The sequence below is a fragment of the Lacerta agilis genome, chromosome 8 (genome assembly GCF_009819535.1).
Source record: "Lacerta agilis isolate rLacAgi1 chromosome 8, rLacAgi1.pri, whole genome shotgun sequence".
Taxonomy (NCBI): Eukaryota; Metazoa; Chordata; class Lepidosauria; order Squamata; family Lacertidae; genus Lacerta; species Lacerta agilis.
In genome coordinates, this window is record NC_046319.1 from 61,823,520 (window position 1) to 61,949,898 (window position 126,379).

Here is a 126,379-nt window from a genome sequence, read left to right on the forward strand (position 1 = left end):
AGAAGTGATGCAATTTTTGGAGAAACCTCACATTCCTACTTTTCTAAACAATGATCCTCCGGTGGATAATTTGTATCAAGGCTCTTGGTTTGTCCAATATATCAATTATTTCCCTGGTTTGAAAACCATAGTTCAGAACAAACTAACCATAAAAGGCACAGAGAAGAATTCAATACAAGAATTGTCCAAATGATTGTTTATTTATTGCAGATTATTTTACTCATTCAGTGCAATTATATCCTACCCTCCCTCCAAAAGAGCTCACCTGGTGAGCTTCTTGCCGATGAAGACAAATTCACAAAGACAAATTTATGTTGCTGGAAACCACAGGAAGGGAAAGTGCTCTTGTGCTCACCACCTGCTGGGGGGCTTCCCACAGGCATTTGATTGGCCATTGTGAGAACAGGCTGCTGGACTGCATGGGTCACTACCCTGATCCAGCAGACTCTTCTGATGTTCTTATGGTTGAGTGGAGCTAAAAAAGCCAATGCAATTCTGGGCTGCATCAATAGGAGTATAGCATCTAGATCAAGGGAAGTAATAGTACCACTGTATTCCGCTCTGGTCAGACCTCACCTGGAATAATGTGTCCAGTTCTGGGCACCACAGTTCAAGAAGGATACTGACAAGCTGGAACGTCTTCAGAGGAGGGCAACCAAAATGGTCAAAGGCCTGGAAACGATGCCTTATGAGGAACGGCTTAGGGAGCTGGGTATGTTTAGCCTGGAGAAGAGAAGGTTAAGGGGTGATATGATAGCCATGTTCAAATATATAAAAGGATGTCATATAGAGGAGGGAGGGAGGTTGTTTTCTGCTGCTCCAGAGAAGCGGACACGGAGCAATGGATTCAAACTACAATAAAGAAGATTCCACCTAAACATTAGGAAGAACTTCCTGACGGTGAGAGTGTCGGAATACGCTGCACGGATCCGCTATAGGATCCACATTTATTTGTTTGTTTGATGAGGTTTTCAGGAACTACTTTTGGTATTGCTACGCGCAAAAGCGAAAGCGAAAGTAAGAATGAATGGTTTGGTTCACCAATGAGATTAATCCGCCTTTATTTTATAGTTCCGGTCATGTTCAAAGTTATTAATGAGCGTTAAACTTGCTTCCCGCCTTTTTGGAGGGCAGCAACAGTGATTTTATTGGTTGAGGCATTGATCATGATGTCACGTTTGTTCCTAAATAAAAGGCTGAGGCTCCCCGCTTAGGCACGTTCAGTTTAGGTTCATTCACGTTCTTCTTTAGTTCCTTCAGTTGAAGTCAGGGTTTAGTTTAAGGGTATTGGGAGCGGGCTGGATGGGTTGGATGGGTTTTTCCTTTAGTTAGAGTTAGATCGCGGAAGATCATTCGGTTTAGCTTTAGTTAGGTTTCTTTAGGTTTAGCCTAGGGCTAGGCTTGCGGAAGATATTTCGGTTTTAGTTTATTTAGTTAGCCTCGCGGAAGATTGGGCGCGCAGGGACTTTGAGTCTAGGAGAACTTAGCTTAGGGGACGAGCCTACGCGGGTTCTGCCAAGGCCACTAAAGATATAACCGGTGTCTGTCTTTCTTTGGGGTAAAAGAGGGAGTAAAAGGTTTAGAGTAAAAATTTTAATTTCCTTAAGTTGATCTATCTATTCAGAGTCAGGGCATATCCTATTTCTCGAGGCAACATTCTTCTTTAAGAGGCAATTCAGAACTCATGCACCTTCGGAGTCATCACCCGGCTTACTCAACCTTCAGATTGTGAGACCTGGCCGGCGCCCGTGCTCAGAAGCACGCGGAACGCTGGCCGCTTTCCCCGCTACTGGTACCTCGTGCATGAGCAGTCCAAGTTTGTGCACGAGGAGCTCCAGCACCCAAACCCCGACATGAGAGCTGTTCAACAGTGGAATTTGCTGCCAAGGAGTGTGGTGGAGTCTCCTTCTTTGGAGGTCTTTAAGCAGAGGCTTGACAGCTGTCTGTCAGGAATGCTTTGATGGTGTTTCCTGCTTGGCAGGGGGTTGGACTGGATGGCCCTTGTGGTCTCTTCCAACTCTATGATTCTATGATTTGATCCCATGTCTCCTCAGCCCCTGAGTTCTTCCAGAGAGCCTGTTTATTCAGCATTCATGCTGATACTGCTTGGACATTGCGTATACTCTGATTACACTAGACCCAGTCTTTATTGAGCATTGCTTCCAATTTATTTCCAAGGAGGTTATATGACAATGAACTTTCATTCTGCATTCATCCAGATTTGTTTGTAAGATGTTTGCATTTCTTCCCATTAATCATGCATTCATCCCACACTTTTCAATGCATTTCCTTATCATTTTCCAAAACGTCAGTGGGTTTGTTTAAGTGGATTTGTTGCAATGGGGGTGACAGTGTGTTTTAATCTACTTTAATTGTGTAGACTTAGGGCTCATCCACACTTGTCCCATGCGTAGAAAATAGGGTTCTGAGCAGTTTACCGCTAGCTCTGTTATTTTCCCAGGGAAAGCCTCCTGTTTAGTGCCAAGTCAGAGAAAACGTCAATCCAGAGAAAACCCAGATTGCCATTTGCTCCGACTGAGTGCTAAAGAGTAGCTTTCCCTGGAGGAAAGCAGCGGGACAAGAGGAAGTATGGATAAGACCTTAATTCCTCCCAGACAACATTGACAGTCTGAAGATACCCCTAGTTTGACACACCAACCATTACATCACACTGGCTCTCGGCTCCAATTCATGGCAATAGGATTTCATTTATCTTCTATCCCTTCTCGCCAACTTTATCAACATCCACATTTAAAACACTATGATATCTCTCTAACAGCCATGGTTTGCCTTAAACAATCCTGGGAGGTGTAATTTGTCAAGGGTGCCGAGAGTTGTTAGGAGACCCCTATCCCGTTCACAGAGCTACAATAACCAAATTTGCTGAGAAAAGGGATTGATTGTTATCCCACTCTGAGAACTGTAGCTCTGCGTGGGGAAGAAGGGGTTTCCTAACAACTCTCAGTACCCTAAACAAACTACAGCTCCCAGGATCCTTTGGGGGGATGTTGATTTAAAGAGATATCACAGTGCTTTAAATGCACAGTGCGGATGCAGCCCTTGTCTGGATTTAGTGTTTTATAGGGCACGATTCAGCAAAGAGCCCTCCTGCATAAGTGCCATGAATAGGAGGAGGAGCACAAGATATTCAGGTTCCCTTTATTTCAGCGTGGCACTTGCATCATAGATCTTGCTGCTGGATGGGGCCCTTAATTAGCTGCATTAAGGAATGCAAGCCATTTATATAATCACCATGCATTAACGACAGACTATAACAATACCCGGCTACTCGTTGCCTACTGCAATAAAGCCGGTGCGTGTGGCAACACAAAGGGAGGCACGTTCAAGGCCTTGCTGAACACGCAGCCCAAAAGCCCACATTGTGCATACGCTGCAATTTCGGCCACATTAGGGAACTTGCTTGCATGGCACAACACTCCTTCTGAGGTGCTACCTAAGTAAGCAAGTGCTAAGCCACATTTGTAGGGAGCAGTGAAGGCTAGTCCATTACGGCAAATGGGGCACTGCCCCACCAGCCTCAGTCTGCCCACCGCTAGCTCCAGCCTGCCTTCTTACTGACAACCAGCCCAAGAGGCTGTCAACCTCTGACCTTCTCCTCCTCCATCTCTCAATATTGCCCTTGTAGAACTTAGCAGGAAGCTTACCCTCCAACATGGCATGGTCCAAATCCAAAAGCACCAGGTCTGAAATCACGTGACCCGTGCAAGATCGTGGACCTGGAAAAAGGGCTATTTTCGGCCCCAGTGCCCAAAAAGCACCTGTTTTGGGGCACCGCACGAGATCACAGACCCGAAAAAGTGCTTTTTTCAGGGCAGGATCTGATCCCAAAATTGCATAAGAGCAAGGCACCCAAAACAGCCACCATACTCTCACAGGGGGAAGCGGGGTGTCCCAATTTTTCCGGGGCAGTTGATGGGGATGCAGGAGGGCAAATGGGCTCTGCCTATCGTTGGCTGTGGCTCCACCTCCTGTTGACTTCCCTACCTTTTGTCCCCCCCACTCTCGTTGGTCACCAGCCGCCACTGGTTGGGGGTGGCGTGTGCTGAAGCTAACTCATTTGAAAGATAAAACTCTCCAAATTGATCGTCTGCAACTGTGCAAGGCTTTGACTATACCGGGCGTGTTCTCAAACAGAAAAATGTTGCACGCCCCTTTGTTTTTGGTCACACATAACTTTTTTGGGAATTGCCTTTGAGGTAGAGCCATGGGAAGCCAGGCCATGGCTGGTTTTGCTAGGGATTAAACCGGGGATCTTCCACATGCAGTACCTAAGGCTGCAATCCTAAATCCACCTACCTGGGAGTAAGGCCCATTGAATTCAGTAGGGCTTGCTTCTGAGCATGGGGATAGCCAATATTTTTGTTAGGAGGGGACAGGCTTTGTTGGGGGGCCAGAACCTCAGATTTGCATTGATTTGCATTGATTTAGGTGGGCAGCTGCCCTCCCTGGTGATGCCCATGCTTCTGCATATACATGGTTGGGCCTGTCTGTAAGCTCTCCTACCAGGTTTTGGGTCCCTTCTTGTCAAATCTGCCAGGATGATCAGATGCATTTTATTTCCTTCTACTCCTTTCATACCAATATGCACCTGTCACTGACAGTGTGGTCAAGCATTGTCCTGAGGCAAGCAAAACCTGCTGGGGTCTGATCCTAGATGCTCTGTAATTTTATGGCAGGATGACATCTTTTTTAACTTGTTGATACCCATCTTCATTTTACTTTATGTTTCTTTTTTAACCCACTGAATTTATTTTATTTTATTCTATTATATTATATACATTTGGATAATCTATGTGTTTTCTATTTTGTTTTGTGCTGGTCATTGGCAATAAAAATAAAGATTTCTTTTGGGTATCGGAAATAGAATCCATTTCAGCAAATGGACATTTTGCGTTGCAAATAAAAACAGATATATAGAAGTCACATGGGGAATCTTCGAAATGTGAAGGAATCCATAAATTCTAAATTGTTCCGCTGCATTTGAAATGAAAAAAATAAAGACCCATTCTAGGAAGTTAAGTGTGGCACTTACAGACAACTCCCCATTTGCATGCATTCAATATGTGTGCGACTGCACATACATGTATCACGAAAAACCCAGAAGTGACCTGAAAATGTCACAAAAATATCACAAAAAGGGACAGAATGGGGTGGGGCAGGGTCAAGGTGGGGATAGAACAGGGTGTTTGCAAACTTTTTCAATGGTGTTTCAAATATACACAATTTCACCGACACACATGATTTCTCGGAACATAACCCCCGGGTAAATGGGGGGGGGGAGGGTTGGCTTACACTGATGACATGATTTCTCACAACAACCCTGTGAGGTTGGTTGGATTGAGAGATGGTGAGTGGTATGTGCCAGATGACAAGCAAGAGAGGGGAACTAATGTCAAGACCATGGATGGAAGGAATGGGTGGGAGGAGCAGTTGCTATTTGAGTCGTGGGAGAAAATTGATTCAGTTTGCATTTAAGGACAAAACAACCTAGACAATGCTTTCCAATACAATATGTGAACCAAAATACAGTCATAGTTCAAATTCTGCACTTCTCTGAATTTTGCAATGCAGTTCTTCAGCCAAGTAATATTTACAAAAATGCATATGCTGGTGAAAATGACATGCCAAAATGCATGACACCAGGGGAAGTTGTTTCACAGAAATGTGTGCAATAGGCCAGATTGCATACAAAGACAGGGTTGCAGTAACATGCTGCTGAATTTTCAAGCTGGCTTTTCTTTTTTTAATTGCAAACTGCTGTGGAGACTTGGAGAACTGAATTTAAAATGGAAGAAACAAGACTTCAAAATTGACTGATTCCAACATTTCTAGTTTCTACCCCTAAGCAACTATGGATGGTGTTTAAGGTAAGCAATGACACAACCATAGCCTGAATGTTAACCTCATCCATCTCAGCTCAGAGCCCATCGGCAGGGGGGTGCCGTGGGGGCGGTTCACCCCAGGTGACACCACTGAGGGGGGTGACAAAATGCCGGGTGGTACTCACCACGGGGCCTGCAGCGTGCCCGAGCCACGCGTCTCCTGCAAGTGATGCGGTGGCTTGGGCGCCCGCAGGCTCCATGCTGCCCCAAATGGTCCGGCCGCTGCCTTCCCCTCAGCTGTAGGGTAGCTGAGTGGGAGGAGGCAGGCAGACTCCTTGGAGGCCCCGCAGAGCGTCCTGCCCCAGCTTGCCATGCCCCCATGGATGGCTGGCCCCGCCCCTGGACTCAGGACACGTGCACTGCCCCAGATGCCCAATTGGCTTGCTCCACCACTGCCCATTAGTGGGAATCTAGGTATGCAAGTTCCCAAACAGATGCTATGAGCCAGAGCCACTTCACTGGACACGGGTCTAGCCATTGGCCATTACTCTCCATCTCTCTAGGAAAGAACAGGTCGGCATTGGAAGTTTACTTTGGATATTTTTTCCCCCTGACAATTTCTTGGAAAATGAAGCAGACATCTGGTAGCAAGAAGGAGTGTGTGTGGGGGGGGGGGGGACAGATCAGAGAGGAAAGCAGGGAGGTACACATTCCCAGAGGGGAAGGCAGTGCCTGTCGGCTTCTTATATAAGATATATAGGTCGCAATCTGCTTTGGAGAAGGGCAAGGCACTCTGAATGCCAAAGCAAACAGGCTTGTCTTATGGAAAACCACTCTGTGGTTAATATTTATCAAAGGTCATTATTTAAGACCCAGTGATAAGAAGATCAAGAGACAAGGAAATAGATCAGTTTTCAGTTCCCCTCTCAAGTTAATTGCAATCTTGAGAAGGCAATAGCTACGTGGCTCAAACAAATCAGGCTGCACTCGCATTGTACCTTTAAAGCCCACTTGCCTCTCAAAGATTTCTGGGCACTGTAGTTTGTTAAGGTTGGCTAGGAGTTGTAATTCTGCGAAGGGCAAACTACCGTGCCCAGAATTCTTTGAGGCACTTTGAAAGTGCTTTAAATGCATACTATGTACACAGCCTCTGTTGAAGGCCTGTGATTTGTTGTATCCACTGTGAAAAGCGAGCATACTGACAGCCACCCACAAGTTTTTAAGCTGAAATGGGTTCCTATGACACTTTGAAAGACTAACAATTTTATTATGGCCTTCCCTTTCAAAGACTAAGGGTCCCCTTCAACAGGCACATCTATTTAAGGTTGCCATCCTATACTCAACTTATCCGGGCGTAAGCCCCCTTGACCTCAGTGGGAACTACTTCTGAGTAGACAAGTCTAGGCTTGCACTGCTGGTCCCACTGAAAGAAGCAGGATTTACTTCTGAGTGATCATGTATAGGAATTGCACTGTGATTCAGTTAACACCCTGATTCTAAGGCTGAAATCATCCTCTAATGTACACTTACTTGGAAGCAAATCCAGTTGAGCCTGGTACTTACTTCTGAGTAAACATGCATCGGCAGGAATGAGTATACATTCTGAATTCCCTCTCAGGATAAGTCAAGCCAAGAGCTACAATAGTAAAATGTTTCAAAACCTGTCAGGGATCATCTTCACCATACATTAAAAGCATTGTCATACCTTGTTATGGGTGCTGAGAGTTGTTAGGGAACTGCTGTTCCCTGCACAGAGCTACAGTTCCTGTGGTTCCCAGGGAAGAGGGATTGATTGCCAAACCATTCTGGAAACTGTAGCTCTGTGAGGGGAATAGGGGTCTCTTAACAATTCCCAGCACCCTTAACAAACCATAGTTCCCAGGACTCTTTGGGGGAAGCCATGATTGTTTAAAGTGACAAAATAGTGCTTTAAATTTATAATGTGGATAGTGCCGTGGTGGTGTTTTTTTCTGACTGATGCCTTGCTGTAAATGTTAGAATTGAAAGGCCCAATTTTGGGGAGGGGGACCTAAATTGACTTTAATGAGAGGAATGCTGAATATTCTCTAATGTCGGCGTTCAGCTCAAAATTAGCATATTTAATATGGCCAAACCATTTATCTGTCCCAAATACTCACCACAGCAAACATTCCCATTGTTTCAACGCAGCATCTTCTTGGCATCATTTCCCTCGCCCTCCCTGCCTTGGCATCATTTGGCCACTGCACCACTTAACAAGATTGACTGTGGGCACCCATATGATTCTTTACGGGCATCTGCGACATCCTTGTCAAAATTGCACAAGCCACTTAAATTGTAGTGTGGGCAAATGAGGCCACTGGCAGTGAAGGCAAAGGAGAAGGACGGAAAAGGCACAGAGCAGAACGGCAACAAGCAAGCAAGCAAACAAACAAACAAAAAACAAAAAATTGATGATGACCTGGTACCAAATGCATAACCATTTAGCTGAAACTGAACTCAAACTCAACCATGCTTTGATATGCTCACTTCTCCCAATTTTGCAATGCAGTTTTGCAAATGTGTGCAAAAATGCGTAAACTGGGGTAAGGTGTGCATATAACTGTGAAAATAACATACACTAGAACATTGTCTTAGAGGAAATCCCTTTGCAAAAAATAAGAATATGAAGCAAAATTGCAAACAAAATGTGCATATGAGAATAAATTTGCACTCAAATGCTGATGAATTTTCACAAAGATATATTAATTTAAAAAAAATAAAACATAAACTGATGTGGAAAAGTGGGGCACTAAATTTGAGATTGGAAAAAAATGAGAAAGAAATTGACATGTTTGCCTATCCCTAGGTATTTGTGTTATTTTGAAGGAACAGCTCTTCGGCTAGCCCACAGTATTTATTATTTAAGCTGTTTTTAAATAACGGCTTTGACTATTTTTGTACATTGCTTTCAGTATTCTTTTGTTTTCAAAACACACACACACAAACATGCTAGTAGTATAAAAAAGAATTTGGTATTTGATATTTCAAAAAGGAATCTAAGTAGCTGCTTTTCATGGGAAAAAGCAGAACTTTGTGAGGCTTCCTAACCCTCCACTCCATACTCTTCCTCCATTTCTCTGTTCTCTTTTTATTATTTATCGCCACCTTAAACTGAGGGGCATCCTGCTAACAAGCTTCGTTGAGTCAGCTTTGATGAACTTATCCAGAATTTTGCAATCAGAAAATCTGTTGTTGTTGTTCAGTCGTTCAGTCGTGTCCGACTCTTCGTGACCCCATGGACCAGAGCACGCCAGGCACCCCTATCCTCCACTGCCTCCCGCAGTTTGGCCAAACTCATGCCAGTCGCTTCGAGAACACTGTCCAACCATCTCATCCTCTGTCGTCCCCTCCTCCTTGTGCCCTCCATCTTTCCCAACATCAGGGTCTTTTCCAGGGAGTCTTCTCTTCTCATGAGGTGGCCAAAGTCTACCTCAGAAGTCAGAAAATCTAGAAAGACGCTATTTTAATCATGGCATGCATGTAAGTTTTGTGCCATTTTCAAAAAAATAAAAATAAAGATTTGCACGTTAGGGGGCACACACAGAGATGAATGTGGCTTGGGGAAAATGGCCTTGCCGACCAAATTTAACCACCTGGTGAGCCAGTCTTGGCCCATGGGCCACAGGTTCCTCACCTCTGCACTAAAACAAAACTCTCTCATTTGCAAGAATGGCTCCATCGGCTTTCCCGCTCCTTCTGGCTTTGTGCATCCTCCAGTTCTGTGAATGTCAAGAAAATAATGGCTCGCCGCTCCTTTTCAGCACCCACAGGTGTTCCCCATCTGCTCAGCTAGGAGTGGTCAGCCAAAGCAGCATAAATACAGCTGCCTCCAGGCCAGCAAATGTGGATCAAGGAGGTGGGGCGCTCTTGTGTCCGAAAGCCACCCTTCACAAACTGATCTCACTGAGACTGCATTTGCAGATTCCTGATGAGCACGTAATGTATTTCCATTGCACCAGCTTCATTCCAAACATGGGTTGCGACTCTCTGGGACGCCGGCTCGGATGTTTTCACAGATGCACTGCAGATGCTTCCAAGGCATCCCACTAGAATGGATATTATGTCTATAGGCCAGTGAGCATGGGCACTCAAGTTTACTGTTTCGTGAACATGGATGTGCTTGAATTTACATGTCCAGAACTGCTTGTGTGTATGAGAGAGAGAAATTTAAAAAAAGAAAAACCCTCAAAGCAACATACAAAATATTTGTATCTCAACTTTCAATCAAATAAGAGCCTTTCCCCCACAAGCGACCTAAAGACAGTTTTATCTAACAATGTAAGGCAATATTAAAGATATTTTGTAATATTTTTAATTTCCACTACGTGGAATGTTCTGATCACTGAAATTAGGTAGGCTCACTGGGAAGGAGAGGAACAAGGCACTGGGAAGGTTGAAGCTCACCTGAATGACCAGCTCCAAATCTGGTGTTTCTTCAGCCTCTGCTTCGAGGTTAATGCTGGATTCAGAAGTCATGACAAATTACTATTATTATTAAACATCATTATATTTATATTCCACTTTCCTCCATGGAGCTCAAGGTGGCATACATGGCTCTCCAACCACCTCTCCATTTTATCCCCACAACAATCCTGCGAGGTACTGTGACTGGCTGAAGGTCACACACCAAGCTTCAGGGCTGAATGGAGATTTGAACCCTTGTCTTCCCAGGTCCTTTCCCAACATTCTGGACACTAGCGGGTCAGTTTCTTCTAGAAGCCTTATATGTGCAATCAGTTTAATTGCACTACAACAACCTTCCCACCTTTGCAAGCATTATGAACGCAGAGCTTCCTCTCTTTCCGCCATGCATGTTTCCACAAGTGGCGGCTCTTTTGCTGCAGATGTTTTCTACCCTTGGGAACGGCAATGCCTCCAAGGCAAGTTGCTGTTGATTCGTTCCCTTTGATATCTCTCCCAGTGGAAATAAAATCTTGAAATAAGTTGTCAGTGGAACACAAATCTATTTGTACATCCAGCCAAATGAAGTAGAGCTGTGCTGAATATATTTCAACATTATTATTTTTAACCGTTTGTTGAATGGTGCTGGGGAGGGGACGGAGAAACGAACTCTCAAAAGATGGTGGCTGGCGGATGTTGGAAGTACAACAGCAGGGATCATTCCATCAGTTACTTAAGGGTTAACTCTGTTGACAGTCAGCCAGGCAAGGGGTGTGTGTGTGTGTGTGTGTGTGTGTGTGTGTGTGTGTGTGTGGAGGTGTTGCCTAGCAACCAGCTGGAGTTACATGATCCACACTGAGATGCCTGTGTAGGCCTGAAGGGAGTTTATATGTTTAGTTGTATGTCTCCCTGATTTGAACATGATGCAAGAAGGACAAACCCCCTCTGTCTATTTCTTCTCGAGTTATACAGGAGTTTTGTTGCTCTCCCTTCCTTATGACACTAGAAGTTGGGGGCATCCAATGGAGCTGAACATGGGAAGATTCGAATAAAGTACTTCTTCACACAGCGCAGAGTTAAAACTATGGAATTTGCTCCCAACCCAAAGCCCCCAATTGCGATGACTTTAAAAGAGGATGAGACAAAAATATGGAGGACAAGGCTATCAGATAAAGCTATTAATGGCTACTGTAGACCCATGGTTCCCAACATGGGACACCCCCCCACAGGGGAGCAATTTGATTTTGGGGGGGGGGCAATTTGAGAATGAGTTATTAACAGTGAATGGCCTTTTAGGCTTCCTCCACGTGAGTAGGAGTTCACTTTTTGAATAATAAGAATTATATGTCCGGGGGAGGGGGTGCATCAGGATTTTAGAGATGCTTAGGTGGGGCATGGCCAAAAAAAGTTTGGGAACCACTGCTCTAGACCACTGTCAGAGGCAGTATGTCTATGAATTCCATTTGCTGGGGAATCACAAGTAGGGAGAGCAATTTATGCACAGGTACTCTTTTGGGGTTTCCCATGACACTTTTGTTGGCTACTGTGACCACAAGATGCTGGACTAGATGGGCCTTTGGCCTGATCCAGCATGGCTCTCCCTATGTCCTTATCTTCTATTGCCTCTTAATTATCTCCTCTCCAGCATACCAAACTCCTTCAACCTTCCTTCAAAGGACTTGGATGACAGGTTTCAGATTTACAATGCAAATCTGATCCAGCAGGCTCTCTTCTTCTGTTCTTCTGACACTGCAAAGCTCTGCCCCTGACCCACAGTCCCTCCCCAAAATACTTACTTTAGAAAGCAGGTAAAATAATACAACCAAATAAACCCAGCAACACTGGTGCAGCAGGGAACAAAAAGGACTAGAAGCTTTGGCGCCCAATCAGATAGTTTCTTACCTCAGATTTAAAGAACAACACTACCAGTTTTAGCACTTCCCAATGTCATTTGGCTGCGTTTGTACACACACAGTGAGAAAGACCAGCATTTATGTCACAGCACAGACAGGCATGGGCTTAGGCAGGATTTGGGGGGGGCATGACATGGTTAGGGGCAGGGCAGGACTTGTGTTAGGGGGCCAGAACTGATATGATTGGTCAGTTTAGTTAACACCCATGCAGACAGGAGACCTGGCAGAAGTCATAGTGCAAAATCCACAAAAAATGCAGTGTTGGAGCGGGGGGGGGGGGGGAGGAAGCCAGGAAAAACCTGACTTGCAGCCCCAGCCCCAGATTGTGCTGTCCCCTAAGAACCCTTTTTGAAATTCTGCTTCTATTTTTGGGTGCTGAACTCTTGAGGAATCTTGCTTCAAGCTCCTCTGCAAAGCAAGCCAAAGCTCGTGCCTAAAATGTTGTGCTGAGCTGGGATAAGAGCAGGATACTCTTCATTAGTGCTTAAGATGAATGGGGTTTATATGGCTGTGTACACACCATTCATTTAAAGCACATGCCTCTCGCCCCCCAAATCCTGGGAACTGTAGTTTGCCCCTCACAGTATTCTAGTCCTCGGCATCCTGAACTACTCTTCACAGGATTCCATGAGCTTTAAAATGGTGCACAGGAAGCCTGTATCCTTTGCAAGCCACGTTGGATATTCTGCTTTGTGAATATTCACAGTTGTTGGAATGCACTGGATTTGAATAACTTGCTAAGGGCTGTGTGTGTGTGTGTGTGTGTGTGTGTAGTGTCTATATTGCTCCTTAGCAAATGTTTCTAGGCATATTTACCCCCTCACCCCCCCCCCCAAAAAACCCACCCCAGTAAAAGGTAGAAGCACTAGTTTAACAAAATTTTATATACCGCTTACTCAAACAAAAAACCTGGAAGCGGTTTGCAAAAGGCAATCTAAAATATCCATTGCAGAATACCAATAAAAGCAAACAAGTTACAAAAGCATCTTAAACTATTTAATGAAACCAGTAATTCTAAAACAAATTTACCTACCAAAAACACATGCAAAAATTGCATGGGGAAATAACTGTGTGGTTTATAAAGTTGGCTTGTTTCAGTAAACCACAGTTAAGATAAATCACCTTTTCAGGTTCAGATGTAACACTAAACTGCGGTTAACTACCTGTAACAACAGATGTCAAAGGTTCCAATCTTTTTACAGCTGTGCTGCAGAAGTAGAGAGAGGAAGAAATGTTCCCAGGGCTCATTCATGTAATGATAAACAAGGAGCACCCTGGGCTCCATGAAGAGGAAGGGAAGGTATGAATTCAATTAATAATAATAATTTACCATCAATGTGATACAAACACATAATATTGCTTGAATCTTTCTTCGCTAAAATGCCTGCCACAGACCTGAGCCCTTGAAATAGAGTGGGTTGTAAATTTGCAATATAATAGCTTAGTCAGTGGAGCATGTGACTTAATCTCAGGGTTGTGAGTTCAAGCCCCATGTTGGACAAAAGATTCCTGCATTGCAAGGAGTTGGACTAGATGACCCTCATGGTCTCTTCCAACTCTACAGTTATATGATTCTATGATTTCCAGACGTTCTTTTTCAAAATGCCCTGCAATATAAAGCAGGTGTGGGGAAATCTGTGAGGCCCCAGATGTTACTGGACTCCAACAAATATGCCCAATAGTCAGGGATGAAGGGAAGTGTGGTCTAGCAACCTCCAGAAGGCTACAGGTCCCCCATGCCTGGACTAAACATTTTTGCCTGAGCAAGACAATGATAGCATCACCCGTTGAAAGATAAGTTCATCAAATGTACCATTCACCTATATGGCATTAGAAAGATGAGGAGGCGAGGCTAGGGCAAACCATGAGACATCATGGAACAGACAAAGTTTATTGCTTTGATGTGCATCATGCTGGTATTTATTGGAATGGTCAAAGCTAAAAAGGGAGGTGGTGATCCAGCAGTCGTAGGTTCTATTAATGGCTTTGTCACATACTTCCTCTGTGACTGCAGGCAAGTCATCTGACTGCTCTGTGCCTCAGTTTCCCTCTGTGTACAATGCAGTTAATAACACTTAACACCTCCTTCACATTGGGTGTAGTGAGATTTAATGAGGGTTTAAAACACACTTTAAAATTCAAAGATGAAAGGAGCTGGAGCTGGGCAGGTTGTCATTACAGAAGGAGAGGCAAGTGATGCAGGACTGTGTGAACAAACAGCTGATGCCTCTGTGTGAGCTGTTTAGGAATCAACACAACCCCACAGGCAAGGATGACGGCAGTGACATCTGCTGGAGATCCGGACTGTCAATGTGCCTCCACCCTAGAACAAATCAAATGAAGAATACAAAAGTTCAGGGCTTCTCTGTGTGTATATGTGTATGCAGTTTGCTTCCTTGCACTGTATATCACAACAATCAGTCTGGATTGCTTGGGGTTGACACATTTTTGGAAATGACAAGAAAGCAAAGTTTCTAGCCCTCACTGAGGCAAGGAGGAAAATGTGGGGAATATGCAGTCCGTTTCAGCGAAAGGCTCAAAATGCGTAAGACAGCAGGTGGTGACTTATTCCCAAAGCCCCAGTTTATTATTATTACTAGTACATTAACCCCGTTAAATTAACTGGCACTAGAACATATGTGGTCAAACTGTTGCCCTAGCAACGTTGGGGGACATGCGCAGAGCTGACTGAGCGGCTCTCGCTTATCTCATTTTTTCCCCTAACAACCGAGCAGCTCTTGCTTGACATCGCTCGCCCGCCGCCACTTGTAACGGCTGCTGCCGCTTAGAAGTAAGTCCACGCGAGCGCGCACCCGCCGCGTGCCTGCGCACACCCGCCGCTTCAACAGTTTCGCCCGGCCGCCCGAAGTCTCTGCGCTCCAAGTCCCAACGGCTGTCCGTGGGGCACATGCGCAGTAGGCACATGCGCAGTAGCGCAATCCCACGGACACAGGGACTGGACGCAGAAACACTTGCACTTTATTATAGGTGATTATTATTATTATTATTATTATTATTATTATTATTCCCCTTCATGGATCACTGCCTTGTCGTGGCGAAGGGGCTTGAATTACTCAGGGAAGCTATGGACAGGTCAAGAAGGACAGGTCATAGTGGAGAGTTTGGACCAAACGTGATCCACCTGGAGAAGGAACTGGCAAGCCACTCCAGTATCCCTGCCAAGAAAACTCCATGGACAAAGACAACAGGCATATAAAAGATATGACGCTGGAAGATGAGCCCCTCAGGTTGGAAGGCGTCCAACATGCTACTGGGGAAGAGCGGAGGACAAGTACAAGTAGATCCAGAGCTGATGAAGCGGCTGGGCCAAAGCCGAAAGGACGTTCAGTTGCTGATATGCCTGGAAGTGAAAGGAAAGTCCAATGCTGTAAAGAAAAGTATTGCATAGGAACCTGGAATGTAAGAACCATGAACCTTGGAAAGCTGGATGTGGTAAAAAATGAGATGGCAAGAATAAACATTGACATCCTAGGCATCAGTGAACTAAAATGGACAGGAATGGGTGAATTCAGTTCGGATGACTATCATATCTACTACTGTGGGCAGGAATCCCGTAAAAGAAATGGAGTGGCCCTCATAGTCAACAAAAGAGTGGCGAAAGCTGTACTGGGATGCAATTTCAAAAATGATAGAATGATCACGATACGAATCCAAGGCAGACCTTTTAACATCACAGTAATCCAAGTTTATGCACCAACTACCAGTGCTGAAGAAACTGAAATTGATCAGTTCTATGAAGACTTACAACACCTTATAGAAATGACACCAAAGAAGGATGTTCTTCTCATTATAGGGGATTGGAATGCTAAAGTAGGGAGTCAAGAGATAAAAGGAACAACTGGCAAGTTTGGCCTTGGAGTTCAAAATGAAGCAGGGCAAAGGCTAATAGAGTTCTGTCAAGAGAACAAGCTGGTCATCACAAACACTCTTTTCCAACAACACAAGAGACGACTCTACACATGGACATCACCAGATGGGCAACATCGAAATCAGATTGATTATATTCTCTGCAGCCAAAGATGGAGAAGCTCTATACACTCAGCAAAAACAAGACCTGGAGCTGACTGTGGCTCAGATCACCAGCTTCTTATAGCAAAATTCCAGCTTAAACTGAAGAAAGTAGGAAAAACCACTGGGCCAGTAAGATTCAATCTAAATCAAATCCCTTATGAATACACAGTTGAAGTGAAGAACAGGTTTAAGGATTTAGATTTGGTGGATAGAGTGCCTGAAGAACTGTGGATGGAGGCTCGTAACATTATACAGGAGACAGCAACGAAAACCATCCCAATGAAAAAGAAATGCAAGAAAGCAAAGTGGCTGTCCAATGAGGCCTTACAAATAGCGGGGGAGAGAAGGCAAGCAAAATGCGAGGGAGATCGTGAAAGATACAGGAAATTGAATGCAGATTTCCAAAGAATAGCAAGGAGAGACAAGAGGGCCTTTCTAAACGAGCAATGCAAAGAAATAGAGGAAAATAACAGAATGGGGAAAACCAGAGATTTGCTCAAGAAAATTGGAGATATGAAAGGAAGATTTCGTACAAAGATTACCACAATTAAGGACAAAAGTGGAAAGGACCTAACAGAAGCAGAAGACATCAAGAAGAGGTGGCAGGAATACACAGAGGAATTATACCAGAAAGATATGGAGGTCTCATACACCCCAGGTAATGTGGTTGCTGACCTTGAGCCAGACATCCTGGAGAGTGAAGTCAAATGGGCCTTAGAAAGCCTGGCTAACAACAAGGCCAGTGGAAGTGATGATATTCCAGCTGAACTATTTAAAATTTTAAAAGATGATGCTGTTAAGGTGCTACACTCAATATGCCAGCAAGTTTGGAAAACTCAGCAGTGGCCAGAGGATTGGAGAAGATCAGTCTACATCCCAATCCCAAAGAAGGGCAGTGCCAAAGAATGCTCCAACTACCGCACAATTGCACTCATTTCACACGCTAGCAAGGTTATGCTTAAAATTCTACAAGGCAGGCTTAAGCAGTATGTGGACCGAGAACTCCCAGAAGTGCAAGCTGGATTTCGAAGGGGCAGAGGAACCAGAGACCAAATTGCAAACATGCGCTGGATTATGGAGAAAGCTAGAGAGTTCCAGAAAAACATCTACTTCTGCTTCATTGACTACACAAAAGCATTTGACTGTGTCGACCACAACAAACTATGGCAAGTTCTTAAAGAAATGGGAGTGCCGGATCACCTCATTTGTCTCCTGAGAAATCTCTATGTGGGACCAGAAGCTACAGTTAGAACTGGATATGGAACAACTGATTGGTTCAAAATTGGGAAAGGAGTACGACAAGGCTGTATATTGTCTCCCTGCTTATTTAACTTATATGCAGAATTCATCATGCGAAAGGCTGGACTGGATGAATCCCAAACCGGAATTAAGATTGCCAGAAAAAATATCAACAACCTCAGATATGCTGATGACACTACCTTGATGGCAGAAAGTGAGGAGGAATTAAAGAACCTTTTAATGAGGGTGAAAGAGGAGAGCGCATATACAAAGATAAAGGTAAATGTAAAGGGACCCATGACCATTAGGTCCAGTCGTGGACGAATGGGGTTGCGGTGCTCATATCGCTTTATTGGCCGAGGGAGCCGGCGTACAGCTTCCAGGTCATGTGGTCAGCATGGCTAAGCCACTTCTGGTGAACCAGAGCAGCGCACGAAAACGCCGTTTACCTTCCCGCCGGAGCAGTACCTATTTATCTACTTGCACTTTGACGTGCTTTCGAACTGCTAGGTGGGCAGGAGCTGGGACCGAGCAACAGGAGCTCACCCCGTCGTGGGAATTCGAACCGCCGACATTCTGATCAGCAAGCCCTAGGCTCTGTGGTTTAACCCACAGTGCCACCCGCGTCCCTTTTACAAAGATACATATTCACAAACAGCAGCAATATGTACCATAATACCCAGCTTATTAGGAACTGCTAATAGTAATAGAAAAGTGAGCTGGCTGAATGTGGTGTGACAATCAGCATGTTGGAATTTGGCTGGACAGACCAGGGTTCACATCCCTGACCAACTATATGGCATGACTGTAGTCCTAAGTATTCAAGTAAGTGCCATTGAACTGAATGGTGTTTCTTTTCTGACTGCAATGGTTCAATGTGTAAAACCCACTGAGATGTTTTTCTTATTACAACAACAACAGCAGATTTTCATCCAACTGCAATGCAACTTTTAGCATTTAATTAGAAATGTAAACAATTTAAACAGGAAGTGTTGCCATTTGAACTGGCAGCATGAAGTAGGGATCCCATAAAAGAAAAAAGAAAGAAGTACCCAGCCTCTGCTTGATTCTTTTCCTCGTTTCTGTGACATTCCTCCCCCCCCCCCCACTATGCTAATATGTCACAAATAGACATGAAAGGCCCATTATTACTCCATTCTCTTGTCAGAGCAAGGGGAATCTCTCTGTTGTCCTGACTCCTCCTCCCTGTGCCTGACCTTGGTTTGTTGAGAATACAGTGCACTTTCAACCCTGCTCTCTTGAGTAAGTGTTAAGTGATAAAAGGCTTAACCCACCTTTAACTTCCTGGAACATGACCATTGCAAGGTGGGATGAAACCCCTGTCCCTCCTCCCCCACAAGCCTGCATAGGATTCCTTGTCCCCTATGGCTACTTGGCTAGTGCTTAAATTCATGGCTGCATCTAAGAGCTATGAAATGCAGCCTAGCAAAGCAACCTTAAGAAAATGATAGCAAGCTGCCGAGCAAGCAGATTCCTGGAGAATTATTATTCTAATCGATCCGTTCCATTCCATGGTGTTATTATGAGATGGCCAAGCGTTTCAAAGGCTGCAAAATGGAGGAATGCCCCCACCCCACCCCACCCCGAAAATGATCGGCCATTTGCTTCATGTTACCTTTGTCTGTAGCAGCCACATCATGGTTACCAAACCACACTGGGTGTATTGCTTCTGCTTAGACATATAGTGGCAGAGATAGAAATCTCTTCAGATCTAGCCGCCTGGAGATGAGGAGGCAGATAGTGTCGCCCCAACCCCTGGGTGTGTCTGAACAACCGGGGAGGGGGTGGCTTAGCCACTCATGTTTTCTGTGTCTTCCCTGAGGGGAAGATATAAGTATATGGTTGTGTGTGGCTCTCTGGATGGGGAGGAACCCCCTAGAAGCAAGGCCTCGTGGTTGCAACTTGTGCTGACAGAGTGGGCGTCAAGATTTATGTCTTCACACGTTGTGTTTTAGGAGCATTAAGCACATGTGCTGAGCTCATCAAGCCAATATGGTGGGGTCTTGGGCCTCAGTGTCTGGGGAAAGTGTTCAGCAGCACCATAGAGTTCACTGTTTGAGGAGCACAGCTTAGAAGAAGTTCTGGATGAGACTACAAAGGTGCTGGGTGCCTGTTTGAGAAGGCAAACCCAACAAGAGGAGATGCATCAGCTTTTTGAAATGCACCCGGAGTTAACCAGTGTGCTTCGCTAGCTCATTTGACCCTGCCTTTCAAATATAGAGGCACATGTTGTAACTGAGTCTAAATTAAACATCAGGTCAAATATTGACCCATATTTTTCCAGGCACTCCTTGGTTTTGTTTGTGTTTTTGCGTGTGTTGTTTCATCCACCAACACATCCAATGTTCATTTCAGCCAAAGGTAAACAGAGCCACCAGACACTGCTCCATCCATGTCTTCTGGAATTAGCACAGGTGCTTCCTTCAGAATTTGTCTATAATTGCCCTGAATGGTGCCAAGGCTAGACCTTCAAGAGGTGCTTCCTGACATTCAGCAGAGGTAAGAATTTGACAGGTGAGGACAAAGGATGGATTCCTAGCCTGTCTGCAGAGGCTTCACATCTGACTTCCTTTCTCATGGACCTTGTGCACTTTCCCCTTCGCAACCCAAGATAACTTTTTTGGTCTAGAGAAAAGGTAAGTAAGGCGTGAGATGCATGGTGTAGAGAAACATGGACAGAGAAAGGGTTTTTTCCCCTTCCTCTCTTATGATGCTTGAATGTACCTGAATGATGGGAGATTCAAGACAGAAAAAATGAAGTACTTCTTCACAAATTGATGGGTTGGCATCTGTCTGTCTCAGGCGACAATGGAAGAATGCACCTAGTCTCACCTGGAAACTTCTCGCTCAGGGAGTGCCAATGGTTCGCTTGGGTAGGCAGGATGAAACCAAAACCTGGGAAATTTCACAGCCCTCTCACTATTGATTCAGTATCCTGGGCAGAAGTGCAGAGGACAGAGCCGTCTTAAGGGGATCTGCCGCCCTGGCGCGGCTATCCCTCCGGCGCCCCCGCCATGCCGCCTCTCCGCCACCTCCCTCCCGCGCTTGCTGCCCCCTGGGAGGGGGGTGGGCGAGCGGGGGATGAGGGGCGTGGCGCTGGAGCGGCGCGGGGCTCTGTGCGCCCTTCCAGCGCTTCCGGGACGGGAGGCGAGGGCGGCCGGCTCGCGCTCCCGCGCGCATCCGGATGGCGCGGCGCAGCGCAGCCGGGCGGCGCGGCTGGGCAGCTTGTGATCCATCGGGTGGGCGGCCGGCTGCGCGCGGAGCCACGCCCTCTGGCTGCCCAGCAGAGCACAGGAGCACAGCTCTGCGCGCCCTTCCAGCGCTTCCGGGACGGGAGGCGAGGGCGGCCGGCTCGCGCTCCTGTGCTCTGCTGGGCAGCCAGAGGGCGTGGCGTGGCCGGCCAGCTCCCTTGCCGGGAGTCAGAGGGCGCTGCCAGCAGGCGCTGCCAGCGGGGCTGGAGGACGGAGGCGCCCTCCAGGCCATTGCGCCCTGGCGCGCCGCGTCACCAGCCCCAATGGATGAGACGGCTCTGGCAGAGGACCATGGTTTCCTGTGTCCAGAAGCTATAGCATAGGCATACTGGACCATTGGTTCATGTGCCAAGATGAAAGGGATGTTCTGGAGTCAGAATAAAAGGTCTAATAGATTTCTGTCTAGAGATCAGACAAGGTCATAGAATGCAGAGAGCCCAGAGGACAAGGTTGGAGTAGCTAGTCAGATGTTTTGGTGATGGTCTGGATAATAGGGCAGAATGACTACAACCACACAGCAGCGGCACTGATGATGATATGTGAAGTCTGGGGAGCCAATAACACTTTTGGAGGGAGGCACTCAGCCAATCAAAGGCACTAGCCTTGAGTGGTTCCAATACACATCCAGTTACACATTTGTGAGCCAATTTGTGATTGGAAAGTCAATATATAATATCCCAGTGACCCCAGGATTCCAACCCCTTGGACAAATGGGCTCTTGTGCCTACAATTTGTAACTCTACCTGCTCAGAAGTGGCTTCTGGTGCTCCCCCTATTACTCTCATCCTCAACCTAGATGAGGAAAACAAGATTGTCAGCACCAGGCTGAGCCCAGCTAGGAGGGACTGCCCAGGGCTTGCTTTCCTGATAACCCAATGCCCATGGATGTTTAACCTCACTCTTTATATGACTGAAATGGTTAGATGTGTAAGCAAGCTTTGGAATGGGTGTGCACTTGTTTATGGGATGTGGTCCTAATTGATTCTGATGGGAGGAGGATCAAGCTTCTTCCAAGCACTTCCTAGACTCCGAAAAGTTTAAGTATATGATGTTTGCCTCCGGTGAAGCTGGCCTTCTGGTTTTCCCAGTCATTTCCTGCTGTGCTTGTGTCTTTTCGGGTTACCTGGTTGTTGTGCAGACCATTTATTTCCTACTTGCTCTTTATGAGTAATTGAGCTTTGCTTGGAGTTCTTTAGGGCTCTCAATGCGAACACTGCGGAGTAGGCACCCTTTCACTTGGAATAAACTTCTGTGGAACCAGTCATGAATAATAGAAGCAGCTGCTTCTTCTTCTTCTTCTTCTTCTTCTTCTTCTTCTTCTTCTTCTTCTTCTTCTTCTTCTTCTTTTTGCTTCACGTTTTGAGTTGTTTGCCTCAGCTGGAGTCTCTCATTCTCAGCTGAAGTGATTGACCAGCAGCGCTTTTGTGTCTGCCCAGAGAAATTGACTTATGTGTTTATTATTTTTTTCATCGATTTAATGAGTTTCATGCTAGACCAGCCAACAATATACACTAGTGGTATCAAAAGCATATCCAAAGAGATCATATTCCAAGCAGCCTAAGAACAATCCAATTACGTTGGCCACGTTTCCTATTTTACAAAGGTCAGTCCTCTACATAGGCGCCAGCTCCTATGAGCTAAGGCAGTTTCAGATCCCCACTTTATTTTTTGAGGGGGGTGGGCTCCCTCAATGTTCACAGGGTGTTTGGCTCCACCCCCTGGCTCCTCGTGATGTTGTACCAGATCCCCTCAATCAACTAGAGAACATGGCGCCTCTGGTCCTCCATTTGAAGAGCTACTGGAGCCCAGCCTCTGAAGCAGTTCTCTCTTTAAAGGGTTAAAGATAAATAAGGCAGGAGAGTGAGGAAAGCTGAGGTTGTCCCAGCAATAGTTAGCACCTGGATAGCAGACTGAATACACACAGAAATCACCTGGTCACAATCTTCCTCTTTATGTAGAGATGCACTGCATTTCTACTGAAGTTGCAGTAATCGTGTCTAAATCTGCATCTAGCCATAAAAATCTGCATATGCACATTTTAGGGCAATTTTTATTTTATTTTGTTGGTCCCCATCTGCACTATATGTCTAAAGCAGTGCCATACCACTCTAAATAGTCATAACTTCACCCCCAGAGAATCTTGGGAGCTCTAGTTTCTTAGGGGTGCTGAGAGTTGTCATGAGATCCTGATTCTACTCAGAGAACTACAGTTCTCAGAAGTCCCTGGGAAGCGGTACTGATAGTTAAACCACTCTGAGAGTTGTTGCTCTATGAGAAGAATAGGGGTCTCCTAACAGCTCTTGGCTCCTTTAACAAACTACAGCTGCCAGGATTCTTTGGGGGAACCCATAATGCTTGAAATGTATAATGCAGACGAGGCCTTGGTGATGCATTTTCTCTGTTTTGACAATGTGTAAGTGGCAACCCTAAAGACAACAATCATTGTTTTTTATTGGGCGGCTTTAATCGTGTAGGCTTTAATTGGATGGTTTTATATAGTAATATGTTTTTGTTATAGTATGTTGTGTGCTGCCTTGTCTGTAAGAACAGTATATGCTGGAAGGCAGTTAGGCTTCTAAATAAAGAAACATTTGCAAGCCTAAAAAAAAAAAAGTCCTGAAAGAACTGTCAAAATGTTTCAGTGGGAGGGAGGCATAATGGAGAAGACTTGGTAGCTGCTGCCGGCAACAGAAGCTGGGGTGGGGAACAGCAACAAGATGTTAGTAGACAGAATTATGTGTGCTGTGCCGCCTGCCCCGTCCTCCCCTTATCCAGCCTCCTGCCCTTAGTTATGTTATGTATTGGGTTTAACACGTTATGATTCTAACCAATCGTAGAAGCGTAGGTGGACGAAAGTTCTAATGGCAAGCACTGTCAACTGCCAACTGCCAACTGGCACTTCTTGCTGGGGCTTTCAGAGTGTGTTCTTGTTTAATATGGGAGTGAGCTGTTGAATAAACGAAGTTGCATTGGGCTTCTGACTTTTCCTGAATATTTAATATTGGCGACGAAGGTGGGATGGCCGATGGCACCACTGAGGACTCCAGCCTGAAGTCACCCTGCTGGGGTAACTCGGTCACTGGCAACCCATCTGGTTCCCACCCTGGCCTGGGCACAGAGTCTCTCAAAGTACCCATTTCTCTGTCCTCTGGTTCTGCTTGAAGTTCCCTGTTCAGAGGTGTCCTGGTTCTGATGTGGTCGAGGTGTCTCTTCCAAACGCTGGGGCTTTCAGAGTGTGTTCTTGTTTAATATGGGAGTGAGCTGTTGAATAAACGAAGTTGCATTGGGCTTCTGACTTTTCCTAAATATTTAATAAGTTATGGTGAAAGGTGTTGTCCTATTGCAAGCGCTGGAGTAAAGTTCAGCTGCCAGTCCAGTCGGTTTCTGTAGCTGGAATGAGAGGGGGAGCCATGCTTTGCCTCAGGCTGCAAACTGTATTGAACCAGCCCTGTCTGCTCCTCGTCACTCATTGTCTCACACTTAACAAAGGAACCTGGAGTAAAACTCCAAAGTCTGTCCAGGCTGAAGCAGGAGTGGACACACACACATACACGCACAGAGAGAAAAGATAAGGCTCTCCTTTGGGTATTCTGGCCTGAGGGAGCTCTCTTCTCGACATCAGTTTCAAAAGAGCCTCTGTCATGACTCCTGAGTGGGCAAGCCACGAATGAGTGACTATTGAAACAGGACAGTATCCAGTGTAGAGAGTCAGGATGGACAAAAAACAAAAAACAGTAAACAATGGCCGCCTTGGTTGGGTTTCAGGTTTGGGGCTCTGCCAGAAAAAATGGACTTGTGAAACCTTCCTTTGACACCTGTAGTTATAACTAGCTACGGAGACAGCTTCCATTCCATGACTGTCTATTATTTATTTGTAAGCATGGGTGAGTCCTGGTGTTCCTCCAGTGCAAAGGATGAGCTTGTCAACAAAATAGCCAACAAGTGGCTTTTTAGGTTGAGAGTGGAAATGAGGTCAAGAGATATGAGTGTCTGGCACTTGGACGGTTTTTTTTGGAACACCCATCCATCCTTAGCAAAACTGGAAGTCAAAGCTCCTCCACCACCCAGCTGGCAAAAGCTTTGGTAAAATTAGAGGCATTTAGGCAAGAGGTCAGGTGGACCAGCTTGTTTAGAAAGGTTCTTGGCTGAGCTATTCAACCTTAGGAACAGAATGGAATAGTGAAGCTTGCTCAACACTTGCTGTTTGTCCATCTCCGTACTTTCCACCAAAAAGCTTTGCAGCACAGAAAGGGAACACAGCGTTTTGTGAAGGCTGGAGATTACAGGCAAACACATTCCATTTCCACCCAAAAGGAAGAACTCTTTCTCTTTCTAACACCCATCTTTTCATGGTATGCCTGAATATGGTTGAAACTATGGACTGAGGGGAATTTTGTTCAGGCAACAATTTAAGTGAACCAAGCAAATTTGCACCTCCCCATACGAATACATAGGTCAGAATGTAATTATTATTTCCATTACACATTTCTCTAATTTTTGCAATACAGTGTACGCTCTCTCTCTCTCTCTCTCTCTCTCTCTCTCACACACACACACACACACACACAAATAAATAAATAAATAAGGATAAAACATATGCATTTTTAAAAAGAAATAATGAAATAAGTTTGGATGAAATAAGTTTGTATCCAATGCTAGTCCTGCTCAGAGCAGACCCACTGAAATGAGTAGACATAATGGTATTTAACTCCGGTTAAGCTTGCTAAAATGTATCATGCACAATGTAGTAAATGCTGGAAATGTAAACAAGTAGAAGGGACATTTTTTCACATGTGGTGGACGTGCCCGAAAGTAAAAGACTTCTGGGATAAGATTTATAACGAATTGAAAAAAGTGTTGAAAAACACGTTTTGTAAAAAGCCAGAAGCCTTTTTACTGGGTATTGTAAACCAAGAAATTTCAAGAGAAGATAGAATAGTTTTTATGTACGCCACAACAGCAGCAAGGATTTTATTGGCAAAGAATTGGAAGACAGAAGAAATACCTTCGATTCAAGACTGGCAGATGAAAATGATGGATTACATGGAGCTCGCAGAATTGAACGGGAAACTCCGAGACCAGAGGGACGACGCGGTGGAGAAAGATTGGACTCAATTTAAAGTATATTTGGAAAAATATGCTAAAATAAGTATTTAAATGCAGACAGGTAGAAATAGGTAGGCTACAGAGATAGAAATTAGATTTGAGATAGTAATAGAGGAAGTAATGATAAGGTAACTTAAATAGATAAGATGATAAGAGTTTTAAGTTAGAACATAAACAAGGTAAGGAAATTACTAAAGATGACTTACAATGAAAGCAGCCAGAGAGGACGTGAGGAAGTCCACATACAATGTTATATAAAAGAATAGTTAGGTTTAAATAGTTATTTTTGTTTTTGTTTGGATATACTGTTTTTCTTTATTGTTCTTATTTTTCTTACTGTTTCTCTTTTTTGGAAGTAGCGTTTGTGCGGTGTTTTTGTATGTGTTATGTTGAAAAATTAATAAAAAAAATTGGGGGAAAAATGAAATGAGTGGACATAACTAACATTAATTTAAATGGGTCCATACTAAGTAGAACTTAGTTAGCTTTCGCTCAATACATTCAAAAATGTTTCTAAAATAGGTATCTAGATATATAAAAAGGCAACGGGACCCCTGACCATTAGGTCCAGTCGCAGACGACTCTGGGGTTGCGGTGCTCATCTCGCGTTACTGGCCGAGGGAGGCGCCGTACAGCTTCTGGGTCATGTGGCCAGCATGACTAAGCCACTTCTGGTGAACCAGAGCAGCACACGGAAACGCTGTTTACCTTCCTGCCAAAGTGGTACCTATTTATCTACTTGTACTTGATGTGCTTTCGAACTGCTAGGTGGGCAGGAGCAGGGACCGAGCAATGGGAGCTCACCCCATCGCGGGGATTTGAACCGCCGACCTTCTGATTGACAAGCCCTAGGCTCTGTGGTTTAACCCACAGCGCCACCCACGTCCCAGCATCTAGATACATACTTTGCAACAAAATAAGTATCTGAATATTTAAATACTAATTTTATATGGGGAAATGGGCAACAGTAGCATGCTGATCCATCCCTATCCGGACTGTCTCAGAAAGGCAGTGCAGGCAGTGGCCAAAACGCCACACATCAGCTATGCTAATGGCTTGGAAGGCACGCTTGCACTCGGAGGAGGTGCACAGAAGCAGCTTAGCAGGTTGCCAGCATTCCAGGGGGCATAATCAACAGCCTCCTTAATCTGCACCAGCTGCCTGGAGCAGAGGCAATGCTATGGAAGAGGAAGTGACTGACATTAAGAATGAAAATGAGGAAATGGTATGTTACTCAGACCTTGGTCGCTCGACAGTGCATTCCTATACATGTCTGCTCTCAGAAGTGAGCCCCGTTAAATTAAATGTGACTTACTCCCAGGTAGGGATGGGTATATCTACCAGTTTTGGTTTCTCCTTTTTCTACTCTTAAATTCGGTTCTTCTCCACATCAGTTTGTGATACTTCATCTTATTTGTAAAGATCTCATGAAAATCCGTCGGCTTTTTAGTGCTAATTTCCCCCAACTCTATAATGCATTTTGAGGTGCCTTTTGCACTGATACCGTATTGGCCTGAATATAAGCCTCACTTTCCCCCCAAATTCTGACTGTGAAAAGTTAAAGTGCAGCTTATATTCGCAACCTTACGGTATGCAGCCAGGAGCGCAGGGCAAACAGCTCCAGGAGCACCCGCCCCGCAAAGCGGCACCCGCCCCGTGCGTAGTCCCCCATCCTCTCCCCCAAGCCCAGGAAGGGAGAGAGTGAGGAAGGGGAAAGGCCACCAGCAATGCATTGTGGCTCCTCCCCCCCCCCCCCCGCCACCCAGTATGCAGCCAGGAGCAGCAAGGAAGGGAGCGGCTTATATTTGGGTATTTTTTTCTTTTTTTCTTCCCCCCCCCTCCATTTTTTTAGGTGTGGCTTATATTTGGGTGCGGCTTATATTTGGGCCAATACGGTATAATGCTATGAGTTAGGGGTGGGGAGGTGTGATGTTAAACTGTAGGCCAAACCCCATTAATCCCTGGATCCAGTAAGTGTTGAACTCTAATCAAGCCTTCTAATCTCTGCATCCAGCAAATGTTAAAAGATAATCAAGCCCTCTAATTCCTGGAGTAGCCAAACCAGTTTCCTGATGATGGGGGTTTAAGGGGCTTGGTGTGAGACAGCAAATGGGTGGGGGACCCTCCCTTAACAGAAGAAGCCAGAGTTGAGAGCAGAGTTTTCAGTGATGTGGACCAGAGGAAAAGCACCAAGCAGAGAGAAGACAGAGAGACAGAGCAATGGTTGATTTCTGTTTGAATCCAAGGCTGTGGCTATAGAGGAAGCAAGACCCTTTTGGCTCAGGTTGTGTATGTATCTCACAATTTGCCTTTCAATACATACTTTACCCTAGTATATGTGTGCTGAAGAACTTTTGTTACAGAATTGAAAACTAAGAAAGCTAGCTGTGTTTTGGTTCCTGTATTGTTTCAGAAAGAGCGGATTAAGTAGGTTCATTTTTAAGTGCAAAATGAAACCATTTTCTTCACCTTCCCTAATCTCAGGTAAATGAATGTAGGAATACCCTCTAAAAGCATTCTTGTTATGCTTCTCAGCATAGAGCAGAAAAAAAGAGTGCCCTGTTCATTGATAACTTTTTATTGGGTTTTATAAACACGGATCATGGGAATAATGAATGTAGGGGCTGTGGGGGCGGGGCTGTGGGGGCCGTGGCCCCAGGCACACAATGAACCAGGTGCCTCTACGCAGGAAACCCCATCCCACCCTGTCTGCCACTGGGGGTCTCTGGGCTCTGTCCCAGCTCCTGCCAACCTAGCAGTTCAAAAGCACGCCAAAAAGTGCAAGTAGATAAATAGGTACCGTTCCAGCGGGAAGGTAAATGCCGTTTCCGTGCGCTGCTCTGGTTTCGCCAGAAGCGGCTTATTCATGCTGGCCATATGACCCGGTAAAACTGTCTGTGGACAAACGCCAGCTCCCTCGGCCTGTAAAGCGAGATGAGCGTCGCAACCCCAGAGTCGTCTGCTACTGGACTTAACTGTCAGGGATCCTTTACCTTTACCTTTTAGTGTGGGGGGAGGCTGTGGGGGCCGTGGCCCCAGGCACACAATGAACCAGGCGCCTCCACACAGGAATCCCCATCCCGCCCTGTCTGCCACTGGGGGTCTCTGGGCCCTGGAGCCTAGCCTGGCCTCGCCACCACATCCTCAGCCCCCTCGCTGAATAGCCGCCCAGCTAGTGCTCGCTTACTCCTCATTCGGATGGTGAGTGGGCCTGGAGGGAGGGAGGTGGGCAAAGGGTGATTCAGACTGAACAGCAGGAAGAACTTTCTGATGGTAAGCACCATTTGACAGTGGGATGGACTCCCTTGGGAGGTGGTGGCCTCTCCTTCCTTGCAGGTTTTAAGCAGAGGTTGGATGGCCAACTGTCATGGATGCTTTAGTTGATATTCCTGCATTGCAGTGGGTTGGACTAGATGACCCTTGGGACCCCTTCCAACTCTATGATTCTATAAGCCAGTCCCATGCTGCAATAACACCACTTGTGGAGGCACACTGAGTGAAAGATGCTGGCAGTGCTGCACTCTTCCCCTGGTAAAGCTGCTAATTCCAGTCTTGCAACTGACTGACTTTGGACACGTCAGCTTACCTCTCTATGCCTCAGTTATCCTATTTGTAATATGAGGCTAATGTTGCAGGCAGCTCTGCTCCTGCCTAAGCATCTTCTCATTACAATGGACATGAAAATCCAGAAGATAGTGGTCATAAACAGAATAGCATAGATGTGAATGATGTTCCATTAAGCAATGACCCACAGCTGAAATGAGATATAAATATGTAGCACAGGACTCGTTTCTTTTAACAAATGGTGCAGTGAAAAGCATGGTGGACTTGTGGGATAAATCCAGCCCCATATAACCAACATGCTTAGCTCTAGTTAATGCATAGCCGTCAACTTTTCCCTTTTTTAAAGGGAAATTCCCTTATTCCAAATAGGATTCCTCGCAAGAAAAGGGAAAAGTTGACAGCTATGAGTTAATGGAAGAAGAAGAAGAAGAAGAAGAAGAAGAAGAAGAAGAAGAAGAAGAAGAAGAAGAGGAGGAGGAGGAGGAGGAGTTTGGATTTGAAATCCTGCTTTATCACTACCCGAAGGAGTCTCAAAGCGGCTAACATTCTCCTTTCCCTTCCTCCCCCACAACAAACATTCTGTGAGGTGAGTGAGGCTGAGAGACTTCAGAGAAGTGTGACTAGCCCAAGGTCACCCAGCAGCTGCATGTGGAGGAGCAGGGAAGTGAACCCGGTTCACCAGATTACGAGTCTACTGCTCTTAACCACTACACCACACTGGCTCTCTGGGTTAAGACCATAGAGTTAGCTGTACTCCCATACTCAATTATGTCACACCTCTTCACCTTGGAATGATGGGTTATCAAAGCCTTTGTTCACTTTCTTCCACCATGTGAATCCAAACAGAAAGGACGCCCAGACCACGTGGCTTTAGCAAGTCATCTTTGTTTTTCTGTACAACTAATTTAAGAACATTTATTGATTTTGATCCTAAGTTTTGTTGCCTGTGTTTTCTTGCTGCTGTATGGAAAAGCACATGAATCTGACTTTTGAAGGGTTTGTAAAGAAGCCAATTTAACTTACCAAATGTACAGTCTATTTCTCTGCTAAAGGGGAAGAAAGGGGAACTTTGAAAAGAAACTTACAATGGGATATTGTAAGGGCCCAACAGCCTACATTTCCTCACTTTGCTGCATCCCCCAAAGCCACAGGAAAGGCAGTCTTAAATACAGGCCAAAATATAAGCAGAAAATCAAGAACCTGCTCATAACAGTTAATGTTATCTAAATGCCTTTACTACAATCAAAACATTGTATTAATATACATCATTCACCGTACATCAAGGAAATTAATAAACGGTCAGAACAATCATGTTCATGTTAACTCAGGAATAAACCTCTTTGTGTTCAATGGAGCTCACTGCCTAGTAAGCAGGCCTTCAGCTGTTACATACATCAAACAACTCCAAAGTAATGTTCCCAAAACCTCCCAATGCAGTAAATCAGCCTAACATTACTAAAAGTGCCAAACTTGATTTAAAATTCCAGCACTTAGCTTCATTAATATGCAGAATATGACAACTATAGACTGGCAATTTCCTTCACTGCATTGTGAGTGATCTACAGTAATTGTTTGACTGTAATAAGAGTGTTTAGATAATATCAAGTGTTAACAGGCCAACATCTTGTCTTTCTGCTAATTATTCATGACATCACTAGTACTAGCCAATTGTTGCTGGCAACAATCATGCCCAGAGTTTCAATGCCACGCTCACTCACAGAGGGTGAGATTGTTGTGGGAATGTGATTTGAAAGACACCCAGATTTACCCATAAACATCACTCTCACTCAAATCACATCATCTGGAAAGCCACTAAAAAGAGGCAGATTAAGGGGGGCGCAATCTGTTTCCCTGCACTGGGCGCCAAGCCAAGAGGGTGCCACGGGGGCACTGCAATAATGACAAACCATGGAAGGTGAGAGGCAGCGGGGGCAAATTTTGGCATTGCACAGTCTGCCCCTGAAATTTTAAAGCTCAAAGTCTGCAACTGAACTCAAATAAACAAAGGACTTGTTTTGAAATATTTTAGCTGCATGGAAGCACAACAATCATAGATCAGTGTTCCAGGAGTATTTCTTAATTCCAAGCAATTCTTACAGCCCTCCTCTAAGGTAGGTCAGTATTATTGTCCCCTGTTTGTAGATGGGGGACTGAGGCTGAGAGAATGTGGCTTACCTAAAACTGTTCTTATGTCAGAGGTGATATTGGAAGCAGGGACTTCCCGGTTTCTAGTTCCATCCCACACCTACTGCCTTGCACTAACTTGGGAACTGCTTACGCGCATGGGGTGCTCACATGAGCTCAGTGCTTCTTGCTTGCTCATCAAGATGGCAATCGCTTCCAGATGAACAAGGCCAGCTCCAATAGGCCACATGGCACAACACTGTCTGGAAGGAGCCTTCATGAATTGGAAATTACTTTCTCTGTGTACACAAATCTGTTGGCGGGTAAAGCAGAAGGAAAGGCAAACCTGCACAGAATGTGTGGGCTGGGAATACTTTGATAAGTCTGTGCCTGTTTGATGCAAGAGTTTTCAATATACCCCACCCACATTTCAATATCCTCATGGTGGATTCCACAGCCCAATAAAACCCATACTTCTATGAATCTCCTGTCCCCCAGTATTTTATGTAGCTTGATCCTTTTTGTGTTCAGTAGGGCCAGGGGCCAAATGCGGTTCTCCAGGGCTGTTTTGGGACACTGTACAATCCGTCCCCATGCGACAGTCCCTCTTCAGGATCTGTGACTTACTAGCCTTGCTCCACATCCTGGAGTTGGGAGTTGGGAAGTTGCTTTGCTGAAATATACCCTTGAATACAATGCCCCTTGCTTGCCTGGGTGGAGGGTGTGTAGCCTAGAATGTAGTCTAGTACACAAGGATAAGAGTCACATTCATTGATGTGGAGAACTAACCTTAAGAGTAGGAAAATGAAAACTGGAGGTCCCATCTGCACTATATATTTAAAGCAGTATCGTACCTATGTAAACAGTCACGGTTTTTCTCAAAACTCTTGGGTACTGTAGTCTGTTAAAGGTGAGAGTTGCTAGGAGGCCCCCTATTCCCCTCACTGACCTACAGTTCTCAGTTACAGGTAGGTAGTCATGTTGGTCTGCCGTTGTCGAAACAAAATAATCCCCCCCCTCCAGTAGCACCTTAGAGACCAACTAAGTTTGTTATTGATATGAGCTTTTGTGTGCATGCACACTTCTTCAGATACACAGAAACAGAAGTCACCAGACCCTTATATATAGTGAGAGGGTGGGGAGGAGTAAACCTGTTTACCCCACCTATCAGCCAATCACCCATTCCCACAACCCTTCTGAGTAATACCCCTCCCCACCCTCTCACTATATATAAGGGTCTGGTGACTTCTGTTTCAGTGTATCTGAAGAAGTGTGCATGCACACAAAAGCTCATACCAAGAACAAACTTAGTTGGTCTCTAAGGTGATACTGGAAGGGGGGCGGGATTTTGTTTTGACTACAATTCCCAGTGTGGTTTAACAGTCAATCCCTCTTCCCAGGAAATGCTGAGAATTGCAGCTCTGTGAGGGTAATCAGGGTCTCCCGACAACTCGCAGCACCCTTAGCAAACCACAGTTCCCATGATTCTTTGGGCAAGCCATGGCTGTTCAAAGTGGTACGATACTGCTTTAAATATATAGTGCAGATGTGGCCTATGATAACCTAAAACGGAAACATTCGCCCATCACTAGCTGTATGTGTGACTTGGCTCACATCCTAAACTGGCCTCCTGTCCTTAGGTACGATGGAAGCTGTAATCCTCTAATCCTGTCACAAATGCCGAAGATTCATTTTTGGTGTTCGTATGAGGGATGAGGTGAAAATGGCACCTTCCTGTCCTTCACCTCAGGCAGCAAAATTTCTTGGACTGGTCCTGAAATGGTGGCTCCCAGGCCCACACTATGGGAGCCATTATTAAATTACTGAGAGTGCCCTGAAATAAAAATTAGATCAGCACTTTGTGGGAAATTAAAATGGTGGTTCAAAGACCCAGCTCCCCAACAAAACAAATGTTTAAGTAGGGGAGAGACCTGGGTGGGCAGGCATTAATGGTGGGAATTGGCAGCTGCCCAAGGCTGACATGCCTGCTTCCCCCATCGCCTCAGCATATTGTTAATGTTAGGAGAGAGAGGTCACTCAGTCCTGCATAGGATTCCACACTCTGAAGGGCCTGCAGAATGGTGGATGTATCTGAGATACTGGCTTTTAGAAGGCATCTGTTTAAACCTCTAGAAGCACGTTGTTTGAGAATCTTGGCTCTAGGCTCATACTTCTTTGTTTTTGCTGCCTGCCTCGTGAATTATTTTCTCCAAATTATATAAAACAACCACACCTGGTTTCATCTGACGAGCGTTGACAGCTGATGGCGGAGGATAAGTGTTTTGGATCTGAGGAAGTCCAACTGAATTCACTGTTGACTGCTGTGCCTGAAACCAGAGCCAGAGCTAGGATGCCGCTGGCTCTTTAATAATGTGGGATGAATGGAATGGATCTTTTTCGGCCAGGGTGATTCGAAAGGCAAGTAAACGCACTACCCCTTGGCAGGCGGAGAGCAAACAATGAAGGCAAAGGCTAGCAGGGGCATTTCTTTCCACAGTGTGGCACGCCTGCAAGAGGGCATTGCTTTCCAGTGGCCTCAGCAGGTTTTTGCAGGTGGGAACCTTGAGGGGTGCTTGTTCCACAAACAGAGCAAACTCACCTTGAGCTCGGACACCAGGGCTTGGTGGAAATAAAAGAGCTGAACTGCGAAGGACCGGGAGCTCACTTAGTGGGGGAATGGTACCTGCCTCTTTGTGTGGTGAAACAACAAGGTACGTAGCACATTAGATCCCCACAGATAAGCCATTCAGCTGCTGTTGCCTTAGGCTTGCCATACGCCCGGAAAATTCCAGACATGCCAGGCGTCTGGGGAAAATGTTGAATTTTAAGAGATGTACGGAATTTCCTGTACGTATGGCAATCCATTTTTTTTTCAGTTTTCAGAAAATGATGGTCTTCCACACTACCTCATCCCCTGCTTTGCATGCATGCAGACGGTCACTCATTCATTCCCCGGCTGAAACACTCCCTGTCTGGAACCCTGAAGAGCTGCTGCCAGTCGGTTGTAGACAGGGCTGAGCTGGATGGACCAATGGATTTGACTCAGCATAAGGCAGCTTCCTGTGTTCCTACTTGTATGCATGTCATGTCAATGAGGTTTGTCCAGGAGTACTTCTGTACTGCTTTTAATGGTATTTATATAGCTGTACACCGCCCTGATATTTTATGAGAGGGCAGGATATAAATACTTTTTTTAATAAACATAATAAATAGAAACTTCCTGTGGATTGTGCCCATAGCAGATCAAGATCCACATTTGTCTTCTACCTGGAGCCAAATTAAACAAAGGACTGCCCTTTCTTCACATATAAAGACAAGAGTAGGCTGATGCTCAGATAAAGGGGACCACACACATTCCAAGCATTTAAATAATCTGAGCACTGTATGTGGTGTTAGGAAAAGGATAGCAACTCTGGTACCAAAATAAGCTTTTAGCATGATGGCTGATAAATGAGGATGGAGTTGTGGCAGGGGATCACAACAAAGTAGGTGCCACCTTCTTCACACCAAAGGATATGCATGTTGGGGACAGGAACGCTTGCTGGGGCCACATCATTTCCTTAGCTTCATCTCTTGTTTGAACCTCGTAAAGTGGCAGAGTCCTTGAAGGTCCTCTAGTTCAACTGCCTCTGTCCTTATTGCAAGATGCACAATGAAGGCTGCAATGACAACAGGAAAACTTTGGCCTTCTAAATACTGTTGAACTACAACTCCCATCATCCCTGGCCATTATCCACGCGTGATTGGGCTGGCAGGAGTTGTAGTTCAGCAACATCTGGAGGACCAAAGGTTCCCTACGTCTTAACTGCATTCTCCTCATGTTTAGCCGAAATCTGCTTACACAATATTTTCACCCACTGGTTCTAGCCTTGCCTTCTGGAGCCACAAAGAACAAGTCCGCTCCATCTTCTTTCTGCATGTCAGTCCTCTATCACGTCTCATCTTAATCTCTTCTTCTCCAGGCTAGACATATCCAACTCTTTAAAATGTTCCATTTGGCAGCCTTCCCTAGTTAGAACTGAATGCCTTTGTAAATCAAACACCGGTGTGTTTTACATCCTAGGCGCACTTTTGATGGGTGCTGTCCAAGTTTCCTTCTGGGATAAAGACTGAGCAGTCCTTAGGATAAGAACTGAGGAGGGGGGAAAGGCTGGCCTATAGACGGCAGGTTGTCACGTCCCATTTTCCCCTGCAAGTTTCTTCCAGGCTACGTAAGTTCATTCACCCACACAGCACTCAATAAGTTACTCCGCCTACTGCAGTTGGCACAGGAACAGCCTTGTCTTTGCCGGTGCTTGCTAACGAGGTTGCTGATCATCATGGCAGAGAAGAGGTGCCTGCAATTCAAAGGCGGCATTAACAGGAATGGAGATGGGGTTGCCGCTTCAGGTGGCACAACCCGTGCATACATTGCAGGTGGCACAGCGCCAAAAGTGACATGGCAGTAGCAGAGGAAAGAGTGGCTCCGATTTTCACAGCAAAGGGTGAGGGGACTCACTCTGCCCTGCCCTACCTCCCCACAGCTTCTCTATCCAAACGCTTTCCTTCTTAGCTAAGGTCCAAAACTGGGCATGTTGGTCTCTCAGCTGGCTAAAAGGCAATTGAAGAGCAGCTACAGGAAATTATTATTATTATTATTATTATTATTATTATTATTATTATTATTATTATTAGAATTTATATACCACCCTATACCCGGAGGTTTCAGGACGGTTCACAGAAAAGATCAACATAAAAACCACAATATATATACCGGTAATCAAAATAAAAACAACAACCCAATAACACCCCCCCAAAAGAGCCACATTTTTAAAAGGGTGTAGGATGTCAATCGGATCAACCAATAGCCTGGTTAAAAAGGAATGTTTTTGCCTGGCACCTAGATGCAGACACAGAGTAAATTCAGAACCCGTGATCAACACATGCACCCCAAAAGCGAAAGGTTTGATGGTAACATGATAGCCATGATCAGATTGCCCTCTGATCGTATGCAGATTGCCCCTGAAAGGCCTGTGTGTCTTAAAACACATGTACACACCTTATTTTGAGAAAGGCCAGAGCTAGAGCATGTGTTCTCCATGCAGGAGGTTCCGGGTTCAATTCTTGGCATCTCTAGCTAGGAGACCCCTGGAGAGCTGCTGTCAGTCAGTGTGGTTCTGGGGTGGAGAATCTTTTTGGTTTTCTGGCCTCAGGCCTATCCGACCCCACCCCACAGGGTGAACCTACCTAATTTTCACTTTCTGAAACAATACGCATTCCAAAACTACTACTTCTTCCTCTTCTTCTTCTTCTACTTTTTGGAAATTTGCACTTCTCTGAATTTTGCAATGCAGCTCTCCAGCCAAGGAATGTGTGCAAAAATGCATATGCTAGGGTAAATAATGCATTAAAAATGTATTTTATTGAAAATAACATTAAAAATGAGTATACTGGGGAAATTGTTTTGCAAAATCATGTATATCAGGCCAAGTTGTGTTTTTTTTTAAAGTGTAAATTAGTAGAAATTCTCACCAAAATGCTGGTGAAGATTTAGAAAGAATCTGTGAATTGATGTGGAATTGTGGAGAACTGAATTTGGGATTGGGGAAAACGAGAAACAGAGAAACTTAAAAGAACAGTTTCACCCTCCTTAGTGAAAGTGCTTGTGTTGCTCATTTTTGGAGAAGGTGGAGTCATATTTGAGGAGGCCAACTGAGTGAAGAAGCACATCCAAGTAGTTAGGTTGCCCCCACCCCACCCCAGGCCAGTTTTCCCCAGTTCAACACCACCACAGATTGCTGATCTCTATCACCCTGGGAACTGGGCCAAGGGACAGGATCCCATTAAAGCCATGCAACCAAAGAACCAACTCTGCCACTCCACCTCCCTGGGGGCAAAAAATGCCCTACAAAGGGAGACTCTGCAGCAAGGCTCCTTGCTTTGGCTATTAAAGACAATTATTTTAATTAAGGGACATGGACATGATGTAAGTAACGTCCTCTCCTCGTTCAGTGTCTTAATACCACTCCCTGTGACCTCCTGCCTGGCTCTTTCAGTAACCAGTGCTGTTTTGAGCCCTAATATTACTACAGAGATTGGCCAAACTGCGGGAGGCAGTGGAGGACAGAGGTGCCTGGCGTGCTCTGGTCCATGGGGTCACGAAGAGTCAGACATGACTGAACAACGAACAATTACTACAGAGTCCTATTAGGGACTCACATCAGTGCTGTGAATTTAGCAAAGATGCTGAGAGCTGCCTGGGGCAGCTTGTTAAGGGGCTGGAATTTGAGGTTGCCGTGTTCTTTCAGGACCATTTTCCCAGAGTCTGGGTGGAGGCATTTATCTTTCTCCTCTTCATTTTGGCTCTCTCCCACCCAACCCCACCAAGCACTTATCAAACCACCAGTTGTACAGAACAGAGTCTGGATTCTACCAGTTCAGACTGCTGGTTGCAGGGAGTCAATTTTTCAGCACAGCCTAACCCACAGCTTGAAAAGTTCGTTTTAAAGCGAAAGAGTTCTCTTTCAAGCCGACCCATACGGAACTGATTCCCATTCCTATTCGTTCCTTTACAAAATACAAAAACAAAAAGCTAGTTTGGTTTATGTCAAATTCACGCTTCATCCAAATGATTCCGGGGGCTGGGGGTGGGGAATCAAGCTTTCAGAGAGCTACAAGCTTCTATGGAAAAATGTAAAATATACTTAAGAAGATTAAGAAAGAAGAAAAGCGTTCTCTCTCTCTCTCTCTGTGATGCCCTTCCAACCAAAGATAAAGAAAGAGCTTTTTATTCAGACAGACCTTGGGCTTGTGATCATGCTTTCACTTCCTATTCTTGGAAGGTTTTAACTGGTTTTCCTGCTCTTTCTGTCTTCCCCTATCAATAGTTTTTATCTTTTTCTTTATAGGACTGCACAGTGGTGCCTCAGTTTTCAAACGTAATCAATTCCGGAAGACCGTTCGACTTCCGAAACATTCAAAAACCGAAGCATTTACTTACAGAAAACTCAATACTGAAGCCGTGTGGCACTTTCGACTTCCGAAAAGCGTTCGAAAACTAAAGCAGCTACTTCTAGGTTTTCGGCATTCAAAACCGAAACGTTCAAACACCTTTTCTAAGAAACCAGAGGCCTTTCTGCTGGGCATGACCAACCATGAGATATCCAGTAAAGACTGAATCTTTTTTATGTATGCCACAACAGCAGCCAGAATTTTGATTGCTAAAAAATGGAAAACGGAAGATCTACCAACAGTGGAAGAATGGCAGATTAAGCTGATCGAATATATGGAACTCGCAGAACTGACAGCGAAGCTCCGTGACCAGAGGGAGGAAAAGGTGCAGGAAGAGTGGAAGAAATTTAAAGACTATTTAAAAAAACGTGAAAAGATAGAGATTTGAACGGACCAGAGGAAAAGATGGGTGAAAGCAATAAAAGGTTAATGTTAAAATAGGATGTATGTAGGCAGAATTTGGATTTAAGGTTTTGTATTATTAAAATAAGATTAGGATTAGTAAGATTTGATAATGAGGTAGATAAGTTTTAAAGAAGATTTAAAGTGGTTATAAAGTTACTATAGTATATTTGAAATGAACGCTGAAGAGAGGGTGTGAGGAAGTCCACTAAGAAGGATTTGAATAAGTTTAGTATATTGTGATAATTTTGTTTTTTATTTTATTGTATTGTATTTTTATCTCTTTTTCCTTTTTTTCTTTCTTTTATGTATTTTGTATTGTTTGTAGATGTTTGTAGTTATTTGTTGCATATTTTTCTATATTTTTTTTTTGAAAATTTCAATAAATTCTCTTTAAAAAAACCAAAAACCGAAACGTTCAACTTCCAGGACATTCTAAAACCGAGGTGCCACTGTATTTATTTACATTTATTACCTGCCTTAGGAGCTGTGTGAGGAAATATGGCATAGAATTACCGGTACATTGGAACAATAAACAAACAAACTTGTTAGATCCATTGTCTCTTGTGAAGTCCACTATACAGACCTTACGCAAATTACCTGAGGGGCAAGAATCGTATATCCCACTCACATACCTCTCAACTGTCCCACTTTAAGCAGGACACCCTAGAATTATAGACGCCATCTTGGCTTCTGATTGGATCCCGGGATCTACTGCTTTGGCTCCCGCAAGAGTGTAGCCCAAAAAGACACCTGTTTCGGACGGCTGTGCTCTCTCACAAGTCACGTGACTCCTGCGGGAGCTTGTCCCTGAAAGATGTGCATCCCAGTTTTCCTCTGCGGCATGTTAGAGGGTATGCACTTATTTTCTCCCACTTCTGCAAAGCAGGTCCAAGGTATCATATATCAGTCAGTTAACCCAGATAATTCAGCTGATGATCTTCCAATGCAGCTTTCTGCCTTAATTCCTTAAGCTGCAGTCACTATGGATAATAAGGGCAGCCCATAATCACACCCTAAAGAAGCATCCAGAAAGGCAGGCAGCTGTGTTGATCCTTTATATATAAGGATCATCCAATGGTAATAAAACAGTGAGCTGTCAAAAGGCAGTATAAGGGTAAGTAATAACGCTGTGCTGAAAACTCCTTGTTCATTTCCTCACCCACCCATTCTCCAACAATTAACGGGGGGGGGGGTTGCACTCATAATTATCAAAGTTGAGAGGGAAAGATAGGTGAAATTTTCAAGGGCACAGTACAGAGTTTTCAAAATTGTGCCTGCAGGTCCTGCTATCCACCTGCTCACTATTGGAAAATTCACTTATCCACACCCAAAGATTTATGCAATATGCACCATGGATTCACTCCTCTGAACAGCCCATTTCCTTACTTCCTTGTTTGTTTGTTTGTTTGTGTTTTGTTTTGGTGGCAGCCATTTTGAGGTGAAACCATGGCAAAAGGGAGTGAGATTGGACACATCCGGGAGCAGTCGAGTCCATACAAATGAGCTTTCTACGCTGTCTAGCAGAGGGATTATATGTGCCAAGCCAAACCTGTTTTCCAACCCCACCATTTTCTAACTCTAGTAAGCATCGCTCCAATAAGCACCAGAACTACTCGACCCTGTGTTACAGACCCTGTGTTACACAGACCCTGTGTTACACAACTGGCTGGGTGCTTATCGGTTTTGTGTGGCCTCGTTCAGGGCAAAGAGTGCCAAGCAAATGGGCCAGAGCTCTTCAGAAACACCAAGATGAAAGGGAGGCAGAGCAGTCTCTGTATGTCGTCCTATCCTCCATGGAAATATGGAGCTTCCAATCAGGAAGTTCAGGACTGTGTGCATTTGTGCAATAGCATTTCCCTGTTTATTTGGAAATCCCTCGGCCTTGATCTGAGCCAAGGTGAGCAAAAGGCTCTTATCACGCTTCCTCGTTGCGATGCAAAGGGAAGCCATTGCAAAGAGGTGGTGGCGAGCTTAATTACCGTACTAAATGCTTCTAAAGCAAGAAAATTGCAGCATCAATCAGAAAGTCCTGCTTTGCGTAGGGCAGGGCACAGTGGCAGGACTGGCTGGCTGGCTGTGAAGCTAATTACTGGACCTGGCTTACGATATATATATATACACACACACACACACACACACACACACACACACACATACATACATATACATACACACATGCGCACACACACACCACACCACACCAACAGACTTCCTGCTTTGCTAGCAAGATGTGGCCCAGCTACCGTGTTTCTCCAAAAATAAGACACCGTCTTATATTTATTTTACTTAAGAAAATAAGCCTATGGCTTATTTTTGGGGGTGTCTTATTTTTTTATGAAGTACCGTATAGTTCTGGGCACCTGCCTCCTCCTGCCGCGGCCGGCGTTGCTGCTGCTTGGTCCAGCTGTCTCGGGGCACGCGGCCCTGCTTGGCGCCGACCTGGCAGGCCGCCACCTCTTCCTGCTGGCTCCCGGAGGCTCGGGGCGGTGGGCGCCGACCTGGCAAGCCTCCTCCTCTTCCTGCTGCGGCTTGGCGCCTGGAACTGGCTGTTCCCAGCAGCGCCGCACAAAGTGCCCAGCAGCGCCGCACGGAGCACCCCGAGCCGCAGCAGGAGGAGGCGGCTTGCCGGGTCAGCGCCCAGCAGCGCCGCACGGAGCGCCCCGAGTCGCAGCAGCAGGAGGAGGAGGCTTGCCAGGTTGGCTTCCAGCAGCGCTGCGCTGAGCACCCCGGGCCTCCGGAAGCCAACAGGAGGAGGAGGCGGCTCTTGCTGGGTCCCGCTGGCTCTTGGCTGCGGGCGGCGCGCGCTGCGGCTCTTGCTGGGTTGCTGGGCGTTTTGACGGGGCTGCACCAGCAGCAACATCCGGGTCTGGGTGCCAACCCGACAGGCCTCTTCCTCTTCTTTGGCGCCCTCTAGAACTGCGCCCAGCACTACGGCTTATTTTTGGGGTATGTCTTATATTTTGTGAATGCTTGAAAATCCTGCCATGGCTTATTTTATAGGCACGTCTTATTTTATGAGAAACAGGGTAGTTGCCATTCATCAACCCATCTAGGAGGCCAACCATTGAATGCGACCCAGCTCTGTGCAGATTCCAGGGCTTCCCTCTCTCTCTCGGCCCCACCCGAAAAACAAGTGAGTCAGGGCATCTTCAAAAGGAAGGCGCGGCAAGGAAGATAAGGGAAGCAGCAGGCACAGGGACTACAAAAACAAAACAAAACAGGGAGAGAACACCCCCAGAGTTGCAAAGGGAATATAAGTGAACTGGAGGAACTGGACACATTGCAAGGAGAGGACTTAAGAACTGGAAGGGCACTTGGAATCTGACAAAGGGACAATGTGCATGAACTGGAAAAATTAAATGCAGCTCCCTTCCATGATTGGTTGGAAGATATGTACAAACTCACTACACATAAACAAGTTGCAAACAAATGTAGACTTGCCATGGACAAATTTAGCGATAGTTGGAATTCATTTTTATAAATACAGTAATAAGCAAAGGTCTGGTTAACTATAATGACAATTTTTGGAAATGTATACAAGTTTTTGGGTGTGTGTCCCCCCCCATTCTGTTTTGTTTTTACATGTGTGCACTGGCGGAGGAAGAGGAGTGCGGGGAGAGCGCACCGCGCCCAGCAGCACGATCCTGGTGGGGTGCCATCGCGGCTGCCCCCACACACACACTGGGAGCCACGCCCTTGCACACGGCACGCCATGTCCCCAGCCCTGCCCCCGCCTGCTCTCTGCCCCCCCGGTGCCGGAGCATGAAGCTCCGCCACTGCATATGTGTTGCTTCTTTCTTCTTCTTTGCATATCATCTTACCTGGTAATTATGTACTTTTTATCTAATAATAATAATAATAATAATAATAATAATAATAATAATAATAAAAAACTGGGAGGGTACTTGCGGTGAAACACCCGACTAAATTCCACAGCGATTTACTTTATGCTATTGCACTGCAATTATACCCACTGCTGAAGTCTGTGAAAATTATTTACTATCCAGTGCAGAAGTAATAAGGGTTGTGCGAAATGCCCTCTGATTTTGATATTAATCTCAAAATCAGCACATTCCACACAGCTGAACAAATGTCTAGAAATGATGCCTCGGCAATCATCCACATTGTTTCAGTGATGCACAGCACTGCTTTGTCCCCCTGGCAACGGTTTCTTCTGTGCACCATTTTGATTTCTCTTCTTTGCCCTCAATGCCCTTGGACTCGCTTGCCTGCCCTGCTTTTCAGCCTGGTTGGCTAGCAATGATCCATTCTATTTTATTTGCAAGTGCCCACATTGTCACTTGCCTGGCGTGCTCTGGTCCATGGGGTCACGAAGAGTCGGACACAACTGAACGACTGAACAACAACAACAAACATTGTCACTGTATTGTATGTAGCGTTGTGGATGTGATGCTGCTGGCAAGGCTTGGAGGTTGCCACAGCCAATAGGATTAAATACCAATGAAGGCCAACGAGGTTGGGGACAGTGAGGGTAAAAAAAGACAAATGGTGCTGGGAACAGCATGGAAACGATTTAAGTGGGCTTATGAATGCCATAAATTGCTGAAAAAGAAAGGCAGTGTTCATTACAAAACAAGGTAAGTCGTTTAGGCTTTACTCTTAGGTAACCAGCAGTCAGGGGCGTAGGAAAAGGGGGCAGAGGACAGTCAGCCCCAGGTGCCATAATGGAGGGGGGTGACAAATTATCAAGGAACAATTACTGCCCTGCTAGGGTGGTTCATATTTTTTTTAATGCCTGTTCCAAAGGTCTTATATTACTACACTATTACTACACTAGGGATTATATGAAATTTCATGCATATCAGTTCATATCTTGACCCTCCTCCACGAAAATAGCTGTTTACTTGGCCGTTTTCCTATGTCATGAAGGCTGAAATTTCAGTTCAGTGGAACAGGGTCAAGATATTAACTGATAATCAATGTGGGGGGGGGGGTGACAAGAAATTTCCCACACCGGTTACCACCTGACCTTCCTACGCCTCTGCCAGCAGTGGTGACATGGGAATATTGAAGTGGGCTGTGGAGTGATGTAGAGAGTCAACATTGCTTCTGTGAGATGTGGCCTCTGCCACATCTGTGATGCAGCGAACTTGAAGTCTGCCCTCTCAATGGGGGCGATTGTGGGTCCGTGGCTCAGTGGTACAGCGTCTGCTTTGAGTGTTAACGGTACCAGGTTCTATCCCTAGTCCAGAAATTGTGGCAAGAAACTCCACCACCACGGATTGCACCCCACCTCCTCAATGATATAGAGGCAGGAGTGGTCTGGCCTGTCTCTGCTCCCAAGTTGAATTGGGAACTGCCCCCAACTTGGCAGCCCCAAAACTCTTATGGTCCACCTTTTTTAGGTTGAATAGTGAAATGAATGCCATTTCCTTCTTGCCAGTGCCCCTCTCTCTGGTTGCTTAAAAATAAAAATAAAAAGCTTGCTAGCACTGCATGCCAATGGAGCTTTGTTAAGTACAAACCCCAAAATTTGGGAGACTGTGCCATTCAGGCAAATTTACAAAGCCCATCCTAAACGCCTGTGTCAGTTAGAACATTTTTATCTGTTATAAAAAAAACCCTCAATGTAAAGTACTCTAAAGGAAAAAAAAAAAACCCTCCATATTTGAAACTATAGTCTAGCAAGTTCGGTTCCTCAAAAGGACAGAGCTATTTCCCAGGTTTGACGTATTACTATTGTGATTTTTATGGGGCAAGGCAAAACATTGGGTTTGTACTCCAAAATGGTGCAAATGGAGTCAATCGATGCTGCTAACTACAGTGCCATTAACTAGGATCCCAGGTTTTAATCTCAATTCCTCATTTTGGGAGTGGGGTTTGTGGTGCAGAAGGGTTTGAAACTCTTGCAAAAGTTTGGGACCAGTTTGGAGTAAATCAGACAGTGTTAGATTTGGGGGGTGTTAACTACGAACCCCAGTTTGAGTAACAATTGCTCAGTTGGGGGGTGGTACAATACACGGGGTTCTCAGTAAAAAAAAACCAGCACAAAATGAGTATAATTATTTGGCACCAGTTGAAGAAATCCCAAATTTGGGGGTTTATACTTAATAAAGCTCCTGAATGGTGTGGGGGGAGAGTCAAGTATTTGAGAAACTGGTCATCAAATTTCTCTCAAATAAGACTACACTGCAGTTCTAACTTCTGTAAGCTTGTAAAGAGTTTATCACACTATAGATGTTAATGAGCGAAGCCAGGATGTCTATGCTATCATCTCCAGCAACTGTTTTATGAATGGCTGCTGTTAATAAGGTGATTATCACTGTCTGTGGTTTCTGCATTTCATTTTCCTCTGTCACTGTTTACAATCCTCCCCTCCCTGGCAACATCTATATAACACATCATGCATATAACAATGTAGATTTTAGTATATGAAAGCTTACGCCACCATTAAGGATGAGCTAATCTGTCAATTTCACTTATTTCAGTTATAAGTTAAGTTCTCCGTGTTAGTTTGTGCGTGTTTTCTATAAAGGACTCAAGGAAAATTCATCAGTATCTTAGTGCAAATTTCTTCTCCTGTACACATTTTTGTGTGCCACCTTCCACAATACAGTGGTACTTTGGTACTCGAATGGCTTGGATCCTGAACAAATCGGCTACTGAACGCTGCAAACCCAGAAGTAAGTGTTCTGGTTTGTGAATGTTTTCCGGAAGCCGAACATCCAATGTGGCTTCCGATTGAGTGCAGGAAGCTCCTACAGCCAATTGGAAGCCGCGCTTCGGTTTTCAAACGCTTTCAGGAGTCGAACGGACTGCTGGAATGGATTAAGTTCAAGAACCAAGGTACCACTGTATAGTGCATTTTTGTATGTTATTTTCACCAATATATGCACATTCTAAGCAGGTGCATGCATTCTTGTACATGTTCCTTTGCTGCAAAACTGCATTGCTAAATTTGGAGAAGTGTGAATATCAAAGGATGGCTCTCTTTTATTTTTCACCTTGTTCCATAAAGGGATTGTGAACTGGATTGAATCTCTCACTTATCCCTACACACAGCTCTCTCTGTACCACATCCTTCAGCATCTACCACCCGAGGCAGCTGCCTCATTCTGTTTAACGGTAGCGCCAGCCCTGCACCAGTTCCACAACTCCCCAAGAAATGATGGCAGCTCCCAGACACAGACACTGCTTCCTGCTCCCACTAGGTAGGTTTATTGAGGGGTATGATCAGAGGGCACTGTGCTGAGAAATAATCAATGCCTCATCATTGTAGCCTATGATGCGGAATGCTAATGCTGGGCCTGGCAGGAAGGGATGTCAAATTTTAATAGCCCCTTACACCAAAAACTCCCTGCATGTGGAAACTTAGCGCATCTCAATTCCCCCACAACCTTTCTCCTTGACATGCTAGCTTTCCACATGTAAGGCACTTCCAAGATAAGAGAAGCATTCAAAACAATTGCCAGCCGGTGTTGCTAAGCGGTGCTGTCCCAGGGCAACTGTGGTGTGTGTTTCTCCTTAATATTTGAATTGGCTTTCACGTGCTGCTGTCTGTAGCTGTTCTTTAGCAATTGTACAGCAATCCGGAAAGGCCTGAACAGCACTCTGCACTGGTGAGTCATCTGCTGACAGCAGCAAAGTCAGCCCTAAACACAGGTTTGAGGACAAGGCAGATTCAGTTTGTCACAACAGATCTCAGAATGGGGAGCACATGGGAATATTGAACAGGACCTGTGAGCTCTCTCACTCAGGCTCAGAAAGAGCCCATAGACCAGTTCTTTTCATTTCACTTTCCCTCCTTCCCCATTTCATTAAATGTTAATTTTCTTTTTGTTTCTAGCTACATTTTTTTCATCATGGCTTCTTTTCATTGAACTGAATTGTTATAGGATTGTGATTTTTGTTGTATAGTATTTTGTCATTTCTATGGGTTGCAAACTTCCTTCTGCCTGAGAGATGGAGGTTGCCACTGTCTCAGCCACAAATATGGATTGTCTGGACCTCATATTTTTGTTTTACCCTTAGAACACATAACATTGTGTTATAGAGGACCTTCCATTATTGTTTGTTTGAATGGATGGATGGATAAATAAATAAATAAATAAATAAATAAATAAATAAATAAGAGATTTAGTGGGGTATATAAAATTCAGCATCAGACCCTCCCTTTGATCTTAGGCTGAAGTAATAATAAAAAATATCAGTAATAGTGACAACAGAAAAATCAGCAGAGCTCTTTTTTCTCCCACAATGCCTTTCCCAACATGGTGTCCTTCAGATGTTTTGGACTATTGATCCCATCAGCCCCAGTCAGCACAGCCAATGCTTAAAGATGATGGAAGTTGTAGTCCAACCATATATGGGCTGCACAACCATGTTAGTGAAGGCTGGATGGGGGCATTGTGTTGAGTGTGTTTGTGGAAATGGTGGCCAGCACCCGCACATGCTACATCTAGAGCATTAGGTGGGTGGAAATGTTCAGGAGCCATCGTTTTTCTGTAGTAATTTGCTGCTGTCTCTGAAGGAAGAGCAAAGGCAGAGCCAACACGATTCAGCATTTCACTACTTTAGATCGAACATCAATGCATTGTTCAAAAGAACCCAGAATTTCCGAACAATTTTGAGAATTGCCTTATGCTTTTCCAGTCTCAGCCACTGCTTCCCTTCCTCCTCCCGCTTCCTGAGCTACCCCGTCAAAACACACACTTCCAAACATAAGATTAATATCTCAGAACCATTTTATGGAATAAACTGGCGAAGTTAGAAGCAGTCCGGGGCACTACAGTCTGGTTCCTTTAATCCCCCGAGTCATGCTCCACAAGGATACCAGAGTTGATGCTAGCAAAAGGTATTGAGAGTTGGGTGTGCCAACACAGCTTGCCCCCTCCCCTGGCATAGTTCCTTTGCCAGGGCCAACCAAAAGCATTCGTGGTCCCGAAACTTGGCCTGGAACCAGTCTGAAATGGATCCAGATAATTAATTTCATCCAGAAGTGCCTCAACCTGTTCAGCTTATTTTCCTGGCAAAAGCTTAATGTTGAGCACGAAATGGAGCTTTGCTGGTCAATTCTTATTTTCTGAATGTATGGAAATTGCAGTCATCTCATATACCAGGAACGAAGAGCTATAGATGGATTGTCTACACTAGTACCACTAGACAAAATCTTGGGAGCACAAGGCTACCAATGACTACTAGGCAAGGCGTGTACATGCAACTTGCAGGGTCAAATGCCTCAGAATTACCAGTTACCGGGGAACAGCAGTGAGAAAGGTGCTGTTGCTTGTGGGCTTCCCATAGGCATCTGGTTGGCTACTGTGGAAAACAGGATGCTGGGCTTTTTGTCTGATTAAGCAACACTCTTCTTAAATATCACTTGCTGGGGTAACATTTGGAGGAGGAAGGTTGCCACCTAGTGGCCCAGTGATTTGTGGCACTTTCCCTAAGCGTGTTGGAGCTACATGGTTAACTAATCTACAGTTCCCAAGATTTTTGAGGGGAAGCCATCGCTGATCGAGGTGGCTTGATAGTGCAGGTGGGACTTCTTTTTCACTTGCATCACCATCATTTCTCCCATTCCTTCCTTCATTTCCTTTGGACAGCGACGTGGCTGTTTGAAGCACCCAAGCCCTACTGCTCTTGCTAATTTGCCTCTCCCTTCATTATCCCTCAACCTGTATCCAGGCTCTCATCAGCCGAGGTGGGCCTCCCTGTTCCTGCCAAGCCCTGCTCCCAGGGAGCCATTCTCACAACATGCGAAGGTCAGTGCCCGATGGCCAATCAGCAAAAGTGACCTTCTCCTCCATGCATTGACCTTTTCAGAGTAGAGATAGTTTCTGCCTCCTTATCATAAATATAAAGCACTATTAAGCTACTTTAAACAGCCATGGCTTTCCCCCAAAGAATCATGGGAGGTGTCGGTTGTTAAGCGTGCTGAGAGTTGTTAGGAGACCCCTGTTCCTCTCACAGAGCGACAATTCCCAGAGAGGTTTAACAATCAATCCCTCTTTCTAGGAGGCTATGGGAGTTACAGTTCTGTGTGGGGGAACAGGGGTCTGCCAACAACTCCTAGCACCCCCCAACAAACTGCAGTTTTCAGGATTATTTGGGGGTTAAAAGTGGACTAAGAGTGCTTTAAATGTATGGCGATGATGTGCTCCATGTCTCCAAAAAAACATCAAAAAATAGCTAACCTTTCCCAGCATCCTGTGTGTGTGTGATGTTTAAAAAACAAAAACAGAGAGCACATAAGATAGTGGTAGGGAGGAATCAGCACAGGCCACTAAAAATTAAAACATTCATTTATTAGAATATTTATGTAAAAAGACTCTCTTTACACTTCTTTTTTTTTATACAATAGTTGTTTTTTCATTGCTTTATCAGCTCCCGCTGGAAAGAGAACATTTGTACATGAAAGCACATACAGGCTACTGCGGTCTACTGATCTCTGCTCAGCCTGAAGCAGAGCGCTATGGCAAGGCCCAGTTAGGTCGAGAGTACACAGAGCCATGTGGTGGGAGTGGGGGCAAGACGGATAAGCCCCCTTCTGCCGCTCTTCCCCCCTCTTACCTGTGCCACTTGCAGCTCTTCCCCTCTTGTGTGTATGTTGTGGGGGGAGCATGCTGGAGGAAGGAGAGGGCGTTGCTATTTGGGTGGGGGGGAAAGATGGACAGGTTTGCACAGAGAGCTATTAACAGGCCTAGTCTAGCCATCCCGGCTGGAGCCTGGAGTGACCAGACAGAGCGAGCGGCAAATCACAACACCATTTTTATTTTATTTTTGCGCAGGCAGACACTGTATGGCTAAAAAGGCACAGCACAGGGGGCAGAAAACTAAAATGCCCCCTTCAGGATGGGGTGGGATGGGGGGGGGTGAGAAACTAAGAACTACTGGAAGGGGGGGGGACAACAGGCACCAGCATGGCTCTGTAGAGGGCACACTTCTTGAAAGAAGCTTTGATAACAGATTTGCAATATCCAGAACTGGTGTCTAAAGTGCAGAAACTCATTCTACTCTCTACCTTAGTCTTATCACCACCACCAACACACCCATCCTCAGAAAAGGGGGGGGGGGGAATGACAAAACACAATCAGCTCAGACTGGGCAGATAGAAACCACTTCAGTGCAGGGCAGTAACCTAACACACAGGATTGCCCCCACCCCCCAAACCTGGTGCCCTCCAGACATCCCACAAGCCCTGTGGGAGACGAAAACACAAATATCTGGAGGGTGGCAGATTGGGAAAGGCTGCCCTCTCATCCTCCAGATATTAGACTACAATTCCCATCATCCCAGGCTGTTGGGCATGTTGGCAGATGTTGATGGGAGTTGTAGTCAAGCAATATTTGGAGGGCCATAGGGTCCCAAACCCCTGGTATAGAGGGGAAAGCAACCTCATTGAGCAAGACAGTTCTATGTCCACTTTCTGAATTCCTTTCTTTTTCTTTGGGGGTAAGCAATGGGGAATCCCTGCAATGCCATCTTTGGCTAAGGGCCAACTCTACAAAGGGAGCAGACCACTCTTTGATGAAGCTCGTCATCTGAGAATGCAGGGCTGAAAGACTCCCATATGCCCACCTATCTATAAATACCCAGCATATTGGAAACAACCATGTCAGAGCAAAAGTTATAACCCGCATTCAGATTCCCCCCCTCCCCTTCACATGTGAGAACATTCCGCCACGTGCCGCTTTGAAGAGGCACCTTCTCAAGCATGTGATTTGCTTGCTCTGTAGGCAACACTTTGTCTTCGTGAACCCCCACCTGGGGGATGGAGGGGACTTCCTGGAACTTCCAGACATGACAGCCTTGCTATTATTTGCAAGGTTGGATTTATTCCCGGTTGTAGAATAGTTGTGGCGCTCCACTGTAATACATAATTTGGTGGTCAAGGATGGAGACACGAGTTTTATAGGCTAGGATAATGAGGGGCTAGGTTTTTGGAAACCAGAAGTAAGGTAACTGAAAGAGGCACTGGGAGCAGATCTGGGGTAGCCAATGTGGGTGCCCTCCAAAATGGCAGACTCCAACTCCCATCAGCCCCAGCCAGCATGGCCAATGGTCAGGAGTGATAAAAGTTGTAGTCCAAAACATATGGAGGGCACCAAGTTGGGAACAACTGGCCTAGCACACCTATCGGAGGAGGATGCCCACTGCAGAGTGAAGGCCGGAGGGAGAGCAGCGTCTAGCAGGCAGGTGAGGGAAAACAGAGCTGAGAGGAGCTTGTCAGAGGGCGATGGGTCATAAACCAGTTAAAGGATGCCCCTGTTGAGATAGTTCTCTCTGGAAGGAGAAGCAGCTGGCTCCTCTGCAGCTGATATTGCTAAAAGGTAACGCCCAAACCCAGCTACCTATTAGAGTTCATGCTCTCAAGTTTATAGGCAGAAAAAAGGTTATTAAAGCTTTTCACAGAAGCAGCCTTTGCCAATCTGGTATCTTCCAGACATTTTGGACTACAGCTCCCATCAGCTCCAGCCTGCATTGGTTGTGGCTGATGGGAAACTGCATACTCAAAGCATCTGCAAGGCACTAGGTTGGCAAAGGACAGGTGGAACAGCCCTCTGCGCAAACACCCTAAGTGCCCTTTGTAGAATAATTTGTCGCCTTTTAAAGAAACAGATACCCTGTGCCTTTTTTAAGGTTAAAATAAACCAGCAATTATATATGTACAGCCATGTATTCATCTTTGGTCAACAAAATGCTCTTTGTGTGTGTGTGTTTTAAAAGGTAATTTGGGTTAAAAGATGAGAAAGTGGGTAACTCCAGGAAAAGAGGGGATGGTATGCTGGAGAATTTTAGACAGGTGACAGCATGTGATCAGTCCTTGGTGTCGGAGGACACTTACCGCTCAGGTTCCAGGAGCAAACAGCTTAGTTACACTTAACAGACTTGTGAAACAGAAAGAAACCAGGTGACTCGGAAATTTGGAACTTCCAAAAGGCTAGAATAATTTTCGTATGGCTTCATGGGATTTTAAAAGAAATCCACAAACTCTATATGATTGGAATGCTTTGTTAACCCAACCAACCACCTGTTGCAGAAAACTGGTGCCAGAAAAACGCCACACTCTTTCCAAGCCAGAAGTGCTCTAAAATAAAATTTAAAAAATCACGCCTGGTTTAAAGCACGCCTGGCTCAGCGTTTCCTTTCAAGAGCCCTCTTTAGCGGAGAAGCTACTGCCAATGCCATTTCAAGAAGACGACAAGCACAATATATAGAAAAAAAATGAAGAGAAGTGCAGCTGGTGATTTCAAGCCATACTTGAACCCCAGAGTTCCAGCTTCACCACTGGCCCACAGGAACGCCGGGGACGGCTTGGTGCGACACAACACACCATCCCGCCCCAGACTGTGCTATACCTGATACAAGATGCACTTCTTTGTCTTCTCCAGTGTGTTTGGAAAGGACAATCAGAGCAGCAACAAAGCAAAAAGGAGAAAAGAGAGGGCTCTCTAAAGTGCAAATGAACAAGAAGCTTCAGGTGCCCAAATGAAAGCAGTCTCTTGGCCCTAAGGGAAAAGGTAGCAGTGGGGCAAAGCATGCCACCTTACCCATCCCAGAGGAAGGGATGCTCCTCTTAATGCGGAAAAGGGGATGAGCATTTTTCAGGACAAGGGATTTTGGTCACCCACTATGCCTGCCGCTTTCCTTAGCCAAACAGCCAAGCTGGCATAAGATGTGCATTCCATTTTGGTTATTATTTCTCACCTCCTAGTAAAGCTTCCAAAATGAAGAGCGCAGAGAGAGAGAGAGAGAGAGAAAGAGAGAGAGAGAGAGGAGAAAGCAACTGAGAAAAGCCCAAGGTATGTGTGTGTTTGCAGGAAGCTCCCCCTACTGGTCAGGTCTAGAAGTGCATGGGGAGGAGCTCACTGGCCTTTGGGGATGAAGGGTTCTCCCTCGTCAGGATCGGGCCTAGGCCCAGGGTCACTCAAGCATCGCATTATCCGCTGGTTACTGGGGCTGTCGCCAGTTCCAGGGGTGAACACATCATCTGTGCCTGGAGAAGAAGGTTCTTTGGCCCGCATTACCAGCCCCTGCTCATCCTCGTCTTCCTCTGGGGATGGTGGGAGGCGGCTCATTCCCTTCAGTGCCTCGTTCACCAAGTCAACAGATTCTGGAGACTGCGGGGAAGCAGGGTCGATGGTGATGATAGGGAGGTTCTCGGAGTCCGGCTTGGGGTCATAAGCTAGAGGGTCTGGAGAGGGAAAGGAAATATCATGTTGGAGGTCAACAGCAGGGATCATTCTGTTGTAACTTAAGGGTTAATTCTGTTGCCAGTAAACCAGCTAACCAAGAGGGGCTGGAGCTGTTTTTTTAGCATCCAATCAGAGTGGGATGGTCTTTGCTGAGGTAGCACATGCTGTGATTGGCTATGTAATTCTGAGGGAGTTTTCTCCCCTGTATGTTTGATTGAATATCTAACCCTTCTATGTACCTGGAAAATTTGGAGGAGGACTGAAAAAATTCCTATTCAATATTTTGTCCTTTGGAAAAAAGACTTTTTAATACAAGGTTTTACTCACTTACAATGTGTAGTATGAATATGTTCATGTCCCCTAAATCAACAGCATTAGAGAACAATAATTAATATGTATATTTAAACATATGCAACATTCAAATCCAAGATAAATTTCTGCATCTAGGAGCACCTTCGTTGCTTGTGAATTGCTGCTTGATTTCTTCCTGCGACCTGTTTTAGCTTAGATATACTAGAAGCAAGTATCCCAAATCTGCTGTCCTTTTGACAGGCATCTCCCTTCAAATGACTGTGACATGTATATTCAAAGTATGCACACTTTGGGGGCTGCAACCCTGTGTGTGGTCTTGGGATGAAAGCACCTCTAAAGAGTGCATCTTACTTTTGGGTGAAGACATAATGGATTGCTCTGTAAATTTCATAAATATGCCAAATATTACATTCTAAGTTATAAATGCCACATCTCAGCCTGTTAAAGTAGGAAAATAATTTAGGTTTGGTAAGAAAGTATTGCATGTATTTAAATCCCCCCTCCAAAAAAAGTTTGCAGGTATTTCTCCACCATCAAAAATACCGGGGGGGGGTGCCCCCGCAAGACTACAAAATGTCCCTATATTTTACACTCTATTCCTAAACGAAGCCAGTTAAGAGCCAAGGCTGGAGCAGCAAGCAAGTCAATCAAGAGCTGCAACCGCCACTTTGTGGATGGGTAAAACTGGAAAATAAGAAGAGTTCTGCTGGATGAGCCCCAAGGCCCATCTAGTCCAGCATTTGGTACTTACAGTAGCCAACCAGATGTCTGTGCAAAGCCAACAAGTCGGGCATGAGCACAGTAGCCCCCTGGAGCGTTTACATTCATTTTTGGTGCAACCCTGGCAGTTCTCTGAAATGCAGACTGTTGAGTCGCTCAGGACACCGCCAGGGAGTTGCAGAACATGACTAATACAGGAGGACAAACAACTTCACAGTGTCCACGAAGTGATGGGTGACAGGGGCGGAGAGGTTAAGAATGGGGGTCTAACCAAGTAGAGGAAACTGCTGGGTTTCATTCTTGGTTTCAGGGGGGGGAAAGGAGAGACAGGCTTGCATAGATCACAGCAGGGATGGCTGGGTTTGGTTCCGTTACCTGCTGAGGAGGAGAAGCACCAGTCCTATTTATAGGCAGGGGTCTGATAAAGAAAGAAGAAAGGCACAAGAGAGGAGATCAATCCTTCGCAGAGATCCGTTAGGTACCTCTTGCGCAGACCTGGTGGGCAGGTTCTCCTTTGATCTCAGGGTCTAACAGAGAGAGGCTGGGGATCAGGAGAAAATATTCACCCAGATCCAACTGGGGTTAGGGACCCTGAAGATTTTTTGCTTCATCCTCAAAGAGTCTGCTGCCTCTCTCTGCTCTCCATCACTCGGCACATCCCTTTCCCTGCTCCTCCTGCCTACTACAAGCAGCATGTGCCATTCTGCATCTTTTGGAAGATCTTCAGCCACCTTGGAGCCCTATAGCACAGGAACCTAGGAGGCTGCCTTATACCATGTCAGAATATTGGTCTATTTCGCTCAATACTGCCTGCACTGAAAGGAAGCAGCTCTTCAGGAGGAGTCTTTCCTAGCTCCAGCTGGAGATGCCAGGGATTGAACCTGGGAATTTCTGGATCCCAAAGCAGTAGTGACCGTAGATGTCAACCTTTCCCCTTTTTGCGGGAAATTCCCTTATTATAGCATTGGGAAACAGCAGCGAGGGTTGACAGCTATGTATATAGCAGTGGGGAACAGCAGGGAGGGTTGACAGCTCTGGTAGTGACACCACTTGCTGCAGCTTCACCCTAAGTGGGCGAATAGCTGCTGGGACCGTGTCTACTCTGCAAGCCCCTCACAAAGAAAGAATCCAACGTGCAGTGCAGAATTCCGCATTCCAAGATCCTCAGCTTTCGCTCCCTCTCTCTGCAAAATACAAATTGCTTTGTTCCCAAAGGTAGCAGCCTCCCTTTGCTCCAAAACGCATTTAGCCTGGGATGGGGAACCTGTGGCCTCCCATTGGTGTCAGGCTCCAACTTCTACCATCCTATGGCTAATGGTCTGGGATAATGGGATGTGTACTCTGACAACCTGTGAAGTTCCACAGGTTCTCTAACCCTGCATTAAACACACACACATACACCAGAGTTCCTTTGGTACCTCCTGCAGATGGGCCAGGACTATTGGAGTTGCACCATAAGAACAGTCATACTGGATCAGGCCACGGGCCCATCTAGTCCAGCATCTTGTTCTCACCGTGTGCTATGGACAGCCTGCAAGCAGGGCCATTAAAGCGAACCTTGTGGGGCATGAAGTTAGTGGGGTAACTAAATGCTAACACAGCAGCAGTGCCTTGAAACTTCCTTCCCAAATGGTCCACCATGCCCCGGCTGCAGATTTCTAATTTCCAGAAGTTGCCACAGCCTCCTCCCCTCACCTGAGCCAATGCGTGCCCTTGACATGGTTGGCGAATCGATTTTGTGTGTCGGCACCGTCAGGTAGTTGTTTATCTGGAATCACAAACACAGCAGCTGTTAATTAAAGGGCTCTTCACCTCGGAGACTCCAATGACGTCTCTCCTCTTATCTTCCTCTCTTCAAGATGAATTTAAGAAGAACCTGCTGGATCAGACCAGGGGCCAATCTAGTCCAGCATTCTGTTCTCACAGTGGCCAAACAGATGCCCTAGGGAAACCCTTGAGAACAGGATTCAAGCACTCTCCCCCTCCTTTGGTTTCCAGCAACTGGTATTTGGAAGCCACTGAAGAGAAACTCGCACTTTGAACCTCGACCCCAAACTCTCCACCATTACAGCCTTCCTTCCATCCATGGTACCTTCTGTTCCAGCTGTCGAGCCTTTTGCCTCCTCAGCAACATCTGGTTCCAGGCTTCTTCGTAAGGATCGGCCACCAAGGTGTGTCGATTATATGACCGCAACTAGAACAGAACTCAAAAGAGGTTACATACACGCACAGAGAGAGCCCCCCACCCTCCCGGCTGCCATTTGTGTGAAGACAGTGTGGTTTCTACGGCAGATGTGTGGGGTGGGAAATACAACTAGTACCTGTAAAATGACAACAGTGATTCAAGCAATGGCTATCGACTTTAACCAGAGTTGCCCAAATTCCAGGAAGTTTTGAGCTAAGCCACTCTTCCTCTGGGATTATGGGGAAAGAGCTCTTTGGCTCAGTAAAAATGTGTCTGTCTCCCAATCGATTGCAATGGAAAGCCCAGCTAGATTTCTGTTGCTGTAACATTAGTGTTTTCCACCCAAACCGTATAAAATTTGCAGATATTAAGCCAACAAGCCTGAAGAATTTCAGGCAGGGAGTCAGACAAAAGGGTCCCAGTGTTATAGGCAACTGGGGAAAAGTGGACAAACATCACCTAATGATTAGAGAGAGTTTCCCCGCTGTGCCAGTTTCACAGCTTACTCTCTTCCCCCAATTTGTGACTTTTTCACGAACTTTAGAGCTCCAGCCCATCTCTTCAATGCAAGACAATGCCTCCAACGCAAAGCAATTAAAAACGAATAAAACGGCTGAACAAATTTTTGTTTTGCTTTCATTCATTCAAATTACTAATTGTTTTTACTATACGGAGAAAATAATCTTTTGTTTAGCCATTGTTGCTAATGCATAGGGGTTCACCAACTTTGATTTTGACAATTCCCCATTGTTTGAATCACTATTGTTTTGTTTGAATATGACCATCCCCTTGGTTTCAGATGTCGATGGTCTGGGATCCTCTTTGCCCACAAAATCTGTGGGAGCTGACATCTCACTTGCAAGAGTGAACATTTATCTCCACTTGCCGTCCCAACATGCTGAAGGCTTTGCAATGCCCCTCTTAGCAGACAGGTGGCAGCAGCTGTTCCTTCAGACTTCCCCCTTTCTCAAATGCCTTGTCCACCACCATAAAGTTGGGCATAGGTGGGCACAGGAAGATGGCATCTGTTTCTGCTGTGCAAGCCTTACCGCTCCCCCCAGTCAAGTGTATCATTGCTCCAGGCACACATGCTGATCTGCCTGATAACTACAGGTTCCATCCTCAGCTTGCAGTCCCATCACTGTCCATCTTTTAGCAGACTGGTCAATTTGCTGCCCCTTCCTTTGAGCCAGACATACCTGTAGGCCTTTCTACCCTCAGAGTGATGTTCAATTATTGCCTGAGGCCTTGTTTATTATGTCAAATTGTTGAACCAAGCTGCAGATTTATCACATTCATCAATGTACCTGGTCAAGTAACAAACAATACTTTGTTTGCTTCACCAGTTTGCTTGGCTTGCCAGCTGGCTGTAAATGCAAGTCCGGCCCATATATATTTTTGATGGACTGCGAGAATTGGAGGGATGATGAGTGCCCCCTCCCCCCGAAGAAGGTACACTGGAAATAGCTCTGACCTACCACAGTTTTCCAGACCAAAGATGCTAACGGGGTCCTCTTTCTTACCCTCTGTCTGGTTTTTTGCAAGTTGGTGCGCAAGATCTTTCGGATTTCCTCCTCTTTGTCCTTGGACAGAGCTGGCAGGATGCGTTCCACAGGCAAAGTTTTCGGATTGATATTTCTGAAAGAATAAGAGAAGGTTAAGAAGCTTCAAAGGTTCGACTAATTGCATTTATTCATCACAATAAAGCAGGCACCCCCAACCTGCGGCCCTCCAGATGTTTTGGCCTACAACTCCCATGATCCCTAGCTAACAGGACCAGAGGTCAGGGATGATGGGAATTGTAGTCCAAAACATCTGGAGGGCCGAAGGTTGGGGATGCCTGCTATAAAGCTTATAGAATTAGAGCACATGCTCTGCATGCAGGGGGTCCATGCAGAAGATAGGACTGAAACCCTGCCTGAAACCCTGAAGAGCTGCTGCCAGTCAGTGTAGATGACATCAAACAGGATGGACCAATGGTCTGACTCACTATAAGGCAGCTTCCTATGAGAAGGTGGGGGAAGTTTCGTTGTGCAAGCAGAAATCCTTATGCTAACGGAATGAGTGTATAGGCCAGTAATACCAGGTTTTTTTACAGTGGTTTTTTTTTAAGGATTATAGCAAAGTAGTACAGTCGTACCTTGGAAGTTGAATGTTTTGGCTTCCGAACGCCACAAACCCGGAAGTGAGTGTTCCGGTTTGCAAACATTCTTTGGAACCTGAATGTCCGATGCGGCTTCCGATTGGCTGCAGGAGTTTCCTGCAGCCAATCGGAAGCCTCGCCTTGGTTTCTGAACATTTTGGACGTCAAACGGACTTCCGGAACAGATTCCATTTGACTTCCGAGGTACGGCTGTATATGTTAAGTGGTTTGAACACTCAACAGCACTGTGTTTCCTCCATTCAGAGTAAGCCTTTCCCCCTTTAATGAATAAAACAGCCCCACCTCCCTTGCTCTCCGTGATACTTACTGCATGGAGACAGTGGAGACGGCAGAGGGGATCTTGCCCATTCCCCCGCTCTCCACCAGCTCAATGGCTTGCTTCATCTCCATCTTGTGATAGAAGGCAATCAGCTGGGGCTCCTTCGACCTCTCCCCAGCAATTAGGCACTTCTTCACATATTTCTTGTTGAAGCGATTCAGCCTTCGAAAGAGGATGAGAAAGACAACAACAATGTAAAGCTACAATAAGCATCGCCCACCCTGGTGATTTTGGACAGCAGCTCCCATCATTTCCTGGCAACTGGCCATGTTGATTGGGGGCGATGGGTGTTCGAGTCAAACGACATGGGGTGTGTGGTGTGGCGGCACAGGTTAGTCAGTTTAGTTCGTTAAAAAAAGCACCATGTAACTTGTCCAGAGCCCTCTCCCCACCAATGTTAATGAGGCATCTCAGAAAACTGAAACAAAAGAATTCCCAAACGTGATTATTACAAAAATACAGTTAATTAATAATAATAATAATAATAATAATTTATTATTTATACCCCACCCATCTGGCTGGGACTCCCCAGCCACTCTGGGCGGCTTCCAACAGAATATTAAAATACAATAGTCTATTAAACATTAAAAGCTTCCCTAAACAGGGCTGCCTTCAGATGTCTTCTAAAAGTCTGGTAGTTGTTTTTCTCTTTGACATCTGGTGGGAGGGCATTCCACAGGGCGGGTGCCACTACCGAGAAGGCCCTCTGCCTGGTTCCCTGTAACTTGGCTTCTCGCAGCGAGGGAACCGCCAGAAGGCCCTCGGCACTGGACCTCAGTTATACAATAGTAGACAATAATAATTGTAAGCAACTTGTTATTTTCTCCCCTGGCTCAGTAGCACTTACTTGTCCTTCCAGTGGTGATGGCCATAGTGGCCACAAATGTCCTCAATCCCTGTCAAAAGATGATCCAAGAACTATTTGAAGGAGAGAGGAAAACAAAAAGTATGGATTTTGCCTCATCTACAGGGCACACCTGATCTCTGCAACAGAAGCACAACCTGGTGATAAAGTGATCTCTCCTCCCCGACCCCCACTCCATCCCTTTAATCTGCAGTATTTTGCACCTAGGACAAATGTGATTGTGGTGACAGTACACACACAGCTCAGGCGCCTCATGGGTATTGTTTTAGCAAGGCTAAAATACAGCTTACTGACTGTGCAGGAATGTTCTTCGGCAATTGAACTGGGGTGTGTGTGTGTGTTACAGGTAGGTAGCCGTGTTGGTCTGCCATAGTCAAAACAAAATAAAATAAAAAATTCCTTCCAGTAGCACCTTAGAGACCAACTAAGTTTGTTCTTGGTATGAGCTTTCGTGTGCATGCACACTCCTGACCAACTAGCAGGAAATAACTGAATTTGAGCACACTTGGGTTACATGCAATACCTTGATCAGCTGCTAGGTGGCACCAGCAAGCTATACCAACCAGTGCTTTGTTGAATTAAGCCAGGGGTGGGCAACTCCCAAGAGACTGCGATCTACTCACAGAGTTAAAAACTGGCAGTGATCTACCCCCTTTTGGGGGGTTCAGGTTAAAGTTGCTGAGCTTTTTTTAGGGAGGAGGGGGTGCAGGGCAAACATATTGAGCTTCTTTCGGGCAAGCCTAAGTTGTTGAGCTTCTTTGGGGGCAGCCATTGATCTACCACAGACGTCCAGTGATCTACTGGTAGATCACAATCTACCTGTTGGACATGCCTGAATTAAGCTATGGGAAATCTTTGAGACAAGGAATACTGGATGATTTTAGGTGACATATTTCAGCCTCCAATAAATTTTTAAGTTGTTTTTTTTTAAAGTTAAATGTTATTTTGTACTTTGTGTAACTTGGAACCCAATATGAACTAGAAGAGTAGTAAGTATGGCTAAACTGATTCATGTTATTTCATCCCAGTTTTTGCATACCATCACATTTAAATTGTATACATTTTGTACACATTCTTCCTCTAAAATAAGCATTTTGGGGGGGTGCATTTCCTCCCATAAAATATGCTTTTTGTGTGTGTTAACAGCATGACAAAATGTAGAAAAGCATATAATGTGGTTGATAGCTCTGTTCCGATTTCCATGTCAAAGTCTGTGACAGGTGAATTAGGCCAGTTTGCTTTTCAATGCAAACTCTGGTATTAAGGCAGCTCAACATAGGTTCTCTCTCTCTCTCTCTCTCTCTCTCTCTCTCACACACACACACACACAGAGAGAGAGAGAGAGAGAGAGAGAGAGAGAGAGAGAGAGAGAGAGAGAGAGAGAGAGATCACTCAGCACAAAGTAAAATAGAACTATTACCTGAGTGTGAATTTCCTCATTGATGGACCTCTTAGTCTCTTGCTTTTTTTTCACAGCCAAGAGATCTACCAAAGGGCGGATGGTCATTCCCTGTGGAGACATAAGCCTGGTTGAATTCAGCACGCCTTAAATACGGACTCTAAACTGTGTTTGGTTGGATTAATTTAGCCTTTATACTCCACTTTACTCCCCCTTACCCCACTAGTTCCCTCCCCCTTTTCTTACTGCTCTCGGGTTCGTCAGGAAAAGACAGCTGCCATATAGGAGTGATGGGGGTCTACCGCTCAAGTAATTTCCCTTTTCCAAAGGTGAATTAGGGAATCAACAGGACAGTACCCAAGGGAAAGTCCCAAAGGGACACCAGGACCCTGGTCAGATCCAAAAGCCTTTGTGGACACACCATCTTAGTGGTGGTTGTGCAACAGCAGAAATAATCCTGCATGCAACTGAATGGTTAATTCTGTTAGTGTTGATATAAAGTAATTGGGGGGTGTTGCTTAGCAACCAGGCTGAGTGGCATATATATATATATGTATATATATATATATATATATATATATATATACACTGCCCTATACCCACGGGTCTCAGGGCGGTTCACAGAATAAAATCAGAATATAAAAACACTGAAATAGCACTCCAATGGGCTATGGAGCTCTGAGGAAGGCTTTCTCACTGTGTATTTGGTCAAATGTCTCCCTGCTATGTGCAAGGTACTGAAGTAGGAAAGAGAAAAGCTCTCTGTTCCTTTCTCCTCAAATTATATCCTCTTTTTGTTCAGTTTCGTCCATAAAGTGTTACCAGGATTTCTTTTCTGTCTGAACTCACATATATTACTTAAGTGATTTTGCTACCAAATAGGTCCCCCACCCTGTAGAAGATAGGTGGCAGTATTAGCCCAAATCTGATGCTCCCCTCATAAAAAAAAACAAAAAATAAAAATAAAAAACATGATAGGGTTGTGGTTTTTTTACTGCAGGGAAAATTTGTTGTTGTTTGTTTTTTTAAATGGGGGACTATTAAAAATGGTATCACTCTCCTTAAGTACAGCCTGGTCTACCACCTCCTTTTGTTGCATGACCACATCCTGTATCCTTGCTGCCATGATGCCCCCAGGCCTGGGAAACAGAGGGGCTTCTACAGGCCTACCTGCACAAACACTGTGAAGAAGATGACCGTAATGATGGCGGTGAGGAACATGTCTCTCATTGGGAAATGGTCGTATTTGAGGAGGTAACCCAGGGAGAAGGCAATGGCACCTCGTAGGCCACCGTAGGCAATGATGAACTGATCCTTTGGGGTCAACTTCACAATGCGGAATTTGTTAATGAACCATGTCAGCCCCAGGACACCTGAGGAAATGATCAAAAGGAATGGTAACAGTAAGTGAAAAGTAAAGTTCAGGGTCCGTATATTTTCGCCACAGATGGGAAGGCAAAGAATTCTGCCACTTAGCTAAAAAGTATGCCAAATTTGTATAATTTGGGTGGTATTCGACACTAGTCCTACTTGGTGCACGCTACCAAATTTGGATGAGGAAGTCACCAAACACACACAGATGTGGCTCCAAGGAGGTTTGAAACGGTGTCTTTAAAAGCAGAGAGAAAGAGAGAGGCTCAGCCAATGCATTTGGACATCACAATGGACCACTTTTTTTGAGACAGGGATGAACCTAGCCTCCTCCTGGGCTCACGCAACCCCCCCCCCCTTTCACTTTCTGCAAGGAAAAGTTTGAAAGATTTCGCTTCTGGTTTTTTGTTTTGTTTTTAATTAGCCACCGCCTGTGATGTCTTCTGAACCTGGCAAACCGTTGTTAATTATGGTTTTCTTGAAGCAAGCAAAACTTCACAAAAGCACAAGTTCAGGGTTCAGGTGCTAATGCTAAGCTGCGGCCGACTGAAATCAACAGGTGGAGAATGTGAGGATTTGGGGAAGACTAGGCTCGTTCCCCTCTTGATAAATGATGGTTTCTCATTGATGTCCAAAACGCAGCCATAATGTGCAAATGTGGAATACACGAAGCTCTCGACACAAGAAAAGCATTCAGATGCCTTGGACTTGTTTGGGGGGATCCTTTTCCTGTTGAGTCTGCTGCTCTGGCCCTTTTCAGGCCTTACTCACCTGAGATTCGAGGCCTGCTTTCAGCAGCACAAGCAGTGGGCAAAGGCCACCCCTGCACCTCCCACCACTCTTGCAACTTTTCCTCCCACAGCCTCACCTAAAACCCTAGCGATCAAGCAGAAAAGCAGGGTGCAGATGACGAAGGTCCAGTTCCAGTGATGCCTCCCGGCCACAGTGGACACACCGAGGAAAATGAAGATGAGGGTTTCGCTGACGCTGCTCCACATCTTCAGGAAGTACTTGATGGTGGTGTGGGACTTGTGGGAGATGTTGGCCTCCACGTAAGGGCGCATAACCACTCCGGCAGCAATGAGCCTGCAAGGGAGGAAGAAGTATGCTATGGAAAGCCACAGAGCAGGCAGGATTCGTTCATTTCTTCTCAAGAATCAGGGAGGCCTTGTTGCCTTTACAGACTCTATACCAGGGGTTGTCAACCTGGTCCCTACCACCCACTAGTGGGCATTTCAGGATTCTAGGTGGGTGATAAGAGGGTTCTACGGCACAGGCTGAATCCTCCTTCCATCAAGCACAAGGAAATTTTACCATCAAGAAAAATGCATTAGTGGGTGGTAGGTATAAAAAGGTTGACTACCCCTACTCTATACAGTCCAATATCGACTGGGCCTAAGAGATTAAGGAATGGGCCAGAACTCTGTAGTAGATCATGTGGTTTGTTTGCACAGAAGTCCCAGATTCCAAAATGACATACCCATTTTAGGGGCAGGAGAGACCTTTACATAAGTGTCAGAAAAGACAATTGGGGGACTAGATCCCAGCGTAAAGACAGCTTATAGTGGAAGGAGTGCAGCTCAGTGGGTGCAGCATCTGCTTTGCATGCAAAGGTTCAATCCCTGGCATCTCCCATTCAAAATCCCTGAAAGCTGCTGCCAGTCAGTGTGAGCTGAGTGGAGCAACAGTCAGACTTCATTCCCTGCCCAAAGAAACAGGGATGCCTCATGTACACCAATACATCACTTGGGCTCCAGCGGCACTTAAAGCAGCATCACGCCAGTTGTAAAAAGTTATGGCTTCCCCCAAAGAATGAAGGGAAGTATAGTTTGTTATAAGGGTGTTGAGAGGGAGGGCTGAAGGTTGGGGAAGGCTGCAATAAAGCAACAGGGCCATGTATTCAAGTCTTGACAGCTGAAAATGGGGGTTGGGGGGCTCCTCTAACTTCCTCTGCAGTGCTCCCATGGCCTTCTGCCCAGATTGGATTCACATAATGTAGAGTTGGAAGAGACACTTCCGGTAATGCAGGAATCTTTTGCCCAACATGGGACTCGAACCCACGATCCTGAAATTAAGAGCCTCGTGCTCTACCAACTGAGCTATCTCTATTGCTTCTCCTTTGCCTGCTGGTTTCAAACTATGCAAGTGGGGGCCACTGTTCCTTTTCTGGCTGATGCAATCCAGCCCGACGATGACTCACTTGTTGAGCTTGGTGGGGAGCTGTTGCTATGTCAGCCTCTAAGAAAACAGGGTTACAAAACAGGAAGAGACCGTGTATTTTGCTGGACCAATTGGGAGAGGTTTCATACAGTGCAGGCTTCATACATGGAGACAATGTCTGTGTAGAAAAAAACTTGTATACTGGTGTTTGTGCCTGCGCACGCATGCAAAAGGTAGATCAGGTGGAGAGCTGGGTAATCTGAAGCACATCTGCAAGGGTTTCTCACCCCCAACAATAAAACAATAGCAAGTAAACTTGCACCAAGTTGAATAAAATATGGGGGCCCCACCCACTGCTGAAGTGTTGCCAGAAGAACTTGTACACTGGGGGGGGGGGGCGGCTCGCTGGGCCATAATGGTAGGCCCAGCCTGAACTCTTCCCCCTCCTATCCCCACTCAGATGCCAAAAGGTGGGGGGGGGGGCTTGTGGGGCACTGGGTCCAGGACAAGGGTGCTGGAGGGGAGGGGAAGAGGGAGGGTGCCCTGGGAGAGATGAGAGATTGGGCACCCAATCTGTGCTCTCATGCAGCAGAAAAGGAGACTGGGGCGGCTCAGCATGGCCCATTTGGGGAGACCCAAAGGGGTCTAGGCCCCTTAGAGCTGGCGCCTATAGTTGCAGGTCTTTGTACAGCTCTGCTAACTAACTTGAGTTTCAGAAGTCCCGATCCACAGTGACTTATATGTAGGTCTTCACATACATATGCATGCTATCCCAGTGGCTGCATTCACATGTAACATTAAGCACGTGGTTTGTTTTTGAGCTAGCGGCTGCTGTTTCATTCTGGATTTTATAACTTGGTTGAATTTCTCTTTCTGTCCACCACATTGTTATAATGCACCAAAGGCCTGCATATAAGGATTGTATCCATTGTTAGCCTGAAATTAACAAACACAATCAAGTTAGGTCACAAGGGATACACCCCTTTTGAAAGTCCTGAGTCTCCGTACGCCAAATGTCCCGGGTTCAAACCCAACCACTCCCACCCCAAAGGTCTGCCTCCATCTAAGGGCGCTTCCTACATTCCAACCCAAATGTGGCATCCAAGCCCCCACCCACCGCCATACTTACGCCATGATGCCCGAGAGGTGGAAAAGTTCTGCGGACAGGTAAGCCATGTAGCTGTAAAGGAAGACGAAGAGGGGCTCGATGACACGGATATGAGAAGTGAAGCGGGAGGTGAAGGCTCCGATGATGCCATAGACAACCCCGACAAAGACGCCCCCCAGAGACACCACAAAGAAGCTGAGGAAACCCAGGATGATATTGGTAAAGGTGACTTTGTCGAACGTAGCAAACTCTTCAAAAAGGTGGTAGAGAACCTGGAACGACAAAAGTGGGAGGGAGGGATAAGCAATGCAAGCTCACGGGAGCACTGATCAGAGGTTGGCCACAGGTGTGCCAACATGAGAGAGACGAGAAATTAGTATCCCACAAGGCGAGTGGGGAGGTTTCAAGAAATGGATCAAAAGGGAGCATTAAAAATAAACAAGAGCTCACCCTGCTTGACACAAACCTTGTTCCTAATTGCTGCCTTAAGAGTTATCAAGGCTAATGCAGACAACTAAGCAGCCCTCCTCTGCTTGAACACAAGAACCCTGAGATCAGTAGTTGGAAAAGAGCTGCCATCTTGCTCTGCTTTCAGCAGTGAGTTGGTTAATATGCAGTTAGTAGGAATCCATGTCCCTTTCTCTCTCTCTGACCTCTATACCAGGAAAGGGGAACCTTTGGCTCCACAGATGATGCAGAACTCCCATAGGACACAGCAAGCGCACTCAACAGCCAGATGTAATGAGAGTTAGAGCTAAGAACATCTGGAGGGCCAAAAATTCCTCACCACTGCCCTACACCTTCAGTGTTAGGCTTTTTAAAAAAAAAAAAAAATCTGCATGCAATGAGCCTGGTTTCCTAAACCATTGTTCAGGAACAGATTAATGAATATTGGGCTCACATGTCTCCCCTCTTCACATATGTTGGTTTCAGGGCTCTGATCCTTATCCTTTGTTATGTCCACATCTGTTTACTATTTAGGATCTTCAGCTAGACTGAGATTATGGGTAAACTGACATTAAACCACAGTTCCTTGTTTCAGACGTAACAGGGAACTGTGGCTTAATGAGAATAGGATTCAAGTGTCAAAGCCAGTCTGCAACAGAAATTGAAAAGATTGGAAGTGTGCAGGCTCATTCTTGGCTTAATGACCAACCCTTTGAAGGAAACGATGATACTTAATTTCTAAGAGGGGCTGTTTTGACTTGTAAATGATTCATTCAAAAAACCTGAATATTTCTTTCTAACTTAAGAGTCAGCAGCAACAATACTGATGGATGCTGATGATAACAGTAAATATATCTAAACACACACTAGTCTGCGCCAATCTAGTGTTCTCTCTCTCTCTAAAAACAGTTGGCCAGGAGCAAGAGTGATATCCTAACTTTTTGACATTTTAATTTTTAGCTCCTGTTTTAATATTTATCTATTCCTTGCTGAAGCACATTCAGTGCAGTCTCCATTGTCAAATGCTTTTTCGAAGTGGGAAGTGAACTCCAAAGCCTGTTCCATCAGTGTCAAAATACCAAAACTCCATTGTACAATTTTCTTGGAATTTCAACCCTGACCAGCACAAAGCCTTTTTCAAAAACTGCCTATTAACCCTGTCCTTCTTCACCCTCCCTTACTGTTACAGAGCTCTAGAAGAGTTACAAAAGACCATCATTAGAGAAACAACACCACTTTCCTTTGTTGAGACGCCCAAGATGAGCATGAGCTACTACATAGGTCTCAAAGACCTCATTCGCACATTGTGGCAAAGTATAAACCATGGTTTACTGTGCACAAGCAAACTGCAACCATCTTGTTCCGCTCCATTCCCCCCAACATACATTAGGAGGAAACAAAACCACAAGCCCTACTTTAGCATTACATCTGAACTAGGACATCTGAACTAGGGGTCATGGTTTGATTTGTTCCCCAAAAGACACATGCTTTGTTTTTGGCTCACTGATCGGGGTTGTTGAGAGCAAAACAATCCAGGTTCCCTGGCTTGGATGCAGGGCTAAGCTAGGAACTGTCAGTGTCAGCAGGGAGGAACAAAAAAGCCAAGTTCATTGAGTTCACAATAGTAAACACACAGTAAACTATGGTTTACTGTGATGCGTGAACTGGGTTGTGTAAAACGGATGGGATATCTGTGGCACTTCAGACATTTGTGGACTCCAACCCCCAGCATCCCTAACCACTGGCCATGGCAGCTGGGGCTGATGGGAGTTTGAGTCAGTCCTACAACATCTGGAAGGCCGCAGGTTCCACATTCCTGCTGTATAAACTTGGCTAGAACTCTCCTGCTGCTTTAACGTTGCTCCTCTTGCTCTCAATTTCCATTACATATGGTGTTTTTTTTATAGCTTCTCCCTTCCCAAGATTCTACTGCTTATTCAGGGATGGCATTAAAAAAAAACCAACCTACTAGTCTGGAGGGGAGGCTTATTGAAGCCAATTTCTAGATTCGGCTCCCATGGGCAAATGAGCTTTGCCCTACCAGGATGGAAGGGAAAATCCCACCCTTCTTAGGTCAGATTCAGAACAAAGTTCACCAGTGAACTCAACCAAAGGAGATGGGGTGAAGGGATGTGTGGGTCCCTGGAGAGCCAGTGCCAGTCAATGTATAAGGCAGCTTCCTATGTTCCTAGGAGAAGCAAACAAAAAGGACAAGCCCTCGTAGCATGGCACTCCCTGCCTTGGCCCATTAAGGCAATGGCCTGAAGGTCGCTTAGTGTCCAACGTCTTTCTTGGAGCGATCTCTCCGGTTTGGAACATTGCATCCTCTTTCTTGCCATGATTTGTGTTCTGGAAAGGTATATGCAAAGGGGGAAACAAGATCACAAACTCTAGTGTTACAGACAATGGAGGAAAAAACCTTCCTCTATCCACTTTCTTCATGCCACGCACAAATTTATAAATTTCTATCATTTCACTTCTTACTTGCCTTTTCTCTAAACTAAAAAGTCCCAAACGCTGCAACCTTTCCCCTTTATCATTTTGGTTGCCCTTTCCTGAACCTTTCCCAACTCTACGACATCCTTTCTTTAAGGTGAGATGAACAGAACGGCTCACTGTATCCCATGAAGTGAGGCATTCAAAGTGCTGGTGTTGACCTTTAAAGCCCTTTATGACTTAGGATCAGGATTCCTGAAGGACCATCTGTCTCTATGGGTAGTAAGACCTTAAGCAGAGGACCATCTTAGGGATGCCTCACCATCTGAGGCAAGGCGAGAGGCTAACAGCGCTGCGCTCCAGAGAAGGGACACAGCTCACATGCACAAGGTTGGCTCTGTTTGCAAACCACAGTCTGCCAGCATTAGGTCTGCTCCAGGCCAAGTGAGGATTCAATGATCTAAGCCTTATGAATTACTGTGTGTGCTACTAGTAGCAAAAAAATAAAAAAAAACAAACCCCAGAGGACAATAATAGTGAACAGGATTGAGAACACTGCAAACGGAGATCTGTTTACACTATTGGGCATATATTGACATCAGGCAGCCAGGCGCCTTCACTATACCCTTTTTGGCGCCAGCTAAAACATTTTTGTTTAGGCAAGCCTGTACAGAGATGTAGAATGCCGGCGTGTGTTTTAAACTGGGTTTTAGCTTATTGTTGATGCTAATTATTTTTGAAAGCTTTGGAAAAGTTGCTTTTAACTTTTTAAAAAACAAACAAACTGATAATCTTATGATTTGATTCTTTTCAGGGGGGATTTGATTTAAATCAAATCAATTTAAATCACGATTTAAATCACCAGTCAGCAAGACTTGATTTAAATCTTTTTTTTTTACAGAAAGACTCATTCTTGCTGGTATAATCTTAATATTTACAACCAGATGAAGGTTTCATTTTTGGATTACTAATTTTTCAGAGTAGTTTTTGCAGTTATATCAAAAATTACTGATTTGGTTATACTATTAGAAATACAAAGACAAGTAATTATGAAATTATTGTTTATATTTGGACAACTTTTCTGCTGTGCTTTCTTGGAAGGAGAAAAAAAAATCATTTCCTTAATAACAATTTAAACAATTTATTCAACTAAAACAATAACATTATTGCATATGTACCCATGTTTGTTAACTGATGTGGTTAAACAATTTTTAAAAAAACAAACAAACCTTAGACTGAGTTTTAGCACACATGAAAAATTTTAAACAAATCCTTATTTCCTGATGAATAGCCTTTGGACTGCAATGTAACTCAAATAGAAAACTATCTTCAGAAAGATTTTTTCCTCCAAAAGCATTTTATTTTAAAAATCTGATTTAAATAAAAAAAATTATTTAAAATTTTAAAAATCCGATTTAAATTTAAAAAATCCATTAAAAAAAAGCATTGATTTTTATCCACCCTGATTCTTTTTGCAAACTGTTTTGAGGTTTAATTGCAATCAAGCGGTCCATAAATCTTGTGAAACAGATAAATATAATAAGTAGCATGGAACACGCGAGCAATGAAGCAGTAGGATTGAACCCTCCTATTCCCTGCGGTGCAATGAGAGCAGGGGAGGAGATGCAGCATCTCCTTCCCCCAACCCCCCCCCCCCACTTGAACATTAGCCCCACCCTAGAATTGATTTGAGGTTGAATTTGGATTGAGTGTTTCTGGTTTGCATTGTGCGTGCTGTGCACAGCCTTAGAAACTAACAAATTACATTATCCATTTAGAGATGTCACAATTCTGTTGTTTCTTAGAATTCCTGAGCAACACCGGGTACTTTCTGCTAGTCTACTATATATTCTGGAAAGTGGTTTGCCTGTTCACTGTTCACCTCTAAAGCAATGCTATTTTTCTAGGAAAAAGAGGTCCCGGAGCTCACCGTGAACTTCTCCCTTCTTCTCTTAGAATGGGAATGGTGCCCCACCTGAGAGGTGCCAGAGTTGGGGGGGGGGGGGGAGCCCTGCTCTTAAGATATCATAACCAAACTTTTCGTGACAGTTCCAGAGATCAAGGAGGCCGTTTTAAATCAAGATGGTGAGCTGAATAAAACTGCACTGGTTTTAATCACTGATTTAAAAACTGTCACCGATTTTCTGATTTCTTTGAATTCCTATGTAAAGCTTGGTAAGAGACTGAGTTACAGTATGCTTAAGCACTGCACATTCAACCTGATTTATAACAATGCATAGCAACACAAGACTTTCCTGCCTCCACCGTCCCACTGCCTTCTACGGCACTCTTCTGTAAGGCCGCTCTCAAGGTCTCTACTAAATAGCACAGGGTGTGTGGGGGCGGAGGAGCGGGGGGGGGGGAGTGTGGAGCCCCCTGCCCCTTCTATGTGCAGAAATGCCTTCCTCTCGGGCAAGGAGGACTCTTGGGCAAGGTGTCCTACCCATTAGGAGGGGGAGTGGAAGAACCCCCTAGGTAGCTTCACAGCATTTTGGACCTGGAAACCTGCTGCCAAAAACCTAACAGCCACAGGTTCAAACTGTCAAAGGGCAAAGGAGTTCACTAGCTGCAATGAATCAGAACCACGCCAGAGAAACCCCTTCTGGAAAAGGCAACGGGCACCACCCTCTTGCATCACTACGAAGTAACAATACACATCTTGGGCAGCAGAGGCCTCAACGCAGGTGAGTCACCCATCCATGCCCTTTCGCCACATTGGTAGTCATGTAGTCATAAGTCAGCTTTCCGATGCCCTCCTTCCCCCTGCACTTTCAAGTGCTTTCTGGTGGGTGAGGTGAAAATCCTCATCTGCCTTAGCAACAGAAGGCATGGCAAGGTGATGCCCATTGACAATTTAAGCACGCACAGATCCCACCAGGTGTCCGAGCCTGAATGTTTGTAGCTGGAGAGAGACAAATAGACTTCAGTCCCAACTTGGCTCTCCTCCGTCCCTGGCAGATCACACGTTTGGCAGGCAATAAGGTGAGGTGTCCCCCAAAGGTTCTCCCCCACCGCCGCAAAGAGCAGGGAGCATCAAATGTGCCACAGGAACCTAGGACATTGCCTTACAGCAAGTCAGACCACTGGGCCTTCAAGCTTAATAACATTTACACTGACTGGCAATGGCACCCAAGGGCTTCAGCCAGAGAGCCTCTTCTGCCCTACCTGGAGATGCCAGGGATTGAGCCTGGGAACTTTTGCATGCAAGATAACTGCCCTAGCACTGGAACACAGGCAACTGCCTTATACAGAGTCAGACTGTTGCTCCAGCTAGCTTATTAATGTCTACGCTGACTGGCAGCAGCTCTCCAGGGTTTCAGAGTTGGGGGGGGGGGAATCCTGACGGGAGAATCTAGGGATTGAACCTGGGACCTTCTGCCTGCAAGGCAGATGCTCCCTCACTGAGCTACAGCCCTTCCCCTTCTCTACAGGCAGAAGGGTATCTTGCAACCAGACTTTGCTACAGCAAAGGCACAACTGCTTCTCCAATCTCAGCCATTTGCTGACAGCAATTCCTCACTGGCAAAGTGGAAATTATGCCCTGGCTGATCATCCAGTTTACATCCAGGTCATTCTCAAGAGACTTTGCCTTACAGAATACGGCAGAGGTAGAGCCCAGGGGTCGGAGGCAGCCCTCCAAGCCACACTATCTGGCTCTCAGGACTGTCCCCCATGCTACAACTCCTCCCCAGATACTCCGCTTCTCCAGACCAGGCCCCTCACCACCCCTGCTTTGCAACCTTTGAGTGTTTTTCAGCAAACTGGACTGCGTGCTTCCTCTGATGATGCCTTTCACTTGCCTGGATGGAGGACAGAGAAGGATGGGTGATTGTGTGTAAAAACCAACCTAATATCCAAAGATAGCATGTACATCACATCCTTCCTGCAAAATTCCACGGCATATACGTGATCAGTTTTGGGAGACAAAGGCGGACTGTGTACCTTGACCCAGCATGCCAAGGGTGGTATGCAAAGTACTCGTTCCTTTTGCACAAGTATTTATGCTTGTGCAATGCAACGTCCTACACACACATCCCCAAATCTGTTCCGGAGGGTTGGGAGAACCCCTAGAATAGATTTAGGGGGTGCACAAGGGGAGAAAAGAAGGGAAAGTTCCACCGCAGAAGTAGAAGTCCTTGAGCCGATGGAACAAGTCATGTAGCACTACTCTGGATACAACCCTACGTTACCATTCTTGTGCCAACCCGTTTGTGTGGCGCTTGACAGATAGTGCCCTAGGGATCAGATCTGCTTCCTATCCTTCCACCTTAAACAGAGCCCCAAATCCAAAACCTGAGACAGTTGGCACATGTTCCAACTAAACGGTCCATTTCACTTACCACAGTGACCGCATCATTCAACAAAGACTCGCCGAACACCAAAATGTGCAGCAGCTCGTTGATGTGGATCTCCTCAAACACAGCCAGCACGGCAACAGGGTCCACTGCCGAGATGATGCTGCCAAAAAGCAGGCAGGCCAGGAGTTCGGTGTCCTGCAAACCGGTGCCGTTGATCTGGCACACGGCGTACATCAGCGAGCCCACAAAGAAGGCGTTCCACAACGTCCCCAGCACGGCGAAGATCAAGATCGTGCCCAGGTTCTCTGTGAACTGGCGTAAGGGGAGGAAGTAGCCGGCATCCAAGATGATGGGCGGGAGCAGGAAGAGGAAAAAGACGTCCGACTCTAGGATTGGAGGGGTCTCTCCCACAGCTTTGATGAGCCCCCCGACCAGCAGTCCTACAACAATCAGTAAGCAGCTCTCTGGAACTATGCTCGAAATGGTTGGAATCACGTGGAACCCTGGAAGGGGAGAGAGAAGCAAGGCGGTAAAGGTCAGTTCCTCTTCAGCTGCATCGTAGTGCCCTCCAGAACTTCTTCCACCCACAGTTACGCAAAAAGCCTTTGTCCATCTGGTGCCCTCTATGAATTTTGGACTACGAATCACTTCAGCCACAGCAAGTACAGCCGTCCTGATAGGAGTTGTAGTCCAAAACTCCTGGAGGGCATCAGGTTGGCAAAGGCCGAATAAAGAGAATGGGACAGAGCCGTGGGAGGGCAAAAGGAACCCAAATGAAAGACAAAATTTCAAGTCAACCTGAATTTGCTGTGGGAGAAGTTGAATTCTATTACCCATATGTATTACACAAACCGGATATATTTGCATAAATCCCTCTTTCAACCTTAGGCTGTAATCCTATATGTGCCCAGGAGTAAGCCGCATTAAAATGAGTGGGAATTAGTACTGAGTAGACAGGTATAGGGTTTCACTCCGGGAATAAATTAATATGTAATTTCTCTCTCTCTCTCTCTCTCTCTCTCTCTCTCTGACACACACACACACACACACACACACACACACACACCCTTACACATACAACAGCTTCCCAGAGTCCAAAAAACCAAGACAGGAGTTTATTTGAGCAAAAGAGTCACTTAACTCAGTCACAGGATGATCCCCTGTCCTTTAATGCTAACGCTCCATGCCACAATTAATTTGCTGGCCTTTATTTTTGCATTTTTGTGGTGTTGTTTTAATTATTCTATATTATAACAATGCAGTGAAACCCATTTTTATGTTTTGTAAACCACGTCAGAAGTATGCAAACTTAAATTCAGCACACTTAAAAATAATTGCAATACAGACATCATATTGAAACATTCATATTCATGTATTTTATTTCCTCACAAACAGATAGGAACCAAGCAGGTGAGCACCAGATAACATACAGTGCAATAAAACACCGGAATACATACACAACATCTCTTCAAGTAATTAAGTTATACAACAAGCGACACTGTATTCTGCACCTTGACAGCAACTGGCTATAATACCTAATGCTCTCCAAAAGCCTGAGCAAAGAGAGACGTCTTTAATCAGTGCTGAAAAACCAGTAATGGTGGTGCTCAATGTAACTTATAGCAGAAATAATGACCAAATGCCACTATGGAGAGAGCCCTATCCTGCACCAGTAAAGGTAAAGGTAAAGGGACCCCTGACCATCAGGTCCAGTCACGGACGACTCGGGGGTTGTGCCGCTCATCTCGCTCTATAACCTGAGGGAGCCGCCGTTTGTCCGCAGACAGCTTCCAGGTCATGTGCCAGCATGACTAAGCTGTTTCTGGGGAACCTGAGCAGCGCACGGAAACGCCGTTTACCTTCCCGCCGGAGCGGTACCTATTTATCTACTTGCACTTTGACGTGCTTTCGAACTGCTAGGTGGGCAGGAGATGGGACCGAGCAACGGGAGCTCACCCCGTTGCGGGGATTCGAACTGCCGACCTTCTGATCGGCAAGCCCTAGGCTCAGTGTTTTAGAGCACAGCGCCACCCGCGTCCCTGCACCAGTACCCCATCTACTATTGCCTCCACTGGGGAGGGGGCAAAAGCAAGAATGAAATGCCTTGAATCCTGAACAGGAAGTACTCCGCGCTGCAACGATATGTTGCAAATCCCCTTGTAGCTAGAGACCTTCAAACCATGCTGCCTTCCTCCCAGAGCGTTTGCTAATTCCTCTAAATGCAGCCCTGCTGTTTAGAGGTGGGGGTGGGGGGGTGGGAAGACAACTGGTAAGCACAGCGTGTTCTGTCCTCCGACTCCCTGGCAAAGGGACCTATTTTCATGAGAGGCAGCCATTCTCGATCAACACCTCCGTTGCTTTGTTCTTCCATGCTGAATTGCTGGGCAAGTCCGACCATCTGGCTCAGGGCGCAACCTGCTGAGCTGCAAAATACATCCCTGTGACACAAGGGGTGGGGAGCATGCAAGAGGGTATAACAGAGGCCAGCCTGGGATACTCCGTGCCTTCATTCAAATACCCACCCACCCATGAGCACAAAAGGGCCAACAGCAGGTTTGTGACCTGGAGGCATGAGATGTGTACACAGGGAAGAGGAAAGGAGTAAAGTTCCTGTTCTGGAGGTGAGGACTCTGAACCTGAAGGGCATGCAGGACAGCAGAACTGGCACCTGTTGCGGGGGCACTCTGGCCCTGAATTTCCTGCATTAAGCAGAGGGTTGATCTGGATCAGGAGTGGCGCTCTGGATGCTGCTGAACTCCAACTCCCAACAGGCCCAGCAAGCATGCTCAATGGCCAAGAAGGATGGGAGATGTAGTACAGCCACATCTGGAGGGCTAAAGGTTCCACACTCCTGGTCTATGTGGCCTCCAAAATCCTTCCAACTCTGCAATTATCTGAGTTTGCTCTCTGGCTGTCTGGCTTTAGCACTTAAGTTAATGCAGACATGTTGGCACTGAGAACACAGACCCACCCTCTCCATTCCACTATCTGCCTTTATTTTTAAATGAAAGTTGGGCTGATAAGGGATAGGTATTGTGTGGAGTGCTGCCTTAAGACCTGGGGCGGATGATGTGTGGGGTGGACATTATCCTCCTCCTCAGGCTCCATATTAAATTTCTGGTGTGGGTGTGGAATTCCATTCACTCATGTATCACTAGAAAACCCAGAATGCAGACTGCTTGGTTGGCATAATTTAAAACAGCTTCCAGAATTTGGATTGTCTGGGTGCGGGACTGCAATTGTTTTTAGCAAGGGAGTACAGCTTGCTGAGCAAGCCCAGCTGGTGAAAGGCAATCCTTTTGCACACTGCAGAGAAACACCAGGCAGCCTTCCTGGAATGGCAAGCGCCTAGCCCCAGCTCAGAACACACTGCTCAGAACCAACAGCTCTGCACCTGGCTCCTTCGTGATCACACCCTGGTTTCCCCCTCGCCCCACCCACCCCTGTCTCATACGCAACAGACCAGAATTTAGCAGCCACCCAAGGACAGAACGATGAGTCAGCAGTTTGCTGCCAGTGCCAGATGAAAAACACACCAATAGTGGCGTGAAGAGAGAAAAATTTGGACACCAGCACCACTATTTCCCTCTTCCTCTCCTCTGCGCACGAAGTAGAGAGGCCTTCATGGTACTGCCTGCAGAGTATCAGCTAAAATCCACAAACTGAATGCCAAGCAGACACCGTGCCCCCTGGTGCTGCCTGGCATTCAAACCAGTCTGAAGGCAGGCATCATTAGTGATGGCAGAGACAACAAAGCTGTACAGAGATTTTTGATGGCTGCTCTGTTCTAAAGCAAAGGTATCCCTCTAGATGCCATTATCCTCTAGCTCCCATCAGTCCTCCCTTTTAGAAAGCAGCCTGTTTAATGGTGTGCATAATACAATCATTGGAGGGGTGTGTGTGCAAATCTTTTGATAAAATGATTTTTAAAAAATCACCTATCACTAATAAAATGTTAAAGTTGAATGAGAGATTTCTAAAACAGAGAAGCAAAACCTAACAGCATCTCCTAGAGCTACTGAGTTTATTTGAAGAGCCAGATAAAGACCTGAAGAACTGAGAACCGATCTCCCGTCTTCTTCTAGCTGGCTCAAACTACGACTGGGAAATCTTGGAAGGACTTCAAATTCTCTCATCTTGATTATTGGTACTAGCGGGTCTGAAGAGTAGCTCTATTTGAGAAGCTTATGTACAAGATGATCAGCAGGTCAAAGAAAATGCAAGCTATTTGTTGGGCGTAGGTACTCATTTATCGAATTCACTTGGTTACAGGATCAATAATAGAACTATCGCAACCCAATGTAAGTCAGGTTGGTTATTTTAGATATTAGTTGCTCTCTCTTAAGTGTTCAGCAGGGTACCTCTTTCTTGCCTCTTTGGATTTTGGAATATCTAATAACGGACTTTCTAGCTTTCCTTGGTGGGTTTTATCGTTGTAATGATATGTAAATTCATGATTTGGATACGTTTGTGTGTTATGGCTCTCTGCAGCAGGTGGGAATGTGGGGGAATGACCACTTGGGAGTTTTGACTGTGGCGATGTAGTTTGTGTTGCTGAGAATATGAAAACTCAATAAAACCCACAAGCAAAATGTTAAGTACTGAGACTCCAAGATAGTAATAACTAGGTAATCCACCCCGACTCCGCCCCAGCCCAGCCCCTTCCTCAGTTCCACCCCTGTCCAAAGTATCAATACTTTCACCATGATGCCAATTAGCTTTCTCTGTCCTTGCCGAATTAATCCAACAAAACCAAATTAAAGTTGGAAGCCAATATCCACTGAACTCGTCGCCCACCTGCAGACTCATGAGCTGTTTGAGTCGCTGAAGGCTGCAGCAAAGTCACCCCCCCCCCACTTTACAAAAACAGCAGAGTTAAGTACAAATTAAAGACTCATATCTAGAAATTATAACTGTCTCTCACTTTGTCCCCCTGGGCTGTCAGGATTCCATTAGGATGGAGCACTCCTGAGTTAATGAGAATGAAGGATTCAGAATCTTTTTTACAATGCTCTAAAAATAACACCCACACTGAGTGTGCTTTCATTAAATCTTTGATCTTGGTTGAAATTCAGAACACCCAGTCACTCTGCACCTCCCATCTTTGTATAACTAAATAGCCTGGATTTCTTTTGTTTTTGGTTCTAGCAGATTGCTGCTGTGAGTGTTCCCGAACAATACGAAAGTCAGATACCAACGAGACAGAAGAACAGCAGAAGCTCGCAAGCTGGGCGCTTGGGCTACAAGACATGTGACTAAAACCAAGCATGTTAAATCTGTCGCTCGCTTGGTCGCCTGCGGAGAGCAGAAATCAACCCCAGGTGAGCAGGCAGGAAAATTATCCCAGTCTTAAATAGACATCAAGTCACGTAACTAGAATCAAGCACATGAATTGCTGGTCGCCTGCAGAGAGCAAAAATTGACTCCAGGTGAGCAAGCAGGAAAGTTATTCCAATCTAAGAAACAAAGCAACAAACTCCACGCCGCCCCTCCTGAAGCGCCATGACAAAAGGCGTAAATCTTTTGGCATTGCCATTTCAGCAGTGGTGGTAGAGGAACAAATGGAAAATCCTTCCCAGGAGTATCTTGCTCCCAGACCAATCCAAGAAGAGATCGGATAATAATCAAAGGAGGAGTGAGTACTTGAACTTGGGGCATGGGGTGGGTTCAAAATGTGAACCCCTGCTTGAGAAACAACTGCAAGCTTCATTGAATGCCCCTGTCAAAATGAGGCTGTTCAAAAGTACCTTCCAGCATTTAATATTATAATAATGAGTTCCTGGTGCTGTCAGGGGACTTTATTTGCATCTCTTCCCCAACTGGGAAAACAGAGATTAAATACTGAAGCCAGCACTCCCCAGGACTCCTTCACGTCATTTGCTCATCTCTGTAACCAAGGAAACCCTCTCCTACAGGCTGAATCTCCCGTGCTCTTTCAAAACTTTCTCTTAGTGCTGCACACTGGCTAAAGAGGTGATAGCACCAAGCATCTTCCAGATCTATCAGAGAGGGTCTCATCCAGCTGAAAACACCCTTGTTTCTTGGGCAATGTGTGACATCTTAGCTCCAAAAAGGCACCCTGAGGACAGAAAAATATCTTCTACCTCTAAATCGAAAATAGCTTACGCCATGGGTAGGCAAACTAAGGCCCAGGGGCCAGATCCAGCCCAATCGCCTTCTAAATCTGGCCTGCGGACAGTCCGGGAATCAGTGTTTTTATATGAGTAGAATGTGTCTTTATTTAAAATGCATCTCTGGGTTATTTGTGGGGCATAAAAATTGGTTAATTTTTTTTCCAAAATATGGTCCGACCCCACACAAGGTCTGAGGGACAGTGGGACCGGCCCCCTGCTGAAAAAGTTTGCTGACCCCTGGGCTTACACCAACCTTCCCCAACCTAATACCCGCCGCCCAGACATTGTTGGGTCTACATATCCCATCATCCATATCCGACCACAGACCATGCTGGCTGGGGCTGGTGAGAACTGTAGTCTAATAACCCTCAAAGTCACATTGCTCTGCAGCAGCTCCATAAACCACCTCTGGAACTGATATTGGGAATCTATAAGGTTGCTAACAGAGATTAAAAACAGGACTACCGGATATGAGCAACACACCTGTAACATTCCTCTATTTGCAGGCGTGGGGAACCTTTTTCACCCAAGGGCTGCATTCCTTTCTGGGCAACTTTCCAAGCTTCCTGTAGTGGGCAGGGCCAGAAGCAAAAATGGACAAGAGAACTGGGCATAAATCTTTACCTTTGTAAAGGCGAGTTACTGCACACTGGATAGTTTCTGCACACTCTCACACTGCCCCCTTCCTGTGCTTCATCCAGAAAAGTCAGAGGCAGTATCGGAGTTCAAGAACACCTTCAGACATGAAGGAGGGCCAGTGGGAGATGCGGGCCAGGCAGAGGGCCCCTAAGGGCCACACTGAGCCCCCAGGACAAAGGCTGCTCATCTCTACCTACTGTATAAGGAACAGCTACAAAAACAGGTCATTTGCTTGATTCAGTTTTTACGGGAAACAAAAATGACCTAGCACAAGAATGTCTGAAAACTTATCTCAATGAAACTTGATAAGATTTATGAAAAGAACTGTTGCACCCTGACTCAGGTCTGTTGTTTAAGCCTCAACCCACTTTTCTCAACTTCTTTTCCCTTGCACCATATTCCATTCTTCCAAGTTTCTCTTCCTGCTGAGGGTTTTACTGCTGCTGCTCCTGAAAAGTCCTTACAACTCAATTCCCTCTCCCTGCTCCAATGTTCCCAGATTAATCTGCAGTTCCTGAGCTTCATTACTTTGCTCCCTTCTGCCCCCTCTTTCTTTCCTGGCTCTTAAAATGCTGCAACAACACTGGGCATCAACTTCACATTAGCCTCCCTAGCAATACATCTCGTGGCAGACTATAAAAGGATAGGCCAATAAAGCATATCCAAGGAGATCAAAGAGGCAGGGAGCAGCTTCATGTAGATTAAAAGATTTGTAAGGTGGGCTGATTTTGTGCAATGATGTTGGGCTTGTAAAGCCTTTCATAACCTAGGAGCAACATACCACAGAGAAAGCCTCTCCATGTAAGCTCCTCTTTTGTCCTGTAGTAGGACCTTGCAATAAGGGACCCAGGTGGCGCTGTGGGTTAAACCACAGAGTCTAGGGCTTGCCGATCAGAAGGTCGGCAGTTTGAATCCCTGTGATGGGGTGAGCTCCCGTTGCTCGGTCCCAGCTCCTGCCCACCTAGCAGTTCGAAAGCATGTCAAAGTGCAGGTAGATAAATAGGGACCACTCCGGCGGGAAAGTAAATGGCGTTTCCGTGCGCTGCTCTGGTTCGCCAGAAAGCAGCTTTGTCATGCTGGCCACATGACCCGGAAGCTGTCTGTGGACAAACGCCGGCTCCCTTGACCTATAGAGCGAGATGAGCGCCACAACCCCAGAGTCAGACACGATTGGACATGATGGTCAGGGGTCCCTTTACCTTTAGGACCTTGCAATGACGTTGTTTCTGCTTTCTAAGATGCAGTTGGTCAACTTGCAGTCTTATGCTTTTATTATTAGCTACCCTCATGCATTTGGAAAGTTGGGCTGCAAAAAACTGATCAATCTAGATAGGGGTCATTTTGTGTTCCTCTGTATCTTCAGGATGGCTGAGAAAGGTTTTCTTGTATTTTTTCTTGCACCTTCCCCCTCCCAAAGTAGAATATCCAAGGAGGAAGATAATACAAAGAAATGCAAAGTAAAAATATGACATGTCGCAAAACTGTGGAAGTGGTACCCACACATGCGATTCCATATATAGTCATCAGGTTAAGAAGAGTTACAGTTAACGTAATAGACAAATAAAGGTTTATGAAACCCATAAATCAGAAAGCACTTTCTGTTGTTTGTCAGAGTGATTTGTAAAAGTAATAAATCTCCACCATGTAGCCAATAATGTGGTTTTGTGTTTTCTCTCATGCTATATGTAGCCCTTAGGAAAACCCTCTGAAATCTTACTAAAATATACTACAGTTCCTCAGCCAACCAGCAAAAGATACCATTCAGATACCTGAATCTGTGGTGTGCATAGTGAGTGTTCGGAAAGTGGGCCTGGTTCAGATGCAACAAACCTTGGCATTTTTGGATTCAGTACAAGCCTTGTACTTTCACACTCACTTCTCTGCCCTTCATTTACATAACTTCAAGGGAGATACTGTGGTTAAGCCACAGTTTCCTGTAACTTCTGAACCAGGAAACTGTGGATTTGAAGAGCACAAAGGGACTTGCATCTGAGAAAACATGCATAGCACTGTATTCACATATAGCAGAACTGTAGCAAGTGAGGAATGTGTAATAATATATACCGTAATATATTTAAACGTATGCTCAGTTAAATGGCTTTCCTTTTTTAGGGTTTATGATTTGGCTCAATTTTTCAAGACTGTAAAGTGAAGGATCCCCTGACTTTCAAGACGAAAATTCCCAGCTGAAATTCCATCTGGAAAAGCACAGTTACAGGATGACTCACTCTCGATGCATGAGACCCATAAATAACCTTCAGCGCTAACAGACACGAATTCAGACACCAACCCGGCATGCTCAGAACCCGTACTTTATAACTGTCAGAACATAGCCAAATGCTATGCCAGGCACGAAGCCTGCGGCTGGCTGCTCTTGCTCTTAACGACCTGCCATGCAGAGCACCATTGGAATTATTAATCGCCACAACATTCAAGGGAACGATGTGACTTTGCAATGCAAATAAAGAGGAAATTAAGTAGTAGAATTCTGCCAGACTCAGCCACAATTTAAAAGTTGTTAGGTTTAAGGGCATACGAGTGCAAGTGTGTGTGTGTGTGTGTGTGTGTGTGTGTTCTGTATGGTAGAACCCAGGCAGTTTCCAGCAAATGATAATCAAAATCCTACTGTCTCTGACAGAATGAGCTCTGTTCTTCGAGGACACCACCTTTCACTGCAAGCCCAACAACCCGACAGAGCATTTTGGCAGCTGACCCCAGGAGGAACTCCCTGTATACTAGGCCCTATGAAGTCCTACCCTCAAAGCTTGCTTCCCTGTCTCTTCTTCTTCTCTCTTTGGCGATCACTCGTAGCCGAGTAAGATTGTCTTCCATAAACACAGTTTTAACAATGAGTCCATAAGTGACCGTGGAGGCCAATTCTGGATCCACACGTCCTTCCACAGTAGGGACATTGGTTCCCGGGTGGGAGTTGATCACGATGTGGATTTGCCAAGCGTGCCTTCCTCTTAGAATGTTTCTCACTTGCGTTCTGGGTTCGAGTGTCTTCAAAGTCCATGACACCTTTGGTAAAGGCTGTTCTCCAATTGGAGCGCTCACAGGCCAGTGTTTCCCAGTTGTAGGTGTTTATACTACATTTTTTTTAGATTTGCCTTGAGACAGTCTTTAAATGACTTTTGTTGACCACCAGCATTGTTGTGCAGATGCCTGATTATCGTCTTCCAAAGCAACTTCCCTGTATGCAGAACCCATCTCTGGTGCAAGGACATGCCCGCTCCCTTTCCCTGCTTAAGGCCGCCTTAAATAATAAAAGGCCTGACCTTTTCCTGGTTTGACTTTTGCACCCAGCTAACAGCATGGTAAAACTGAGTTCAAATTCCTCAAGGTAGGGGCCCTGGTGAGTGGTCATGTGTTGGGCAAGCCATCATGTCTCAATTCTGTCATAGAGATAGATAAAGCAAGACATGATAGGCTTGCTAAAGCAAACACAACTAAGGCAACTATTTAATGTACACTTTCCTTCAGAGTAAGTCCCACTGAGCTCCAAATGAAGATGTCCAAGTTCCAGAGTTCTTTGCATGCTAAAAAGCTCTTTAGAATTGAGTAATAATGAAACACAGAAGTGGCAATTAACACCCCCCCCCCCAGTTTGTGCCTAATGTAATAGCGATGAATTTCAATTATGCTGAACTGGGATGGAACTCCTCTCTGCGAGTGTATTGGAACCCACACATTTCTTGTGAGAAATCTTAAGTCAAGTTGCCAATTAGCCTCAGCAAGAAGCCCTTCAAACTCTGTTCGGGTCCCCTTGCCCAGCCCTAGGCATACATAGCAGTATCAACACCCACCTACCTCCCTGTGCATCGCTTGGCTCTCCCCTTGGAGAGGCAGTTTAAAACCAGGAAGGATCAAATAAGTAATTCTGGGTAAAGGTAAAGGTAAAGGGACCCCTGACCATTAGATCCAGTCGCGGACGACTCTGGGGTTACACCGCTTATCTCGCTTTATTGGCCGAGGGAGCAGGCGTACAGCTTCTGGGTCATGTGGCCAGCATAACTAAGTTGCTTCTGGCGAACCAGAGCAGTGCACGGAAACGCCGTTTACCTTCCCGCCGGAGAGGTACCTACCGGTATTTATCTACGTGCATTTTGACGTGCTTTCAAACTGCTAGGTGGGCAGGAGCAGGGACCGAGCAACGGGAGCTCACCCCATCGCGGGGATTCGAACCGCCGACCTTCTGATCAGCAAGCCCTAGGCTCTGTGGTTTAGACCACAGCACCACCCGCGTCCTGGGTAGCAATGGACTATCGGTAATTGGTCAATTGCTGTTTCTTATCTTGTCTTAAGCCCCATTTCCCATCTGTTTGCATAAAAAAGTTCACATGAGAATAAACACTTATTTTATTTATGAATCGCTACCTACAAAACATCTTGAAGGGATTTAATAATAAAAAAACATCAATAATCAAAACATATGCAGACCATTGTCATATATAAAAACAATTTCAAATCCAACACAGATACGGCAGGGTTCCACTTAAAAGGCTTGTTGAAAAAAGGAATGTCTTCAGCAAGTGCCGGAAAAATAATAAGAGGGAGTGCTTGCTCAATTTGAAAGGAGTTCCAAGGGATCTGTGCCATCCAGCTGAAGGTCTGTGCCATCCAGCTGAAGAGTTTTGAAAGAAAAGTACAGTAATAGCATTGTTGGGAAGAATTCTAAAGCCCCTTGGAGTTTTTCTTTCTCTTGACTGTATGCCCGGGACTACACACCACTAGTCAAGGAGCTGGGAGCCAAGGATCGAATGCTACTCTTTCACTTTGTGGTGACAGCAAAAGTTTCCTGCGTGTGCCACAGCTGTTTTAACAATGGCCTTTGCTGCCAACTACTACGCCACATGGCCACAGAACACATCCCCAACATGTTAGCTTCCACACCAACATTACCTCTATTGTGGCAGGGGTGGGGTGGAACGTGGGTGCATGTGCAAGGTCAAAACAGCGCTGAGAGCAGTATTCTCCTGGCCTGGTACTGAACCGGACCCAGTGTGCCCTGAGGGAGCACTCGGTATAAGACCCAGGAGCCTTTGCAATGCCCCAGAGCAGTCTGGAGGTACCTTCTTGATTTTTTTAAGCGAGTGCCACATTGCCCGTGTCCAGCCTGGCTAGCATGAGGTAGAAGTTGCAGGTGAGGTTTGGTGGGCTGGAGTGCTGAACTAAGACTTGGGAGACCATGATGCTCAATTGGTGGCCTTGGCCCAGTCGCCATCTCTCAGCCTAACCTAACTCACAAGGTGGTCAAGTGGATAACATGTACATTGGTGTGTGTGGGTGTGTGTCATGTACACCACTTTGAGCTCCTCCGATGAAAGGTGGGTTATAGCTGTATTAATAAATAAATAATAAATAAATGTATATGGCTCCTAGTGTGATGTCAAGGATCAGCCTGTTTAGACCTGGAACCTGGTGGTCACCTTGGAGGAGAAGCACCCCCTGGAAGACCACCACACTGCCAGTAATGCTGAGGAGGCATTGGTTCCAGATATCCCTACTCCAGGACCAGAGGTCTTAAATCTCAGTTGCCTAGGTCCCTGGCCAACTCTCGGACATCCTCCTCTTGTCACACAAAGGACCGCAGCGAAAGAAGAGATGGCAAACCAAGCAGAAGAATCAGGGTCACTGGTGAAGAGCTCAAAGAGGTGCACACAGGGTAACTCAGAAGTGCAGGGAAAACACATATGAGAATGCCTGAGTGAGATCCAGGAAGTAGCAGGACTTCCAGCTCCCTTAGAGCTTCATATTCTAAACCAGGGGTCGGCAAGTTTTATCGGCCATGGGCCGGATCACTCCCACGGAGATCGTCTGTGCGCAGACACAATTTCCGGTGCCGCTTGGCAAGTCCCCGCCGGTTTAGCACAGCGCGCGGGGGACTCACCAAACAGGCAGCTCAGTTCAGGGGCGGCTCATGGGCCGGCAAAACAGTCTTTGTGGGCTGCATCTGGCCCATGGGCCACACGTTGCTGACCCCTGTTCTAAACCTTCCTGGTGTAAAAGGCATGCTGGCTTCTCCCTGTCTGGTGGGGAAGCTGGCTCTGAGGAGCACTTTGCAACCCATCTTCTTCTCCAGTTACCTCATTTTGGCCAGCTCCTTTCTTGAGCTATGAGCCCAGAAGCTGTACCCATGTGTTAATGAGCCAGGACCAGAGACCTGCTCAGGTCAGTGGCTCCTAAACCTGCACAATGGAGGGACATCCAGTGGCTTTAATATCTGAACTAAGTAATGTTCCCAGAAAAGACATCGCCTCGGTGTTCCATTTTTAGTGCTATTCCCTGCAAAGTATCCAGCGCTGGCTGCCAAATGAAACACGATGCTCCACTTGGTTTGGACGGCTGATGAGATGCCTGTTTACATTTCGGAGGCCAAGAATGATGGATCCCATCAATGGCATTCTGGAATTTGCAGGGACAGGAAGAAGGCATTTATGAGAACTAGGGCCAGGATTATCTTTCCTTTTCTCTTGTAGATGAGACAGATGTAAGGAAAAATATTTCAAGTATGCTTTTCCTATTTTATTGTTATTTTGAATCCAATAAAACCAAGGCAGGAAGCATTTGAATAGCCTGGAGCATCAGAAAGCCTAGCATATTCACTGCTCCAGTAGGTCTAAATTGTCCATTCAAATCTAAACTTGGGGATGAAGAGGAAGAGGCGGAATTCCTCTCCTTTGTGTCAGGACATATGTAAGCCAAAAGTTGCTTACAGAAGGGTGAAGCTACTGCAACCCATCCGACTTGAGAAAACCAAAGGGGCAGCTCCTGAGAGTGAGTAGACTATGGCCCAGTGGAATATGTGAGCTGTGCTTTAAGAGCAGGCCAGAGTGGTTTGTTGCACCTCATCGGCCCACCAGAAGCTTGGCACCTTGTAGTCTGTTTACCATGGCCAGTGATCAAGAGGATTTCAGCACCAAGACAGCAAAAGAAATAGGATTCAAAAAATGTTAAGAGTAACCCCAGAAAGCATCCTGGAAGAGCAATGTTTTAACTACATCAGTCTTTGCCAACCTACCGTAGTTCTCATTAGGGTGCTTAGGACTACAACTCCCATCAGCCCAAGCCAGCATGTCCCAAACATCTGGAAGGCACCATGTTGTCAATGGCTGGAGTAGATAAAGGAAAGCCAGATGCAACAGCCCGCCATAGCACAAATGGCTCAGGGTTCCACAAAGGGTGCATGGCTCTGTACAGGCGTACAACCCTCCCATCTTCAAGAAAGGGGCACAGGGAGGTGCCTCCCTTATTACAGCAGGGCTGGGGGACCTGTTACCCCCTCCAGATGTTGCTGCACTACGTTCCCCATCATCCCTGGCTATCAGCCATGCTGGCTGGAGTAAGGGAAGATGGGAGTCCCATCAACATGGCCTAAACTTGCTTTAGGCATAACTCTTCTTTTGAAAGAGGCTGGCATCTATCAAAAATTAAAACCACCCTCTTTTGGTTTATTACTTTTGCAGGATGTAATAGATCTAACAATGCTCTCAAACTGCTTTTTCCACTGCATGCATGAACTGCCTATTCTAGTAGACGAGGCTCCAGAGAGGAACAGCCTGCCATAACGTCGCTCATATATCCCCCTCATAGACACTTTAATTATACACTTCTCCAGGCCTTGGGCAACCATCCTTCCGATGGGATGTTAATGAGTTCTTTGTTTTTAAAACACCTATAAAAGGGGACTAAACGAAGGAGAAACAGTCGGGGGAGGGGGGAGCCTTCTGTGTCATTTGGTGAGAAGAAACTGATGCAGAGAACCAAAAAGAAGAAGTGAAAAACCTTTAGAAATCAGCAGCATATTTGCAGGCTCCAAAGTGGCTTTCCAAAAATGCAAGCACAGCTAAGTCAGCCACGCACGCCTGTGGCTCCTTCTTCACTAGGCTGCGTGACGAAGAAATAGGTTCATGCCCTTGCCCCAGATACCGAACGCAGAGTGAGGATGAGTTGCTAATATGTAGGAAATTGGATTTTATATATAAAGGGAAGAAAAGAGAACACACTCCAGTGGGGCCTGCCCTTCTGAAGGACACTGCAGCTAGATTGCTCCAACCAGAGTGTGTGTCTCTCTGTGTCCACACGCACACACCTCTTCAGACAGCAGGAAAAAGTCCCCTTCTTAAGGCAAGCTTAACTTCTCAAGAAACAAAATGGTAAAGTCATGCACTTAAGGCCAAGAGGATATTCCAAGTCTAGTCTTAGCCGCCCCAGCATATAGGATACAGCATTTAACTCTGACTAAACATGCATCTTCCACACTTTTTATGCATCAATTGCCATCCTTTTGAGGACAGATCTTCACCATATTTTTAAAGTGCATTCAATGCACAACTTAAAGGACATGACTTCCCCCAAAGAATCCAAGAGTTGTAATTTCCTCCTCAAAGACCTACAATTCTCAGCACCAGTGCTTCCCCCAGGGGTACTCAAGGGTACCCTTTTATAAATATATTCTTACTACTACTACTACTACTACTACTACTACTACTACTACTACTACCGGCACCTCTTTTATTTATTTTTGTTTAAAAGTGTGACAACTTTATGGCGAGTACAGGCACCTACTTTTCGGGGGGAGGGGAGCACTGCCCAGAACCCTTAACAAACTACAGCCCCCAGAATTCTTTGGGGGAAGTGAGCATTGAATACACTTTAAATGTATGGTATGGCTCTAAGTAGAGTTTTTGTATCCTGCTTTTCAGCCAAAGTGGCTCCAAGAGCTATTTACATACCACAAGGTTACCCAGTGAGATTCATGGCAAAGTGAGGATTTGAAATCGTGTCTCCCTAGTCCTACTTTTAAACTCTTAACAACTATCCCACACAGGCATAAGGAACTAGGAACTCACTTATGCCTCCCTGGTCCATGGAGACTGTACTTGTAACCATCTGCCTCTCTCATTCATTTTGGAGCCAAGGGTGACAACAGAAGGAACTAGCATCTCCTCAGGTGTCATACTGATTACGACCTGCTTCCAACAAGTGGAAGTAAATCACAATAAGTCCTCTTTGTTCTCAGTAATCCACCCTACAACCCTGTAAGGTGGCTCAGTTTTATTATCCCCATACCACAGATGCAAGGGATGAAGCAGAAAGAGATAGAGTGGCTTGCTTAACACCATGTAATGAGTTCAATAGCTGAGGTCTGATTTGAATTGGGAGGCTCTCTGGCTCATTCTTAGCTACTTGTAAGTATTGTGCTACCCAGGCTCTTTCAGAGCAGCTCCCATTTTGGGGCTCAGGGGCTTCTAAGGCACCCAGTTCTGTGCTGGATTAACAAATGTGGGATGTGGTATTAAAAAGACCCATGCAGATGTCCTACACTGGCATTGCTTCTCCATGGTCCCTTAACAGTACAGGTGAATAGCATGCATACACAGATAATACACAGTCTGCTCTGAAGGGATTAAAAACACAGAAGGGGAGACTCCTACAGACTCATCTGTGTATAGACACCCTGCTAGTTTCAAATCTAAAAATAATAGTGGGTTGTATACAACTAGATTTCACTCAGAGTTCACCTATTGAAATTAATGGACCAAGCTTATTCATGTTTAGTAATTTAAACGTGTCTGTTTTGAATAGAACTAGCATTGGATACAACCAAGTGGTAATAGTGATGTCAAACCTGCATCTCTAGAAGGGACGGCACAGGGCACTTTCTCCTGTACCTAATATTTAAGAGGGAAGGTTTTATGGGAAGATCAGAGAAATAGGACAGGCATCATTTTTGCACATTCCAGAAGGCCAGTAACAACTGGGCATTATATGATTTGATATGATAATATCTCTATATACCACTTACATTGACATGAATCTTTACAAAAGTAAAGTACATATTAAAACAATTTAAAATGGAGAAGCTAAAAGCACAGATAATAGGGCAAAAGGGTTTAAGTTAATGAAGTTGGAAGAGAACTGAAAATGAGATCTTCCGCCTCTGAGTGCTCAAAGCTTCTGAAATCCCATTGGAGACCAAACACACACACACACACACACACACACACACACCCTTAATAATTCATATCTAAAATGGAAGACTTAGAATTAAATTAATGGCAAACAAGTTCAACCAATTTCATCACCACCTGCCAGTCACAAATTCTTCATTTCAGGATAAGCTTGCTCCAAATCCACCCTGCTTTGCAAATGCCAACAAAATGACTCTTCTCTAAAGCTTAGGTCACATTCACATGTCTTCCCCCAAAGAATCCTGGATGGTCATCTGCCATGGATGTTTAAATGAGATTCATGCATTGCAGGGGGTTTGACTAGATGACCCTTGGGGTCTCCTCCAACTCTACAATCCTAAGAGCTAAAAGCAGTGGAGGAGGAGGGAGTCATTCTGATGCTTCAGTAGGCAGATAAAGAAGTGGGGAGATCAAACTCTCTCACACACCAAGCACCCTGGTCCAAGCCTCTAAAAAACAAATCCATTTTTTAAAAAAACGAATATGCAATAAGCACTGTCATGTTTGAAGGACACTTCTGACAGTGATTTGCATATTTATGTTAACATGTCCAAATTGTCATTTTTTGCATGTTTCTCCATGCATGCAAGAGGGGGTGTTTCTAAGACACCCAAAAAGACAGACACTGTGTTCCTTAACAAGCAGAACGGAAGAGAGCTGCTTTGTAGGTGCCTTCCTTCCCTTTGGGAAGATAAAAAGGCAGAGGTGCACTTCGTTGGAGGGTGGAGAGAGAACACAGTCAGCAATGCTAGCAACCTCTGGGAGCTTTATCCTCCATGAATTTGTCTTAACCTCTTTCAGAGTCATTCAAGTTAATGGGCAGCCCCATTTTTAAAACTGCAGAAGGCAAAACTGAGCGTTCGGTTTGGAAACAAGAACGTCTGTTGCGCAGTGTGAAGTTGGGGCAAAGCCAGGAGTGAGAGAACAGGTCAGCTCCTGCTTTTACACCTCTGTTTACACAGTCTAAACCTGCCCTCTTTGGCTATTTCCCTAAGCACCTACAGTTGTAAGAAAAGCAAATATACACTCCCCACAGATGTCCATGCCCGGCCTATGTCAACAGCAGGTTCCTTTTTGAATTTCAGGCCACACCTGTAGATAAGAGATCAAGAAGGCAAAGGCCTGCCTATTGCGTGTTCTTCATGTACCTGGTGCAACTTGCAAGTATACCCAACTTCGTGACCACCACTTCCCTGCCTACGGGGCAAAGCAAATATTTTACAAAAAAAGCAGCAGCCTGGCAACCAGTGCCATTATTTGATTATCACTACAGCTTCCTAGTTAAAGTAATGCTTAGCATTTACACAATGCCTTCTTTGCAGCATTCATTGCTCTTTACATCCTGGCCACGTTCACAGTTAATTGTAAGCCAGACTTTCTGGCTTTTTGTGATTTATTTGGAATGTGGGTTCAAGAATTACTAGCTTTACCTCTGCAGCAGGTCTGGCAACTGCAGTCAACAGGAGGTCGTAGTTCAGTGGCAGAGCATCTGCTTTGCATGCAGAATGCCCCAGGTTCATTTACCTGCATCTCCAGGTGGGGCTAGGAACGTCCCTTGACTGACAGCCTGAGTACACAATGCCGAGCTTGGTGGACCAATGGTTTGACTCATTATAAGGCAGTTTCCTATGCTCCTAATCTAACTGTATTGCTTTGGTGTTAGTAGGTACAAATTAGGACCAACAGTGAAAGTTTCCCATGCAAGCCAATGCTTTGGAGCAGTTAGGATGGACCTGCTTGTACTTTTGTGCACAAATGAAACTCCACACTGTTCCTACGTTATCTGCTCCTTAAAATTCTGCTCGCAACCTGTAATGAGCTGGAGCTACCACAATGAAGATGAGAAATGGCTGTGGAATTGACAATAACCACGGGAGAGTAGATTTGAGTCTTTAAACAACTGTGTTTCCCCCCTGCAAGCGAAAGACAAGAAGTAATCTCGATAGGAGGACAAATAACACAGGACAGAAGAGATGCAAATAGCACCTTCCCTTTGTACAGGACCAAATTCTGCTCAAGATGTGTGCAATTAACTGAGGTTGAACCACTTCAGACTGCAGTGGGTGTAGGCTTCCCCCTTCAAAAAGTGTTTGTTTGTGAATTGCCTTTTATATCCACCTGAAGGCCATTTACAAACATAGCATAAAACACCTAAAAATAGTTTTTGAAATAATAATAAAAAACTCAGCTGAAGCTAATAATTTAAACAAGATTAAATGAGCACCTAAGAGAGAGAAATTTTCATCCTACTGGAAAAGCTTGTTGAAAGTTGTTTCGGGAAAGTACAGGTGGCGGGTGCTTGGCGTATCTTGAGAGGGGTGCTGTTCCACAAAACAGAGGGAGCCGCACTGAAAGCCCTGCTCTGAGTCACTCTAAGGTGGCTTCTGAGATCTTTCGAACTTGCAGCAGAAACTCTGCTACAGAGTATGGTGGCCTACTGGGTATATAAGGGATAGCGCCGTGTCTCAAGTAACCTATATATGGCCTTGTGTGTTAGTTCTAAAGCACCATCATTACATAGCTTTATGCAACAGGCAAAAACATTTTTCCCCCACCAAGCTTTTGGCTCTTAATTATCTCTTGCCTCTTTGCAAGGTTAAAAACAGGGTTGTCTTCAATACCCCCCCCCCAACTGAATGACGACACAAAATTGTAGTCACCAAAAAAAAACCTTTATATTAGCATGTGGCAATGAAGTCATCACTCTGCAATGGAGTCTAGGAACCCAACACACCCCAGAACTAATCCAGGACTTCTATTAATTTTCAAATGGTCAATGGAGAGCCTAGGAAATTAACTCCAGATTAATTTCTAGGGGTGAATTCTATTTCCGCTGGTAAATTCCTCATTTGAAACAGGCAAATGCCATTCTGCTTTGAGGAGGAGGGGGAGAAGAAAAGAGGCCCTCTTCAGGACAGGGTTTTCATCCATGGAAGAGACTATCATGAGCCTCGGTGGGTGCACAAAAACAACCAATCTCCACCTTACCAGAACCAACAAAGAGACTGATTCGCTTTGAAGGTAGTTTTCAAAGGATGAGCTTAAAGCACTAGGTATTCAGAGCCTGCTAGATACAAGTACCCTCCCCAAAAGGAAAGCATAGATCAGATTAAACAGGGCTTCCTTATTTATTTAAAAAGTGCATATTCCCCACAGGTTACAAAATCAAAATTGCAGAGAGTATGTTCTGCAGCCACATAGGCCATCTACTGGTTTGAAAACAGCTCAGCCGGTCGTCATCTGGGCTCATCGCAGAGACATGCAGTTTCCATTTAGTCAGCAGCAAGAGACGCAACTCAGTGGGGACGGTGGCAGAGAAAAGAAGCTGGCAACAGAGTACTGCAGATGCAAAGGTGTGCTACTGAGGAAGACGTCCAAGCCTTGCAGGAAAACTGAAGATAAAACTGCCTGCATTAAAACTGGAATCTCTCATAAAAGCGAAAGAGGCCCACTTCTTCTAGAGCACTGTATTCTAAAGGCATGTATTGTCACCAATCTATTCTCCTCCCACACAGTTTCTGCAATTTATAAAATGTTCCTCTCTTTTTTCACTGGGGAAAATTAACCAAAAGCGTAAAGCGGGAAAATTCACTCAGGTTAAAGAAAGCCTACTACACAATGCCTGGGAAAGCATTTGGACACCCAGATGTTGCTGCACTCCTGCTCCCACCAGCCCCAGGTGGCATGGCGAGAGGTCAGGGATGTTGGGATTTGGTGTCCAACAAAATTTGGAGAGCCACAGCTGAATAGACTGGTGCCCTCGAGACCCGTCCCCATCTCTGGACTACAGCTTAATTAGACTGCAAGTTCCGATGGTGCTGTTAATTCTTAATAGTCTTCTGCTGGCCAGCAAATTGGCTGTTCTGTCATCGTAACAATAAAGGCTGATTGATACGAAACACAACTGTTTTCAAGGGCCCTGTGCTTCCAAATTCAGATATGAAAGATATTCAGATATGGAGAAAAACAGCCAACAGTTGTAACTGTCATGTACCTTAGGGAAAATGAAGCCACAACGTGAAAACATTCCCCAACTATCTCCTCCTTTTGCTCTCATGGGGACCTTATTTTTATTTAAGCCGCTCTGGAGCAGACCGATAAAGGCGGATGGAGGGGGAAGATAAGGATAGCCAAGACACACACACACACAAACACACACACAAACACACACACACACACACACACGAAGATGAACATGTGGCATTGGCCACACGACTTGATGAGAGAAATATGTATTCCAGGGAGACAACCAGCACTTATGTCGCCTAGGCTCCTCACACTGGAGAAGAACTAGGCCTTTCTGAAAGAGAAGCAGGGCAGCCAAAGAATCTCCAGAGCCCAGAGGAAAGATGCTCGATTTCCAACAATAGTTTCCTATTGCTAGCATAATCAGCAGTACCAGAAAAAGGCGTGTGATGGAGCACTGGTGCAAGAGAGGGCAAACTCCCATTATACCCACCCTAGCTGTTTACCCCACCAATGCCAAGGCAATATGGCCACACCATGCCCCTGGATCAGGGCTCCATTTGTACCAGCCAAGGAAGCAAATGCTCGCTTAGATAGGCACTCACCTTTCCTGACCACATTTATTTATTTCAATTACTCATTCATTCATAAACCTTACTGCGCTAGCCAAAGGCCACGGCATGGTTCACAGGGGGAGCAAAAGGAAAAACAGCAATAACCATAAAAACATTTTTTAAAAAAAACATTTAGCACTACTGGTGTAATAAACCACGGTCAAGTCTCCTAGAGATTATTTGTTGCATAAACTAGAATAGCAGGGAAATCTCAGGTAAAATATGCCAGCTTAAATGTCGGAATCTCCTTTGCAGTTGACCGCTATCTTACTTATCTCTTTTCTCCTGATCTTCTTAGCTGCCAACGCATATAATGCTACTTTATAAGTTACAAAGTCATCAGTGTCGCTCAGCAGCCATTTCACCCTTTCCACCCTGTTACAGTGTATTCCATTTGTAAGCAGGGGTTTTATAAATCGGTCTCTTGGATCTATGTATAGCGGGCATTGCAATAAATAATGGTACAGATCCTCTACACAGGGTTGCCCACATATACAAAGTCTCTCCTCGTACTGTACTTTGCTGTACCGACCATCCAACACCATCGAGGGCATCGATTGGAATCATAATTGTAATTCAATTATTTACCACTTTTATGCACCATTTTAATTGGGGTGGGGGTGGAATACCTTAAGCGCTGTACAACACAAATGCAACAAATAATACCACTAAAACAAAAACGTGACTATAAAAGCCAGGAAAGCTGTAGTATAAAAGCATATGATTTTATTTTATTTTAAAAATAGGAATCTGGGGGATTTATACAGATGTAAACAGGGTCTGACCGCATGGGCTAGGGAAAGCCTGGGCAGAAGAAAGGTAATAATAAATAATAAAAGATTATGTCTTGACAAGCCACGTTCCTGTCAGCCTGGCCAAATATTGTACTAGAAACATTTTCACCCACAGGATGATATGTTGCTCTGATAATCAATAAATCATGCTTCGGGGAGGCGGGTAAGCATCGAGACCAGAGGACTGCTGCTTCCAAAGGAAGGCTCAGCCTGCCCCATCAAGCTTCAAGCCACAGGTTATTCCACCAGCAGAACTGTTCATGACTTAGGTATCTCAGCCTACTGGGTGACATGGGAAGAACTTGCAAAGTCATTCCCTGAGCTACTCCTTGTGGGTTGCCAGAGGATAGCATATAAATTACTGGCACAGTGAGGGGAGTTTATCCCTCCTCCATCACCTTTTCTGTAGAAAGGATTTATGGAAGAAAGAACTTGTATGTATGGGACTCAACCGACTCCATCTTGTCCCAGCATGCTCCAGTACAGCACCTTCTTGCCAACCTTTTTGGGCCAGTGGGTGCATTTGCGATTCTGATGTGGGGCACCAGTCACAAAATGGCTGCTGTGCGCAGTGTGTGGCACGGCACACCATGGCAGCCACATCAGAAAGACCAGACTAGAGGGCAAGACCACAAAAAGGTACGAGCATCTCTCACACACACACATGTCCCCAGTCAACTGGGGAAAAGGAACCTGCATCGACCACCATCATGCTTACACACAGGGGGGCGAATAATGGCATCCTAAACTACAGGATTGCCTGGGAAAAACAGGTGAAAAACGCTGGCACCCTGTCGTGTCATTTCCATCTTCATCTTTATTTACATCCTTATTAACATTTGTCTGGAAAATCATCTACTCATGTTATTGGAAATCTCAGTGAATTTACCTTCGTTGATATCTTTAGGTATCTAATGGAAATCTAAAGACTAAGTTTAACATCTGTAAGACTGTTTCAGACTTGTCGGGGTTACAAGTCCTTGTGGCTTTTGTATAAGACTTTATTTATACTTTTCAGAACTTTGATGATCAATATATGATAAAGAATATATTATTGACTTGGGGATTATTGTGCGCCACTAACATGTTGTGTAATATATTATACTAGATTACACACAGAAAGAAGCTGCTCAAAACGCAGGGAAGGTAGGCATCTCGTGTTGTGAGAGAAAAGAGAAACTGCCAGTGGAAGCAGAGAATTCTGGGCTAGAGTTGCCCTGGGGACTGCAAACCTGAAGGGCCTCTGCCATCAGCGATGGGATCAAGTGCCATTGGAAGGAAGCTCCATCTGCACCCCAGGGAGAATACCATGGTAGGGGTGGAGAATAAACTGGCCCCATCCGTTGGCAGGTGCAGGGAACTTGCTTTGCTCTTCCCTGCTAGAAGACGATGCCTAAGAACTTTATATCAAGGAGCAGCCGAGTTTGCTTTTTCCCTCCTCCCTCCCACTCACTTTTCCTTCTGTGACATATCATTTAGGCTGTAAGCCTGAAGGCAGGGGCTGTCTTGTTGTAAGCCATCCTGGGAGCCTTTTGCAGCCGGCTCATGAGTTAAAAGATGATTTAAAGAATGTGACAAAAGAATCTGCCCAGTACCAAGTTACTGCCAGAGGTCCCTGTGCTCTTCCTGGACATTCTGCATGCAAAGCATGTATATGTCTGTGCACATGCACACACATACTCACAACGTACATGGCTCACATGCATTGCATTTACTTTGATATCTGCATCGGAGAGGAAACCATAGCAGCAGATGCTCTCCTCACATCGGCCAACCTGTTACCATCCACCACGTAACACCGGCTATAATGGCATGGAACAGCTCTTCCCATTGGGGATTACTAAAGCTTTATAAACCATTAAATATGAATAGCCATTAAAGCCACAAGGAAAGGAAAACATTGCATCTTGAAAAACAGGACCATAACTAACCTGGAAACCAAGATTACATTATTACTTCTCATGACTTCCAACACAGTTGGAAACTTGGTTTTTATTTTAATTCGTTTTTGTAAACCGCCCTGAACTATGGTTTATCATTTCAACATGTAAAGGCTGATTCACTCAAGACTTAAGGTAGCTCTAAAATTACAGCCAGCAACATACGGGTCATAGGCTCCAATTTTCTTATTGGCAACCCATAACAGCTAAAGGAGTAAGACATGGGCAGGGAGCCTCTGGCCCGCAAGATGTTGTTGAACTGCAACTCCCATCAGCCCCAGCGAGCATGGCCAATGGCCAAGGATGATGGGAATTGAAGTTCAACACCTGAAGGACCATAGGTTAGCCAACCCTGACCTAGGGGTTTCAGCTAAGGATAAATGGCCATTTTTGTTCCCACCACTGCTGCTTTCAGTTACTGCGTTGTCCATGGTTGCATATTGTTTTATTGTGAATTTCTGAGCCACCCTGGGAGCTGAACCAAATATTGAATGTTACTAAATGAATAAAAACAGGGCTTGAAGCCAGAGTCTGAGAAGCATGTTTGTGTGTTACAACAGCATCTAATGCAAAACCTCTATCTAAATACAGTACCAGGAAGTAAAATGGAGAAATTCACTCTGGAAGGGAGACTGATGCTACTGAAGCTGGTTCCCTATTTGCACATGGAAACTATTAAGAAGTTTCTAGTCCTTATGGCTTGGTGCAATGATATGGTTTGGTACCAAGCGTCTGTGGGCCAACCCAGCAGTCATTCAGTTGCTTAGACAAAAAGGCTCACAAAATGTTTGTTGGAGAACTTCATTTGGTGTCTCTCTTCGGCTAAATATATCTGCAAAGATGCTGGTACACGTGTGTTATATTATGAAGAAGCAGAGAATTGACAAGGTAGCACAAGATAAACAGCTTATAGCAGAGCAGTTGGGTGGGGGGAAGGTTTTGCTATCTATTACTGTACATCCAAGCCACTGAGTAGATAGATAAAGCCTTCCTGTTTCACTGAAGGCCAAATCAATCATCTTGACATTATTTAAATATTGCTGATAAATTGAATGATGACTCTGATATAAAAGAGCACTTAGCTTAGCCCCCAAGAAAGGATGTAGAATTATTCAGTGTGGCATCTTTGGTTATAATCATTTTTATCATATTTTTATCATTTTGCTTCTCGTTTATTGCATTTTTACTCTATTTTTTAAACTTTTTAAGACTACCTAAATAATCATATATTGAAAGGTGGTATAAAATCTGATAGATAGAACTGATGTACTAAACCTGCAAAATCTCTTTTATCCATAGTAAGTTTTAGATAGCGTTTCACAAAAAGCCCTTCTGCCAGGCAGTTTCCACACAATTCAGATGCTCACTGTTTGGACACATGTGTATGCAGTGTTAGAAACTGAGATATGAAACCTAGCAGCTAAATGGCACCTTAAACCTAGGTTATGGGCGCAATGACAGAATGCCTAGGTGCGTTTTTTTAATAACCAGAATACAAAGCTGAAAATGAATGAACTGTAGCTAAAATATTATGTTCATTTTTCACATGGTCTAGTCCACCCCCCTAATATTATTAAGAGGGTCTCTTCTCCAGTCTTCAGAGATTAGTTGGAAGTAGGGAGGCAGAAAAAGGTCCTCCTTTCCTTCCACTCTGCAGTTTTAATCTGAAATCTCAGGCACAGAACTGCACCCAGACCCCAGAAGCTGCCCGTACTAATTAAATTCCCTGTCACAAAATGCACCTAGAACAATGGGAGTTTCGAACACTGTGTGTACGTCACCATTCCAAGCAATGTAAAGGCAGACTATGGTAATGAGTGGAAAATGTAGTTCTCCAAAAACTTGGACTTTAAAAAAGTTTGTAGTCCTTATGGCTTATGCAACTGTATGGCTTAAAGTTTATAGAACAAATGCCAGCGAAATCTCACCAGTCGTACAGGTGGAATAATAACATTTCCAGTGGTTATTAGGGCTTGCTCCTACTTTTTGCAGGATATTCATGCAAAATACATTATTTTGCAAATTTACACCGGAAAATTTAACTTGTTGCATAGAATTTGATTTTTTAAAGCCACCAACTATAGGGAACCATTCCCATTATCTTATTCAATGTTATTATTTGTTCTATAGCAAACATATGAGATTATCTTGCTAGATTTTTGCATTTGGTTTTTGGATTTAGAACCAATGTTATAAGGGCCTTCTGTCTACAATAAACAAGAGATGGAAGAAATCTCTTTCCCAGCTATAGTATTTACAATGCCGAGGTCTGCCACCCTGCTAAGTACTTATCTTCTCACTGCTTGGTCCTGATGGGAATTGTCAGTTTTGATTTGGGCAAATTAAGCCTTGGGGATCAAAAGAATAAAAAGTGTTTACAAGGCTGGCTCCTGCAATTCATTCCTATTTACATTTCTTTTTTAAAGAAGTTTCTTCCCTTGGCGCATTCAAGCCATTCATGAAGAAGTCAGATGAGGAAAACATGCACAAAACTTTTTCCGCGGCAGTAAACTTTAACCAGCTGGTTGCCAATAAATCAGGTTCCAGAAAGTGAAAGAATTGAGGCATACATTCTCTTTGGTTTTATCTCTTTGGCCTTGCCCTGGGATCATTTTCTTTTTATAACTGTAGGACAGCTATGAATGCCCCCATCCCCCTCACACAACCTCAAAAGGGGGGGGCTTCCCTTGCTTTAAAATTGTATATGTCGATTTGTAGATGCAAAATATAGAAACAACTGCTGTCATTTAAATAGAAATATAATCCATCTCATCATAGTAAGAAAAACTATGATCAGGTGAATGATACCCAGGAACTGATCACCTGCACTAACTGTTGATGGGTAGCTTCAAGGCCCTTCCTGCTATCGCTTTCGAATCTCTAAATACATTGGAAAAGGTCAACAGAGGTTATCTAGATAATTTTCTAAACCTCACATAATATTCCTAAAAATTAATCAGGATCCAGGGCAAACCAATCCATCTTGATCTCTCCAGTTTAAATTCTTCAAATACCTGTTGTTTTTTACTGAACAACATAATGTTCTCTGTTCTTTCCAATTCTTCATTCATTAGTGTCAAGGTCTAGACACAGCCCATAAATTTAAGGTTTCCCGTTGAGACATTCAATTTGCTTTCTTTTAATAACTGTTGATGCCTCTAAAATATAAGACAATGCTGGATTCTCATACTATATTGCAATGGGGACACTCCTGAATCAAGTGAAGACATGAGTGTCTGTTATATAACTTGGTTACTGCCAATGAGCACCTGAGGTTTCTGAAGCTATCAAGGATGCTTGTGCAATAGCTGGAAGAAGACGTTTTCTTGTTGTTATTTTTGTTAAACTCAGCATCACCGTTGGTTGGTAGCTACTACCTTCAAACCATCCCACATAACTAGGTGGGGCTGGAATGATGTTTCATTTGGAATACAGCCAGGTAAGGAGATACAAGCATTGCTGATGGTTGGAGGAACAGAGCTGTTTGGGGTGGGTAGGTTGAGGCGGAGACTCAAAGAAGGTGCAGTTTGATTTGTGGGGGGTTATATTACTTTTAAAATTACGATTGTGGATGTAGCATTCCTGACCTCCCAACCATGGTTAGAGTGGCAGCTTCGTCAGAGGGTTGCTTACACACTCCATTCCCTTTTCATAGCCAGCCACGGTTATGGCTTTACATCTCTACAACCGATTACTTTAACCATGGTTAACTCTAGCCAGGGTCTGCATTGCCCACAGGGATACCTGCCTGGCTCACATAATGATTTAGGGGGAATCTGGCTGATTGAGTATGTTTTTTTCATAGTTCAGTAAGGAGGGTGCATTCATATTATGAAGCATCTAATCCAAAGCAGTATTTTGTGCATCTGTAAAACTCAATAATAATTAAACGTTTGCCCATCCTACAAAAAGAGCAAGGTTTGCAAGCCACCTTTTGACCCTCACTTTAACTGTTAAGATTTTGAGGCAAAGCTAACCACAGTTAGTGTAAACAGGGACGAAGCAACTTAATTAGCTCCTCTTGGTTTTCTGACTTAAATTTGGCTTCAAAAAAATTAATGCCTTTGAACAAGTGACATCACTGACATAAACCTCCAGTGTGGTAAAACTCTCTCTCACTCTGGCACTGTCTAACCTCAAGAGGAACATCTGAGCAAGCCGTTATACTAATTATTAAAGCATACCCAACTTAGAATCAGTCCGTGGTATTCACGAAGCACAGCATATTGAGAGCCTTCAAAATCTCATAAGGGTGTAATCATGTGCAGTTAGGCTGCTTAAGTCTCATATACAAAGTATTATTATGAAGCCACTCCATGAGCTATTACCACACTCAAGACAGTAATTACGATCTAAAAATGGGTTCCAGCTCCCTCACTCAATATTTTATTAGGGTGAGCTTCTCTCTATTCCAGAGAGAAAAAGAAACATGCCTGCATTTTAAGACACTGAAATGCTATCAATACATGTGATTTCACACTAAGAAAGGAAGTTTTATTATAAATATCAATTTAATTCAGTGCTCCAGCCCTACACGCCTCAAGCATAATTAACGTACGGAACTTGCTGCCACAAGATAGCCCCTTACTCAGATGGCTTTAAAAGGGGATTAAACAAATTTATCTTTGACAGCCAGTCATGGCTATATATCCAGCATGCAACTATTTAGCACTTGCCCTGGCTAGAAATACCACGAAACAGTTATCACCTTCACACCAAGCTTGTGGGTTCCCCAAGGGCATGTGACTGGCCTGTTGGAAAGCAGGTGCTGGAGCAGATTGAGCTTTTTGTCTGGTGGTACCCCAGAGAGAGCTGGACCACGGATTAACCAAGGATCCAGGAAGGCCTTGTTGCTCAAACAAGGCACAAGCCCCTTTATTCTCCATCCTGCAGAGAAGGAGCCAATGGCCACTGGGTAGCCGGAGTCAGCTCATGGGCTGAAGGTACTTCACTGAGAAGGCTGCCACTACCTATATGGTCACCATACAGGCTTGAGTAGTTCACCAGATGGGAGAGGTGCACATGGATCCAGCAGTTCGCCAACCCAATCAGCACCATCCAGAAAGAAGCGTGGTGATTTGGTGGAAAAGAGCGCCATGATCAGTCATTCCAGCAGTCATGCTATCCATACACACAATGCCAACACCCAGCAGTGTGGGAATCACTGCATGCCCCCAAGACTCTGATGCTATCACTTATTTTGCATGCATATGCCAAGGAAAGTGTGCCTCTGGTTACTTTGATAGTACTGGGGCATCACCCAACTAACATGTTCCATCAGCGCAAGGATTTATGCTTGTGCAAGGCAAGTCCCTGCTCCTTTCCTTGCACACGGCCTCTCCACATCTGCTCTGGAGGGCTGGCGGGAAAACCCCAGAACAGTTTTAGGGAGGGCACAAGGGAAAGAGGGAGGAGTCCTGTTGGAAAAGCCTGAAGCCTTGCACTGTCAGAACAAATGGCTTAGTACGACACTGGATACAACCTACTATTTTGTCAGTGCTGTACGTCCTTAAACCGAAAGTACTGTATGCCTTCATCTCACACTCATATGGAATGCAGAAATGCTTGATCTGGGCATTAAGAGCCAAACTACACGTTATGGGCAGGTAAATATTGCTTTTTTAAAAAAAGAATCTTATGGAAAGTTCAGTGTTTTTGTTTTTAAAGCAGAAAGCAGTTACATGTGGGTGTAAAATCAGAAGCAGGGGGAAGGGAATTGAAGGGGGGCACCTGGTCATTTTTCCTCTCAAAATAACCTCCAAAAAGCTATTCCTTTCCTCTGCTCCTGAGAGTAGGGACATACACAGAGCCACCTTAAGGTCAGGGCAATTTTGAAAGGAAAATTCCACAAGTGCACAATTAAAACTCCCTTCCCCAGTCACCTTTCCTCTGCATCCAATGCAGTCTCGAGCTGTTGCTTCTGGTTTTTTATTTCTTTAAGCCAGGGGGAACTTGCACATAACTCCACTTAATACACAGTTTTGCCTAAGCAACTAACATATTTTGGGTCCAACATCTTATCTATCTATTTATTTATTTATTTATATTAAATTTGTGTACCGCCCTTCATTTGAAGATCTCAGGGAAGTTCACAAAATTAAAAACAAACAAACAAACAAACCTCATTTCAGAGATTTTAGAGAGTATATAAGAAATTTTTAGTTTAAAAATCGCTGGGAAAGGAGTGTATCAGTTGTATGCTGCAGTTAACTCTTAAGAAATTTAGCTCTCAGTGCTTTGGACTTATAAAGTCTTGCGACTTGGGGGGAGGGGAACCACTGACAACAATTTTTAAGCATCAACAAAAATGGAGGGATCCTTCCATTATATGAGGTGACCCAATGGACTTAGTCCCAATCCTCTATGGCTTTGCTATACAGTAAACCCATGACTTAAACAGAAGTTATGTTCCAGAGATCACACCTAAAGCTAAAAACATGTACATTCAAAACACATTGGGTTCAATGGCAGGTGGAGCTTGCCCAAGTCATTTTCACAAGAACTCTGCCCCCTTTTTTATTTGAGCAAAGCTGAATGTGCACAAGTTAAATGCAAGTTGCAGGCTTACTCTCCTTTGTATAAAACTGGAAAACTGAAGGACCTGAAGTTGTGCATATGAGTGATTTTTATACTATTTTCATCATCATAAAATAGCAGTTAACAACATTAAATTGCAGTACAGGACTGGATGCAAAGAATTATGATGGGAAGGGAAATAACCACTAGTATTATTCTGCAAATGCTTAGGAGTTCAACACAGGGCTGTAACAGGCAGGGGGGTTCTAGTCCAGCAGTTCTCCAGCTATTAACTGTACAAGAGGTTGTACAGGCAGATTCTCATCTTTGAATTTACTTTCATTTTCTTGCACAATGCTCTGCTGTGAGGTGCAAAACAGCCATTCCATGTGCAGCAGAGCACCCACTGGATCCAATCTACGGAGGACATTATCTGGTTACCTTTGCATATTAGTTCCCACACACAAAAGTGTTACTAGCCCACATGCATTTACACTATCCTGCCTCCCAACACACACCTACGCTAGCCATTTTTTATACACAAGGGGTCGGAAAGTGGGAGGGAGGAAGCAATGAAAAGCTGAACTACTCTTCCAGATTATAGGAACACCCTCTCCCTGGTCACTTGGAAGGAAATTCTAGCTCACCAGAGGCGAGGGGTAATTTACATGCCTAGTGGAAATATCTGTTATACTGAGCTACGGTTGTTAAGAAAATTCAGGAGAAGCAGCAACAAAGAACACTAAGAGGACCGGAAACAAAAATTAACGGTGTTCATTGGTTAAGAAACATAAGATGACCAAGAGCATTTGGGGAGGTAAAAAAATAAGGTTTACTTCCAGGGTGTACGTTACTCTGGGGTTCAATTGTGTTGAGTGTATATCTCAAGAGAGCAAATGTTGCAGTAGAAAAGCCAGGATGTCACTGCAGGAAGCCACCCAACAGAGCAGATGACATTTCTGCAACGCAACCATCCCACGTTACAAAAATAGCACATTGTGTAAACGGACCCATGTGAGGCTTGTCGTGGTTGAGGTACATTTAATAAGCTCCTTGATAGCACATGGCTCAACCCATCACACAGCAGCGGTCAGGCAGTCTGTCCAAGTGCACACAATCTGCAAGCAGTTCATTTTTTCAATCATCATAATTAATACGAAAAGGCTTAAAGCCAAGATCGTTTTGCAGCCAACCTTGCTTGCCTAAATTACAGCTACGTTCTCCCCCGCCCTGTCCCAAAAGCACTGGTTGGCGTTAGGTGGCAATTAAGAGCCAGGTCAATGAAGCCGGTGGCTGAACACCAACCCAATCAGCCAGTCCTGACCTAGACAGATTGCAAAACCCAAGGGTTGCAAACAGAAAACCGGTGGGGGGGGGCACCCTCTGCAATGACTCAGTCATTACAGCTAAGAAGAAGAGCTGCATCAGCTGCTGATCTTACATCACACACTGCTTAGCAGAGGGGGGGGTGGAAGGAGAGAAAGTCAGGAGTGGAAGAAAGTGTACCCAGAGGCTGCATTATGTTAAAGCAGGGGTCAGCAACCTTTTCCAGCTGTGGGCCGGTCCACTGTACCTCAGACCATGTGGTGGGCCGGACTATATTTTGGAAAAAAGAAATGACTGAATTCCTATGCCCCACAAATAACCCAGAGATGCATTTTAAATAAAAGCACACATTCTACTCATGTAAAAACACCAGGCAGGCCCCACAAATAACCCAGAGATGCATTTTAAATAAAAGGACACATTCTGATGTAAAAACACGCTGATTCCCGGACCATCTGTGGGCCGGATTCAGAAGGCAATTGAGCCACATCCAGCCCACGGGCCTTAGGTTGCCTACCCCTGTGTTAAAGACACCTCACAGCTTACAGTAATAAAATGTTAAGGGCATCTACGCCAGCCTTCACAGGCCAGGGGCCTTCCATAAGTTTTGGACTACAACTCCCATCAGCCCCAGCCAACATGGCCATGCCCCTAAGGTGCAGTCATAGCAGAGCAAGCCATGAAACTCAGGAAAATACCAAAAGCAGCCATTTAATAGATTGCGCATTAAAATAACACATACATGCATGGTAAAAAAGAAAACGCCTTCAGACAAAGGCCTTTGAGACAAGCCAGGTCTTAAGTGCCTAAAAGTATAAAGTATCCTTACTTGTTAGTAGACAGGGCCTTTCTTTCCTTTTAAAAAGTCTATTGACTAGGAATTTGGGTTTGAAGTGTCCTGGCAGCCCTAACCTGGCCAATCCAAAGTCTAGCTTCGCTTCAAGGCTTGGAGATGAGAGTGTGAGGCCGAGGCCTCCACCTCCAGTATATATTTAGAGCAGTGCTTCATACCACTTTAAACAGCCATGGTTTTCCCCTGCAAAGAAGTATGGGAATTGTAGTCTGTTAAGGGTGGTGGGAGTTGTTAGGAGACAGCTGTTCATTTCACAGATCTACAATTTCCAGAGTTCCCTGCGAAGGAGGATTGACTGCCAAACTACTCTGAGAATTGTAGGTCTGTGAGGGGGAAAGCACTCAGCACCATTAACAAACTACATTCTCCATACATTTACATTCATTGCTCTGCCCCCTTTGACTTAATTGCTGCACCCACAGCGCTGGCATGTGGCCCCTAGAAAAAAAAAGCGGCCCTCAGGTTGGAAATGGGTTGCCACCCATGCCTTAAAAGTCACGCTTCTCCAGCTTGCCATCTCCAAAGGATTATTTCCACACTGGATTTTTTTCCTCAGGAATCCTTCTGCACTGCTAAAAGATCTCTGGGGCATGATCCAGGGTTTACATAGGGAGCAGGCAAAGCACAACTAAAAGGGAACAAAATATTTTGACAAGGTGATGGTGGGGGTATCCCACTCAGCCAGAAGAATATAAAGACGCTTGACAGAAGGTCCAACACCAGTCATGAACATTCATCACCCAAGATCCTTTGCGCCTGATACTTGGACTCTTGACAAAATGTCAAGGAACAGATGGCTTGTGCCTTGCGACTGTCATCACAGATCCAGAACCCGGTGATAATTAAATCTGTCTCCAGAAGGATGCTTGGCCTAGCTCACTGAAGATCAACCACAATTTTAGCTGGAACCCACAACCAGGGATGAAGAACTTGCAGTATGCCAGATGTCACAGGCTGAGCTAGGGGTGATAGGATTTGTAGTCCAAAACATATGGGAGGGCACCAGGCAGTGGCTGCTGGTGCCCATTGAGGCTGGTAGGATGGAAGGCAGGGAGACTAACAGCAGGTGGGGTCAAAGCCAATGACAGAGTCAAAACCAATTATAATTTTGTTCTGATCCTCTTCCCTGCAGAGTTCTACAACGGCAACACTAAGGCTAAGGAGGAGGAAGCTAACAGCCAGGGCTGGTTTTAAGTAAGCCTACAAGAAGGTGGGGCTGTGCCCCAAGGAGGTTGGTGGGGCTGTGCCCCTTTGACCCTGTTACACCAACATTCACAGGCACCAAATTGGCATGTATTTAGAATGTATTTCTAATGGGGTTTTCCATTCAATTTTTTAGGTTTAAAATAAAAAAGACTTCTCCATATTCAGATAATGCAGAATTTGCAAAAATGTTGCCAGAGAGCAGACTGAAAAGAAGAGGGGAGTTTTAGTCTGGATCAGGATGTGGCCAGGTTCCAGGATCACTAGGTAACTGGTTTTAGAACATATAGTGAATAGTTCTCTACATTAATGGCAACACAGGTGCAATTTTAGTGTTAAAGAGAGGACAGTCAGCCAAATAATTTAATGAGGGGCCAAGCGATGGCTAGAAACAGGGACGGTGTGTTACCTTCCCCCAATAAAGAGGTACAAACTTTTCCATGATTTAATGATACATCCATTTTTCACCTGGGGATAATATATAATCAGTGTTAAACAGGAACGAAGGGTAACAAAAAAAATTCTTGTGCAGAACAGGCTGTAGCCCCTTATTATAACATTTTTGGCAGGAGGCTGCAGTAAAAGCATTTAGGTCACTACAGAGCAAAGCAACTGGAATGAATGCATTTTGGAACAACACATCTAGTTTGGACACAGAGTGCTGTCATACTTCGGGGGCAGCCTACAACTTCCAACAGGCCCGAGCATTTTGTTTAGGCTGGCTGAGGCTGTTGGGAGTTGTAGTCCAATAACATCCAGGGGACAGTGTGTTGGCTACCCCGCCATGGTTTCTAAAGCATGCCCATATACTGTCAGGTTTTCATTGTAAGCATCATTACACACCCTCAGTATTTGGGATAGCAGCATGCTTTTACAAAGAAGAAAGCTTAGTGAGCATAATTCTTGCCTTACCAATGCCCCATCATGTAAGCAAACAAGTTTGCTTGGGACATTAACACATGAGCCCCCTACAAGAGCAACAGGTGGGGCAGACAGTCAGATAAAAGTGCATGGCAAGCAGCACAAGATAGAACCACAGAGGCAGACAAGTATCCTGTTATTTCCATCTCATCTGCAATTGTCTGTCTCGGTACTACAATGAGATGTATGAGTGGTGCCAATTAAACACCAAGATCATCAGACAAAGAGGTGGATATGCTGGAAAATGTAGCTCAAGCCCCCTTTCTTCTCCATCATTAAAAGTGGAGGTGCATCAGTCTAGCAACCAATTTAAGCAAGCCACACTTATCTGGGAGACACACAGATTTCAGAACTAAATTGTTAGGCTCAACATTGCAATTGAGAGTTATGGGCTATGGTTGCAAAACACTCCCAGGTAATTATCCTGCCCATGTTGGTCTGACCTTACATTAGATGTCTGGAAACTGGCTGGAACAGAAACAGCTGTTAGAGGTGTCTGTATTAGGGAAGAACTTGGTCCAGTCTGTGTATCTGAAGAAGTGTGCATGCACACGAAAGCTCATACCAAGAACAAACTTAGTTGATCTCTAAGGTGCTACTGGAAGGAATTTTTTTTTTTGTTTTGTTTTGACTATGGCAGACCAACACGGCTACCTACCTGTAATTGGTCCAGTCCATATTTTCAAATGAACCAACCACCCATACTAATAGACTGATGGGAGAATTTAAACTTTGCACTTTTTCAACCAAAATTAGGAAGTCCACAGATTCCCCATCCTTGCTCTAGGGCAGGCTTCAACAGCTCAGGGAGTCCCCCAAGGAAAGAGGCCTGGTGTCAGGTACAGATGTGCCCTCCTAAAGTATCTTAAGCTGCATCAGTATGAACAAAGGCAATGTAATACAAGATATTTATGACCACCTGCCACGTAGAGCCACTATGGTACAGTGGAAAGCGTGTCAGGCCCACTGGAGGGAACCAATTTCAGACCCCTGGTCAGCCATGGAGCTCTCACTGAATGATGTTAAGTTTGGTTGAGGGAGACTGGCCTACCTCTCAGGGTTGCTGTGGGGATGAAATGGAAAGGGGAGAAAGACCCATGTACATATCCTTGATCTCCTTAGAACAGGCTTCCTCAACCTCGGCCCTCCAGATGTTTTGAGACTACAATTCCCATCATCCCCGGGAGTTGTAGGCCAAAAACATCTGGAGGGGTGGGGTTGAAGAAGCCAGATATAAATCTGGCAGATATAAATCTTAGAGGAACAGCCAGATATAAATGAAATGAGTAAGTATGGCCTTTTAAGCACTTTTTTGAAATTTAAGGCAGCTGTTTTATTCTTTTCAGCACCTACAGTGTAAAACAGCCTTCCCCAACCTGGTGCCCTCTAGAAAATGTTAAGGAGTACAATTCTCATCAGCCCTGACTGCTGACCCAGCTGGCTGGGGCCGATGTGAGTTGAGAAAGTCCAACAGCACCTGGAGGGCACCAGCTTAGGGAAGGCTGATATGAAACATAGAGTAACAGAAGGAAACAGAGACTTGCCTGAAGGTTCACTGTCTGAAACAGGCATGTAAGGAAAAGGGGGTAGGGAAGGCAATGGATGAGATACCGTGAATCAAAACAACTCTGTGAATTAGAGAAGGTTGCATGAAATCAGAGGTGATGCTTCCAAAGTCATGGAAAAGCCTCTGGATGAAGAAAAAAAACATGTTCCAGGGACAGTATACTATTGCAAAAGAAAGATGATGTCAGGGGGGCAGGAAGTGCAGGATATCAATGTAATAAATAAATAAATTCCCATTGTCTCTGATCACTGGCCTGCTGAAGGCATACTTGGCTATCTCCCTTATTAAGGATCCTCATTTGTCATATTGATCTGTAATCCCTCTGTAGAAATATGTACGCAGGATGGGCTTTCTGCAAGTCTAGCTGTTTAGGAGAGAAGGGCGCTTTTAGGTTTTAACTGCTTGCAAATAAAGATGAAAACTGTCAGTTATTATTAGTATTAACATTTGTTGTTGTTCAGTCGTCCAGTTGTGTCTGACTCTTCGTGACCCCATGGACCAGAGCACGCCAGGCACCCCTATCCTCCACTGCCTCCTGCAGTTTGGCCAAACTTTAACATTATTAATTAAATTTGTATACTGCCCTTCTTCCAAAAGAAGTTCACAACATAACAATATAAAATGAGAACACAAAATACAAAACAAAAATAAAAACAAACCAATAACTACCTTCTCACAAACACATTTAAAAGGGCATAGAATGTTAATCAACCCAAGGCCTGGTGAAAAAGAAAAGTTTTTGCCTGGCGCCTAAAGATATGCAATGAAGGTGCCAGGTGAGCTTCCCTGGGGACAGCTTTCCACAAACTGGGAGCCACCACAGAAAAGGCCCATTCTCGTGTTGCCACCCTCCGGACCTCTCGCAGAGGAGGCACATGAAAAAGGGCCTCAGGTAACAATTGCAAGGTCTGGGTCAGTTCACAGAAAGAAGAGGTAGTCCTTGAAGTATTGTGATCCTGAGCCATTTAAAGAGCCTGTGGACCTCCAGATGCTTCTGAACTACAACTCCCATCACCCCCAACCACTGGCCACCCTGGCTAAAGCTGTTGGGAGTTGGAGTCCAACAACATCTGGAGGGCCACGGGTTACACTGCCCTCTCTTATGCCTTGAGATTTGTGCATTCATCACAATATTACAGGACTCTAAGCTGCATAACAACATATCATATGGCAGTGAGAAGGGAGTGTTCAATACTTCTAGGAAATGAGGCTGGGATTTCCACCCAATGATGTAACTTCTGCTGACACATTTTTCACATCTGTGGCATTCCAGTTTACAGTAATAAGAAATTCCATGGAATACTTGCATTTTACCAGGAAGAAACATCCCTCTTCTCCCAGACCTTTAATTAAAGGGCTTGCCGATCGGAAGGTCGGCGGTTTGAATCCCTGTGATGGGGTGAGCTCCCATTGCTTGGTCCCAGCTCCTGCCAACTTAGCAGTTCGAAAGCACGTCAAAGTGCAGGTAGATAAATAGGTACCGCTCTGGTGGGAAGGTAAACGGCGTTTCCGTGCGCTGCTCTGGTTTCACCAAAGCGGCTTAGTCATGCTGGCCACATGACCCAGAAAAACTGTCTGCGGACAAACGTTGGCTCCCTCAGCCAGTAAAGTGAGATGAATGCTGCAACCCCAGAGTCGTTCGCAACTGGACTTAATTGTCAGGGGTCCTTTACCTTTACCTTTATGGCCTTTTACAGATACGGGTAGCGCTGTGGTCTAAACCACTGAGCCTAGGGCTTGCCGATCAGAAGGTCGACGGTTCAAATTCCTGCGACAGAGTGAGCTCCTGTTGTTCGGTCCCAGCTCCTGCCCACTTAGCAGTTCGAAAGCATGTCGAAGTGCAAGTAGATAAATAGGCACCGCTCCGGCGGGAAGGTAAATGGCATTTCTGTGCGCTGCTCTGGTTTCGCCAGAAGCGGCTTAGTCATGCTGGCCACATGACCCAGAAGCTGTGTGCGGACAAACACCGGCTCCCTTGGCCTATAGAGAGAGAAGAGCGTGCAACCCCAGAGTCGTCCGCAACTGGACCTAACAGTCAGGGGTACATTTACCTTTACCTTTATAGCCTTTTAAACTGTGTAGGGGGAAATTGTTTTGTTTGTTACTATGTTATGTATTTTTGTGTTTATATATTCTAAACTGGCCTGTGATCCTCGGATGAAGAGTGGTATAGAAATTTAAAATAATAATAATAATAATAATAATAATAATAATAATTTTATAACTGGAGAGTGAAGACAGATCCTATTTCCATTAAAATAGTGTTATGAAATTGTAGCAAATAGTTCAAAAGTAACAAACAGTTCTTAAACAGCAAAGATGGGAAACCTGATGGTTTCCAGATGTTGCTAGACGAAAACTCCCATCATCCTGGAGCATGGACCATGCTGTCTGAGGCTGATGGGAATTGAAGTCCAGCAACATCTGGCGGTCAGCAGGTTCCTCATTCCTCATCTAGCATATGTAATGTATCTTCATGCAGATTCAGACTTCCTGGCAGCTTTCTCCTTGCACTGCCTTTGCTTCCTGTAAGCATAAAGTCCAATCATTTAGAACTTGGGTATTACACCATCCACAAAGCACAGGAAGTGGCCAGCCACATCCACATAGGCTTGCACATGGGTACTTGTTTGACCAGCATTCCCACCTCGTCCTTCCGTCCTCCACAAGCTTCTGCATATGCACACACACACCCCATCTCCGTTTCCTTGTGCATTACCTGCCAAGTCAGTGAGATGCCTGACAATATGCATTAGTGAAACAACTGCAGGGGAAATGTTCCATAAGTCACATGCAGGAAACAGCATACCCAAAGGAAGCCACCTACTTGTTGGGGAGCACAAGTAGGGATATGTCCTGGCCCGTCCAGAGGAGGAGGAGGAGGAGGAGGAAGGAAGGAAGGAAGGAAGAAGAGGTCATGGATCAGAGCCCTCCTGCTCAAGCGTCCAACTTTGAGCCAGGCGCCTCTGTTCAGACTCTCCCTCTGAAAGCCACACAGGGCTCCTCCTTCCTTGGCTCAAGATGAGAAGACAGGGCCATCCAATGCCGTAGAGGACACTTCTCCACCAGATGAGTGGGGAGAGAGCTGCACATCACAGATTGAGCTCTCAGGGGAGGAGGAAAGAGGAAGGCACAGGAGCAGACCCATGTCCTTCCAAGAGATAGGAGTTCCCCACATCAGGCAAGGAGTTCTCAGTGGGGCAGGCAATGTGCACAAGTTAGCTGGACTTACCCTGCTTCTGTTTAAAACTGATGGGTAGGCAGGGCCAATTATAGACAGCTTCCCTACGTTGTCTCCATTTGCAGGTCCTGATCCTGGAACTCAGATTCCTGGCCTTGTCCCTGAGCTGCATTTAAGGAATCTTGCAGCCCTTCTCCTAAGTTGGTTTGATCTCTGGGGCCTAAGGGTGTCTGGACTAAGTCCTCCTCTTCCTTTGCTGCAGAGTTTGCACTGTCTTGTCTGCTGGCGTAAAGCTTGGCTTCTTTACATAAAGGAAAGGGCACTTGTTATGATCAGCACTGCTTTGCAGGTTTCCCATATGCATCTAGCTGGTCAGGGTGAGAACAGGATGCTGGACCAGATGAGCCTCTGCCCTGATCCACCAGGGCTCTTCTTATGTGCTAGGTCAGGGGAAGCAACAAAATCATCACTACTCGAATTTTCACCTGCAGGTATTTTGTGCACTGCATACCTCTCAGCCAAAAGCACCTGTCTCCTTTTCAGCACTTACATGTTATCATCGAACAGCCTAACCTAAATCAAGGCATTCAGATGTATGAGATCCCAGGCTATGTTAAGAGAGCCAATCCTGCCACTGGTACCCAATTTCCCAAGAGGCAAACATGCAACTCCATGACCCTAGTTCTTCATGCAAGTTTTTACATTAACAAGGGGGCAGATAATAGCACAAAGGAACAGATAATTAAAGAAAGCACATCTCTCTCCATCCCTTTTCCTATCACTTCCTCAGTGAAACAGAGGTAATCTCTGTTACAGTCTGGGATGGAGCATAGAAATCACCCCAGCTTGGAGGTGAGTCGGTTTGACCTCTGTTCAGAAGGCAGCTTTAGAGCCTGTGACATAGGCCTCTTTCACATGCAGAGATAAGTCAGAGTTAATGGCTTATTGGGATCAAGCAGCATGATCACTCCCACTTCACTCCTCCCAAGGTGTGAGCATGAGCAACAAGCCATGAAGTGTTAGCTTCTCATTAGGTCTGAACCTGGGAACAAACCACAATAATTTGTCCTTGGCTTGCTGATCAGTTCAGTCAGGAGACACAAACCGTGATCCTGGTTTGCATATGAGACAGGCTTTGAGGCTTACTGCTCATGCCAGGGAACGAGCTAAGCAGGAGCGATCAGGCAGCGTGCACTAGCAAACCTCTTGACCCTGAAAAGCTATTAACTGCAGCAAAGTGTTACATGTAAATTGGGCCACACATGTGGGATGGGGAGGCTTGGGCCAGGGGGCAAAATGCAAAGACCCAGACCTCTCTATTTGGCCCCTGTGGTCACTGGCATGAGGCCCCCAGAAAGTTGCCCAGAAAAGAATGTAGCCCTCAGGCAGAAAAATATTCCCTACTGCTTCCATAAATGGGTGGAAGCCTGTGCAATTGTGGAAAAATCCTTTGCTGCATCCATTTAGGATATACTTGCCAAGTTAGTCCCTGACTCTTGGAATGTCAGCCTTGGCTTCAGAAGGGAAAAAAAGGAAGGCGTAGCAGGAAGCTGTCTTTGTGTATGATCTCTTTCGCCTGGAGTTTCCAAGAGCATCAAGCAGAGGGGGTGGACCAGATGGCCTACAAACCCACTTCCAATATTTGAGCAACTTCACCTTTGTCCACAGATTGTCTTCAGGGACTTGGCTCCATCCTGAGCACAATCATTGTTACTGTCATCAATGCAACATAGGAATATAAGAAAGCTACCTTATGCAAAATAAGATCACTGGTCCATCTAGCCGAGAAACATCTACACTGACCGGCAGCAGCTCCACAGAGTTTCAGACAGGGAGTTCCTCCCAGCCCTACCTGGAGATGCCGGGGATCTCTTAGAGCATCCGCTTTGCATGCAGAAGGTTCCAACACTGAGCTACGGACCTTCCACAGTAAAGTTAACCACTCAAACCCTTTGGAATGCCTTTTCCCTGAAAACCCAGGATCAAGGAACCTGTTCATTTTTAATCAGCATTTGAAATTTGCCAGGTACCAGGTACATTTTGCACTAGAGACTAAGTGAATACGCCCAGGCACCTGACATCTCCACCATCTGGAGGTGCATGCCTGGAGGATACTTGGATCTTGCCTGTTTCCAAACATTAACAACACATCCTGTAGAATTCTGTGATATTTTATCTGCACAGTCAGAACAAATTTCAGGAACCAAAAAGTCAAAAATATGACATTCGAGCTGTCTGGCCCCAAAATGGCAACAAGACATTTCCGTTTTGGCAATTATAACCCCGGTTTAAGGAGCAATTTGGTGCCCAGCTTATATATCTGAGTTTCTAACACTGTTTATATTGCATGTGGCTACAATGGGCCAGATAATGCACAGCACATACCACAAGGGAGTTCTATCCTGAAGCAGAACATGGGAACTTCCCTTCTTTATTATGCAGATGTGACCCTGCAGAGTATCAGACGCTTCCCTCCTAAGCAAGCATCGCATGGGATCATGTGTCATGTACATAAAAAGCATCACAAGTGTACACCACTCCACAAACAACTAAGCATGCTGCCTGACCTCTTGTTAAGTCACATAAGTATCTCAGGACGGCCTCAACAGTATGAAGGGAGTAGCAGTTTCAGGGAAATGCAGCCCTGAAATGCTTCAGATCAGTGGTACCCATCAGGGCAAGCCTTGGGGGAAGAAGTCACGGGTCCCAATCAGAAGAATGAGCAGGAGGGTCCCCAAGCCCAGCAAGGCTGACCTACCACCTTCTGCAGTGAATGAAGCAATGCACATTACCACCTAGGAAGAAAAGTCCACACATCCACCCAGTAAGATATTAAATTCATAATCTAGAATTACCTGGCCAGGATCAGATCTACTATGAAACTAATGAAGCTTAAGCTTCAGGGCCCCCGATTCTCACAGGGATCCCAGAAACGGCTTTAGTCCACATTTCTTTAAAAGCATGACTCGAATTGATTAATATGTTGTTGAATATATTTCAACAATCCCAAAGTTTGAGAGTCAGCAGCACAGATGTTGTAAACAACCGCACTGAAGAAAGTAAACAGTGGTTGGCCAGACCCTGTCGCTGGTTGCAAAGGGGGCCTCATAACAGTTGAAGCTTCAAGGCCCCCAAAATGTAGTTCCACCACTGCACCTGGCAGTACTGGTTCTGCAAAAACAAAACAAAATGCAGACATACCAGGCAACCAGACACATTACATACCCAGTTTCATGAGGCAGGCGAGCAGGATCCATAGCGCAATCTCGAAGGGGATCCTTACATGCGTGTAGTCGATGCCCAGGACAGGAAACGCCTTCTGATGCGTGTGTTTCCCGGGAGTCGAAGTGTTCTTGGGTTGCTTGGACTCAGGGTGACTGTCTTGGGACACCGGCGGAGCAGTGGTGATGCTCTCGACCGCAGCTTTCAGCTCCGGGGAGTAAACTTGCTGAGTGACCCCGGGGCTCGCGCTGCCGGAGCTCTGGAGCACCGGCAGCAGCCCCAGGAGGGCCGCTGCGCAGAACAGGAAGGGCAAAGCCCGGCAAGAGCAAGGAGCCCCCAGGAACCTCGCCTCCATTGGGCCTCCTGATCTCTCCCACTCCAAACGAAAAGATAAAATGAAACGCACCCAGGAGGATCTGCTGGCCTTAGCAGGCTACCGCCTTTGCTTCTTTGAAGGAAGGGGGGGGGGGATGTCAGAGGACACAGCTTCCAGGGAGAAGCTTCATTGGAGGAGGAGGAGGAGGAAGCGGGAGCCCGAGAAATAAAACGAGGCCACCGAAGGATCCCGTGTCCAGATGGAAAACCTAAACGGAGACTGGTGTGGTAAAGCTCTCATAATAAGGTCAGGGGGCGCTTTCTTTCACCTGCGTTCTTCTCCTGTTAGGGATGGACGGGGGTGGGGTGGGGTAGAGAGAGAGCCTGCGGCTTTTCGTGGGGGGGGGGGGAGAGCCCCAAAAATCTTGCTCTTGCGCCTGGGGTGCCCTCTAGAAAAAAGAGGCAAGGTCTGAGAGGGCGGCTCCGGGAAGCGAGGAAGGAGCAGGCAGAGGCCGACAGCAAAAACCCCCTTCCCCCAGGGAAAACAGGACCAGATGCCCAGGCGAGAGACAGGAGGAGGAAGAGGGCGGCGGCGGCGGCAGCTGCAAACAGGGACCCGGACAAGGAGGCAGCCGGGAGCGAGAGAGGGGACGCGGCTGGAGCCGGAGGGCGAGGAGGAACCTCTGGCGTGGGGAAGCCGGCGGGCAGGCAGGCCGGGCGGCTGCGGCGGGGCAGAGGATCCGCCGGCGGGAGCTGGGAAGGAGGAGGAAGCGGTGCGTGTTCCGGCTCCTCGTGTACTGCAGCGCGGCAGCTCCGCCCGGGCCGGCCCCTCCTTCCCCGGCGCGCGCTGAGCTCGCGCTCTGCTGCTCTCCTGCCGTCTCCTCCAGCTCAGCCAGCGCCGAGACAAGGACACGGGGAAGGAGGAGGAAAAGGAGGAGGAGGCGGGGCCTCGGCACCCACCCCACGGCAGCCTCCTCCGGACGGGAGCAGCACTACACGGCGGGGAGCCCACCTCCTCGGTCGGGGCCAGCCAGGGGAGGAAGGAGAGGCGGGCGAGAGCACGGCGCCTCAGCCTTGGAGAGGCTTCGCGCGGCCTCGGGCGAGCTCCTCCTCCTCCTCTCCTGTCTCCGTTCCCGCCTTCCCTAGAAGAGGGAGAGCTGGCCCGTCGATAGGAAGCTCCTCGTGGGCAGAGACCCGTCTCCCGGTCTCCTCAAGCGCAAGGGCGTCGTACGAATAATAATAATACGTGGTGGCGTTCCGCTCCCGGCGTCTCTCCAGGAAAAGATAGCCGACAAAAAGTGGCTTAGGGCATTTTTCTTCAGAGTGGCTACAGTTGCATCAACAGCATAGTAAATAAAACCCGTTAGATGGCAAAAATGGTTCAGGAATAAGGATATACAGAATAGCCAATAGAGGACCTTGCTACGACATCGTTAAAATAGCACAGGTGCACACTGCATTTTAAAAATAGCAGCAGCAGATGAAAAACTGCAAGGCAGCTAAAATAAAACCAATCATAAAAAGCCAGATAGTATAAGCTGGTTTTTCAAAGCCAGCCTAAAAATGGCAGGGGAGAGGTTTGATAGATACCTACAAGGAAAGAGTTCCACATTTGCAATGCGACACCAACAGGGGTCCTGTTCCTGGTACTCATTGGTTCTGACCTTAACTCATGGAGGGTCAGATAAAAGGTTTTCTGATGCTGATCTTAAGGCTGATAGGTTTGTGGGGGCATACCTCAGATTACTTGGCTCAAGGCAAATCTTTAAAAATGTAGTATAAACCAATGTCCCCACTTTAGAAGGACGTGTGGATCCAGAACTGGCCTCCACAGTCACTTACAGACTCATTGTTAAAACCGTGTTTATGGAAGACAATCTTACTTAGCTACAAGTGATCACCAAAGAAGAAAGACAGACCTGGTTCTAGGCTATTTAGAGCTTTAAGATCCCATCTGCACTATGCTTTTAAAGATACATACCACATTAAACAATTAACAGAGTGGTATAGCAGTTAATCTCTGCAGCCCCCATGAAGCATGACTGTTCAGAGTGGTAGGATATTGCTTTAAACGTATAATACAATGGGACCTTAGGTTGAGACACAAAACAAATTGGCAATCAATGAAATTGATGTAGGATGGGTTCAATATGTGCTGACCATCTTGTTCCTCCCAGCATCTTGGCAGCTACATTTCATTTGTACAGTGGTACCTTGGTTTAGGAACAGCTTAGTTTATGAACAACTTGGATTAAGAACGCTGCAAACCCAGAAGTAGGTTTTTTGGTTTGTGAACTTCGTCTTGGAATAAGAACACGTTTTGCTTCCTGTTGAGTGTGTTCCATTTGTAAATTGAGTCTGCCGCTGCTATGGGAAAGCACGCCTTTGTTTAAGAACAGACTTCCAGAATGGATTAAGTTCGTAAACCAAGGTACTACTGTACTACTCCCAGGGCCATTGTTAGAGAGTGGCCCAGGAACTCCAAGATCTGGGTCTATTGTCCTGGGTCCCAGATCTTCTTTCCTTACCCCATTTTTTAATATCTTTAAAATAAAAGCTTTGCTTTATTTTGTCTACATTCACAAAATCTATATACCACCTTTCCTCCTAAATAATCTCAGGCCAATGTCATGCACAAGCCCATGCCCTGGGCACCCACCTGGTACAAATGCATATTAATGGAAATAATGTACAAAAATGCATTGTATTCAGGGAAATGGATTTGCAACAAATTGCATATTAGATAGAACTGCTTATACACGTGTGTATTTGGAGAAATTCACACTAAAATGCCAATTTTCATGAGGACTTGAAAAAAAATGGTAAAAACAATGTGGAGAACTGAACTTAAGATTGGGAAAATTTTAAACTGAGAGAAACCAAAATTGACAGATTTCCCCATTCCTGTTTGAGAATTAGCTGTCCTTTAAAGCACATTCTTTCCCTCATAGAATTCTGGGTGCTGTGATTTGTTAAGGGTTTCTGCGCACTGTGTTTCTGTGAGGGGTAAACTACAATGCCCAGAATTCTTTGAGGGAAATAAGGTGTTCAACATGTGCTTTAGCGTGAACACAGCCTGTAATTGTCAAAACTGTTCATGCAGTTTAAGAGCTTTCTTTTAATACTCAATCCTGGTAATGTAAGTCCACTGGAACTTAGTTCTGCCTTCTCAGACAGCAGAGGGCAAATTGTTGTCCCCTTCCTTTCAATTAATACAATGGCAGAACCACCACCCCCACCACTTTCCTTGTGTCTTTGATTCCCCATCTAACAACCTCATAGGAATGCAGTAGGAGGAGATGTGAAATGTAAATATTTGGGAGGCAATTGGTACATTGTAAGTACATGCCAAACCTCTATGGGCAAGCACTGTTATCTGTAGCTTCAACTTACACCAGTGCAAAACAGTATATGAAACCACATTAAGTTATCGGTAGTTTAGTTATGTGGATGCCAGTTTCCCTACCAGCACACTGACTTACTAAAGAAGATTATGTTTGTGGACTCACTTCAGCCCAAGTAGCATCTTGGATTCAAATATCCTGATTTAAGTGGACGTCAGTAGCACAACAGCTAGTTTGGTTCAAACTGAGGTCAGCAACTAGTAGCCCTGGGTCAGATTTGCCCATCTCAAATATGGAATTTGGCCCATCATGGAATTTAGAGAGGAATGTGGATGAGCAGCATCTGCAAGCAATGAAACCTGGAAACAGGCCATTTTGAGAGGTAGAACAAGAATGAGGTATTGCCCCCCCCACTTCTTTATCAAAGTTCCTCCATGGCAATACTTTGCTGCTGATCAACTAAACAAGCCCGACTGGTAGTGATGAATGCAAACTTCTGTCTTTTGCTTGAGAGGACATGCAGCATGTGGGGCACAATATTATGCTTAAAGATTGGGAGAGGTTGTGGAAAAAAGGATACAAGTTTACAGCAGGTACAGCATTGAGGGAAAATATGATGAAAATGATGTATAGGTGGTATTTAACTCCTGTAAAACTTGCAAAAATGTATCATACATCTGATAATGCATGCTAGAAATGTAAGGAGAAAGAAGGAACCTTTTACCATATGTGGTCGACATGCCCCAAGATAAAGCACTTCTGGGAAAGGATTTATAATGAAATGAAGAAAGTGTTGAAAGACACTTTAATTAAGAAACCAGAAGGCTTTCTATTGGGAATCATAGGGGAAGGCATTCCCAAAAAGGATATTACTTTCTTTTCTTTTTTATATATTACTTTCTTTTTGTATGCCACGACAGCAGCAAGAATATTAATCGCCAAGATTTAGAAGAATCAAAAGATACCAACAGTTGAAGAATGGCAAATGAAGTTGATAGACTTTATGGAACTTGCTGAGCTGATGGCGAGACTACGCGACCAAGGAGAGGAAGCAGCGCAGGAAGATTGGAAGAAATTTAGATGGTATCTAAAAAAATATTGTAATGTGTAAATTTTATATTCCTTAGGGAAGTGGTTAGAGGTTAGCGGTAATGATTTTGGAAATGGATTATATAAGACATAAAGGTTATAGAGAAATGGTTCTGGGTGATTGTTAACAGTATGTAACTGCCAATGAAGACTGAAAATGAATTTCAGAGGGAGGAGATTGGGAGAAATCACCCTAAAATTATAGTGGAATAATGGAATAATGTTGAGAATATATAAGAAATTTGTGTGTTGTTTGTTTGTATTGTACTGTATTTGTTTTGTATCTTTCTTATAAAATGATTTTTTTTTTTAAAGAGAGGGCATTCAGCAAGTCATGGCACCATGTTTTTTTTTCCATGCAGAAGGAAGGTCCCAAGTTCAAGCCCCACTATCTCCAGTTAAATATGTCTAATAATAAGTGGTGAGAAAGACCTCTGCCTAAAATCCTGGAGAGTTGCTGCCAGTCAAAGTAAACAGCACAGAGCTAGATGGACAAACAGCCTAACCACTAGGCATAAGGCGGCATTCACTCCATGTAAAGTCAGCTCTGGTAAGGTCACAAGGATGGGCATTCACTCATTCCCACTGCATACTCTGTTCCAAGGAAACTGAACAGGGCTTAAGAAGATTCTCAGCTTGCACACCCCATGTCTTCTTAGTTAAGGGGGCCCATTGATCTAGACCCTAGACCCAACCAGGAGAGACTGATATATCAGGGTAAATTCTGTTGTGAAGCTGGGCTCATATAACGCTGAATAAGTTGTTGCTTATGCCTGCCTTTAAGCGTGTGTAGGATTACAACCACCTTGAATCATTCACCGAGCCAAACGAATTGTACAGTAGCATGCAACCTTTGGAGTTTTCAACAACTTTGTCCCTATTTAAACGGGCATTAATAATAATAATGCTTTATAGCACTGGGCAAAGTACTTTGCAACAATTCTCTGCTTCAGGCTCTCGATAAATCTGCAGTGCATTCATTTGCACACATACAGATGTATACACACACACATCTCAGCATGTGGTTGGTTGCCTGCGGTCAGTCAGAACTTTCCCCAGGGTGTTAGGCTAAGTCTCTATTAAATGCTGGCATTGTCATGGAACTTACCACAAGAAATTACTGCTTTGATCCACTTTGCATGAAAAAGGAATTCTGTGTGGCATTTAGGGCATAGTATTTATGGGCATAGTATGACTGATCTCCGAAGAATTGATGCTTTTGAATTATGGTGCTGGAGGAGACACTAGAGAGTCCCATGGACTGCAAAAAGATCAAACTTATCCATCCTTAAAGAAATCAGCCCTGAGTGCTCACTGGAAGGGCAGATCCTGAAGTTGAGGCTCCAGTACTTTGGCCACCTCATGAGAAGAGAAGACTCCCTGGAAAAGACCCTGATGTTGAGAAAGATGGAGGGCTCAAGGAGAAGGGGACGGCAGAGGATGAGATGGTTGGACAGTGTTCTCGAAGCGACTGGCATGAGTTTGGCCAAACTGCGGGAGGCAGTGGAGGATAGGGGTGCCTGCCGTGCTCTGGTCCATGGGGTCACGAAGAGTCGGACACGACTGAATGACTGAACAACAACAATTTCTGGGTGAACAAAGTTTTTAAACTGGGAATCCAATACAGTGGTGCTGTCAGGAGGAAGGACTTTAAAGGGGGTTGGGCTGTAGCTCAGCAGCAGAGAGCATGCTTTGCATGCAGAAGGTCCCAGGTTCAGTCCCTGGCATTTCCAGATAGGGCTGGGTCCAAAAAACCTGGAGAGTTGCTTCCAGTTAGTGACACAGTGCTGAGCTAGATGGACTAAGGGTTTGACTTTCTATGCAGGCAGATTATTATGTTCCTAAATCCAGGGCCACACTCAGCAGAATGAGCAGGAGGGGCCCCCAACATGGCAAGGCGCTTGGAAGTAAGGGAAGTACTACATATCACTATCTAAAGGGTGGGGATGTCATAAAACCATTAAATCTAGAATTGAAAAAATCTAAGTGCACTATCCAATCTAGCTTGGTGCTTGAGGCTGATTGTGCTTATGCCTTAGAGCACTGGCATTGACCAGGTATGTAATGGACATGTCTAACCTCATGTCTAGCTTTTTATTTTATTTTTATACAAACTACTTAAATTAATACCGGATTTGTGGGAGAGGTGATAATAGCATATGAGGTTTTTTTAACACTATTCTCCATTGCTGTAGTCCGGATAAAAAATTGCACCTCCCCTGCCAGCAGGAGCGCGCCACCCCACCCCCACCCCCACCCCCACCCCACCGGAGCCTGTCAGATGGGGTTATTGAGACCACAGGTGTGAGTGTGTTAAAACTGCCCCATACACTGCTAGAGTGGCTCCTCCGCCCCCAGAAGAGGAACTGTATCACCAAAGGAGGACACAACTTTGCATAACATCTGCATACTCTAATTTATATGGACAGATGCAAAATTATAAATTATTTCAATAGAAATGCATCTCATCGTAATGGAGAAGACAGGTCATCTGTGTGCCTGCTGAGTTTTGTTGCCCAGGAGCTGATGATGGGCAGCCCCAAGGTACTTGCTTGCCCTCCTTATCATAGAACTGTAGAGTTCGAAGAGACCACCAGGGTAATCTAGTCCAATCCCCTATAATACAGGAGTCTTTTGCCCAATGTGGGGCTCAGACTCATTGACCCTGAGATTAAGAGTCTCATACTCTACTGAATGAGCTATCCCAGAGCCCTGCTTATGAATGAATACACACACACACACACACACACACACACACACACACACACACACACCAGGCAAACTAGACAGCCCTTTGCAGAGGAGGTCTCCTGTAAAGTAGGTCACAGGGACACCCTGCAAACTACAGTCCTCTCCTCTCTTACCTCTGGCTTTAATTTTTCAAAACGCACTGCAGTGGTTTGCAGTGATGAATTTGATGTCATATCTAGTTTGACCCTAAAACAGATCTTATTTATTTCATTTAACAAAAATTACACACTGCTTGATTGTAAGAAAACCTCCAGGTGGGTTACAAAAATATAAAACATTAACATTATGTATTTTTTTAAAAACCAATTAAAAGCAGGTGTTTTAAAACATTCAAAAGATGAATACAGTAAAATCGTTGCTAACACACACACACACACACACACACACACACACTCACTCACTCTCACTCACTCACACACTTCTGTATGTCTGGATAGGCTTGCCTAAACAAATATGGCTTATGCAGGCACTGTAAATAATGTGGTGAAGGTGCCTACCTGAATGTCAATAGGCAGGGAGTTCCAAAGTCTAGCTGCTGCCACAAGTATTTACAGACAGAGACTCTCACCTAAGAGATCTACAGCAAACCTTTTAGAACTAAAATAAGGTTTGTACAATGTAAAGAAATTACTAAAGATGAATGACAATGCAGGAAGGGCAGACGTGAGGAAGTCAATTTACAATTCCTTTGTAGTAAGACAGCTACCTTGAGACTATACAAGATCTCAAAGTAGCTGTCTTATTACAAAGGAATTTCAAAAATAGACTGGAAAGAGACGTTGCTGAATTGCAACTAATTACCAAACTTAAAACCATGGAGAGACCTGGTCTGAACAAAGACATTGGATTCTTATCTCATTATACATGACAAAGCTATCTTTAGCCATCTCCCCCCTTGCCTTTTCCTGTAAGACCAATTGCAGTCGTTAACAGTCGTCAACAGGTTTTCCACACATATCAGCCAATCACCCATTCCCTTCTGAGTAATACCCCCTCCCCACTCTCTCACTATATATAAGGGTCTGGTGACTTCTGTTTCAGTGTATCTGAAGAAGTGTGCATGCACACGAAAGCTCATACCAAGAACAAACTTAGTTGGTCTCTAAGGTGCTACTGGAAGGATTTTTTATTTTTTATTTTGTTTTGACTATGGCAGACCAACACGGCTACCTACCTGTAACCAGTACCTGTATGTGGCATTTGTAACAGTGTCAGTTCTGCAGATCAAATCAGTTGAGGGTGCATATACGAATAGTAACACCTTGAACTTGCCCCAGTAGCAATTGAGCAATGTGTGCAAATCTCTGAGCAGAGGTGTTACAGCCTTAAGGGATCTCCTGTTTGCAATTGTGCTGCAGCATTCTGCACTAACTGAGGCCTGCTAATCAAGTGCAATGGAAGGCAAATATAGAGTGCATTGTGATGTCACGGCAGCTAGCCAAGAGATGCCTATGGTACTTGCAGAATGGGTTTTTGTTTTTGACAATATTGTGAAAAAAATTCATTCCTGGTTTGCAAGGTAAGAACTAACAGAGCTAGGAGGGTGTGAAGGAACCATTTGCAAATGCTGCCACCCTCTGGAGAAAAAATAATTTCCCAACACAGAAACTGTGTTGTTCAATCTAGAAGTGTCACAGAATTGGATGTACAGAAAGAAAAGGGGTTTTCACCAGTAATGTTAAGATTGCAATCCTAGAAGCACTTCCATGTATATAGATGGCACTGAATTTGATTGGGCTACAGTCTGAAAAATCATCCATACAGTAAGGTTATACAAGCCTCTTGAACCCACTTGCACAGAAGTATATTCCACTAAATCTAGTGGGGCTGGATTTTAAATAAATTCATTCAGGCCCAGGATAGAAGAGTGTTTTGTGGGAGTGGGGTCTCACTTGAATATGTATGTTAATGCAGGATAAGTAGTGGTAAAACACTATTATTAAACCAAACAGAGTCTAGTTTTATGGACTTGAGTCCACCTCATTCTAGACCTGGTCAGACTAAGGGCAGATCCACACCATACATTTAAAGCACATGGCTCCCCCCCCCCAAGAATTCTGGGAGCTGTAGTTTAAGGGTGCTGGCAATTGGAGCTCTATAAGGATGGAATTACAGTTCCCAGGACAGTGTGGTGTAGTGGTTAAGAGCGGTAGGCTCGTAATCTGGGGAACCGGGTTCGTGTCTCCACTCCTCCACATGCAGCTGCTGGGTGACCTTGGGCTAGTCACACTTCTCTGAAGTCTCTCAGCCCCACTCACCTCACAGAGTGTTGTGGGGGAGGAAGGGAAAGGAGAATGTTAGCCGCTTTGAGACTCCTTCGGGTAGTGATAAAGCGGGATATCAAATCCAAACTCCTCCTCCTCCTCCTCCTCCTCCTCCTCCTCCTCCTCCTCCTCCTCCTCTTCTTCTTCTTCTTCTTCTTCTTTGTAGAAGTCACATACTTTAAATGTTTGTTGAATGTGCTTTGAATCAGGGCCATAGTTAGGGGGTGGTGAGGTGGGCAGGTGAGGGGTGTGTGTGCAAAATCGGCTAAAATATGTCCATAAATATGTCTATAAATAAAAATATTGATTAGTGGCTCATAAGAAAAGGTTTTAAATAGAGGGTGAATTGAAGGGGTTGGGGTTGGAGGAGAGGCAGAAATAAGAGCTAATTTGTCAGTGGCTAGGGGGCGCAATCTGGACAGTTCTTTCAGGGGCACAAGATCACCTAGCTACAGCTCTGCTTTGAATGTATGGTGTGGACCTGCCCTATATTTCTGATGTACAAAACACCAGAGAGGTATTTGTGTTGGCCTGTTGCAGCTTAAATAGAGATTATCGAGGAAACTGAAATGCTAACAAATATATGGCATAAGCAATCATAGACTAGAGAATCCGCTTATTTAGATGCATGTGATGCAGTCGATTGCCCACATAAACTTATGCTGCAATACATTTCTTAATCTTTAAGATGCTTTGATTCTATTTCTGACTCATTTGGTGTGCTACAGTCTTACACATCAATCCTATGCATGTTTACTCAGAAGTAAGCTCTACTGAAGTCAAGGGGCTTTGCTGCTAGGACAATAAGATAAGTCAAACCTTTGCTTACTGCAAGCATAATACTGTACTTCGAAAAGCACTGGGGAACAGCCAAGTGGCTGCACACTTCTTTCTGGGAGACCCTAGCTTTACA

At 45.1% G+C, this 126,379-nt stretch overlaps 1 protein-coding gene across 2 annotated transcripts; it reads right to left on the reverse strand.

Annotated features, from left to right (window-relative positions):
- Nucleotides 1–49,157: 49,157 nt before the first annotated feature.
- SLC9A1 (solute carrier family 9 member A1) lies at nucleotides 49,158–116,408 on the reverse strand. 2 transcript variants are annotated; one of them, XM_033157864.1, is made up of 12 exons: nucleotides 115,707–116,408; nucleotides 72,896–73,356; nucleotides 65,694–65,944; nucleotides 63,273–63,490; nucleotides 62,204–62,406; nucleotides 61,055–61,144; nucleotides 59,617–59,687; nucleotides 58,758–58,931; nucleotides 57,810–57,924; nucleotides 56,194–56,295; nucleotides 55,797–55,869; nucleotides 49,158–53,068 (listed from the first exon to the last, which is right to left on the reverse strand). In XM_033157864.1, the coding sequence occupies exons 1-12, from the start codon at nucleotides 116,056–116,058 to the stop codon at nucleotides 52,740–52,742; spliced, it is 2,439 nt and encodes an 812-aa protein (XP_033013755.1). In that variant the 5' UTR covers nucleotides 116,059–116,408; the 3' UTR covers nucleotides 49,158–52,739. The 2 variants fall into 2 exon arrangements, with proteins under 2 accessions (XP_033013755.1, XP_033013754.1); XM_033157863.1 differs by having other exon boundaries at nucleotides 57,765–57,924.
- Nucleotides 116,409–126,379: the final 9,971 nt, after the last annotated feature.

Coding starts and splice junctions, on each gene's coding strand:
- SLC9A1 (XM_033157863.1), bottom strand. CDS start 116,058: ATGGAGGCGAGGTTCCTGGGGGCTCCTTGCTCTTGCCGGGCTTTGCCC. Junction 61,145..62,203: donor TCTTCACAGTGTTTGTGCAG/GTAGGCCTGTAG, acceptor ATGTCTCCACAG/GGAATGACCATCCGCCCTTT. Junction 53,069..55,796: donor AAGGGCACGCATTGGCTCAG/GTGAGGGGAGGA, acceptor TTCCCTCTCCAG/ACCCTCTAGCTTATGACCCC.